This window comes from Urocampus carinirostris, chromosome 2, assembly GCF_059441175.1.
Source record: "Urocampus carinirostris isolate Australia breed hairy pipefish chromosome 2, RoL_Ucar_1.0, whole genome shotgun sequence".
Classification (NCBI taxonomy): domain Eukaryota; kingdom Metazoa; phylum Chordata; class Actinopteri; order Syngnathiformes; family Syngnathidae; genus Urocampus; species Urocampus carinirostris.
In genome coordinates, this window is record NC_142350.1 from 62388886 (window position 1) to 62499746 (window position 110861).

At 40.0% G+C, this 110861-nt stretch overlaps 7 protein-coding genes and 1 long non-coding RNA gene across 20 annotated transcripts in view; 3 read left to right on the forward strand and 5 right to left on the reverse strand.

Moving 5' to 3' along the window:
- flad1 (flavin adenine dinucleotide synthetase 1) overlaps nucleotides 1–2951 on the reverse strand; it is a 14782-nt gene extending 11831 nt beyond the window's left edge. The window contains exons 1-3 of one of the 3 annotated variants that reach the window (XM_088327437.1): nucleotides 2881–2951; nucleotides 1980–2071; nucleotides 455–599 (exon numbers count right to left, since the gene is read on the reverse strand). In XM_088327437.1, the coding sequence (XP_088183563.1) occupies nucleotides 455–599; nucleotides 1980–1987 (153 nt within the window). In that variant the 5' untranslated portion in view covers nucleotides 1988–2071; nucleotides 2881–2951. The other 2 variants (XM_088327438.1, XM_088327439.1) reach the window with 2 other exon arrangements.
- Nucleotides 2952–22130: 19179 nt separating this feature from the next.
- On the forward strand, nucleotides 22131–41979 carry shc1 (SHC (Src homology 2 domain containing) transforming protein 1). 3 transcript variants are annotated; one of them, XM_088327440.1, is made up of 12 exons: nucleotides 22131–26473; nucleotides 27324–27394; nucleotides 27915–27978; nucleotides 29052–29171; nucleotides 31011–31064; nucleotides 31412–31463; nucleotides 32546–32672; nucleotides 33704–33851; nucleotides 34090–34147; nucleotides 34248–34361; nucleotides 36108–36343; nucleotides 39043–41979. In XM_088327440.1, the coding sequence occupies exons 1-12, from the start codon at nucleotides 25883–25885 to the stop codon at nucleotides 39169–39171; spliced, it is 1764 nt and encodes a 587-aa protein (XP_088183566.1). In that variant the 5' UTR covers nucleotides 22131–25882; the 3' UTR covers nucleotides 39172–41979. The 3 variants fall into 3 exon arrangements, with proteins under 3 accessions (XP_088183566.1, XP_088183567.1, XP_088183570.1); XM_088327441.1 differs by having other exon boundaries at nucleotides 36129–36343; XM_088327444.1 differs by lacking the exon at nucleotides 31011–31064.
- An 886-nt stretch (nucleotides 41980–42865) lies between these two features.
- On the forward strand, nucleotides 42866–45075 carry LOC148372882 (uncharacterized). The gene is made up of 2 exons (XR_015849662.1): nucleotides 42866–43011; nucleotides 44971–45075. It is a non-coding gene; the product is annotated as an uncharacterized LOC148372882 (long non-coding RNA).
- A 238-nt stretch (nucleotides 45076–45313) lies between these two features.
- Nucleotides 45314–60699, forward strand: pbxip1b (pre-B-cell leukemia homeobox interacting protein 1b). 8 transcript variants are annotated; one of them, XM_088327446.1, is made up of 12 exons: nucleotides 45318–45449; nucleotides 49516–49566; nucleotides 50561–50629; nucleotides 50846–50903; nucleotides 51046–51116; nucleotides 53349–53655; nucleotides 54546–54782; nucleotides 54850–54873; nucleotides 55047–55099; nucleotides 56677–56787; nucleotides 57329–57533; nucleotides 57701–60699. In XM_088327446.1, the coding sequence occupies exons 3-12, from the start codon at nucleotides 50579–50581 to the stop codon at nucleotides 58831–58833; spliced, it is 2250 nt and encodes a 749-aa protein (XP_088183572.1). In that variant the 5' UTR covers nucleotides 45318–45449; nucleotides 49516–49566; nucleotides 50561–50578; the 3' UTR covers nucleotides 58834–60699. The 8 variants fall into 8 exon arrangements, with proteins under 8 accessions (XP_088183571.1, XP_088183575.1, XP_088183573.1 ...); XM_088327450.1 differs by having other exon boundaries at nucleotides 51049–51116; XM_088327448.1 differs by having other exon boundaries at nucleotides 50567–50629.
- Nucleotides 60700–64683: 3984 nt separating this feature from the next.
- mgat1a (alpha-1,3-mannosyl-glycoprotein 2-beta-N-acetylglucosaminyltransferase a) lies at nucleotides 64684–72812 on the reverse strand. Of its 2 annotated transcripts, none has more exons than XM_088327455.1 (3): nucleotides 72681–72812; nucleotides 68359–68994; nucleotides 64684–67041 (listed from the first exon to the last, which is right to left on the reverse strand). In XM_088327455.1, the coding sequence occupies exons 2-3, from the start codon at nucleotides 68956–68958 to the stop codon at nucleotides 66343–66345; spliced, it is 1299 nt and encodes a 432-aa protein (XP_088183581.1). In that variant the 5' UTR covers nucleotides 68959–68994; nucleotides 72681–72812; the 3' UTR covers nucleotides 64684–66342. The 2 variants fall into 2 exon arrangements, with proteins under 2 accessions (XP_088183581.1, XP_088183580.1); XM_088327454.1 differs by lacking the exon at nucleotides 72681–72812 and adding an exon at nucleotides 71920–72164.
- Nucleotides 72301–76875, reverse strand: LOC148372885 (uncharacterized). The gene is made up of 2 exons (XM_088327456.1): nucleotides 76308–76875; nucleotides 72301–72994 (listed from the first exon to the last, which is right to left on the reverse strand). The coding sequence occupies exons 1-2, from the start codon at nucleotides 76776–76778 to the stop codon at nucleotides 72974–72976; spliced, it is 492 nt and encodes a 163-aa protein (XP_088183582.1). The 5' UTR covers nucleotides 76779–76875; the 3' UTR covers nucleotides 72301–72973.
- Nucleotides 76876–85592: 8717 nt separating this feature from the next.
- On the reverse strand, nucleotides 85593–94480 carry LOC148372886 (uncharacterized). Its single transcript, XM_088327457.1, has 2 exons — nucleotides 94390–94480; nucleotides 85593–87321 (listed from the first exon to the last, which is right to left on the reverse strand). Exon 2 carries the CDS (start codon nucleotides 87287–87289, stop codon nucleotides 86360–86362), a length of 930 nt encoding a protein of 309 aa, XP_088183583.1. The 5' UTR covers nucleotides 87290–87321; nucleotides 94390–94480; the 3' UTR covers nucleotides 85593–86359.
- A 4260-nt stretch (nucleotides 94481–98740) lies between these two features.
- On the reverse strand, nucleotides 98741–109921 carry dhx16 (DEAH (Asp-Glu-Ala-His) box polypeptide 16). The gene is made up of 21 exons (XM_088327458.1): nucleotides 109671–109921; nucleotides 109236–109438; nucleotides 108861–109105; nucleotides 107915–108086; nucleotides 107768–107824; nucleotides 107409–107663; nucleotides 107088–107324; nucleotides 106781–106972; nucleotides 105837–105947; nucleotides 105637–105752; nucleotides 105139–105349; nucleotides 104912–105010; nucleotides 104318–104470; nucleotides 104083–104223; nucleotides 103652–103814; nucleotides 102989–103107; nucleotides 102749–102816; nucleotides 102514–102676; nucleotides 101925–102086; nucleotides 101661–101834; nucleotides 98741–99185 (listed from the first exon to the last, which is right to left on the reverse strand). The coding sequence occupies exons 2-21, from the start codon at nucleotides 109431–109433 to the stop codon at nucleotides 99057–99059; spliced, it is 3165 nt and encodes a 1054-aa protein (XP_088183584.1). The 5' UTR covers nucleotides 109434–109438; nucleotides 109671–109921; the 3' UTR covers nucleotides 98741–99056.
- Nucleotides 109922–110861: the final 940 nt, after the last annotated feature.

Here is a 110861-nt window from a genome sequence, read left to right on the forward strand (position 1 = left end):
TCTGCATTGGCCAGCTGGCTGAGATGGGAAGCTGCGTTTTAGTTATTACCTGTGTTTATTGTTAATATTGACTATGTTTTCTGTATTGTTGTTCATACAACATTCATTGCATCCTAGTCATCCTAGAAGGGGGATTAACTATTGTGTGTCTCCTTCTCTAGGTGTACAGTATTATTTTCCTCGAACTGGGATTTTTGACTTTTAGATCAAGGGATGTTTTAATTGTGGCCGGTGCAGTCCTTTCAAGACCGTTTGTGATTAATTGCTATATAAATAAATGTGTCTTGACTAGAAACTTAAACGTTGCCTTGAGGGTCTTGCTGGATGAAATTCAAACATTCTGATGCGGAGACATGACATAGATGTGTCACAGTTGTGTTGTGTATGGAAATTAGAGGGGGGGTACTTGTAATTCTGCTTAAAGCTGGCATTTCAGGTCAAATTATTCACCCACCTTTAGTATCTCATCACCAATGATGAGAATAGCCGCGGTAGAAGCCTCTGCACTGGCTGCCATTGTGGACATGGCTACTTTGCCCAGCTGAGCAGCCAGTTGCCTCACGCGCACCTCCGCCCGACTCAGCTTCACAAATCTTGGACTACCAGACAAAGAAATAAGCAATGGCAATGCCTTATATTAAAGTAACAATAAGCCTCTAAAATGATTAGAAACAAAATCCAGACAGTGCAATACTTTCGTATTGAGAAGGGGTCTCAAATGTGATGCCCGCAGGCACCAGGTAGCTAGCTCCCTAAAAGCACCTGAGTAGCTTGTGGACTGGTTCTAAAAAAAACTCATCAATGTTGTGTCATAGTGGTTTTCTAGAAAATGTGTTTTCTTACTGGCATGATAAATCAGTGACATGATCAGTGCCTTTAAAAAACAATGTTTTAGTGGTTAAATGTGCTCCTTTTAACCCTTCTCTAGTAATTACAACCTGGTAACAAGCGATGTAAATACCCTAAATTTCCAAATGGAATTGTTTTTCCCCAGAGATTTATTGTGAAGGTGCTGTATCTGGGTCAGATTAGATTTCTTCTGCTACTGGTAAACATGGAAACCAGTACCAACTTTAATGTGGAAGATCTAACGCTTACCCCAGAAAAATGGCCTGGTGGGATGTGTGTCCCAAGGCTGTTCTTGCCCAAGACACAACACAGGAAAGGAGTGCCCCGAACGACCCTGGCGGTTAAGGGATACGCGAACCGCGAATAACAAATGTAACAGATTTGAAATTTGATTGTTTTTAGTTTTTTTTTTATTCTCACAAAATCCGTGTTTTTGTTATATAATATTTATAATAACCGTTCTGATATAATAATAGCAACAATAACAACAAGTTAACCATAGTTTTAAACGCAGTATTTCCAATCTCCCTCATATCCCATTTTCTTCATCCCTGTATTTCGCCAGTAATACAAAAAAGCATTAGAGGAAAGGGGGATTTGTAAAATGTATTTAATAGGGAAGATAAAGGAGTAGGGAAAATAAGCATTTGCTTCTGACTACCCCTTTTCGAAAATGTTATGTGACATTATTTTGTTGTTGACTCATTGTTTTTGTCCTGTTTTTATTTTAATGTTCTAAATAAAAGTTTTCGTTTATTCATTCATTCATTCATTCATCAAAACCTCTGATACATCATTCATTTGTTAAGCCATGGGCGAGTGCGACTGTCGTTTTCGTTTGGCACTTTATGGGCTTCTGCGCTTGCCGTACCTTCAGCTCTATCACCTTGTGCTGAAGGGAATACTGTAAACCGAGTGACTGTGAACCCTTGTTTCGCACATGATTGAGGGTCGTTATACAAACATAGTAACAACATAGTAGTAAGATAAGTTTTAGAATTTGCACTTAAACTGGTAGCCCCTCGTGCTAATCAGTAACAAAAAAGTAGCTCTCATGTTTAAAAAGGTTGACGACCCCGGGTATAGAGATAGACCGTGAGTGTATATACTGCAAGGAATTTGAGTCTTACATCAACATGAAGAATCCATAGGGAGTGTTTTAAATTATTACACAGCAGCTCAGGTCTCCTTGCTTTTCTCGACAGCTCCTGCAAGGAAGAAACTACGAAAAGACATATAAGTGGAGGCGGATATAAAAGCAGATCAAAGTGAATTATGTTTGTAATCTTGACACGACTGCGTAATTGCACTGATTTCAAATTAATTACGTGAGTAGTAAGCAATGGGCAGCACGGCGGCGCAGTGATTAGCACGTGTGCGGCACAGTTCTAAGGTCTTGGGAACCTCCTGTGTGGGTTCAAATCCAGCTACCGGACTTCCTGTGCGGAGTTTGTATGTTCTCCCCATGCTTGCGTGGGTTTCCTCCGGGCACTCCGGTTTCCTCCCACATTCCAAAGACAAGCATTTCAGGTGGATTGGCCGGTCCAAATTGTCCCTAGGTGTGAATGCGCAAGCAGTTGTCTATCCCTGTGTGCCCCACCAGTTCAGGATGTCCCCTGCCCACTGCCCGATGATTGCTGGGATGGGCTCCAGCACCCCCGCGACCCTACTGAGGATAAGCGGTGCAGCTAATGAGATGAGATGAATAGTAAGCAATGTAGTGAATCACATCAGCAAAGCATTCTTCCCATTAATTATGAGAACTGCGTGTTGATTCTTGCTTTTTGTGTCAATTTGAAATCCTTTAATTGACATTTTGACTTTAGAGACAAACATTACCTCAACGGCAACACTAGATGACTTTCTCGAGATATGACCCGTCCTCTCTCCTAGTGGTTACATGATCCAGAGGTAATGAGTAATCTAAAAGCGCGCTAGCTTCCTACACGCCATTAGGTTTCACTTCAAGAGCTTTATTCTTGCATTTTGTTATGAGGTTAGTTACTAAAGACTCTTCTTCAAGAGACTTACTGATTTCGCGTGTGTTCCGTGTTCAGACCGCTGCGTCAATGTCAATTACATGACGTAACAACATTTGTCCAATCAGCAACAGGAACTGTAGGTGTTTTAGGCAATTTACCCAATCAAACTTATGAAGGCGGGTCTTAGCGTGAAGATGCGGAAGTAAACAGAACGCCGCTTCTGTCTTCTGTTTATGAAACACATTAGAAGAAAGGACTTCTATTTTTTTTATGATCATAAGAGTCAAATGTTGAACAATGACGATAGAAAAATTGAGGAAAAAACGCCATTAAACCATATGGAATCAGAGCAGACGTTTAAGCAGTGACTTCTTCGTTAGCTTCATTACTACTTCAAGCGTAACCTATAGTGCCGTTTTGGTTGTGGGCAGTACTACACACAACGAGTTATTTCCTTGGCCAATGTGTGGCGCAACACCGTGTATTTTGGTTACACTTGAACGGTATTTCTATTTCAAAAGTATTTAAATTAAAACGTTTAAGACAGTTCCTTTAAACTGTAAATTCACATTAATTAATTCATCCATTGAAACAACGTGGAGGCAAGGTTTTGTTCGATTTTGCTGCCTTCTAAAAAACGTGTGTTTTATTTTGTTCCCAATACTAAGCTTTTCTAAATCATCAAATATATAGTCAATTACCGAAGCTAAATATCGAATATCGAAACAAAAAGAGTAGACGTTTGTAAAAGGGAAATATTTATGGAAATTATTGTCATGCTTTAATTTTAATTGTTAGTGCACTGGATTCAGGAGTAGATCATTTCAACACAGAATTTTATGTAAAGATTTGTATTAAAAAAAAACAGATTCTTCTATTTATTTAGCCCTCCGGTTGTCCTCATTTTAAATGACATATTTGTACTTTTATATACAGCTTACATATAAATGTGAATTAAAAACGGGATTTATTTTTTTTTGTCTTGGAACCAATCTAAGAAAAGTCATAGAATTTAAATTTAAAAAATATAATTCTGGGCATTTTTCTCTGGGTTAGCAACTATGTGGTTGGTCATTTTGACCCAGGGACAACAAAAGTGTTCAATTTACTTAAAAAAAAAAACCCATTAATTACATTTAAAATCTTTATAAATTTTGCGTTAACTGTGAACACTTTGACGGTGATGAATAGTATAATTTTTAATTCAATCCAAACAATTTTTTTCAATGGTTCATCCTTTTTGCGTCACAATATACCAGCATTCTATTAAATTTGTATTTTCAAACGCTATGAACTTTTTTAAAGGGACAGTGTATATTATTTAGCACCTCCTAGTGATAAAAAATATTTAATTCAAAAAGCAATATTGATTATAACTATTAGCAACAATACACAAACTATCATATAGACGTGCATTTAAAATAAAAAATGCAGTTATTTTACATAACATGAGCCTCACCATGATAGAGCTAACATAATTGACCGCCATCTTGCTGTTACGGGTACCTGAAAAACAAAAACCTTGGTGAGGCTGGGCATGAAAAAAAAACAATTAAAAAAGAAAGAAAATGGAGCAGTTTGGTCACTTTGAGTCATCATAGTTTGTATTTTTCCTTGTGCTTTTTACACTCGTTTTCGGTTGCACTTCGCTATAGAGCGATAGCTAGTCGTCAAATATTGCACACTGTTCCTCTAAGAAAGGCTAAGTTCATAAAGAAAGATGAACCAGTTCATTCTAATCTTGTTTAAACTTTTCAATGACTGCATATTTCACATAACATAAGCCTCATAATTGTCCGCCATCTTTTTGCTGCAGAAATTTAGAATTATCCCTCTGTATCTCCTAAGGAGTGTCTAAAAGTGGCGGAGAGAGGGGGCTGGGAATCCCCTCCTTTGTATCAATATCCCAGAAAGAGTCAAGATTGTGCAGAGGGTGGAAGAGATGTGCCCTCAACCACCCTAAAACTTTGGGGCTGAATGTGCGTAGTTGTAGTACGATTAAGATCAAGAAAGATGAGATTGGAAGTGTGTTCCTAACAAGGTTGGATGTCTTTGAATTGAGTGAAACTAAGTTGAGAGGGAGTGCTGAGGGTTGTTTTGGCGATGTAGTAGGCAGAGTGTCAGGTGTAAGTACAGAGAGAGCCAGGGAAGTTGCAGCTTTGTTGGTGAGTGAGGCAGTGAAAAAAAAGAGAGTACTGGAATTGAAGGAGATGTCCTCGAGATTGATGTGGGTTAAGGTTAGGTGGGGAAGCAAGATGGATGTTTCTGGGTGTGTGGTCTAGGTGCTGAGGGATGTGAGGAAGAGAGGAATCAATTTTGGAGTGATTTGTTAATGTGTGTTTTAGAGTTTGGACTGAATTGTCACATGATTATGTTGGGAGATTTCAATGCCAGAGTTAGTGATGTGAAAGTGGAAGGGGTGATTGGAAGATTTGGTGTCCTTGGAGTGAATGAGAGTGGCAAGAGTCCGATTGAAATCTGTCTGGAGCGGGAGGTAATGGTAGAAAAAAAGCATGTTTCAGAAGAGGAATGTCAAAAAGTACATTGCATTGGAGTGGCAGATGGACGAATGGTTAAGAGAGCATTGATGGATTATGTGTTGATCAGTATGAATGTGTGTGGGAGATTGTTGGATGTGAATGTTCTGAGAGGGGAAGTTGGTGAAATGTCTAAGTACTATCTAGTTGAAGCAAAATTGAAAGTGTGTGGTAAGTGGCAGGGTTATGGAAAGAAAGTGCATGAGAGAGAAAAAGAGAAGATCAGTGAGTTGAAGAAGCGTGATAATAATAATAATAATAATAATTTCCTTTGTATTGTCATTCTTTGTAACAATGTACACAGAACGAAATGTCGATACACCTGACCCGTTGTAGCGAGCCGATGCAGCCGCAGCCAACAGAGGGCGCCGCCATTTTTACCAATGTTATAAGTAAGTATGAGGAAAGAGTGTGGTAGTTATTTTTAAGTTGGTGAGGGAAATATCTGTACAGGGAATGGAGGAAGAGTGCCAATGTCTGACTGAAAGAGTATGTAGTGCAGAAGTGGTGGTAAATAGAATGAGAGAAAGGTCCCAAAATGTTTGGATTGATGGGGTGAAATGTGAGACATTCCGGAAGCTCAGCAATCCCAAACCTCTTAACCAAGGGCCGATTTTAGGTTCAGAAATTTCGGGGTGCTCAGCACCTAGTGTCTGTCTGGTTAAAAAAAAATGGTCTCATTTCATTTATAGGTGAAAAAAAGTACGATCACATAACACCGATTTTGGCTAACCTGCATTGGCTCCCAGTTAGCCATAGATGTGACTTCAAGGTTCTCTTAGTATTGTACAAAATCATACATGGACTTGCTCCCTCTTATCTTTCAGATCTGATTTGCCCCTATGTCCCGGTCCGAAGCCTACGTTCTGAGAGTGCCGGTCTTCTGGTGATCCCAAGAGCAAAGAAGTGTTCTGCTGGTTCGAGAGCGTTCTCCATCCGGGCACCGGTGCTGTGGAATGCTCTTCCCCCTGAGATCCGATCTGCAACCTCAGTGGAAATGTTTGAATCTAAACTTAAAACTCACTTCTACTCCATAGCATATGAATAACCTACTCTTCTCGTCGGCTGAAAAATAGTCTGTGTAATATAGTGTAATAATCTGTGAAGCCCTTTGAGACTCTTCGTGATTTAGGGCTATACAAATAAAGATGACTTGACTTGACTTGACTAGGTGGGGGGCGTAGTTTGAGGTGTCCTGAAAAAAAATGATTTAATATTTTCTCTATTCATTATGTTTTAAAAATGCCCAACTTAGTTAAAAAAGCCTTTATATATTTCTTTCCACCATGCCTATCTGCTGTGCAAAAGCTCTGCTGTGTACTGGGCCTGGCCACGGAGCGCATTAGGCCTTTGCTGGAGGAAATTAGGCAGGGGGCATGGGGGGGTGCAGGTGATTTCACCCGCGTGCTGGCTGTTTTCTCTTTTTCTTTGATGAAAATGGTGAAAGTAAGAAATGAAGTTTTTCCAATGCAATCCAAATGACGACCGAATCCCCCCAAAAGATGAAAAGGAAGAGTTAATTTAAAGTGATTTAGGATTATGCAACACTGTTTAGGAGTGTCACCCTTGCACAACGGAGCCTCCAGAGACTCCGCCACTATGCCGCAAATGACACTATCCGGGCGAAAGAGAAGTAGGGCCAGAAATCAAACAGACTGAACCGTTTCAAGGCACAGCACAGTAGATGAGTGATTAGTGCGTCCGTCATGGGTTCAAATCCTGCTACCAGCTTTCAAGTCAAGTCACATTTATTTATATAGCGCTTAATCACAAAAATGTCTCAAAGGACTGCACAGGATTACAATGACACAATGACCTGATCTTAAACCAACATGCGGACAAGAAACAACTCAAAACCTCAGCGTGAGGAAAAAAGAGAAACCTTGAGAAGCCTCACAAGTGGTAATCCCCCTTCCAGGATGACCAGGGTGAAAAAGATTTAACATTACAGTACACAAATATAGTAAACACTAGGTAACATGTTGAAAATTTGTCCGGAAAGTGCATGACAGCAACGACGCCCCAAGCCTGTAAACTTGTCCAGAAAGTCTATGACGGCCATGACACAGCTTCCCATCTCTGCCAGCTGGTCAATGCAGGTGTTGACATGCTTCAGGTCAGACGCTGGTCCGTTGACTCGTCTCAAATCGTCCTTCTCCTTCGTATCACCACCAGGCAGGCAGTCGGTGGTGTGTTGAGTTTGCATGTTCTCTCCGTGCTTGCGTGGGTTTCCTCCGGGCACTCCGGTTTCCTCCCACATTCCAAAAACATGCATGTCAGGTTAATTGGCCTCTTCAAATTGTCCCTAAGTGTGAATGAGCGAGGGACTAGTCTGTCTCTGTGTGCCCTGCGACTGGCTGGCAACCAGTTCAGGGTGTCCCCTGCCCACTGCCCGAAGACAGCTGGAATGGGCTCCAGCACCCCCGCGACCCTACTGAGGATAAGCGGTGCATATCATGGATGGAAAATACATTTCAAGGCAGTGGAGTATTTCCGACGCTTCGTTGTTCACATTTTTTTCTTGTTTGACTTTTTTAACATTTTTTTTTTAAATCTAGCGTGTTTCATCATATTTAAATTGATCCCGTGTTTTATTGAGAAAAAGAGAGTTTTTAAAGTACTATTCTTTCGGGGGGTGCTTGGATTAAATCTTCCCCCAAAACAGGCTGGTTAGATAGATAGATAGATAGAACATGCAAACTCCGCACAGGAAAGCAGGTTGCCTGTTTATCCGAACAGTATTTGATCTCATTTTTCTCTTCTCGGTCTTTATTACGTGTTAATCCTGGAGGGTATAATCTCATTGCAAAAAGAAAAAAAACAGGATAGATAGATAGATAGATAGATAGATAGATAGATAGATAGATAGATAGATAGATAGATAGATAGATAGATAGATAGATAGATAGATAGATAGATAGATAGATAGATAGATAGATAGATAGATAGATAGATAGATAGATAGATAGATAGATAGATAGATACTTTATTCATCCCCTCTGATCCTTAAATTGCCCCTCGTCTGTGTATTTCTGCTTCTTATTCAAATCAATCTTGGTTTTTGTTTTTTAAACAAATGAAGGTTATTTTTACCACTAGGAAGCACCTAATAATCAGGGTTGGGTAGGGTTACTTTAACTGGATTACTTTCAATTACTTTTGGATTACTCCAATACCCAATATGCTAATAAAAGACAAAATAAACTAAATATGAATAAAATTATGACTCACAACACGTGGTAAGCTTTCTCTCCTGGCTTAGGACTCTTTGATCTCCGGCAAAACTAACATAAAATGCGACAGAAACAAAATGAAAATCAATCCAAACAGCTTGCCAACATCATTTTTGCCGTTCCATGCATTCCGTTACTCCCCAAGCCTGCACAAAATTGAGTCATTTTGTTCATATTTAGTTTCTTTTGTCTTTTATTAGCATATTTGGTATTGGAGTAATTGAAAGTAATCCAGTTAAAGTAACCCTACCCAACCCTGCTAATAATACACAACGTCCCTGCAAAAGAAATGGTATCTTTCCACTCATCCATTATTTTAATTCCACGTTGTGAAACAAAAACACATTTTTGGATTACCGTATCCTCTAAATTGAATCGCACAATGGGAGTTCTGCTATTGCGCAACCTGGCCGTTTCGCCAGGTGCACGGCGCGCACGCGCACTCGTGCGCCGATGACGTCACGCACCGTGGACTTCGCGGAAGTGTCCGCGTTAGGAGGGGGAGGAGGAAGGGGAAGGGCCGGGGGCGAAAGAAAGCGAGAGAAAGGAAAAAGAACTACAAGTCATTACATCTCTCAAGAAGTTCCAGAAAGTCGGATAAAGTCCACACTTTCCACCCACTGGCCTGTTTCATGATATTAGACGTGAGCGTTCGCAACCGCGGCGGAAGTTCTGCGGGCAGGACGAGGCAAAAGAAGGAAGAAAGCTGGTGAGTTAAAAAAAAAAATTGACCGCTTCTTCTTGTCCCTCTTTGCACTTTTTTGTGGACTCGAATGGAAGGCGGTTTCCATGTCCAAATACTTCAGTTAGTTCCGCTCCAGTGTGTCAGCAATGGTCGCCGTGGAAGGAACTCAAGGAGAGTTTAATGGTTAACTTTTGTGCTGTCAACAGTTTTCACAGACACGAAGGCGAAAAGCCACGCTAGTAAGCGATTTGTTCTGTTACCATGGACGACACTGGCAAGTCATCTATCCGAGTAGTTTTACAATGTTATAAAAATGAGAATTTGTTGTATTTTGACGGGAAATAATGTGTATTACCTTGCAAATATGTTTGCCTGTTTATCCGGACAATATTTTATCTAATTTTCCTCTTCTCAGTCTTTATTACTTGTTTATCCTTGGAGGGTATAATCTCATTGCAAAAAATATACAAATACATACGTTATCGTCTCTGACAATAAAGACTGTTCTATTTTAATTGTAGTTAAAAACATATTTAACTAAAAAAAAACAAAAAAAAGCAACAAAAAAAACAATATTGATTTAAAAGTAACGTTGCTTAAAATTACAGACGCTGCCCTACTTACGAACGAGATAGCTTCCGGACGATCGTTCGTAAGTTGAATTTGTTCGTAAGTTGCTTCAGTGCTATAGTTTGTATGTTTAAGGTTTATATTCGTATGTTTAAGGCTTGTAAAAGTAACTTGTGCTGTTTTGTACTAAAAAAACATTTCATAAAATAATATGCTCTAAAAAATTAACTAAAGTTAAGTTTAACTTACTTTTGGAAGATGAGCTTCAAGAGTTAGGTGACTCCCTACTCTGTGTTAAAAAGTGGCCGAAAAAAAGCGATCCAACCATTTTCTCAACAGCATCAAGCTTCCAAATTCCACTTTTATTTCAAATGAAACGGCTCACATTTTCTTAACACTTTATACTTTAGCTGAATGGATGCACAAGATATTAAACAATAAAAATGTCAAAGTTCTTAGCGCGCTGGAGATACAGTATAGAATGTTTACACACGCACGAGGAAGCGGATTTATTCTTCGCGTTGGTGTTGCGGACATCTCACAGCGCCACACTCTGGTAGTGGCAGAAAGAAGAACTACAGTAGTGTACTCTACTCTGAAAACGGTGCTCACAATACAAAATCTAACTTACAGCAATGTCGGGATATTTTTCAACATCCCAAAAAATAATGTTAGTATCTACCATATGGTCGTGAATAGGGGAGCGTCTGTATTTTACTTGGTTGCCCTCTTTTGGCTGAACTCATCATTGGGTGTCTTGGGATCAAGAGGTCACAGGATCGATTCCCGGCTCCTTAGAGTTATATGTTGAGAGGTCCTTGGGCAAAACACTGAATTCCTAATGCCCCCCGATGACCAGGTAGTTGCCTTGCATGGCTGACGCTGCTATCGGTTAGGTAGTGTGTGTAAAAAGGTAAAGTGTGAAGCTCATTGTAAAGTGCTTTGGGAAGTCTTCCTTGACATGAAAAGCGCTATATAAATGCAGAACATTTACATTTCAGCTCCTTTTGTTGCATGTTCAAGTATGTTAAATTCTTGGATCCGCTCGAATAAACTCTTCTATTTTCATCTCTTTGGGGATTTGGGTTGGCAGTTGGAGTGTATTTATAACAGTTCTTTTCTTACTTTAGAATTGAATAAAACCTCGTCCTTTCGCTTCGTGGCTGGAAGACCAACAATAAAAGTAAGATAAAAGCAGATAGTTACGGTGGAATAAAAAAATATAAAGGCTCTTTGAACTCAGTCAGGCATTGGTTGCTTGAATCTGCGTAGCTTTTATTCTTGGTTGTGCTTTTTAGCACTTGATTTCACCTGCACTACAGTAGGGGTTTTCAATATGTTGGCCGCGGGCACCAGGTAGCCCCTTTAAGAACACCTAAGTAGCCCCGAGACAGGTTCTGAAAATGGTTCACTAGTGATGGGTCATGGAGATTTTGTAGTAAATGTTATTTCAAATTTACATGATGTTTTACTGGTTGACTTAAAGGAGCTTTCTGGAATTTCAAATTTTCTTACTCTCTACCACTTAAACTCATGATGCAATTCTTACACGTGTTTGACATCACTCTTCTTTTTTCATCTTTTTTGGGGTTCGGGTTGGGTTTTGGACTGTACTTTTTCTTACTTTTACCATTTACATGCTACACTAACAAAAAACTGAGATGAGGAACATAAAGTCACTTTGGAACCTCCCTCTTCCCCCCTTACCTTCTACCTATTGTGTTGCGCGTCCCGGAATTGCGTAGCTAAAAGTAAGAGAAAAGCAGATAGGCGAGGTGGAAAAAAAATTCAAAGGCTCTATTAACTCAAACGGGCATTGTTACCACATGCTTAATAGAGAAAATATTCTACTTTCATCTTTTTAAGGACACCTCAAACAACGCACACCACCTTTAAGTAATAAGCCAAAAATACATGAACTATCCTATAAACATGCATTTTTAAGTACTTCCAGGTGGAAAATTTTGAGAGGCCTGTCGCAAAAATGAGAAGAAAAATGGTGACATTTGATCACTTTGAGTCTCCATAATTTTTATTTCATACCTTGTTACCCAATTTCTCCCCTTATTGATCACAATTCCCTTTACTAAGAGAAAAACAAACCTTTCATAAACAACAAGCACCTATTAACTCAAAGCAATACGGAGTATGTAGAATGAAAACAAAGATAATAAACAACCTAACAACAAGTAAACAACACAATTATTTCAGAATCTTTCTCCGTTTTTTATCCACTTGCAGTAAATTCAGAGTTGCTTATCATACATAGCAGTGTATTAAAAAAACAAATATATTTTCCAGTACAAGAATTGTACAAAAAAACATGTACAGGTTGACAGGTATGGAAGAGATTTTCAATTGAATGAATGGAAAGTGGAATAATTGTATCCATAGAATACCAGTATTTTTTGATGCCGTGGCTGTAAACCAATAGTAGACGAGTATTTTGTATGATGTCCACCAATAGCAGACAGGCATCTTTGGAGACATAACCACATGTGCAAAAATGCTGTATAGTGGGGCCGAATAAACATCCCAGGGGTCTGGTTGTTTGGGTTAGTTTGTTGGTTGTTTGGTTGGTTAGTTGGTTGGTTGGTTGATTGGATCCCTTAACCACGAGGGTCATTGTTGGCACCAATACATTGGTGTTAGTTGCTTATCCAAACGGTACGCCCATGTTATCAACGAAAATAAGAAATACCAATTCATATGCCCGGTGACTTATTCATAATATACAATTACACGGCCTAAATTAAAGGTGAAAGTGTAATAAAATCATACTTCACATTCACAGATTTTCAAATCACAAATACGGTAGTGCTTACGAAGCGCAGTTCACATGTTTGCACAGCAGATTATGCATAACACATACAAAGTTTACCTAATAAAACCCTGTTAATTTGCATTACTGGTGTGAACTCATTTAAGGAAGTTTAATGGCTAATATAGGATGAACTCAAAGAATTTAGGAGCAACACGTTAACACAAGGAAGTGTTTTTCAAACCGCAATGGGGTGGTATTGGCTAATTTGAGTTCAAGGTCACGTTAGAAAAGGAGGAACTTTCAAGTCACCACTTTCAGATCTAGGGTTTGTGTTTCTAAATCTGTGTTGTCAGTTAGAACAACATTATGTTTTGATTGTCGCTGCCAGTGATGTGTTTGCCACTACTGTTAAAGAAGAGTGTTTTCGTTGTATTTTAAAGGCAGAAATATTTAATAGGATGAAACCAAGATATTTTCAAGTTAACAATCTCAAAGGACAACAAGTAGGTTCACCACTGAACTCATCCAAAGGGAATAAGAAATTATTCACTTTAACATGCTTCTGATAAACCTGGGGTTAAGGTTACATACATACAGTATTTTTATATCGTCTGTATCAGGACTGGAGTCGAGATTGTCGTCAAACAACTTATTGTGTGCAAACAAGTGACAACAACCAAAGTGGATTCAAAAATATTACACATCCCAATACAATAGATCAGGGGTCTCGAACTCGCGGCTCGTGAGCCAATTGTGGCATGTAGGCAGCGAGTTGGAGGTCTCCGCCTTAATATTATTATATACCGGAGCCATATCCCTCTGGTGGGAGGTGGCTAGAGTCAAGAACACATTCGCATTTTTAACTCTTTCTGGAAGATTGATACAGAGGAGGGGATTCCCAGCCCCCTCGCTCAACCCAACTAATGTGTTGGGAGTCATTAGGTGACCAAACCCCCCAATTCCAACGCTTAATGCTGAGTGCCAAGCAGGGAGGCAATGAGGACCAACGTTGAAAGTCTTAGGTTTGACTCGGCCGAGGCTTGAACCAGCAATCTCCCAGTCTCGGGGCGGGTGCAGACTTTCATGGCATGTTCTCTGTGTTTGAACATGAGCATGACCACCTTAATATGAATGCTTATATTAATGTGGCCCATGCAAGTATGATACGTATACCTATGTGCCAATTAGTTAGACAAAGTTTAAAACTGGGAAATAATTCACTCACAAATGCAGCTACAATTACTTAGTGTGAGCGGGTTAAAAAGATGGAAATTAGCAAAATCTTTATGAATGACTCCTGCTGTGTGCAAAGCTGATGAACCAATCACAGTTAAGTATATGGCTCTCGTGAGGGCTGTCCGGTGCTTTGCTCACTCATTCATTCACTCCTCCACATTTATTCTGCTGCTGCGCGTTTGTTCTTCTTAGTAACTCCAACCTACTCTGTTGCGGGTCAAACTGAAACTTAACAGTAAAGCCAGATATACACTGCGATTTTTTTTCAGTTGCGGCAAAACCTACTGCTCACACTATACGAGTAAAAATCTCAGAAAATGCTCCTGTCTGTTTAAGTATCAGACTTGCACTGTGTGGTAAATAATAAACTCACCAGACTTTCCCGGCATGTTCTCTTTGCTTGAATATGAGCATGAAAGCTCCTCAGGACACGCTGGACTCAACCGGACCGATACCGAAAGTCCCCACACACACTGGCTGATTGGCTAAACCGAACACACATATTCACAGAATCCCTGTAAAAATATAAGCGTCAATAACACGTCACGGTCCAAATAAGCTGTATATTAAACTTCTCCTTGTATGTGCAAGATACCCTTCCTGTGCTTGAAATGGAGCTCATTGACTTCCAGTGCAACTCTCCACTCATAGCTAGGTCTAGGGAGGTGAGTGAACAAGCATGTGCAATTTTTGAGAGAGTTGACACCCAGCTTCCCAAACTTTCCCAAGTGTTCAAGCTGACCATGTGCCTTGTTGGGAGCACATACTTGTGTGAAAAGCTTTTCTCCTTTAACTTCAAGTTCCAAGTACAGGTCCAGACGTACTGATCAGCACCTTCAAGGCCTACTCAAGGTATCCGCTTCTTCTTCCTTTAAGCCAAATGTGGCTCGGGTGTGTGAGAAGAAGCGCTTTCACGTCTCTAGCAGCAAGATGTAGGCATGAGAAGCCTTGTTCAGAACAGTTCAGGTATAATGTTGTATTCATGTTCAGAAATTTTAAGGTTAAATAACTATGCAGACATTTAAAACTGAATAAAAACAATAAATTTATCTAATATATCTGTATAAAAATGTGAAGCTTTGCAATTTCTCTGTGCTTTTTAATGTGGTTTTAGGTCTTTGTTAACAGTAATAGTTGCACATGTTGGCATGGACAAAAGATGCAGTGAATGGATACTTAACTTTCCGTCAGTTACCAAGTGGATGAAACATTTTTACTCAGCCTCAGGTGTGCATTTTTCATACCCTCCCAAGGATTGTTAGGTTACCTGAACACTAACTTGTTTAAATGTATGAATATTAATGGATATGTTGTGTGACGAGCTGGTGAGCTTTGTATGGCGTACTTTGCCTTTTTGACAATCTAATCCTGACAGGTACTGTAGCAATTAAGTAAATACAGTTTCACAAAACAAAGACTGATTAAATCAAACCTTTAAAATATGTGTTGTGATCTGCGACTTCAGCCAAAAACCTGCTTATATAGGGTTGTGTTGCAACCTAATTGAACAGCAGGTTTTCTGAAATTGTTTCCAATAATTAGTGACAACGCAATTGCATATAGTGGGATATAAGTAATCAAGGTTGGTTGGTTGGATCCCTTAACCACTAAGGTCATAGGAGGACCATTTCCTATAGTGTCTTGGGCAAGTACAGCCTAATGAAGTAATCATGACAAAGCTAATGTAATAATTTACCCGCAAATGCAGCCAACATTTAGCTTGTGCTAGTAAAAAGGTTATTAAGTGGTGCTTCGGCTTATTGGGATTTGATTGAAAAGAAACTAATGCATCGTCACTAATACAATTGGGATTTTTTTGGGGGGGGTTTACCTTAAAATCTCAGCACCTCGCAAATTGTTCTCAACACATCACCTCTTAATCATATTTACTATGTAAGTAAGACCACTAGCAAGCCACTACTCAATTAGTCTCCGACGTTAGCAATGAGCCACTAACAGAAGCATAAACATTGACAGTATCTGGCGAGATGTCTGATCCATTCAAATAGAATTGGGAAAGTAACACTTTGACAATATAGTCTGTTAATGCATCAAGCTAACTTTAACTTCCTCTCTCTGCAAAACTGCAACAAAATCCTGAAATACATTAATAGATTAAAGGCATTTTTTGTTTGTTTTTCCCCCACAATAAAAGGCCTGCGGAATGCTGAGGGGAATAATTTCTGCCACGGTTTCCTTGGTCAGCAAAGAGACTTGATAAGCAAGCATTAAGTAGTGCTATGTATCTACTCATTTGCTTCAAGACACAATTACACTGGTCGGAATACATTAATCAGACTCTTCTTAATGATCAATTGGTAGCTAATTGCGCCCCTACCAAATCATCACTACTAGATTTTTCTCTGAAATGTGTGCTCGACCTTTAGAACAATCACTGCAAGTCAACTCTAATATGTCCAAAGGCCAAAAGTAAGCTTGTGATCACAGTTCACCACTCCAGCCATGAGTATCCATGGATACAAAAGCACAGCTAAATTTAGCACCAAAAAGGTGAACAGCAGATTATTATTAAAAGCAACTGAAGGGTACACTGGATGATTGAGGCCAGTGAAAGCAGCAAGCCACTAACTCTTATCAGGGTCAGCCACACCACTTGCTCACATATACACACACGGTCAACATGGTCAAGCTAGCCAAAGTGATGAAATGGAGAGTGCGACAACCGATCGAAAATACGGAAGATATCGGACACGTCAGGAGTCAAACAAACAACTCGTATCAGCTCAATGTACGAAGACGGACTGCAATCTCAGGGCACAAAATGCCAGGAATGGACTCACTTCCCAAATCCACTTGATTAAAATTGGATCTGTCCATTTCGGCATCAATCAATCAGCATTGCTTTCAATCCTGACTCCTGACTGATGGGATGGCGTGACGTTTAGGATGGTTTCTGCTTTTTTTTTTTGGCAGGCCAGTGCAAGCCATGAGTATGAGTGTGATGCTATCAACCGAAAACAGCGGCGACTTACTTGCCAGTAACTTGAGGACACGTCAACCGGATGTGTTACAATTTGATGTTTTTGTCAGGGTGGGTGTATTTTGGCGACAGAATGTTTTTCAAGGTCGGGCGCGTCGTCAATAGACTCTCCGTCAAACAATGGGCCGCAGCTGCATTTCCCCCAGCGCCAGACCGTCGCTGTTGGGTGTCATCTTTATTATTTCTAATGGGATGTACATTTGAACAGAGGTGCTTTTTAGGAGCCAACACATTTAATAGAAGTAGATCAAATCTGTTGCAAAGTGGAACGCTTGTCATCATAAAATGATGATACTATTAGTCATATACAAAATAATCACGATTTAACCTGAGTGATTAATGCTGTTATTCAAATGTTCTGATCGGGATGATATGATTTCATTTTTATTGTTAATGATTTATTAAAGCGCATTCTTCACTGACATCCACTGACATTGACTGCAAACAGAGGAACTTATGTCGACAAGGAATTGATATAATTGCAGAAAGATGACATTGTATTATTTTCTTATTTGAAACTTAATGACGTCACTACAAGATGTTTATAGAGAAGGCAACATTACACTAAAATCAATGAAATGAAAGAAGTACAAACATAATGACTCGTTCAGGAATGGAAAAAGTACTTCCTGTCCCCTGCTTGTTAAGCAACTACTGCAAATCTTTAGCACTGATGACAGTGGAAATCATGTGTGTCCAAAACTCATGCTCAGATGATACCCGAGTATAAATCAAGTGATCTCTGCTGACTTTTGACACCTTGCAAACAGGTCGAAATTCACCTAAAGTATCCACTGTTTAACTTGGACTACTATAATTTAAAAAAGCATATATTCATAGAAGGAGTATAATGTATTTTAATATAATACAAGCAGGTAGGCACCTTGGTTGGCTGTCGCTGCTATTGGTCTGTGAGTGTGTGTGTGTGTGATTGCATAGTGTGAAGCACATTGTAACATGCTTTGGGAGGTCTTCGGTGACACGAAAAGCGTGATATAGATGCAGACCATTTACCATTTAAATCTTAGAAGTTATGAGTATCTGTGAATATGTGAATGTATCTAAGCCTGTTTTGTGAATTTGATAACTGTTGTGATTTTTTTCTTAAAGATAGCCAATGTATTGGCTTATTCAAAATGGCGTCGGACAAACTACTTGTTTCATGATATTTGAGTATCGATTTGCATAGTTATTGTATAACAGTATAAAATGCTTATTTGACAGGTTTTGCATTAGTCATTAATTTGCAAATTTGAAACTTGTTTTAAGCCCAGGACGTCCGGCCTTCAAGGAAGTGTGAGGCGCTTGAAAGTGAGCGGGGACAATGTAAGAGGAGAGAAGCAGGAAGGGAATGATGGAAGCAGATAGGGATGTGGGAGTGCGGTGGGGGTAAACCCAAAATAGCGGGCTCACATGTTTGCAGTACGCGCGGTGAGACGGGCAGACGGAGCTCTCTTGTTGAAATGCTGCTAATCTAATCTGCTCTGTTTTATTCAGATGAAAAACTTTGGATGGGAAAAAAATGGCAACATAAGTAACAAATAGGATACATTAATTTATTTTATTTGGCGGAATAAAACTCAAAACTAGTTAATTTTAAATCGATGGGAAAAGCGTTTACTTCGTATAGACATAGATCATACCATACACTAGGTAGGAAAGAACTCACCTGAGTATTGATCAATTTTTTTGTGGTTCATGTAATGACGCTGCAAAATTATTATTTTTTAAAATACGCTACTTTCTGAGCAGAGGACGTTGTCGCTAGTTTTCGATGAACAAGAGAATTATGCTTGTTGACCTTTGTTTTTGTCGCGGAAGTTCGCGTGAGTAGAGGAAGCTAGTTTTTGCCTTGAAAGAATACAAAGCAGTTATCAGTGAAGAAGCAGAATATGTTAGTTTTTGATATAGAAGGAAGGAACATTTGCAGCCTAAAAGACAATGTTGTAAAAGCTGACGCTTTTGGCGAAATGTCAGGATCTGATGCTAGTTTTCAGCTTAGAAGGGAAAAAAATGCTAATTTTTGTCGCAAATGAAGCACAATGTTGCCTAACTTACCTAAAAAGTATTAGTTTTTCGTATTCATACACCTTGCAAATGCAAGAAAGAACGTGTATGATGCAAGTAGAACGTCTTTGAGCTGTCCCAGTGAGACAGAAATGAGCTGCTGCACGAAGGCATTCAATTTATATTTTAAGTTTTTTTCTGGAAAATATGGTAGTTGATGCAAGTGTTTTCTGAAAAAAAGTTTTCTTTAAGGGGACTGTTTGTAATATTTAGTGCCCCCTAACGGGTCAAAAAACTTTCATTCAGTAAAAAAAAAACTTTGATTTGAATACTGGGCAAAAAAGTAAAAAAAAAAAAAAAAGATCAAGTATCATACCAATGTTAATTTTTATTGATAAAAAAATCATAAATTGAGAAATGTGTATTTCTTTTATACAGTGGAATCCTCACTTAGGTCGCCGACATGTTGGTATGACAGGATGCTCTGTGGCACTGGCCCTCACTTATACCAGACAACACGGTGCCATTTAGTGTTCAAATATTACACATTGGGACTTTAAAGTTGAAAGCTTGTAGGTCTAGTACATAGTAATTCTTGAGGGCTCTCTGTGGTATCGTTTCCTGTGTCATTCTCATTTCTGTTGAAAGTCTCTTCGTGCATTATATGCCATTGATCTCATATTAGATATCCACAGCTGCCCATCTCCTCTTGCCCTTTCGGAAACATCCGTCTTTAGGCGTGCCGGGACACACGCATCCCACTCATGCGCTCCTCTCAGTTAATTCCCATCATTCCAAAGCCCATGTTCCGACACGCTCCCCGGATTATTTGCTCTCCTGCTCGAACTTCGTCTTCCTCTCGCTCTCTTACACTCATGGCATTACGCTTTTGTAGCTTTAAATGGCATCCATTTCCATGATATGTCTCCAGTTGTAACCCACCAAGTTCCATTGGAGAGCAATGCATGCTGGGAGTACCCCTTAGCGAAGCAACCGCACTTTGAATGGCTCCGCAAGGTTTCTGTCTGTCTTGTGCTCATGTGCCCTTTGGTGTTTTTAGGGTGACAGAATCAAAGGAAACCAATGGAGTATGTGGTAAGGAAAACATGATAACATACACAGTGGGGCACTTTGGCTTAAAGGGTTGGCATGACAAGCCCTTGCCAAATTCCTAACAAAAATGTCACATGCAGAAGAACCATTAAGGGCCTCTGAAAACTATAATGGGACATTTTATACTCATTTGTTCCCATCTTTTGTTTTTTCTGCTAGGCCCTAAGCTTCCTTTGTACTCATAAGACTTGTACGTTTGTTAAAAAAGTGAGTGTTTTAAGGATTAAAGTGAACCCTCCTGCACTTCATCACTTTCGAATATAATAAATGAATCTAATAAAGAGGCTGCTTGATGAAAGCTGAAGAAATCCAATTAGCCTAGTACATAGTGCCAAAGCAAGCACAATTTGGACAGGAATCTGATGATTTATAAAGCAATCATTCATTTTCATCCCTAACTTTTTCATATCTTATTTCTTTGGAATCTGTCATACTTTGTAAAGAAGGAATGGCGTTTCCTGACATTTTATGAATTACATATTTAATTTTATTAAATGACGGTCCTTGTAGATGAATAGAGGGAATTTCAATCGATAAAGCACTCTTCAGTACCTTTGGGGGCTTTTGTGAACCCTTAGCAAAAGTGTCCTATGTGTTTCATAGAATTAATAGGTATGGTGGGGGTTTTACACTTGGAACATAGCCCTTTCTTAATCAGTAAACGGATCACGGATCATAGCACAGTCTACCTGTGTAAAAATCATCCAAAGTTCCGGAAACGTTCCAGGACTGGTGTAACAACTTTTATTGCAGACGCTCTCTTCCAGGATTTTTAGTATTAGTCTTTCTGTTCCTCTCTCCCTTCGAGCATACACACACATATATATACACAAACTATTTTTAGAAGCAATTTAAAAAAAAAAAAACAGTGCATTGGGAGTTTGGCCTAGGGTGCCAGTGCCACAAACTGACTATTACCCTGGGCAGTGTGAGCAGTCGCATTGTCCTGGAGAAGTTGCCACGACTTCTCTCCCATTTAAACCCTTGTCTTTTCGTTTATGTGAATTTTGTCCATTCCAGTTAACATTAGTAACCTAAATATTAGTCCTGATCCTTTCAATTTTGTTTTTTGACCATTAAAGGGAGAAAATTCCTGCACATTTATAATTGTTTTTATTGCATATTTCTTGCATACTACATTAAGATGCTACTTAATTGTAATTTTGCTGATATTGGACATATATTGATATAAAATCAGACGTCAATTGTTTTTGACCATTTAAAGACTGGTTACCTCTCATAACCTTTGTGGTTGGAATCTGTTATTTGATGGCAGTGTCATAAGACTGCTTTTATTTTGTCGATTAGTCATTGGAGTGTTTCTCAAAGGTGATATTGTATTAAAAAACATGCCGTTTTGACACTAACTAAAACCGCTGAATACCTAACATTGAAAAAGCCAAAGCCACAAAAACATATCTAAATCTATTTGTAGATCCCTCCGATGTTGGATCTGGCCACATATCAAAAATACATTTTTAGTGAGACCAGTCCTGGAACCTTTCTGATGCACCTTCATGTTTTTAGTTGATAAATACCACCTCTGTGGTGCGGTGGTACTGCACCTCCCCTAGTGTCATTTGAGGACTTGTACGGATCACTTTCGGTGACTTCCTCTGCTTTCCGCAACGCTGCCTTCCTACGCTTGAACAGCGATCTCTGCCGTTTCTCTCCTGAGGAAATAGCTATAGCACACAGTATCGCTACCTTACGCACGGAGGGTGTACTGTCTCCATCCTGTCTCTATGTTGTTTCTTTCACTTTCAGCTTCTAATATTACAAAATACAAGTCAATTACTCGACCCAAAGACCCCTAACCTTACCACCATTACTCCGAACAATTCCATCCCTTCTTTCCTCACTCATTCCACATCTCCATCTCCCAACGGAGCGCTAATGTGCAGCCGGCGGGAGCATCCTACTGTGCATACACATGTAAGCAACTAAACTGACGTGGCGGGGGGTAGGGGAGAAAACCGGATGAGAGGAAAGGAGCTGTACTGTATGTGTGTTATGGAGAGAGAGAAAACGAGAGAGTGAGTGAGAGAGAGAGTGATGCTGTGAGACGGTTGGGGCAAGAATAGGAGCCAGCATCGCCTACCCAGACTTGAGGGAGGGGGAAGGACAGACTGAGTGGAGGTGGAGGGGGAAAGAAGAGGAGTGCAATGAAGAAGTGTCATTGTCTGCCCGGGCAGCGTTGCCATCCAACCATCCGCCCGAAGTGAGTGAGTGAGCGAGTGCATGAAAGAGAGGGTGGAGGAAAGAAGAGGAAAGGAGGGTCCAATACGGAGGACGAGTGGAACGATGGAGACATGTGGCCGATGGTGACTTTGTGAATAATCAAGTGAAAGAGTGGCTCAGCGGAGACAATTTAATTTTCTAGAGAGAAGAACTGAGCATAAGAAGAGGACGGATGAGGACCTATCGTTTCTGTCATGTGACTATGGACCACAGTTTGTTATTTTTTAATCAATGTGGAGAAAACTAACTCCTATCACTTAAATCATACTTTTTAAATACTCTTGTAATATTGTAGTCGATGAATGAGTTGTCACTTTTAATCTTTGAATTTTCAGGTTGTTTTTTATGCAAGTTTTCTATACATTAGTCCTCTCTGCTAGTTGCCGGTTAGTTTTACTGATATAGTTGGAGCCAGTCACATGCCGCCAACATGGCAGATCAACATTGATCGGCTTTTATAGCTGGCGCGACGCTGCTCCAACTTTGATAATTTCCTGAAAGCTATTGATCTTTGTGGGGGAGTTGACTCCCCCTGTTTGGTGTAACAAATACATTGTAAATATAGAGGCATAGGTGGGATTCAACTGCACTCTTTGTCAACTCCTTCTTGTGTAATTGGCAGGACTTAATCAGAAATATCCTCAACTGGCATCTCTTTTATTCATCTGTTGCCATGGAAATGTGCTGCAGCTGCAGACAGAGCGCAATGTAAAGTTTATGTATGACTTATTTAAACTCACTCGGTGCTTTTTCATTGTATTCATTCACTTGAGATTATATAGTGCATTTGAGGATTGCGATTGTGTGATAGAAAAATTCTGCTCCAACTCTTTCGTCTTTTATTGTTATGCTCTAGACAGTCCTCGTCTGGTCTGAGTTTCCAAGTGAGGGAGAATCAGGGTTGTTTCAGGTCACCTGTCTCACACCCCCCCTACCCATTTTGTATCCGCCCTATGGCGCGTCTCACGCGCTCACCATGTCCTGATCTCCCCTTATGCAAATAGGGTAAACCAGGAATCTCTATCAATTAACTTGATGTGCCATTTGCAGGAGCTGTCCTAAATTTCATAAAACACCTCAGTCAACTTTGACCTTTTAATATGCATGACTGCCCAGTCTTGACACTGCTAATTTAAGATAAGTAAGATGTGAATTGCAGGTTTCTCTGGTGTCAATGTGCAAATGACTCAAGTTACCCACCTGAATCTGGCGAGTTTTCTCTGAAGTCGCCTCACCTGACCTGACTCGCCTGTGCGCTGGAGCATCCTTCCTGCAGCAAAAGGAACAACTCTGCTCTTTTGGCAGTTTTTGTATACATCCATACCCATGTGACTGCTTTCAATAATTGATTTTTTACATTTCCGTCTGTGTGGATGACTCAGGATTTCTGCTCATATATGGCGAGTCATGGGCTCTTTAGTTACCTGACTTATCCTGTTTCCTATTAGCGCTCAAGCAATTCTTTTAACAGGACAAGGACTAACATAACATCACTCTTTGAAAGATTCAGTTCTGTTTAACTGAGTAATTCCACATTCAATCTTTTATAGATTTTAAAAGGGAAATTTATTTGTATTTGGGGCTTGTCAGACTGTTTGGTTTTACCTTGGAGGACCCCTGGTGTCGCTAATACAGAGTGACTTTTCTAGCCATACTTTTTTTTGAAGTTCAGTCTCACACTGCTTAACGACAAGCAGATCTTTTACGGTGCTTTGCTAAGCAACCCCTCTGTGGTGCTAGACTGCTTGTTGGCGACTGTTGGTTTTGCGGCCACCACCATCTGGTGCGAGGGACATCAACAGAAGTGTCTTTTTTTCTGCTCTTTTCTTCACATTCATACTGGTGCCCAACGTTCCAAGTATTATCCACGTACAATTTTGAGAGGGGTAGAGGTCAACATATTGTGACTTTGACTTGTTGCATGAGCCACGCTGATGTTGATCTGGGACTCCTTTCTTTGCTGAACTTGGCTAGCGGAAAACTGTTAATGTTAACAGACTGTTTGCCTTTGAGGTTGACCTATGCAGAATATAAGGTGGTACACTACGTCTGTACTGTAGTCTACAGCTTGAAAAGCTTTACACAAATAAGGCCTACTTCACTGCGCTTCTCTCAGGTAGCTGAAGACTAGTCTGATATCTTGCTTGATGTAACAAAGTTATGCCGGCTATGCCTAGCAGAGCGAGAGTTGAAGTGTGTTTTACAATTCAGGGCACATTACTATCACAACTAACTCGTTGGCTTTCATTCGCCAATGACCTGCAGCAAGTAGTGGTCCATCACCACCGTGCTGCTGCAGTTTATGTCAGACACTTACTGCATTTCTAATGGTGCTCTCGAGGTGACACATTTACCACCACAACAGCCTCACTTTTTCTTACCCATATCAGGAACTTCAGTCAGGAACGGGCTCTCACTAGCCCAGTGTTTAAATTTTCAGATTTATCTGTTGTCCAAGTAGGCAAGCATGGTAAGGCTTTAGCCATCTCTTTGAGGTGAGGGTAGTTAGCAGGGCTCGGGGGTTAACACTTTCTAAACAAAGGTACTGTTAAGCAGGACAGTCTGGAGAACGGGCAAGCTACCGCGGGAGGGGGAGGAGGGGAGATCATCTGGAAGCGGCGAGAGGAAGTGGTGGCGCAGGAGAGGGCGGAGGCGCTGGAGAGGCAGAGACTGGCCGAGTACATCGTCTGGAAGAAGAGAGAGGACTTCCAAGAGAGAAGAGGCGAGAGAGAGAAGAGAGAGAGGAGTGCCGAGAAAGAGAAGGAGACTGTGCCAGAAGTGATCTGGAAGAAGAGGGAGGACGAAGACACTGTTAAGGATCCGGTTAGGGCCAATCAGGGTGGACACCAAATTGTTTGGAGGAGAAAGGAGAGGGAGTAGAGGACTTAAGCGCATTTGATAACAAGGGTGCTTCCACCAGGAGTTGGACACTAGCCATATATTTGTAAGCTTGCTTTCTTTCCTCTAGCCGAATGAGGTTGCTAGTGTTTGATGTAGACTTTTGAGCAGTTGTTGTGTAGTTGTTGTTGTTAATGTGCGTAGCTTACTAGCAATTCCCCTCACTGGCTGCTAATAGCATTTTTATCACACCGTGTCAAGCTGGAAAGTGCTAACCAAGGGAGCTGTCTGCTACAAACGCAGTCAGAGAAGTGTCATATGCAAGTGGTGTTGCTAGACAATCACTTGTGTTGATTTTCTCTAGTGCAGATGACCAATTGAACTGAGAGAACATGAAGTTTTGATCCAGTCTTTCCAGAGTTTTTGATCATTCATGGAGCACGGTAAATTTTTGGTCATGAGCCTTTCACGAGATGAACTGTAATCACAGACGAGACCTGATGTCAACATGTCGCGCACTGAGACGCTTAAATGCAACTGTCTATATGCAGCCATCTTCTGGAGCGCCAATATTTTCCTGAAAGACATTTTTAATATTGCTTTCATTGTGGATGAAGCCATTTATTCTGTGGGCCTCTTTCGGCTGCCTGCTAATGAATGGCGGACTGACAACGGGACAGATGGATGCAGCTTTTACTCTGAAGAAGACTGGTTGCCAATCTTTAAGACAAAAACTCTAAATTCAGAAAGAAAAAAAACCTTGATACAAATCACCACAGGCTCTGTGGAATCGCGCTGACTTGAAAACTGAAACGGCAGAGCCACTATGGAACTTGTCCCAAAAACAAAGTACACCCCCTTTCGAAGTGAATCCTTCAGCTCAACTGAGGACACCAACTCCAATCAATCTTTCCTTCCTTCTAGCCCTGCCACCCCTCTCACACCCTCACCAGGCCTACCTTCCTCTCAGTCCTCGTCCTCACTTACCCCCATCTTGCCCCCCTCTTCTCCTCGTCCACCTGAGAACAGTCCAACCACCCTCTGCTCTTTTTTCCCGAGGATGGGCTCCTTACGCTTGGGGGTCTCTGCCACTCTACTCCCAGGACTTAAGGCTTCCAGCAGGCTACCGCAGCCCCAGGCACCCGTTGACTCTCCCGGGGATGAAGGGAGCCTCTCCAGCTCCTCTCCTCCGCTGCATTACCCGCTAACCCCTTTAACTGCTCCTTCTCCCCCTCCCCGACCGCCTCTGCAGGACATGAACCGGCTGGGAGGGGCGTCCAGGAGGGCAAGAGTAGAAGGTGCTCAGCTCGGAGGAGATGAATGGACGCGGCACGGCTCTTTTGTCAACAAGCCCACCCGTGGTTGGCTGCACTCCGACAACGTGGTCAGCACCGCTGGTGTCTCCTATTCAGTTCGGGTATGTGAATCTTATCGCATCACCGTTGGCCTAATGGTGTTTTTAATTTAACCTTAGAAGTTTTGTGTTCTAATGAATATCCTTACTCCCCCAAAATGTTGGAAGATTCATATTGGACCAGAAAAAAAACATGTTTGCAGGCGCAAAAAAATTAAAAGCTTTTATTTAGCCTTATAAAGAAGGCAACACATGCTAAATATATTTACTGTATATATATATATATATCTATACCCAAATGTTAAGAATGTTTGTGTTATGTTCGTCTTTCAGAAACCATTATTTTCCCCTATCAATTATTTTTGAAAAAGCGGCAAGGAGCCACTAAGGAGCGCCAAAGAGCCACTTGTTGCTGATCCCCGCCCTTTGTCTACCAGATGAGCAAGTGTGTCCGAACTTAGGAGTGCTTCTCACTATACAATCTGTTTTAAATGCAGTCAAATCTCAACCTTAAATAGTAAGGCACATATTTGACATTAAGAAAAATTTCAAAACTGAAATACCGGTAATTAAATTTCATTTAAAACTGATTTACTTTAAAACTAATAATCCCTTGTAGAAAAGAAATCGTAACCTGTATGTTGCCTCATGAAGTGAAAGTACAAGTAATTGTTAAGCAATACACTCTATAACGTAAACTACCGTATTTGAGAACTATTTAAAGCAAGATCGCAAACAATTCAATACATTTGCATCATTGTGAAGTGTCAGTTATTCAAGTAATGTTTTCTGTGTCCACCTAACAGTGTCTGAAGTAATACTATGAGTATTTGGCTCAAAATTCAAGATAGAGGTAGTTATGACAACAGGAAATGATTGCTTTATCGTGTCTTTCTCATGTTGTGGTTTTCAGTACATGGGGTGTGTGGAGGTGCTACAATCCATGCGAGCGCTAGACTTCAACACAAGAACTCAGGTCACCAGGTGAGATTCAAGAGGTACTCATATTTTCAGCAAACTGAACACCAACCAGTTTAGACACACTTTCAGTCAAATTTCAAAACATTATGCGGGATGATAAAGCTTAAGAAACTCTTGAATATTCCTATGTCTGGTCATTGGAATAAGTGGAAATTAAATATGATTTTGTAAATAATTTCAATTATTATTTGAATTGCTTGCAGTTTTAATGGGGCCAGACGCATTTGTTTGTGATGTTGTCTGTCATTTTTTCCCAATAGTTGAGTCTGGCCTTATTTTTGCATGCTGTTTTTCTCCATGTCTGAATCTTTCTTGACCCCCGCCCCCTAATTTTAGAAAGTGACATTCCAGTGGTTTCCTGTTGGTTTCCGTCACTATGTTTGTGTCTGTAGCGCGAGTCAAGCGCACCCCGCCAGGGACGATGCATCTAGTCATTTGATGAACGCTAAACAACGAGCGAGTCCAGGAATGTGTCACCGATTATGATATGCTATTTCACTTTGGGATGTTTTAAATCTTTCAGAGAGGCCATCTCAGTGGTGTGCGAGGCTGTGCCGGGAGCTAAAGGAGCCCAGCGAAGAAGAAAGGTAGACAGCCAGCACGCTTTTGTTTCTGGACACACACCCATATGGGCCATTATTTATTTATACCGCTTAAGTGGGGAGCAGTGGTAAATGGTTTTAGGGTGGATTTAGTTTGATTGTCCACTCTGTGGCCAGCTGGCTATTCAGTTGCACTGTCGCGCACACATCTGTATTTAGCCTGTTTGTAGCCTTTTGCAGATAGCGGAGCACTTGTAGGTATAATTACCAATCGTGAACCCTTTGCTAGGGTGGCTTAGGAGGTGGAGTCAAAGGTTATACTATGTTGAAAAGGTTCCACTTTTGGGAATTTTGGCTAAACGGTGCCAATATCAGATTGGGGTGGGGGTGATTATCTCCAACAGTTGGCCTGTGTTCCGTATTCTTGTAAAACGAAAAACAAACAGCTGGCTAAATACAGTGGCCCTGTGCCATAGCCCTGTTTAACTGAGGAATTCCTTGCCTGTAGCAGTTCATAGCTGACACAATTATATGATTTAGCTAACCTAACAGGCCCCTCAAATTATTGTAACCTCTGGTTATTCTTGCATGCCATGTGAGTTCTATCCCAAGAATATTTCCAGGAAAACACAGGAACAATAGTTCTGGTGTTGTCAGTATGTGTGATTGCGTGATTTTCTTGGCCTGGCCTTTGCGGGTCGCCCTGTCTGTACCTCATAGGCCACAGTTGGCCTTGTAGAGCAGACGGGATCGCTTTCACAATTGCAGCTGTTCTTTAGCACACCCACTCTAGTCATGAAGGCTTCTTCACATGCACTCACAGGTTTCTAAGCAAATATGCTGAGTGACTTTTATCAATGTTTTTCTAAACGGTGGTGGGAAATTGGCGGTTTAAGAAACGTGTCTCAATTGTTTAACATTCTTCAAATCATTAGGGATCAAATATTTTAAGGAACTTTATCACCCTCTTTACCGGCTTAAATTTAGACCCTGTGTAGTGATACATTGTGGTCATAAAACTGTAGCTATTTAAATTCTTCAGCTCTTGTAAAGGGTGGCTGACCCTCGCTTTACACAGTACCTCATGTTTGTTTATATCTGCTTTGTCTCGTTCGCAGCCGTCCTCACGCTGCCTCACGTCTATTTTGGGCAAGAGCAACCTGCAGTTTGCTGGCATGACAATCAGCCTCACCATCTCCACCAGCAGCCTCAACCTGCTGGCATCCGACTGCAAACAGGTGGGACAAAGTGTGCTTGGCAGTGACCAGAAATCCACACACAATACATTAAACCAGTCACATCAAAAGACAAAAAATATTATATGTAACCCCCTAGCGTTGGTTTCAGCGTATTTTACCCTATCCTCGATCAAGTAGTTGTTGCCAGCAAAAAAAAAAAGGAAGAGTGTTTTCGTGACTTGAGAGATAACATGCAAATTATACACAGGAGCAACTTATAGCATATTCTGGTCAAATTTCAGACAGAATGCACAAGGTAAAACGTGGGTGTAGCTCTTAATTCAAGGACAATGGGTAAAAAATCCTAATATCCATTGAAGTCTTATTAAGCGTGAAATCCTGGTTAGGGTTGATTCTATTACTTAAGTTGGAAAATAAGTGAACAGTACAATTTTTTTTAATTTCCTGATTACACTTTTTCTTTTAATATTTTGGCTATATCTTTCACTTATCGTATACTCCAGTGTGATTCGTTCATGAAATAAGTATATCATAGTATCACAGATTAATTGGCCGGTTCAAATTTTCCCTTGGTGTGAATGAGCAAGTGAGTTGTCTGTCTCTGTGTGGCCTGCGACTGGCTGGCAACCAGTTATGGGTGTCCCCTGCCCACTGCCTGAAGATAGCTGGAATGGGCTCCAGCACCCCCGCGACCTTACTGAGGATAAACAGTGCAGATAACGCATGGATGGATAATATCAAAGACACGTGTTTGCATTGGATGTGCTACTTTGTGCACCTGTTGGTTGATAATAAGCATAATCTTCAATGACTTGTCTTCTTCACTGGAGACTAGCATCATCTCCTTCTCTTGTTTAGAAAAACAGCATAGTCGTCTTCTATGTAGAAACCTAATGTCGTTATCTTCTAGCTTCTACTTCTTCGCCGAAAATTTGCATAGTCTGTCAGGCCCAAAGCCACGCTCATCTTTTTCTGCGATGACAATTCCCATTGTCTTTTTCTTCTTATTGTAGCGTAGTTTTCAATAATTTATCTCTGTTGTTCCATAAACTCCAAATAGTGTTCCTCATATTCCAGTGCACTCTGTGTGTTTTCCCTACGTGATCAATAATGCATTTTAGCCTGATACTAATAAAAGTCCGGAAAATGGATAAAGACACTTGCCAGACGTCATGGAAAAAACAGCCAATATGCTACTTCCTGGTCATTTTCATGACAGTAATTCATTTTACAAATCATAGCATGGCATTCATGTTTGCATCCCTCACTTTGCCCGTAGTTATCTTTTAGTCATTTCTGATTTCCAGTTACAATAAATTGTAAACATGCATCTGTTTTAGATTTTGTCATTGCCTGAATAGGGTGTTGTGTCATTTGCTGTGCAGGAAATGTTGGTGTGAAACCCAGGTAATTCACAGTACCACTAAATATTTAATAAATGTGGTTGTTCTTGGAGTGATTTTACCGTAATCTCTTCTTTCTTCAGGTATAACATGCTACTGTTAATTTGTGTAAATATCCACTTAAAACGAACCATTCAAACAATGCCCATTACATAATCCTTTCTCTCCGATAGAGAGATGATAGCTATTAATGCACTGTGTAGGTTTTTTACACTAAAAGGCAGTCATTCACAAAATAAGCTTCTGGCCCACAAGAGAGTGCAGTGTTTTGTCAAGTGTTAATGCTGCTATTGATCCGTCGTCCACTTATTTTTGGAAACTGCTGAAAAGATGTCCCACACGTAGCAGACCTTATCTTTCATATCAAAGGCTCAGTTCATGATGGAAAAACAAAGCGCTCTTGCACCATTCGTCTCCTCGTTCACCTGGTTTCATCTCCCGTCCCACACGTCATCCATGTGTTCCCCCTCCACAGATAATCGCCAATCATCACATGCAGTCCATCTCCTTCGCCTCTGGAGGCGACCCAGTGAGTCACCCGAGCCCCCTTCACATCTCTCTGGGCTTTTTCTGTCTTCCTCCAACCAGCCTGCATATCCGTCCTTCCCACATCATTCTGTCATCTTGTATTCTGATGATTATTACTCAATACACTGCTGGTCTCCTCCTCTTTCAAGCTTGATCTTATTATTACTACTGCTTATCTCCCGTACAGCTCTGTGTTATGTTTTTTCCTAACTCCTGCTACAACTCAAATGCTGCTGCTTGGTCTTTCTTCTTGTCATAAACGCGCCCTTTACTACTTCTTTTTCTTCCGATATTGATTCCCCTGCCTCCCTTCCCCTTCCCCTAATCGTCTCTGCCTTTCTCCCTTAGGACACGGCTGAGTATGTAGCATATGTGGCCAAAGACCCAGTCAACCAGAGAGGTGAGCAAAAGCAACCGTATTGTCATTCTGTCTTCTAAGTCTTTCCTGTACCTGCCAGATGAGTTTTGTCTTTTATGGGACATGAACTTTTTAAATGCTCATACACAGATTCTGTGAGCTTAGATCGCAATTTTCCACCTGATCACAGACTCTAATCATTTGAAAATTAGGCTTGTCGGTTTAAGGAGTAAAATCAATTGCAGCATATAGGACAGTGGCTGACCTTTCCAGACCAATTACAGATGAGTTATGCAGAAAATATCAGTTTATCTTAGGGAGTGGTGAGCCACCGATGCCTAGAAATGAAAGGAATCGGGTTTTAAAGGTGGTTTGCTTGATACAGGAAGTTTGGTGTCTAAAATGTCTGCCGTCCTATTAAAATCATACAACTAGGTTCTCGTTGCAAAGTGTATTTCTTAGTAAGCTTGACAATTGTAAGTTATTCTTTAACTGTAAATGCCATTTTGTTTTTTACAAAGATACATTGTTTTTCTGTGAGCATCAGGCTTTACGACACATTTGGTAGTTACGCTCGTTTGCATCATTCCTAGTGGTAGGCAAAACAATCACTGAATTGAAATGGGACAAAACACTGTGAATTTTGGGCGTTTCCAATATTTCCTCACATTCAATGTTGTTAACAGCAATCCACGTCAATCCTCCATTTTCCAATCAGGCAGGCTGGTAGTGAATGAGTTTTAACAAAAGTATGTCACATAGATTAAAAATTGAATTGTAGGGATTCTAATCTGTGTTATTGTAATAACAAGAAATAAATTGCACTGCTTTGTTGAGTTTGCTAGGAGGAAGTTTGTCCTGACGGTGAACCCGTTTTTATCGGGGTGTTGTTGCTGAATTTGATCTGCAGAGGAATGTTTCAGTATGCTCACATTTGTTTGATAAACGAAACTCGTAGGGCACCGCAACATTCCATCTCCTGTTTCTAGATGTAGGAGATCTATGTTAATTAGAGTATTTGATTTGTGTCTCGGCGTCTGTACTCTGTCCTTGAAATGTCTGTGACATTGTGAGTCGTCATAATCTTCCGAGTGCACTCAGTTCATCTGCCTCCTTTTTTGCAGCCTGTCACATTCTCGAATGTTCTGAGGGTTTAGCCCAAGAAGTTATCAGCACCATCGGCCAGGCTTTTGAACTGCGCTTCAAGCAGTACTTAAAAAACCCACCCAAACTGGTCACACCTCATGACAGGTAATCACACACGCATTCGTCCATTAGATGTACTGGAGCAGGGGTGTCAAACATACAGCCCACAGAGTGGATCAGGCCCGCCAACAGATTTAATCCGGCACACGAGACAACGCTTAAGAAGCACAAGACAAAACAATAGACAAACGACAACCTACAGTTTTAATTATATCCACTTGATGTTGCCAACTGTAGGTGTATTTCTCTCTCTATCACTCTATATCTGTATCTCAATATATTTTTCTTTTTCTCTATCTTTATCTCTCTTTTCTCCTCTTTTTTACTCTCTTCTCTTTCTTGCTCTATATCTTCTCTTTTTTACTTTCTGTCTTTCTCTATCTTTCGCTCCTTCTTTTGATCTTGTCACTGTCTTTATCTCCCTTTCTTTCTTTTTCTTTATTTCTTTTCCTTCTCTCTCATTCCCTTTTATTTCTTATTCTCTTTTTCCTTTTTCCTTTGTTTTCTTTCTTTCTCTCCTTCTCTTTCTTTCTATCCTTTTTTGTCTTTTTTTATATTTTTCTCCTCTCTTTCTCTCTTTTTCTTTCTTTTGGTCTTTTTTTCTTTGTCTTTCTTTCTACATTTCTTTATCTCTTTATCTATTTTTTATCGCTTTATCTATTTCTTTACCTCTTTATCTATTTTTTACCTCTTTATCACTTCCTATATATCTTTATCTCTTTATTTGTTTCTTTCTTTATCACCTTCTTTCTTTTTTGCTTTCTTTCTCTCTTTATCTTGTTCTGTATCTCCTTGTTCTTTCTTTATCTCCCTCTTTATCATTTTTTCTCCATGCCTTCTGTCTCCCTTTCGCTCTCTTTCATTCTCTCTTTCAATCTCTCTTTTTCTTTATTAATTTCTCTGTCTTTATGTTCTCTTTCATTATTCTCTTTTTCTCTGTACTCTCCTTATCTCTAACCTACTAGTCCCGCCCGCAAGAGTGCTTTTTTTGCCTCTGAACTAGCTCAAATGAGTTTGACACCCCTGGACTACGTTCTATGTACAATGTTCATTATGTACGCTACTTTCCACATCAGAATGGCCCCGTTCGATGGCTCAGCGTGGGAAGAAGAAGACGACGAGACCGGCCTGCTTCCTGACGTCCCTTATTATAACAACTTTCCCGGTAAACAGCCTCCCCCTGGTGGTCTGGTTGACATGAGATCACGTCCCGGAGCAACGCTGGTGAGTCGAATAAGAGTTATGCTTGCATGCATTGCTTTCACATAAAACACAGATCCTGGTGCTGCTGCCCTTAAGAGATAAGAGCATAATCGAATGCAAAGCAAGTTGTACGGAGTCTGTTTAATATCAGCAAATCACAATTGCCTGTTAATTCTTTTAACTAGCCAAAGGCAAAGAAAAATCGTACATGTGTATGAATCATTTCCGATTTGTGTTTTTTTAACGTGTGCTTATGCAGCCATATGGCCAGCCAGGTCAGAATGACATTCACAAGCAGCCTCTGCCGCCTTTGCCAGGTAAGCTCCTTTTGCTCCTTTGGGCTGCTGATGTCAAAGTAATCATTCGTGAATGAAAGATTAAATATGTGTCACACATAAATTCTGTTCTTGCTTACAGTGGGTGCCAAGGAAGGAGGGCGAGAGATGCCTGATGACCCATCGTACGTCAATGTCGACAAGCCCCGCCCCACAGCCGCCAACGGGAACACTCACCGAGATGCTTTTGACATGAGTGAGTTACAATGACATTTGTAGCACTTCATCAATAAACTCTTTTTAAATATAGTATTTAAGCGGAATATCGGTTAAGAAAAACTTTCCTAGAACCTTGGTATTATTCAAGTGGAATATCTATACTGTAAAACTTCAATATACATATTCCAACGCATTTCACACATTTTGTTCAAAATTAAAAGAATGTAGTACAGACACTGACACACTTACGAACAAGTTCCAGACGATCGTTCGTAAGTTGCTTCAGTGCTATATTTTGTATGTTAAAGGTTTATATGAGTAACCTGTATTGTTTTGTACTGAAAAATAAACATTCCATGAAATAATATGCTCTATAAAGATAAATAAAGTTAAGTTTAACTTACTTTTGGAAGATGAGCTTCAAGACTTGGGCGACTTCCTCCTCCGTGGTAAAAAGTGGCCGAAAAAAGTGATCCAACCATTTTCTCAACCGCATCAAGCTTCCTTATTCCACTTTCATTTCAAATGAAACGGTTTGCCTTTTCTTTACACTTTACACCAACCATATTGAATGGGTGCACGAGATATCAAACAATAAAAATGTCAAAGTTCTTAGTGCGCTGGAGATACAGTATAGAATGTTTACACACGAACTAGAAAGAGGAAGTGGATTTCTTCTTCGGGGTGGATGCTGGCTGACCTTTCACAGCGCCACCACACACCGCTTACGGCGGGAAGAAGCACGACAGTAATGTACTGTACTCTGAAAAAGGTGCACACAATACAAAATCTAACTTCGAGCAATGTCGGGATATTTTTCGACATCCCGAAAAAAATGTGTTCGTATTTCCCCTTTTAGGTAAGTCGAATGGTCGTAAGTAGGAGAGCGTCTGTAAACATTTTCTCCATCCCTTTATTGGTAGATGAAGTAAATGTGTACAGACACATTTATTCACTTGTTGAAAATTTAAAGAATTGCAATTGCAACAATAAAGAATAATCAAATACTTTTGAATTAATCGATTGTTTGGATACCTTTTTAATATGAATCTTTCTACATTTTGAGAATCCTAGATTGTCAACAGTGTCTGTCTGTCAATTTTTTTTAACAAAAGACCAATATGTTTGTTTTGATTCCAAATAAAACATTTCACCCATGTCAAAGCAAAACTCTTTAGGTCATAATTGGGTCAATTTCCTACTTTTACATAACTAAATGTGTGATGAATTGTTTTTTTACTATTTATCCTGCCCGTCTTTTATCTTGTTTTCTCTTTCAAGTCTTTATTACATGTTAACCTTGGAATGCCATGTCTAATCTCGTTGCATACAATCTTTTTACGTTGTTATCAATGACAATAAAGACAATTTAATTTGAATCGTATCCTTAATTGAATGCCAATCCCTTCTTCATATGTAGCCTACTAGTACTTGTGTATTAAGTAGAGACAAACATATTGCATGAACTACTGTAATTGTATTTTTACTCGAAAGGATGTAAAAATAGTTAATCAGTTACCCGTGCAATAAGAAGTGTGCGCGTGTGCGAGTTTACTTTATTGGCCTGCAGGAGAAATACGGTTGTTAAAGGGGGCCTTTGTCTCTGCATTTAGGATAACCTGTTTCAGGGCTATACAAATAAACATGACTTCACTTAACACATGAAGCATTACATGTTTTTTCTACATATTGCGAATCGTTCCAGAAAATGTAGCCAAAAACTGATGGGAGTCGATATGTCTCGTCCTCCTAATACAAATATAAATCCCTTCTGTTTTTAAAGAGCCATTTGATGATGCCCTAGGAGGTTCAATGACAGCAGCGCCCCCTCTAGTGGAGCAGCTACAGTGCGAGACGTGGTTCCACGGCAGTTTGAGTCGCAGGGAGGCGGAGAAGCTTCTTGCCCGAGACGGAGACTTTCTGGTGCGGGAATCGGGAACCACGCCCGGGCAGTATGTGCTCACGGGACAGCAGGGTGGACAACCCAAACATTTGCTACTCGTCGACCCAGAGGGGGTGGTAAGTAAGGGAGGGAAGTTGCCGTACCAATGACTGAATGTGTACCATATTTTCCGGACTAGAAGGCAGACCTAAAAATTTGGAAGTGCGCCTTAAAATTCAGTGCGTCCTTAATACCGCTGAATATCGTGGATAAAATCGGAACTGTATACAGAATTTTTAAGTTTGCGATGCAATACAAGGTTTTAGGTATACAAACGTAAATGAGTAATGATTGATCAATCGATGATCATTGCTGGCCCAAATCGCAATATTTTGGTTGCAATGGGATTCGATCCCAGGTTGTGGTGGTGGTAATAGCCACGACACTTTAATACTTTACCACCAGTTGTACCGATGACATACGAAAAAGTACTAGAGCTTATCTCATCGTCACACTTTTTTTACTCACAGTGCTAGAAACACTGATTTGTATAGTGCATTTTGTTTTGCATTCTGATAGGTTCAACCCGGGATGTTAAACTCAGACTTCCTGTTCTGAGGCAGGCTGGATCAGTAAAAGAATGTCAACTGCAAATGTTTAGATTGTTTTTTCAGTCTAAGGCTTTATAAATCAGCATACATTAATAACCTACACAACATATCATAATTACAGATGACAAGGGATCTTTTCTAAACACAAAAGATGTATTCATAAAGAAAGGGAAAAAATGATTTTCATGTTTGGCATTGAATGTGTTAACTGGTTTATTTTAATAGGTGCATGAAGGCAGTTTTACACCTGAACCAATTAACCGTGCTTTTCAAAACTGCACTATGGCCGCCGGAAAGAGCATTTGGTTTGCATTTATTTTAGAAAAAAAACTTTTGATAGAAATGACTTAGAAACAGATTTTTTTGACATACTCAAAAAATTATGGCAGGCTATATTAAATCACTGAATGTACCATTTTGTTTTGGGTTTTTTGCAATACATTATATCGACGTCCGTTGGATTGAACTTTTTACCGCAAAAATTTGCATTTCAACTTTACATCTGATAGATCCAATTTGGTCAACATTTCAAAAACATTTCAAGTGAATATTCTCTTTTGTCTCTTTTTTAAACAAAGGTGAGCTATCTATAATATTACAGTAGTTTACAGCAACATAAATATTTTTTTCTGAAGGATTACTTTAATGTATTCAAGTATTTTTAGGGATAAACACATTTACCAACTCGTGATGCTTTAAAGCAAACCTACCTGTGTGGAGTTTGCATGTTGTCCCCGTGCTTGCCTGGGTTTTTTCAGGGCACTCCGGTTTCCTCCCACATTCCAAAAACATGCATGTTAGGTTAATTGGCCGGTCCGAATTGTCCCTAGGAGTGAATGAGTAAGTGACTTGTCTGTCCCTGTGTGTCCTGCGACTGGCTGGAAACCAGTTCGGGGTGTCCCCTCCCCACTGCCCAAAGATGGCTGGGATGGGCTCCAGCACCCCCGCGACCCTACTGTGGATAAGCGGTGCAGATAATGGATGGATCATCCGATAGGCCAGTTCCGGCCCGCGGGCCGTATGACTGACAAGCTTGTGTTAAACAGTCACTCCACTTCTTCACCTGTGAGGCAATAATGTTGAAAAGACAGAAACAGTAAACAGAAAGTCATTCAACAAAATAACTCTTACGTTCTAAATTATTTTACGTCCGTATAGATCAGTGGCTCTCAAAATACTGTGGGGCTCAGTCTTGGCGCGTTTGGGTGGGGACGAGGAAAGAACAGATTGCTTGCCAAGATAAAACTGTTGGCAGTGCACAACATGAAGCCAAAAAAAAAAAAAGATTGATCGATCAAAGCAGCGCAGAAATGAAGCCCCGACAGATAGGACACATGTCTTGGCGGGGCCTTCCGCCTCGGTGAAGTGAGACTTATGTTTTGTATGGATTTGATCCTCACTAATACCATAAGAGTAATGATCAGTTCATATCATCTTTGATGAATAAAAAACAATTATATTAAAGAGCACCCAATTTTTTATATCATTTGTTTTGCAGGTCTTTTATTGTGGAGGTCTTGTGTTAATATTGGTGATCATTTTGAATGCATTATTATTAATTGATTTTATGTCATTTCATTTTTTTAGTATCATATGGTTTGACATGGTCACTCGAAAAATGTTAATATTTATAATATTTTTATTTTATCTTGAAATTTCTGATGCACTTTATATCTCTTGTTGCAGTTAATAAATCTATGGTTTGTTGTAAGCCCTTTTACTTTTATTATTCTCTTGTACTTTAATAAGGATACAGAATTAGGCAGAGCTTTAGTTTAACAATTTCATAGACAAAATATATTAATGTTAAACCATAACGTTATTGACGGACAGGTAAGAAGTGGAGATCTGTTTAACCTATCATGATGCACCATGCAAATCAGTGTTTCTGGCACTGTGAGTAAAAATAGCGTGATGAGACAAGCTCTAATGCCTTTTTGTATGTCATGTTTACAACTGTCAGTTTAGTAATAAAGTGTTGGCAACATCACCCTGGTTCGATTCCCGTTGCATATACTGATATGCGATTTTAATCAGCAACGTTAATCAACAGGTCAATAGATGCACTTTTTTTTTATGCCGTAAATATATTAAGAGCCCAACGGTCATATACGAATGAACACGGTAGCTTTCAATGTAGTCTCAATTTTATGCGCCTTATAGTTTGGGAAATAGTATTTGGGGCTTTTATTGTTCTTGGATCATAAAAATGTGTATGCATGCAGGTCCGTACGAAAGACCATCGCTTTGAAAGTGTGAGTCACCTGATCAGCTACCACATGGACAACCGACTCCCCATCGTATCGGCAGGAAGCGAAGTGTGTCTGCAACAGCCGGTGGAGCGCCGAGCCTGAAAAAAAAAGAACCCTATGCCTCCACCAAATTCATCCACAGGAGTAAACTCGACGCCAAAAAAAAGTAGAAAAAGACATGCTGCTGTTATAAACCAAACTGTGGAGTGCAGTCTCAACTATCAATCAAGCCACCCTGGAGCTTCGCTGTGTTGTTGTCTCCACAGCTATCCGTGAAGCAGGCAGAAGCTGAGGATGCATTTTCAAAAGAAAACAGAAGGTTTGAAATTGTCAAAGAAAAAAAAACCTTTAAACATGTTGATAGCATGAGTAGAACATGCGCTTGCATGATTTTGTAATGAGTTTCATCCTTGGATGTGTTGCAATACTGAAAAAAAAAAGCTTTTCTATTTTGTCAGCGTTGAAGCCCCAAACCACTCCCCCAATGGACCGTTGAACTTTTAATGAGGGGCAAAAAAGCATGTATGCAAAACCGGAACCGCTATGTCAATGTCCATTTGTTTCTGTTTTAGAGTTTTACTTTATATTATTGTCATTTTCTACTTCACAAACTCGAGTACACACCCGTCATGCCAAAGAACAGCAGATTATACTCTTCTATACTCTTCATAACTCTTCCACCTAGTGGAGGAGCACTGAATTGTCTGGCCTGTCACTATAAATCACTACTATTAAAAAGTAGAGCAATGAGAAATTGTATGAACATTGCTGATAAGATTGGATGTCATGACAGGAATCGCTACTTAGAAATTTTTGACACTTTCTCTCCAGATTGCCCCTTATCTTTTCAAGCCCTGGTTCTTCTACGAGATGTACTTTTAAAACATCTGGGTCATAAACAGGGCAGCACGGCGGAGCAGTGGTTAACAAGTGTGCGGCACAGTTCTGAGGTCATGAGAACGAACCTTCCTGTGTGGAGTTTGCATGTTCTCCCCGTGCTTGCGTGTGTTTCCTCCCACATTCCAAAAACATGCATGCCAGGTTAATTGGCCGGTCCAAATTGTCCCTAGGTGTGAATGAGTGAATGTGTTTTATGATCTTGTGTGCCGATCGACTGGCTGGCAAAACCAGTTCATGGTATCCCCTGCCCACTGCCCGAAGATAGCTGGGATGGGCTCCAGCACCCCCGCGACCCTACTGAGGATAAGCGGTGTAGATAATGGATGGATGGGTCATAAACAAATTTTCATTAAAGGTGGACTAATTCTGTACTTGGGTTGATAGGAACCAACTTTCTGGGTTGTTTTGCACTGACACCTACAAGAAATAGATTACTTTGTTAGGGATTAACCTCCAAAAAAAGGTGTTAAATTATTTCTTCCAAAAACAGTGCATTACATGTAAAAATCCTCCAAAACATTTGTTCTGTAAAAACAGAAAAATTAATCTCCATTAAGGTCCTTCCAAAAAATTTCCACCCACTAAACTTTTTTTATGTTGACTCCCGCCCCAAAAATGTTGTGTTGTTTTGAACACTATAAAACACAGGAGTCAAAGTCATGGCCTCCCGGCCAAATGTGGCCCACCACATCATATAATGTGACCTGCGGGGCTCAAAATGTCACTTTCTGGGAATGAAGTGCTAGGGCCAAAACTACATTTCCCACAATGCCTGTCAACTACGATACCTGCGAACTTACGGCACCCCTGCAGTGTTTTCATATCAATGCCAATGAGTGGACTTAATATTTAGTTGATAACATCTTATATATGTGTAGCTATGGTTTCTTTTCATTGCTACTGTAATATTTGTGACTTGAATGAGTAACTATTTATTTTACATTAACCTCCTAAGACCCAAGCCCCTTGTTTATTGTGCATTTATGTCCATCTATGTGGACGCCAGGTCTTCGAAGGCTAAGGGGTAGTTACATTCATAATTTACATCAGGCCCTTTGAGGACAGCTATTACAATAATCGAGTGACCTTGAAAAAAGTAATGAAACGTATCAAAATCATAGTGGATTGGTACGTTACTGAGCCAATGTTTGTTATTTTTAACGCGAATGCACGCAATGACAATCTGCAGGCTCCTGTGTAAATCAACAAGATGAGAATGTGAGGGATTCCCAAATGCTGAACAAACACACACTTTGGTGCAATTGTTTTAAACGTCACCCACGGGTGTGCTGTTGTCTTTGGTATTACCTGTTCATGTCGTATTTGTTTTGCAATCTCTTTGTGCCTTGTTTCTTTAACGCAGTCACGTGTGTGCAAGTCACCTATGTACTTAATTCACAAACACTCTCAGTTCAAACAGACTGCAAAAAAAAAAGGAAGACACATCAGTAAATGAGCTGATCCAGTGATGCAATCGCCTCTGATGCACGCATTGAGCTTGTACAGTCACAGATACTTGATGTCACCTGTTGTTTAGTTGGGGGCTGGGGGGGATTTCCTGAGCAACTGTAAATAACATCGACCATCTGTAAATAACATTGACTATTACGCAAACCTAATGAGTAATCCACAAGGAGTTTCAGATAGATGAGTGGACATATGAGAAGGGATTTTTTCCGTGTGCGGTAGCTCAAATCTTACCTTCCTGGACGCACCGCTTTAGATCCATTCGTCACGTGGTCTCGTGTTCATCACAGATGCCTTTGTCGCATGATTTCCAAACGCTTTGATACTTTTTGTGGGTTTCGTGTCGGTGGTTGTGACAATGTGACTTGATTTTTGTTATGAGACAAAAAAAGCCAAAGGTTCCTTTTAGAGAAAAATAAGGAGATCTTGTGTGCAGGTGATTTGAGTCTGATGTGTTTTTGTTATAATACTTGTTTATAGGGAAAACGTGTTTACACCTGTAAGTCCAGATTGCATATATGAATAAATACATATATCATTCAATTTGGTGGCATGGTTGAATTTTTTAAAAAGGCGCATCTTTACTGCCCCAAAATATACTCTTTTTAAATAATTTATCAAAATATTTTTCTTATTTTAAATATATATATATATATATTTACATATATTGGGGTAAAAGTTGTTTTGAAAATAAGCATATATATCAACATTTGATTGCAGCATCATGGGATTGTTTTCTTTAGCAGGTAATGGGAAGATTGTAAGAGTTAATTGGAGAGTGGATGGCGCCAAATACAGTGCGATTATGGCAAAAAATCGGTTGTATTCTGCAAAGGACCTGAGACTGGGGCGCATGTTCACCTGCCAACAGAACAACGATGCTAAACACAAAGCAAAATCTAAAATTAAACCCAAACAGCAAAGTTGACAGTCCGAAAGTTCATCAGACGATACTCGTGATCAAGAAGGGGAGCAAAATATTTTTAAAAATTAAATATCACCCTGCAGTTTAAAATCTCAAGTACCCACATTTGTGAACCAATGTAAGTGGTTTGACCCAACCCAAGTAAGTGAGTTCTATAGAAATCATATGTTTGGATTGGAGGTTCTGGACTCAAGCGAAAAGACAAAACCCAAGCTACCAGAATGCAACATCAACGGCCCCAACAAAGCCACAGTGACCCACTAGAACGCTCTATTTTGTGGAGAGCTTTCAACAGTACGCTGCTGATTCAGGACTCTCGCTCAGTGGACAAGGGGAGACGGCGTGGAAGGACGACAAGTAAACAAGCGGAAAAACCGAGAAGAAGCAAGCAAGCGAGACCGCTTCGCCACCAATTTCAGCCAGTTCCTGACAGGAGTCATGCACCCTCAGCGTCCTCTTCCTCAAGCCGCGTCCGCTTCGTCTTCATCTCCACTCGGGCAGCAATTGCGAGATATGGCCATGGGTCTTGGTCGAGGGAAGAACTTCCTCGGGGGAAATGCCGCCTACGGTTTTGTGCAGTCGCTCAAGGAGTGCCTCTATTTCCTGCTCTGCTGCTGGTGCATCAAGGAGATACTGGACTAGAAGGCCATGTAGGCGATGAATTTGGAGTGTTATGGGTTTTTTTTTTGCATTTTCCACAGAGATGATGCAGGTTTGGTAAAAAAAGGCAAGTATAGGCAGATACTAACTTGTTTTTTTATTACTTCTTTAATGTGTGGACTTGTCTGATATTTAAAACAGGGTATTAAAATTCCAGCCGGAGGGCCATTTGAGGCCAAATGACCATTTTGTTGGCAGTACTTGGACAAAAAGCAGGAACCTGGCGAACTTTTTGAGTCGAGGCCCACATTGGTTAAACAATTTGACAATGGTGCCGGACCAAGAGGAAGAAAAACAAATGTAATTGATTGGTTTAGTTGATAGTCTTGAATCTGATACCAAGGCAATACATGAAGAAAATAATATTAATTTTCTCATGCATTTATGAATAAATAAACTCATAGACATCAACACAATATTTCATTTGATATTTGTTTCTAAATACATCATTTCGTTACCTTGGTTGTGAAACATTCGGAGATTAAGCAAACAAATATGTTATGTCCGTTTTTAAGCATTAAGTTTGATAGCATGCATTGGAAAACTCCAACTCATTTAGGGCTAGCTCAAAAGTGCTTCTTTGCTGTATAATATATGTATATATATCTTTTTTTCCCCTCCAATTTGAAGAAGGCCCACATAGGTGGACACTGGGGACAAGAGTGGCACACAAACTTTTTAACAAAGAGTACTGTACCCTTTTTTTTAACTATATACAGTATTATCATTATATCTTTACCTTTTTTGTTTGACAGGCTGAATTGAAAAGGCTGACAGGCCATATGTGGCCCACCAGCCGTAGCTTGCCCATCCCTGTTATAGGAATGGGTTTATACACTGTGCTAATGAACCATGTTTTTTTATTCATATTTTTGGCAAAATAATTTTGCTTTCCTATTTTAACTTTGTAAATGTACAGGCTTACTTCATAAAATGAAATACCTCTTTGGGTTTAAGAGCAAAATAAAATTAAACAGATTTGGTTGTATTGAGTAAACGGTAACTGATCAACTTTTATATCGCGTTTTTCAAGTCACTGAAAACCTTCCGAAGTGCTTTACAATATGCTTCACACTTACCCATTCACATAAACACACTCACACACCGATAACAGCGACACTTCTGAGCTAGCCCTAATTCAGTATGAGTTTTGCAATCAGAGTTAATAAAATAAATGAAATAGACACTGTATTTTTCGGTATACGAGTAAAATGACATTTGATAACAAGCAGGAATATTTTTCACTAAACCTTTACAGTATCATAAAAAAGACCAAAATCTTTGGACATAACTAGGTGTGAACCTTTTTTTCATTTTTAATTAAAAGGAAAATGTTGTGTTACATTTGCCTGTTGAAAACGTTAATTTCAAACAGATTTGCATTTGGAGTTAATGCTAAAAACAAGTACAAAATAATCACAAAAACAGTAGTCATTAATATTTATCGCCGGTATTCACTTTAGATATTCAAAGATATCAAATAATAAACAAATTACTGAAAGCTTGAAGAGTTATTTGCAAACTACTGATAGAGAAAGATGGGTTTAACCAATGATATTATTATTTATAGAAACAATTTACAATATTAAATGAAATACTGGAGGACGTTAACAATTGAAAATAGGGCTACAACTCTCCAGCCCTAACAACTCTTAGTTTTGTTGCTGATTATGTTAAAATTACAACTCTGACTTTTAAAGTCTCGCAACATTTTAAAAAATATACCATGGAAATATTCTTTACAGCAATATTTAGAAATAAATTACTGATTTGATTTTGTAATAAAACGATACATTGAAATCCTCTATTCCTGTTGACCTTTGTCTGATTAATACCAAAGATTTCTCATAAATAACTTTTTTCTTTTTTTCTTTTTTCTTTTTTTAATCTAATTGATCTCATCCTACAATTGTAATTCTATTTTCCTCTTTTTCACTCTCTCCATGTAGGATGCTGGTTTACCCTAACCACTTTCCCAGGCTTGCTGATGTGGAGGCCCATGATTGTCACAGTGCAGTGTCCAAATAAACGCCTTCACCAATAGAATCATTTTACTCATATGATTGCATTATTGCTTTTCAAATTCTAGAAAGTATGCTGAGTGAACTTGATATTTACATCTAGGTGCGAATAAACTGCACTAAACTTGGCTTTAGCTGCCATACGTCAATCAACCTGATGAAAAAGTCCCCAAACACAGGTTGTGCGAAGACGAGCTGCTATTGGTCTGACCAAGAAAAGTAGGCGGGACATAATCCAATCTCGCTTCTGATTGGACGAGAGGGCGTGAGGGTTGGTGCGTTTGAGGAAGGCACGTTCTTCCGTTCTGACTAACAGTTCTCAAGTTGGATGGAGAAGAAGACAGACGACTATCTCGGAATTAACACCTCTTGAATAAAGTCATAAAGTCGAGTGAAAGTAAAGGAAGGTAAGATAAAAATACTCTGAGTTGGGGCGGGAATACTAACTACAAAGTCAGTTAATGCGTTACTCGTAGTCGTTACTTCGTATTTGTTTGCTATTGACTCTTCCTTGACATACGGTCAGGTTTAGCTTCTTAAACCATACAATTTATTTTGTTGAGGGCGTAAACGTATTCATTATAAGCGTGTGTTGGTTGTTTAACTTCGATAAATTTGGTCTCAACAACATTTATTTCAGTTTAAATAGCCTTTAGCGTTTACTTCTGGTTTATGCGTGATGCTCAAGTCCAATTAGAAAACTCGTCAAATCTCACGCGGCATACGGCCAATTCTCGCGAGACTTTACAGAAAGTACTCAAACTTGACAAAATCCCCCTATATTTTCTGTCATTACAATGTAACAAATAAGAAGTTGTTCAAATAAAGGGAGGCAAGGTGACCTAAAAGGTGTTACAAATAGGGTCAGTAAAAAAACAACAGTAAGGCTCTTTTTTGGATTTAAGTAGTCAAGTCGTGTTTATTTGTATAGCCCTTAATCACAAGGAGTCTCAAAGGGCTGCACATACTATTGCAAACTACAGAGTATGAAGACACCAGCCCCTGATTTAAAACCTACATGAGGGCAAGGAAAAACTCAAAAACCTCAACATGAGGAAAATGAAGAAACCTTGAGAACGGACCGCACAGGAGGTAATCCCCCTTCCAGGATGACAAGGCTGCAATGGATGTTGCAATAGCAAATAATACACAGATATTGTGAACATAAAATATAGGTTATTCATATGCTATAGAGTAGATCTAAAACCTACATGAGGTGTGTTTTGAGCCTAGATTTAAACAGTTACACTGAGGTTGCCAATTGAATCTCAGAGGGCAAAGCATTCCACAGCATTGGGGCCTGAGTGGACAACACTCTTGAACCTGCGGATCTCTTCTTGGCTCTTGGGATCACTAGTAGACCAGCATTTTCAGAGCGAAGGCTCCGGACTGGAACATAGGGGGAAATTAAATCTGAAAGATATGAGAGAGCAAGTCCATGCATTTTGTTTGTATACTACCAACAGAACCGAATATAATTTATTGTCATTGTAGCAGATGCACAACGAAATTAAAAACTATTCTGCAAGATATTTTACAATAAAATAAAATACGTCAGTGCAAAATAATAAATTAAGGGTAATCGTATAAAAATAAATAATATTAAAATCAATATGAAGAACTGAATAATGCTGTTGTTGCACAGCCCCCATCGAAAGCATGGTTTAACAGTGTTTTATTTTTGTAGCATTGTGGCTGATCATTGCATTAGGGTAGAATATATTTTTTAATCTGTTTAGCTTTTGACTGGATGTTCCTGAATCGTGTACCTAAGGGCAACAGACATGGACTGTCCGGGATGGAAAGTGTCCTTCCAAACCACAGAGAAGGCATCTCTGGCTGTTTTTGTGTATATTCTCATGGCAGCATTACTTAGAACTGTTTACGGTACTGCTAAAAATATCTCTATGGACATGACAGTGGAATTTCCAATAATTCATGTTGAACAAATTGTTAAGAAAAGCAATAAGACCCACGTTGTTGTAGCCAAAATGGTGCCTCATCCACGGTCTTTTTCCTGACCTTTTTTGGTATTTTCCTCTTCCTCATATGCTTAAATTGTTCAAGATTTACACTGCTTTAACTATGCTCGTTACAACATTGTAAAACTGAAAATCAGGACTTCCTACGCGACATAAACCGAAAAGAGTTGAAAGCCAGCAGCTGGTAAATCTTTGGCGTAATCCAGCTGTCTTTTGCTGTGCTGCATGCTTTCCCTCGCTCCTGTCTCCAGTCAATCTTCAGGCAGCTATATTTAGCGATTATCTATGTAAGCCGTCCCACTATATGCTCCACAATGCTCCTCGGACCTCAGGCTAGGTTCTCGTGGGAGAAGAGACCTAAATTTGAGAACACGGAAAGGAAATGTGTCAGTACAGGGAAAAAGCAGGTTGTGATAACTTCAACTGTTTGTCAAAAATAGGCAACCGCGTATCTTATTGTTTTAACAAGTGTCTCGATTACATTCCGCTTGAACTTTTATACAATGATTTCTAAAGGGGTATAATTTAGTTGCGCAAATATTGCTAACCAAGACGTAAATATATTATCTATATTTATGCCTTGTAGCGGCAGCATAATATTGTTTGTATATTTTTCAGTTGGAACCAGGGCAGGTTAGTCAAGGGGATCAGTACCAAACAGGGGTCAATATTTGCAGCAAACTTTGTTGTTTTTTCATTTTGCAAAAAGCAAATGTCAAGGAAACTCAACTCCTGAAGTTTATTTTTTAATTTTAGGGATATGTTGAAGTGTCCTTGGGCAAGATACTGAATCCCTAATGCCCCCAATAAAGCAGGTCGGCGCCTTGCATGGCTGCATGGGCGTTATTGGTTTGTGTGTGTGTTTGAATGGGTAAGTGTGAAGCACATTGTAAAGCGCTTTGGGAGGTCTTCATTGACTTGAAAAGCGCAATATAAATGCAGACCATTTACCAATTATCTATCCACTTTTCCGCGACTGATGAAATTCTTTTAAGTATTAATTTTTAATATATAGAAAAAATTATGTTCACATATTCTCAAATGTCAACTTATGGATCCAAATGTTAAAGATGCAAGTATGCCTAACAACAGTAGCTGAGAGACAGGCACTGAAAAAGCTGAGGTCAATCATGGACAATCCATCGCATCCGCTTCACAGCATTATCTCCGGACAGAAGAGCAGTTTCAGTGACAGACTGCTGTCACTGTCTTGTACTACGGACAGACTGAAGAGATCTTTTCTTCCTCATGCCATGAGGCTCTTTAACTCCACCCGGCAGAGTAAAGGCCCACATTAAACCACACCACCTACATTGGATATTACCGAATCTTACTGCATTATGTGTTCTGTGTAGCACTATTTAGTTACTCTATATAACATGCTAAAGTGGGCATTTGCACGTCACACTGGGTATCTGTATATTGTATTCTTTTGGCTTTATTATTGTATTGTTCTCAGCTCAGGGATGCTGCTGGAAATGTGAATTTCCCTTAGGGGATGAATAAAGTATCTATCTATCTATCTATGTGAAATTCTTAGACACACTCATCTTTTGGGGTTTTGGGTTGGCATTTGTACTGCTTTGAAACAGTCCTTTTCTTACTCTCACCATTTTTATCCTGGAATAAAAGAAAACTGCGATCATGCGCATTCAATCACTCTCCTGCCCTTATCCCCCCATGTCTTTTTCTCCAGCATAATGCAATCCACGGCCGGAGTTAAAGTTAGATAAAAGCAGATAAGCGTGGTGGAAATAAAAATATGAATAAAGTGTTTTTGAACTCAGTTGTGTATTGTTAACACATAATTAATAGAGAACATTTTTTAACTTTTTAAAGACACCTCAAACTACGCCACCCACCTTTAAGATAACTACGTTTTGTCTTCCATGTCACTCAAAATCCTGGGTTAAAAGTCAAGTCACATTTTTTTTTTTTGCCCTTGATCATAAGATGTCTCAAAGGACTAAACAGGTTACCATAACACCATCCCCTGATCTTAAACCAACATGCGGGCAAGGAAAAACTCAAAACCTCAGCACGAGGAAAATAAGAAACCTTGAGAAGGGACCTCACAAGTGGTAATTCCCCTTCTAGGATTACCAGGGTGCAATCGATTTAGCATTGGATAACAGTATACAAGACATAGTGAAGATCAATAAAAGAACACAGTAGGTAATATGTTCAAATTTGTCCAGGAAGTGCATGACAGCAAGGACTCATCAAGCTTGTAAAAAAAGTCCATAACAACAACGATGCAGCTCACAAATTTGGTAACTCCAACTCTCATGCTTCGTAATCAAACCGTACACTTTTCTTGTGGGGAAAAAACCCCTACCCTTCTGTTTGTGTAACTCTGAGATTTGTGTAGTTGTGGGGAACCAAGTTGGAACAATTCATGACTTGCAATGACACTAAGCTAAATAAGCAGAGAGGTTTGTGTTAAATCTCATGAAAGACAACATTTTAAGTTGATGTAATTCGTCCCCAGGTTCTCACCAGGACCATCTCCACGACATCTGAAAGAGTTTGGTCATTAAAGGTGTGGTTGTGTCTGCCAGTGGGTAGCCTTGTTTTTGCAACTTAAAAGTGATCAGCCACAGATAAAATGAAAAAAGTAACTCAGGGGTACTCCAAGTTTGAGTTAAGTTTAGTGTAAAGCTCTTTTATTTCCATAATTAAATGTATTTATTCTATAATATTCTAGCTTTTTATTGCTTAAGTGTTAAGTTAAATGTAATGGCAGGTTCTCCAGCAATCCAGCAAAACATAGTCCAACTTTATTTTTGCCCTTTTCTATCGTCGCAACTTCGCTTTGCCCACATCAACGAAAAGCCAAGTGGTGCCGCAATACCAATTGGGCCCATTCGGTTTTCTTTGCAGTGCAGGCCAGCCTTGGTTACCCAAACCCTGGCCAAAACATTTCCCCCTGTTTGTCAAAAAGCCAGGGTGACTGAACTCCCACAACTGCCACAAACTACTAATAGGAAAACTGAATGGCCCCTGGGAAAACCACTTCCTGTGCGCATACGCTCATGTACTGCAAATTGGTGACAGTAGCTCTTTATTGTTGACAGAGCTGGGTGAGGCCACAGGGGAAGTATTCAAATATTGTGTGTCTTATCAGAGAATGTAAATGTGTCTAAACTTTGGCACTGTCATGTTAATGTTGGACAATACCATGTAAATATTGAAAGCTTTCGATCAGAAATGTATTTTAAACGGTCAAGTACAGCTCTGTGTTAGTTTTTCATCCACTTTTTCTATTTCACATCAATTAGTCAAGAATACTTTTAGATCTAGAAAGAGCAGTCTCTTTTTTTCTCACCACACTTTTTCTGAGAACCCCGCTGTGCACAGCGGTTGCTGGATTCAGCAGGTGGGCTGCCTGTTTTACTTCTTCCGTTCCTTTTTAACTTCAGCTCCTTAAAAGTACAATCATTTCTACTTTTTCCCTTCTCAGGTAGCATACTGAGAGATAATTGGGCTGTTATTTCCAGCAGAGGGCCCTTGGTTATGATGTATGTTTGTGTAAGTTTCAGAAGGGAGGCGCCATGTCTGGCGGCAACGGCACCAATAGCAGCTGGACCATCGTCAGTCCTGAGGTACTCTCAAGCACGGCCTCAATCAAAAAGCAGTTTTTATACTATGTGGAGAAACTACTTGACCCAGTTACACTTCATTTTAGGTCAGCTGATTATGCTGTAGTCTTTTCACTCTCACACTTATCTGTAATCATCAGTTTGAGTCAAAAGGCAGGTTTCCAGATGAGACATATTCAAATCAATGCGTGACCGTATTTTATGTGTATTTATTCACAGGCGACTGTTGCTGAAACTGTGAGGCCTCTTGAGGAAAAGACAAAGCATCATACACAAGGTTACTTTTTATGCTCTTGTGACCATTGTTCAGTGACAGAATAATGTCATGGCATTGGTTGCGTCCTTAACAGGAATACATTTTAAAAGATGTTTGAAGTACAGTCTCAGATGACTTTCTTTTCTTTCTTTTAACGATGAAGCAGCTGGCGAGCCAAGAAGCCAGCCAGAAAGTGCAGAATCTTCATCAAGTCTCTCGGTGGAGGAACACAAGGTCAGACAGCATCATTGTTTTGAGCAAATACAGTGACAGGACTTGTCAAGTTGAATGGCCCCAAGTATAAATCAGAATTGGAATATATTCTTCAGCATAAAGTCACCAAAAAGCATGCATGAGGTCTGTTTTTAGCTTCACTTCAACTTGCATGTCATACCGTCATAATGCAAAGACTACATATAATTTTCCTTTTTAAACATTTTTTCAATGCTAAGTGTAGCATCAATGAAATGGTAGCAAAATGAATATGTTCACATGCTTCCCCATAGGTACTGGGTTTATTTGTGTATAACGCACTTTCTTTTAACCTTAAAAACTCAAAAGTTTGTGTGCGCATTGTTCACGAAGTCTTACGGTGGTATAAAACCGTATTCGAGCACTGATTGATCAGTCGGAAATATCGCTGACAACAATCGCAAAACATTGAATGCAATCACATCTCTCGACCCACTAGACACTTTCGCTTTATTTTTGGGAACAATATCCAAATCACTTATGTGGATGTTTTAAAATTAATACTCTATGCTTTTCTTGGTTTCTTTCCTTGCCTTGTCCATATTGATTACCAATATCGCAATATCTGGGGTTATAAAGCTTCGGTTCCGTTATCTTCATTTTTTTAATGCCATATCGATACCCGTTACATTGCAACTCAGACTGCAAAGGGGAAACATTCTGCATATGACACTTCTTTTAAGCTCAAAGTTGCCAATCATGCTGAATTCACAGAAATCAAGCAGCTAGGCGCGGGGTCGGCTACGTGCGGCTCCAGAGCTGCATTCGGTCCTTTAGTGCTGCGGAGTGGCTCCCTGGTACTTTTCCAAAAATGTTTACGAATGGAAAAAGAGGGAAATATTTTTCTTTAATATGTTTTCTGTAAGGGGACAGACATAACACAAACTTAAGTTTTCCAAAGCTGTAAAAATGTGTAGAATAAATATCACATTTTAACTTCGGGTCTTACTCCATAACTATGAGACGAGCAGAAAATCGGCTCCTTCATTTGGATCCTCTCTCCCGACTTTCCTGTTCGAACCCTTTTAAAGTGGTCACAATTTAATCCTGCACTCTTTTCAATACATAAGTCACATTAAACAGGTGTTTTAAGCACTTTTTAGTAACAAAGTAGCTGTTTTTATGAAGTGATTTCTGATTTTTTGTCAGTATATATTTTGATTTTTTTGATTGACACTTGGGGATATTATGTATGTTTTGTTGCTCAGGCCCAAGGATGAGATAAGAGAGATAAGATGCTGTTGCTGTGTTTAACCCATGCACTGTTTTTTTTTGACAATCGCACAGAAATCAAACTTAAACTGCATTATTGAGATTTTATTTACTTTATCAAAAGTATGCTTTTTTATATAAATGCATGTTACATTTTAGCGCAGTCTTTTTGTTGCCCAGATAAGGGGCACGTTCCATTTTGTTGTTTTTCAAATCGTGAAAATGACATTTCGAAAATGATTTTTTTTATTGCATTTCTTTAATTTCATCAAAGAATTGAAACATACTGCAATTCATTATTATTGCAATGACGTTAAATTTGAGAAGGTATCCTACAATAGGGTATTCACATGGTGCATCATTTTCTTCAGGATGGGCTGCTTTAAACTTAGTCATTTTGATATTTGGCTAATATAGATACAGACAGCACATGATGCATTCATTAAAAGGCTTGTATAAAGCTTTTAATATTTGCGGCTCCAGACAGTTGTATTTCTTTGTTTTTGCTCCAGTACGGCGCTTTCAACATTTTGGGTTGCCCACCCTGAGCTAGACGAAAATTCCATGTATTGTAAACCAATGTTGGAGAATGGTGAAAACAGAAAGTGGTCCTGAAAGTTGGAAGAAAAATAAAAAAAATCATGACGAGAGAAATAACTCTCTGCTGGTGAATCAGACTTTGAAGGACGTTTAAAAATGATCGTAAATTCGATTTTGATAGTGTCAATAAATGATTGTAATCATGGCCGCGCATATTCAACAACGTTTGCCGCTTACAATTCTTAGATTGATCATAAATTAGGGGTACGCTTTATACACACACAAGTTATATTGTACACAAATAAATACAATAACCACAAGCCTTTTATAGTCCAATATTTGCCAATGGTGAGAATAAAATTGTATATAAAATCTGACTTTTTCTAGTTTTGTCTCTTTTCGCATCTAACTTTGTTGAAGTTAATACTAAAGAATTTGGATGTCCCTATTGTTTTTAATCAGGATGGCGAAGAGAGCAAGGCAGACCCATGTGAAAACTTCAACACGGAAGATCCTCTATCGGGGCCCTCATCTGTCACAGAAACCCTCATTCCTTCCGGCGACATCCAATCTGAGGTTGCACCTGACACCTTCTCCGACTCCTTGAGCCACGTTGCCCCCTCCCCGGATGAGCCCTCGGGCTCGCTGATGAGCACAGAGACTCTGGGAGGCGAGGAGCTGACACAACAAGAAGAAGGCCATCATGGAAAGTTAGAGGAAGATATTAAAGAAGAAGGGGAGGAGTCTGACCTTCTTTCTAAAAACAAAGGTATAACCTGAAAGCGAGAAAAAGTTATTTTTCTGAACGCTAGCCAGCATGACAGGTGCATTTGTATTTAGAAACAAGACATATATGGTATTAAGGAGAGTGAAGAAAATATGATTATCATTACAATATGTGAGGTCATCTTAAACTCCTTTATTGCTAGCTGTTTCCAAAGCATTCTTTCTAGTCTTTTTATTTTTTGTAATCAGTAGAAGGACATTCGTTGATTTCGCGAAGAACAATTATTTCAGATACAGGGCTCGTACGGTTGCTTGTGAATCATTGAAAATGCTTGAATTTTAATGTTGTTTTCAAATATTAAAGATGTTTACATTTTGGGAAAAGGGCTTGTAAATACTTGAAATTGTTGCCGTGTTTCACAACAAGTCTGCTTAAAATTGATGCCAATACTGCTGTCTGGTTGCTTCGCTTTGCTGTTGTTTGATAAAGCATTATCTGCAATCTGGTACCTGTGATAAATACTTCAGATGTTTATTACTTGGGCTATAGTCTAATGAGACATTTGCTTTTTACCTAATCCTTCGGTAAACTACATTGCTAATCCACGGGACCGACACTATGTATGGTAATTAAAAATTGTGAAAAAAATGTTTATTTATATGCCTTTTTTATAAATCACATTAGATTCAGAAACACAACCTCTTTCCCTAAGCTCTTTGACCTTGATAGAAATGAATTTACAAGCCGTGTAATTGTTGTTTTTTGTACTTTGGTACACGCTTCACTCCACAGTTATTACAAGACAATTGCGAGACTATGTTCAATTTAGTGTTCGATCACATATCCAAGTTGGATCTTTTATTATTCTGTTTGTATGGCTTTTGGTCTACATGTCAGCATGTGAAATGTAAACAGTATTTAACTCCCTCCAGAATCCTCAGAGCAGCAGAGCTGGGATGAAGGCCAGGCCGAGGACACGGAGTCCGAGAGAAAGCGCCTGCTGGCTTCTCTGGAGCGTATCGGGCGGATAGATGAGGAAGAGGAAGGAGAAGAAGAAGAAGAAGAATTCCAGCTACCACAGCAGAAGGAGGATGAGGGCATGTTCTCTCTTAACAAATGCATCCTGGGGGCTGTTGTCTTGGTCGCACTTGGGACCATCTTGTTCTCAGGTAAGTGGGCACAGGTGGTTTTCAGCCCATGTTGGAAACCGGTAGATAACATTTGATATTTCTTCAGGTGTCTTTATGGAAATGGATGAAGGTAGGCTGGGTTTTTGTCACTCACAGACTCACTGCCGTATCAAGTATTTTTAAGCAAGTAGCTCATTATAATAGATGCTAAACTAATGCTTCTTTAACTTTTATTCAAATTGTTTCTCTTCATTTATGGATATTTGAAGATATCCATTGTTAACTATGTGTAATGATTTGCAGAGAGCGGCTACAGTACAAGGGAGACTAGAGATTCAGAAGAACCTGGAAAACAGGTGAGCCATTGCTTCCATTTGAATTAAAAAAATATATAAATATATAAACAAGCAGAATGACCAGGCGTTGCCGGGTTATATTTATATTTTTGTTGGTATTTAGGGGGGTTGCCTTGACACGAAATATAGCTAAAGACACTCACAGAAGCCTTGGCCACAACTCTGTAAATTTTCCTCATAATCGGTTCAGCCATTTCGAAGCCTATAAGTCACATACTAAGGATCCAGTGATATGGGTTTTTCAGGGATGATTCAGAATATTAGTATTGAGAGGGGGGCCGATAACTGATATTTGGAGCCAATATTTATTTGCTGTAAAAGCTTAAGAAGTGTAAGACATTTTCAATAATGCAAAAAGGAACATACAAGTATACTTGTTATAAATTAAAATTACACGTTTAAATTAAATAAATAAGAATTTTAAAATAACTTTTTACTTCAACCAAAAACTAACTTTAATTAAAATTAATTGAAAAGTCTGGGCACTCCTATTTTGGAGCCAGATTGACAAACTAATGTTATGGTAACAGCCAATCACGTTGCCTTCCACTTGAGTTTCCTTTTTATGCTCTGTTTCAATAACAAACACACACGCTTGATTGACAAACTAATAATATGATAAGAGCTAATATATCGGTCTCCACCTGAAGGTGCCTCTCCAAAACAAGTTAACTACACTTTTGACGCTATCAATCACACACTCAAGTCAAGTCATGTTTATTTGTATAGCCCTTAATCACATAGAGTCTCAAAGGGCTGCAGAGACCACAGATCCTTTCTAAATTGAAACTAATAGAAAACAAAAGCAGACCCGCTCGAAAGGGTGTGGGTATCAAAGAAGAGCAACATTACTGGCCAATAGTAACATTGACACAAAGAGTGCATCACAGTCAAAACGATGAACTGGTACCCTAAGCAATCACCTTTGCATAAGTCCAGTAGAGAAGTACAGAACAGAAGAAACTTATAAGTACCATTTCAAAGTTCCTTGTAAAAATTCTCTGACTATCGCATGTTTGATTGAAGTTCCACTAATCTCGTCTAGACTATTTTATAAATCTCGATTTGCATGTGTGTGTGTATTCATATGTGGCTTATAGGTTTTGAAATGGCTGAACCAATTTTCGTTTAGATTTACACAGTAGTACTTTAGGCTTCTGGGAGTGTCTTTAGCTAGGTTTCTTGTCAAGGCACCCCAACAAATAACAACAAAATCGATTAATTATCTCCTTTCGTGTACAAGCTGCTCTGGAGATGCGTGCTCTTAGACCCTCCCTGATGCTTTTTCCACAAACCATGGCCTCAACAACCTCGCTCAAGTAGATAGCCCAGCACTTCCATTTGAGCCTGAATAATTGGGCTGTTGAAAAACGCCGATATCTGTCAAATTCCCAAATATTCATGCTGATAATCGCCCCCACGTTAATCAGACAACCTCGATTACATACTAACACGAACACACAATTTGGGATTTCGAAACTAGATAAGATTAGATTAGATAGATGCATTTTCAGAATTTTCCGGTTTCAGAACTGATTTTGAATTTATGCGAAAGTATGTCTTTGTATTTTTCAAAGGAGTGGCTTCATCCGGAATCTCGTCCCCCCGTTGATGCGGAGAACTCTGAGCTTCTGACCAAACTAGCCCAAGGAGACCAGCAAATCTCAATGTTGCAAGCTCAGCTTCAGGTGTGTCTTCTACGTGTGTGTGTTTTTCTCCCCAAGAACTTTTAGAGAGTCATAATTACAAAGTTGGTCTATCGAAATGGGCTGCTACTCAAAAAGTAACAGCTCATCCAAATGGTATGTGCTGGATTTACCCATATGCCTTGCCAAAACCGCCAGTCAATGTTTGCATGGTTCGGTTTTCAATTTTGGGAACGGTATTGCTTCCGTAGTTTTCAAACCACACTGCATTCAACGTATCATTTAGAACCGGGAAACCGAAATAAGAAATATAAGTATATCCAACGAAACACTCATTTGCTTGTAGTAAAAACATTCTTGGTTTGTATTTTTTTTCATTTTTTTTTTTCAACCTTCTCAAAAAATGAAATGTTCAAGAAGCAGAAAAAACGGAGCTATAACTTGTGGAGGTCCAACATTTTCAAACTTGCTTAACAGGCGTTCCAAGTTAAGCAAACATAGATTTGTTTATCAGATTATGCAGTGTGACATGTTCGACGATACCTCTCGTGATCCCATTTGTGACATGACTTTTCTCGTTCAGGCGCATCAAGAAGAGCTTAGAGCAGCTGAGGGTCAAGCAGCTGAGGGAAAAATGGAGCAGTTACGAGTGCAGGAAGAAAACGCCAAGTTGAAGTCTAAAGTGGACTCTCTCCCTGGTTTGGAGGAAGAAAACCAAAGGCTGAAGAGGGAGTTGGAGACTCTGTCGTCGCTCCAGCAAGAACTTCAAACTTTGAGGTCCACTATGAGTAAGTTGACCGGTGTGCAGGGACAACGTACAGGAAAATGGGATGGTGCAGTAGTAGTCTGTAATATGTACAGCCCGTAGATGTGATTAAGGGCTACATAAATGATCATGAGTAGTAGGATCATAAAAAGGAGTTTTAATTCCTTTCTGCTGTTCTTTGACCTGCAGTGCCTCCAAGTGGTCAACCGGCAGATGGAAAACAGAACGGCAAATTTGAAAAGGAAAAGAAGAATAAGCACGATATGGGTGAACAGAAAAACGGCAAGAAATCTGAACGGAAAGACCGCAAAGACGGTGACAGAAAAGAGGCTGAAAGTGGAAAATGGGATCATGGAAAGGAAGAGGAAGGAAAGCGTAAGGAGGAGAAAGACTGGAAAAAGGAAAGGAGAGGGGACGAGGGGAAGACATGGAAGGAGCAAGAAGACAAGAAGGAGAGATTCGAGAAGATGGAGAGGAAAGAATGGAAAAAAGACAAACATGAGAAGCAATGGAGAGAAAGAGAGGGGGAATGGAGAAAAGGTGAAGGTGAGCCGCACAAGATGAAGGACAAGTGGACGAAAAAAGATAGCTTTGAGGAGCATGGCAAAGAGAAAAAGTTGAAGGGCAGCAATGGTGAAAAAGAATTGGAGAGGAAACATGTGGAGGATGCCAGAAAACAAGCTAAGAATGATGACAGGAAACATCATGGAAAAGGTGATAAGGAGAGCAGGAAAAACGGAGAGGGACCAAAGAGGAAAGAGGACAGCAGAGAGTCCAAAGGTGACAAATCCAACTTGCACAAGCACAAATTCAACAGTTTCCACCGCGACGAGAACGTGTGGGCCGAGAGGAACACGCAGCAGTCTTCGGCGGAATCCGCAGACTACTGGACCCGGCAGAGGAAGCGGCTCCACAGGAAACCCAAAGAACCGCATCACTGCCACTCCCAGGAGGCCTGCGCCCAAGCCCAGGGGCTCCGACCCGTCACCTTCCCTCAGTTCGAATCCGTCCTCCACGCTTACCTGGCCAAGGCCGAGCAGGCCGGCGTGGACCCGTCCAAAAGAGACGAGCTCCGAAAGCTGGCCGCGGAGTTCTTCCGGGACGGCGTCTTCGTGCACGATCGCATCGATTTCCGCAAGTTCGCCAAGGACGTGGCGGATATTCTGGAAGACATGGTGGAGGGGGACGCCCCGGAGGACAGCGCGCTGGAGGACGAGATGGAGACCTTCGGGAGGGAAGTGCTGAAGAAGTTTGCGGCGGCGGGAAGCGGAGAGCAACGCAAAGTCGAATGGAGGAAGGAAAGCGCTCGAGCGAGCGGCTAAAAGAGGAATAATGACGCTAAAAAGGGAACGCTTGGATGGTAGAAGATATTTTGGTCCAATTCGACTTACCGTATTTATTCGCTCGTCTAAAACGTGCACTTCTTACTTAAGTTTAGATATCGATATCAAAAAGCAAATCACTTTTTCTCATCTGAGGTTAAGCATCGTAGATCGCAAACCTTGTGTTGTTTATTGTCTCAATGCGAATCCGTAGTACATTGCCATGTCTAAGCAAGGATTGATCAGAATATGACATGGGGGTTTTATTCCAGATTACGATGGGACCAGATTACAACCCCTAGATTCCTAGGCTTATAAACATCAAAGGAAATCCATTATAAAAATCCACAATAGTTTTACAACAATTGTCACTACAACACTTTTTTATATTGAACATTATTACTAACAAAATTGTCCCGAAACTGTCAAACACCAATACACAGTAAACAACGGTGCATTATGGGAAATAGTTCAGCCAGAAAGTTTATTTCAAAAAAGCGTTGTGTTACGTGGCACCGTAACTATAAATAGTGTGGTGATGAGATAAAGTGTAATTCATTTCCCTTTTCTTATAAAGCCCTAGTAGTCTAGTGGTAGTGACCTGGTGCCTTCATCTGGTTTGATTCCCGTCTTTCTCGATTGATTAGTCACTGCCCAAATATGATAATCTATTACGGTAAAAATGTTAATTACACACTTGAAATACGGTATTTCGGTTTCATCAGTGCAGCGCCCAACCGTAAACCAATATTCATAATACCCTATTTTACGCAATATAAGGCGCACGTAAACCAAAGTAGCCAGAAATTCAAAAGTGCAGATTCTTAACCAGTGCGATTTAGCTACTGCAAAATACTTTGGAAGATCGGAAACACATACGGTATTCAAACGTGTTCATTACGACACAAGGTTATACGAAAAACTGCAGTATTTGTGAAATGATGGCTCATTTGAAAATCGCTGGCTGGGATTCAAACCCGGGTCACGTTAATGAGAGAGCCGGAACTTACCCACCGTTAGTGATACAGATGACGCTTTAAAGGCATTGGATTTTATCTCATGATCTCACTGTTTTAACTCACGGTGCCAGAAAGTAATGTTAGAGAATATAAATCAACGCTAAGTCTGATTCATCATCAGATACACCACAGCTTTGGTTTTCTTGTCATTCACGTTTGTGTTTTTATCTATTGGGACGACTTTCTGTTTTCTCCATTCTGACATTCGTTTCTGGCACAGTGAGTAAAAATAGTGTGGTCATGAGAAATTCCTATGCCTTTTCAAGTGTCATCTGTATCATGAGTGGTCTAGAGGTTAGGTTAAGTGTTGCACTCAATTTTTCCCGATTTTGGATCAATCATTGCACTAATATATACCGTAAGAGTGTGCAATGGATACAGCAGTAGGCGCATGGAATTAAATCTACAGACTATTTTTGGTGGGGTGCGAAAAATACGGTACACTACATCCATCTCATTTTGCAGAGCTCTTCCAATTTGGGCTAATATTGACAAAAAGTCTGACTATTATTTATTTTATGAGATTATTATATGCAGAAGAAGCTAGAATACACGATTAGCTCCTGCCAAGTGCTATCTTGCTAATTAAGTTCCTTAACCTTTGCTTAACTACTGTAAGGCACATACTGTATGTCACACATTACCATAGGAAATGTCAAACCACTAATGACACTCGGGATCAAAATACTACTAAAATCATCTTATTTAAGTATTCACAAATGTACTGCATGTGAAATCCCGAAGGTATTCATTTCTTCAAATTAGAAGAAGTTTGAGCTGGTGATTAAAGACAAAATTTCCTTCCATTTGGAGTTCGATATAGAAATATTCCCGAGCGGTACGTCATCAGTCTACCATGCAGTTTGATTTGTTTGAGCCTGTTCCCATGGCGATTTGTGTGCAGCTACTGAAATGAAGTTTTTTGAAAAGAATGAAATAGGAAGCCTGTTCCTCCATTTTTTGTTTCAATATCTGTATATACTTGCATTATATGCGTTTGAGTAACTTATTTTTGGGGGGGTTGACGAAGAAGAGAGAGGTATAGCGAATATTGTTTTGGTACAAGATTCATGCTGCAAACTAAAGTCCTTGATTTAAGAAGCACATTTGTTTGATTGATTGATTGATTGATGGTTTGCTTTTGCTTGCAGCTAACAATAGGATAAGGCTGCTCTTTGTTTCTCGTCGAAAGTTTAATACTCCATTTCGTTACCGCGGCAGCAGTTTAATAAAACGTGGACATCCTAATGTGTCAGTCTTTTCCGTTTTGCTCATGTGGTGCACGCCAGCGAAGACAGAAATGAACTAGCGATCATTAGCAAGACATTGCTTGGAATTGGAAAAACAAATATCTCCTTTTCTTTATTTTGACTCCACCTGGTAATGGTGAGATTCGACGAAAAACCCGAACTAGTCTCGTTTTGGCTAGGTTTAAGAGGCCGCCGTTATACCAAGTCAAGTCATGGTTATTTGTATAGCTCTTAATCACAAGGTGTCTCAAAGGGCTGCAGGTTGGAAGGGAGAAAGAGAAAAACAGCAAGAGAACTAAAGAAAGGCAGGGCTGGAAAAATAGTGGAAGCGAGAGAGACAGGACAAAAGGAAGAGAGACAGAACCATAGGAAGAGAGAATGAAAGAAATGACAAAAAGAAGAGAGAAAAAAGGAAGGAAGAGAGAAGAAAGATCAAAAGAAGAGAGAAGGAATGAAGGGGAAAAAAGAGCAAGAGAAAGAAACAAGAAGGAGGAAGAAATTGAAGGATGAAGAAAGAGAAAAGAAGAGCTTAAAAGGAGAGCAAGAAAAAAAGAACAAGAGCAAGAAAGAAACAAAGGAAGAAAATTTCAAACCAGTCATTTCTTTTCTCTTCGGTGTAGTAGAGAAGAGAACAGCAGGAAAAAAATGAAAATCCAGCGTCACATCTGCCTTGCATCACTACAACGAATCTTGAAGTTAATTTTTGGGAGCTTTGAAACTAACAAGGCAAATAAATATCGTTTCTGCATTTAAAGGTGGGATGCAGCATTTGAAAACTTAAGGCTGCAATTATGATTTTAAGCCAGGAGATAATGGCAGAATAACAGATGATTTGCATGCATTTCTTAGATGCGCTCAAACTTTTTTCACCTATTTGTGGGGGTTTGTTCCGCCCCAAACAGGCCTATTAAAAGTAAAATTAAAGCAGATAAGCACAATGGAAAATAAAGCACAGAGGCTCTTTAAACTCAGTTTCAAATTGTTAACTCATCTCATTAGCCGTACCGCTTATCCTCAGTAGGGTCGCGGGGGGGCTGGAGCCCATCCCAGCATTAATCGGGCAGTGGGCAGGGGACACCCTGAACTGGTTGCCAGCCAATCGCAGGGCACACAGGGACAGACAACTCATTCGCTCATTCACACCTAGGGACGATTTGGACCGGCCAATTCACCTGAAATGCATGTCTTTGGAATGTGGGAGGAAACCGGAGTGCCCGGAGGAAACCCACCAAGCACGGGGAGAACATACAAACTCCGCACAGAAAGTCTGGAGCTGGATTTGAACCCACGACAGGTTCCCATGACATGAACTGTGCCGCGAAAGCGCTAACCACTGCGCCGCCGTGCTGCCAGTTTCAAATTGTTAACACATACTTAAGAGAAAATTTTGAGGACACTTACTCTCCACATCCCTACCTTTAACTATTGACATTGAATAACGGATGATATCGTTCAATCACCAAAATCAAAGCTATACCTTTATTGCCATTTGCCCCAAAAGTTGTATCTTGCTGCATCCAGTCTGTTGTGGTTGCACACGGCTTGCAAGAAGGCAGCAAAGACTTACACTATAAATCGATGGATACAACAGTGACATCTACTAAATATAAACGGATACAACTAAAACTTGCCAAGCAGGCAGAAAATAAAATGGAAACGGCCCAGAGATATCAACCATTAAATGGGGCTTATTTAGCGACTAAACCAGAGTTTGCATGTATAGTTGGTCTCTGTACTACAAGTCCCATAGTGCTTTGGAGCGTAAACATATCTTGGATGAGGGAAACTGCTTGTTGGGAATAGATAGATAGATAAAAAGATACTTTGTTCATCCCCGAAGGGAAATTCACATTTCCAGCAGCATCCCTGAGCTGAGAACAATCGAGAACAATCGAAAATAACACGGGAGCTGCTGGAGTGGCTGCCATTCGTGACGGCGCCGGAAGAAAAGATTCAATTTGAATCATGTACAAACAAACAAACAATTGAATCATGTACAAACAAACAAACAAACAAAATATTCATGTTTCAATAAGTGGAGTGTTAATAAAATGGGGGGAAAATAATTAATGTGTTACAATGGAATTTCGTTCTTCTAACTCAAATACTTTTCTCGGTAACTGGTACTGGTTGGTTGGTTGGATCCCTTAACCACTATGATCATAGGTGTGGTGTGTCATGGGCAAGTACAGCCTGGTGGGGCCCATCCCTCTCCAGGCCAATATATGTTTTCACCCGGTCTTGAACGGGAGACATTACTTGTAGCAGGCAAATGTTGTAAATCTACTGCTGTATAACATGGTACGTTACTATGATACTTATTTACGAGCAATGGTGTAATTTCTCCTTTCTGATATTCTCCCTACCGTATAAACTCCAATCTTAGCCATATTTACGACTATAAAATAAAATACTTGAATCAGGGGGTCTGTATACTCATATTTGGTTGTGTGTCACCAGTAGCAAATGTAAGGTAGAAAACAGAAGAGGGCGTGGCTCTACTGGAACAACAAATCAATGAGCCGAACATGAGCACAGAATTTTAAAAGATTATTTTTACCAAATTACCATGCCTTAGGGCAGCACAGCGGTGCAGTGGTTAGCGCGTGTGTGGCACAGTTCCGAGGTCATGAGATCGGAACTTCCTGTGTGGAGTTTGCATGTTCTCCCGTGCTTGTGTGGGTTTCCTCCCACATTCCAAAAACATGCATTTCACGTTAATTGATCAGTTCAAATTGTCCCTAGGTGCGAATGAGCGAGTGGGTTGTATGTCCCGGTGTGCCGTGCGACTGGCTGGCAACCAGTTCAGGGTGTCCACTGCCCAAAGATAGCTGGGATGGGCTCCAGCACCCCCGCAACCCTACTGAGGATAAGCGGTGCAGATCATGGATGGATGGATAGATCATGCCTTAAATTTTACTTGGAAATTAAGAAATATATGAGTGGTTTGAAGATCAGACACAAAATGGATATGGAGTGTCTCGACTGTGTTAATTTCCAAGCTCTTGATATTGCATAAGCCAAGGAATGTTTGGGTTTACCACTTCCACTAGGCGGTGTACGTGTTTTATTTATTTTATTTTGTGGTCATTTTTTAAGTAGTTTTTGGGTTTTCGGCTCAATGAAAGTATATCCAGTAATTTATAACAAGATACTTTCAGAGTAACGCACTACTTTTGGGTGTCAGTAATTACTTTTTAAATGAAGTAACCAGTAACATTATCTCTTTCATAAACGCACCAAATTCTAGCTATAGTAATACAATCAATGCTAGCTATTGAATGGATTGATAGATAGATAGATACTTTGTTCATCCCTGAAGGGAAATTCACATTTCCAGCAGCATCCCTGAGCTAGCAAAAGTCGAGGAAATATTGTATACAAATAGTGTCTTTCAGAATAAAAGATAAAAAAAATAAAAGATCAATGTCTTTCATGACACTTGTATAATTACTAAGTTATTCTATCTATCTAGCTTTTTTGAAAGACACACAAAAATCATATCTAAAACATTTGTTTAAATTTCTCTGTGTTTAATCATTTATTTCCCAACAGTATAATTCAAAATGAAAACCAGCCACTTTCCAGAAGATGATCAACAAATTTATTTGTAATCGTCACAGCATAACCAAATAAAACAATCACCAAGGAAGCAGTAGACATTTTCCAATCCGTACCAGACATAAATCAGCACACAAGTGGTTTGCAAATCATTAAAAAGTGGCATGGTTTAAAAATGTAAACGGGTCTCTTTAGGCAACATTGCCTGAGTGGAATTGGCATCAAGCAATTCTGAGCAATTAGTTTGTGATTCTCAACCAGAAATTTCACTTAAGAAGGCATAAAAACGTGTCATTGTCAAAACATGGCTTACTCATAAAGTTGCACAAGATCGGACAGCAGAATAATTCATCAAATGGATTAAACCTCAATAGAAAATGCTTTACATATACAAATATTCACAATGACTTTAGGGACAGGTTCTCATTTTAAGGCACGTTGGATTTCAATTCTATTTGCACTTTGATAATTGCTTTGTAAAGTGCTTCATAAATAATTCTCATTTGACATTGGGATTTTTCTGTCCTAACAAATGGAAAAAACAGAATTCCCTATTTCGTACGATCCCCGTAACTCGTTTCAATAAAGCACTTTTCGTGTCCACGTTTATGTATCGATAATGGGAATGCTTTTTTGAGAATCCCCGCAAAAACGGTCTTTCGTTTGGATTCATTTTTCCAATGAATAACGTTAACTTTTGTTGAAGCAAATGCCATATTGCAACATTCTGATGTCGAGTAAAATCAGATTTCCGATGGGAAGATCCGAGCAGTGGCAAAAAAAAGGCTCAATTATAAATACAAGTGGACAGCAAAGCCTCACGAAATTCTAAAGCTTCATAGGATTCCTAATTTCATTTAGACCGGGAGCTCAAACGTGCAGCCCTCAGGATGATAGTTTGACGCCCCCGCCTCAATTTGAAAGTTAAAGGGGCAGTTTGTATTTTTTGACCCCTAGATGTCCCTATATTGTGTCATGCAATGGGAAAAGAGTGCTACAAAGAACAAGGAAGAGTAAGAACTAAGGAGACGAAGTAACCAAGACGCCTTTAAATGGTAAATAGAAAAAGCAAAGAAAAAAAAACCAAATAACACTTCATTTTCTTCTTCTTTACTTTTTTCTGTACTTTTTTTGCCTTCTTTCTTCCTTTTCTTGCTTTTATATGCCCTATTTTAAATTGTGTTTCTTTTTTGCTTTCTTATTATTTTTCCCCTTTTTTGTTTTCTTTTCCCCTATTTTCTTTTTATTCCAGTTTTCATTTTATTTTCTGCTTTTTTATTGCTTTTTTCTTCTTGCCTTTTTGAAATCATGTTTTTTTCCCCTTCTTCTCTTTGTGAATGGCTGAGTTAAAAATGAGAAGAAAAAGGTTGTTTTTTGGTCACTTTGAAGTGTCCGTAATTTGTATTCTTTCTTGTGCTTCACAGACTTGTTTTTGGTTGTGCGACACAATTCAGTGACATCTAGTGGTCAAATAATACCCTTTAAAAGCAGTGGAACATTTTTATCAGCGCTTTTTTGGGTGGCAAACTCCATTAGGCCCGACCACACATGGACCCGAGCTCAACGGCTCCCTACTCAAGTGAGTTGGAGACCCCTGATTTAGACAAAAGCAGTGCTTTGTAGCAACCATAGGAAAATCCATTGCCATTTTCCTTTCACACGGGGCAGGGGTTATTCCGTCAGTTCCAAGTGGGATCGTACTGTGTCCACCCAGGAGGGGGCGCCATGTAGATCCTGCGTCCTTTGAAGAAAACCGTGACCACGCCCATGTAGCCGGTCCTCGGCACGCCCGATTTAAAATCGTCCATGACGCCCAAATTTTTGGCAAACACTTTAAAGCTCTCCTTGCTAGAATATTGCAGACGGAAAGGCCCGACCCCCTCCAGCACCCCCTTCTGAACTTCTTCAAAAGTGACAGTTGGCGCGTCGTAAACTTCCTTCTGGAAGCTCTTTTTGTACGCGTCTTCTTTCAAGTAATTCAAATCCAGCTGAGTGAAATTGACAAACTCAGAGTTGAGTTTAATGTATCGCAAGTATTTGTCGTAGAACTGCCCCAGGCTGACCCCCTGCCGCCCGAACGTCATGGTGCGCGAGATTTCCGGTCGGATGCAAGCGCGACCGCGCCGTTGTTCCGGTTTTCGCATCCAGTCGTCCCAGAATGCAGCTGGCCATTTTGGCGCAAGCTCTTCCCATACGTCTCGGAGCAGCATCCAGCCCAATCCCGGGAAAAAGTCGGTGCGGTAGAGTAGACCGGATCCCGCCGGGTCCACAAAGTTCTCGCGGCCGTTATCGTTCCAGGCCGACACGCACCAAAGGCTCGGGTCTGACTGGAGCAGCGGGAACGTGGCGCTGAAGTACTCAAAAAAGTCTGGCGCCACCTGGAGGATAGGAACAGAGTTTAAGGAGCCAACATATTTTACGGGCTTTTTCATAGTTTGGCCGGGGTTTCGACTTAAACCCCGGCGAGACTTATCTGTGAAAGTATTCACACTTTACTACCAGGTCTATAATTTCACGTGTTATTTTCACACTAAACTGCAAGAGGGCGCTCTAGTCTAGTGCCATGTCTATTCTTGTTGCATACGATGTTTCACAACGTTGATGTCAATAATAATAAAGACAATTATGTTCAATTCTATGTATTGAAAACAGTTATGTGCTCTATCGTAAAGCCTTGGGGCGGCAGTAGCTCAGGAGGTAAAGTGCTTGTCTTGGAATCAATAGGTCGCTGGTTTGAATTCCGGCTCCTCTGTATTATATGTCGAAGTGTCCTTGGGCAAGTCCTACATAAGCAGGTAGTTGCCTTCCATCACTGAAGCTATCGGTATGCGAGTGTGTGAATGGGTAAGTGTTAAGCACATTGTAAAGCGCTTTGGGAGGTCTTCATTGACTTGAAAAGCGGCATATAAATTCATTTACACTTACTGTACATATATCACGCTGAAATGAACAGTCAAATTATCGTTTGGCTCACTCCTCATCAAAGACAAATACACGACATTGACGGCTTCTTTGGAGAGCAACGCGGTCCGCACCCGTTTATTGAACACAACAATGGAACTTCCCGAAATCTCTTGCGCAATCGGTGCCCCGCTTACGTCATTATGACTCGCCTCTTTTTCTGCATTATTAACAAATAAAACCGGGGTGATTTCTATACAAGATACAAATGCTGTGTTTTACTGCTTTAATACATGACCCAATAAGTGAGATTCGAAGTTGCCCTCTACTTCTTAAGGACACCTCAAAACTATGCGCCTTGCCTTTGACATTAGGTAAAATTACTTCATCGATAGTGACTTTTACACGAGCGCAATATATTTTTACCTTGACGTGTATTACTGCATATTCAAACACAGTCTTGTGGAAAAAAAAATGTGGTGATACCTGAACCTGATAAAGGATGTGTGAAAATATTTTTAAGAATCTGAAATATAAGGGGTCCATTTTGGATTATTTTTAGCAAACACGATGTCCTGTGACTGGCTGGCAACCAGTTCAGGGTGTCCCCGGTCAACTGCTCGAGGATAGCCGGGATGGGCTCCAGCACCCCCGCGGCCCTACTGAGGATAAGTGGTGCAGAAAACAGATAGATGAATAGACTATAATAAGCCAATTAAATCAAGAAGCTGGTTAACTGGCAAAGCCACATTTTCAATCCAACGAATATAATTCTCTTGGCACCGGACAATTACCTCCAGGTCGTCCTCCACGATGATGACAGCCGTGTAGTTTTGAAAAACTTGCTTGAGAGCCCATCGATAATGCCTGGAGATCTTGTAGTAGCCCTGAAACCTTTTGTGCTCAGACGGTACCTGCACCTCAGCCAAGTCGGGCTGCATGAGATGCGTGAGGGCTCCCCCGAACGACCGGATCACGTCGGCCGTATCGGCGTGGCCGCAGTCCTGACTGACCACGATAGGGAACTGCCGGACCGAAGGACGATACCTGATCAGTTTGTCTAAGCAGCGCCGCACCGTCACCCGGTTGCACGCCATCACCAGGACGGGAATGACAGGAAGCGGCCGTGGTTGGGGTTTCCTCCTTTGCCATTTGCCTCCCAAAGGGTGGAAGTTTTGGATCTGCGTCAGGATTTTCTTCTGTATCTCGAGCTCTTTCTCCAACATGTCGGCCACGCGGAGCACCTCGCCCACCGTGTCATCGTCGTAGTTTTGGGGTGCTTCCTTGGCCTGCTGGTCCGGGATCCGGGCCCGCAGGAGCAGGACCAGAACTGCGTTCCAGGTGAGGAACAGCAAAGTCCCGCACAGGATCACAGAACCCCGCTGAAAGCGCATGGCCCGCCCAGATCAAACCGTACACAAATAAAGAGGCTGCAAAGAGGGAACACCAAACAAGATTGATTTTTGTTTTTTTTCTGTAGAAGAGAGTCACATTGGGAAAATTGGCTATTTTAGATTGAAAAATTGCACATTTTATGCAGTACAGAGGACCGGAGTCAATCCTAAGATTTTTTTAACTACATTCTAGAGGTCTACCGATTATCGGGCGGGCCGATTATCGCCACAGATATTTGGAAATTTAACGGATATCGGTATCTGCATTTTTAATTATTCGACATAACAATCGAATACAGTGGAACCTCGGTTCTCGACCATAATCCGTTCCAGAACCCTGTTCGAAAACTGATTTGTTCGATCACTGAAATCATTTTTCCCATTAAAAATAATGTAAATCGTTTTAATCCGTTCCAACACCCTGAATGTTTACTTTGAATGTTTGACGTAAACATAAAGCTAACCCAGGCTAATCGTACGTCCGCGTTATCGTAATCTTCCGTACGAAAGATTACGCTAACATGAACGTGTAAAAATAAAAAAATCAGGTCGTTTACAAGTCATTTAGCACACGGGTCTCCACAACAAGTGGTGAGCGGTTCATTGGAAAGGGGGCTCCGTTCCAACACCCTGAATGTTGGGCTCTGTTCCAACACCCTGAGTGTTGGGCTCTGTTCCAACACCCTGAATGTTTACCTTGAATGTTTAATGTCCTCATGCGATAACAGTTGGTCACAAAAAATAAACGATCTACACCCGTACGCCGCTCAGCATCGCACTCTAGCGTACGCACTCACGCATTACCGGCGTTCGAACTCCGATTTTTTGACCTAACAGCGAAGCAAGAATCCCTCGAAATTTTTGGTCGGACTTCAATTTGTTCGAACTGAGAGGCGTTCGAAAACCAAGGTTCCACTGTATATCTAAAACTGGGTTATTTAGTTTAGATGCCTCTTTCCCGCTCTACTGCCTTCTGTCCTGGACGCTACCCACGCCACACCTTCTGATTGGAAAAGCAACCAGGGACAAATCCACTAAAGGAGGAAGAATCATTTAAAGAGCGGCGTAAACAGCAGAAGATTTGCTAACTCCTTAGTTCTCATATGCCTGTGGGTCGAGGCCAGAGATAATATTGAAGTTTTTAAAAGGCGTGTGGCAGAAAAGTGTGAAAAGAGATAGCCTAAAAAGTGTAGTTAACTTGTTTTAGGGAAGCACACTCAGGTGGAGACCGATATATTAGCTCTTATCATAACAGTTGGTCAATCAAGTGTGTGTTTGTGATTGAGAGAGCGCATAAAATGCACCCTAAAGTGGAAGGCTGGGTGATTAGCTGTTACTATAACATTAGTCCGTCAATCTGGCTCTAAAACAAGATTGCCTACACTTTTGAATTTACGAGCTGTTTCGATGCATTTTTTTGCGCAGTGGTTAGCGCATGTGCGGCACAGTTCATGTCATGGGAACCTCCTGCGTGGGTTCAAATCCAGCAATTGGCCTTCCTGTGCGGAGTTTGTATGTTCTCCCCGTGCTTGCGTGGATTTCCTCCGGGCACTCCACTTTCCTCCCACATTCCAAAAACATGCATTTCTGGTGAATTGGCCAGTCCAAATTGTCCCTAGATGTGAATGAGCGAGTGAGTTGTCTGTCCCCGAGTGCCCTGCGATTGGCTAGCAATCAGTTCAGAGTGCCCACTGCCCAGGATGGGCTCCAGCCCCCCGCGACCCTAATGAGGATAAGCGATACAGCTAATGAGATGAGATTGAGATATTGTAAAAGGATTCAGGGAGCTATTCAAGTTTTTTTGAGTCTTTATACGACTAACTGCTAAGCCTAATTTTATTTCCTGCACTGGTTTGAGTAAAGGATCAGCGATGTTAGTTGTGTTGAAATTTGAATGTATTTACTGTAAAATGTTTCAAAGAGCTATTCAAGTATCTTATTTGCAGGGTTGGGTAAGGTTACTTTAACTGGATTACTTTCAATTACTTTTGGATTACACCAATACCAAATATGCTAATAAAAGACAAAAGAAACTAAATATGAATAAAATGATGACTCACAACACGTGGTAAGCTTTCTCTCCTGGCTTTGATCTCCGGCAAAACCAACATGTGACAGAAACAAAATGAAAATAAATCCAAACAGCTTGCCAACATCATTTTTGCCGTTCCATGTATTCCGTTACTCCCCAAGCCTGCACAAAGTTCTGTAATTTTATTCATATTTAGTTTATTTTGTCTATTATTAACATATTTGGTATTGGAGTAATCCAAAAGTAATTGAAAGTAATCCAGTTAAAGTAACCCTACCCAACCCTGATTATTTGTTATTGCAACATCCATTGCAGCCTGTTCATCCTAGAAGGGGGATTACCTCATGTGTGGTCCTGTCTCAAGGTTTTTACATTTTCTTCATGTTGAGGTTTTTGAGTTTTTCCTTGCCCTCATGTAGGTTTTAGATCAGGGGATGGTGTCATAATTAGTCTGTGGTTTGCAATAATCTGTGGTCTATGCATCCCTTTGAGACTCTGTGATTAAGGGCTATACAAATAAACATGGCCTGACTTGACTCATGTGAATTCACTAAGATATCTTCCTTTTTGCATTTTTAAAAACGTCTTAAGCATTTACAAACAGTTATCAGCCTTCTCTTAATACTAACAACTGGTATCGGCCATGAAAAACCCATATCGGCTGATACTTAGATACCATCTTAACTTATGAAATACAGTACAGTACTGTACAGGTAGGCGGAGCACTTCCGCTCTCCCCCACTAGGTGTCACCCCGTGATTTTATCACTTCAACTAAGCCACGCGCTGGAAAAGTTGACTTTGCTGCTCAACAGCATGTGAAATCACGATGACTTATACAGAATATTAGTAAAAGTAATCTCCGATAAAAAATGTGTATCAAATAAAAGTGTTTTAACACAAGTCTAACGTTTAACCGGTTGGCCTTACCCGGAAAACATAGCTGTCTCCTCCTCTTGTTGAGCCAATTTGACCAGCCCGACACCTTTTCTTCCGCGGCAAGTACGGAGGTCGCAACGACGTCTTTAAACGACCATTTTTAGCCACAAAAGCAACTTTATATTTTTGCTCAGGACGTCAAAGTCAGATACGGTTGCAAAACCCTCCGACAACTTCAGAGCGAAAGGCGGAGGGAGACGAAGACGGACTGGATAACTTCCTGCATGGAAAGTAGTCCCAAAAACCCGTCGCGCCTTTCTTTCCAAGTTCAGACGTTGCGCAACCCTTCCGCTTCGAAATATAGTACCCAAACGATCACGAAAACAGTGTTTTGCTCATAAAACAGGAAAGAAAAAAAGTATACAACAATGGTACGGTATATTAGAATTTTTATAATCGATCTTTCAATTGAATCACCGAATAAAATCACTTCTGTTACAATCGGTCTGATTGCTGTTTATGAACAAATTGCTGTTTACTTTGAGTTTGTTCATTGATTAAACAAAATTACAGAAAACAAATACAAATTTACCTCACATTTGCAAAACAGTTTTGGCACTTGCCTACTCTAAAAAATACCTTCCTCTTCATATCTTCTTAGTTTGTAAGTTAGACACAAACATTTTTTTCTCCATTTAAAAAACTAGTCCTTTGAGTTCAAGCAGGGTAATTGAAGGCACCTCTTTGTCACATGCAACATCATCATGACTGTGAAGGATCGACATTTTCAAACAGTTTTTGCTTTGTTTTACCTTCTATCTGTTCACCAACGAAAATGTGTTCACAAAAGTTTAGCTTTTTCTTTCAGTCGATTGAAGTCCAACTGTGCAAAAGGCACACACAGACGGCAACTTTAGTAACATCTGCACAAGCACGTGTTCCATTCATGGACAGCAGATAACCAATGTGTTCTGGAAGTGGACCTCGTGATGAGACTGTTGACCGTAGAATGACATCCACACACATGCACACGCACGCAAAGTCAATAAATAAGACGCGGGGTAGGTAAAGGCCTTGGACTGTCAGTTCGGTCCGTTTTTGGTGTTCATCTGTCATCTCTTTGTTTCTGGAAAACACACACAATTAGAAAAATAATAATAACATTAGTCAGTAAGCACTTCAGACAATAATTATAACATTTACGTTTAAAAGTGCATGAAAACACAATTTATACTCTCAAAAACAATTTACGAAAATGTTTGCATTCGAGTATTCTTGTCAAGTCAAGTCATATTTATTTGTATAGCTCTTTATCACAAAAGAGCACAACAACAACAACCAAAACTAAACTAAAATATAGATAGATAGATAGATAGATAGATAGATAGATAGATAGATAGATAGATAGATAGATAGATAGATAGATAGATAGATAGATAGATAGATAGATAGATAGATAGATAGATAGATAGATAGATAGATAGATAGATAGATAGATAGATAGATAGATAGATAGATAGATAGATAGATAGATAGATACTTTAGTCATCCCCGAAGGGAAATTCACATTTCCAGCAGCATCCCTGAGCTGAGAACAATACAATAATAAAGCAAAAACAATACAATATACAAATACCCAGTGTGACGTGCAAATGCCCACTGTAGCGTGTTGTATAGAGTATTTAAATAGTGCTACACAGAATACATATTGCAATAAGATTCAGTAATATGCAATGTAGGTGGTGTGGTTTACTGTGGGCTTTTACTCTGCCGGGTAGAGTTAAAGAGCCTCATGGCATGAGGAAGAAAAGATCTCTTAACATAACATCAGCTTTATAAAATATTTTTGTAAGAACGGGAATATTTTAAGCTAAATATGGAAAAAGTAAATATGTAATGTGCCAAATTGTAAAATATGATTCTACCAGTTATAATAATATTGTAATGTAAAGTTGATACTCAATTAAAAAAATAAAAGTTTAAGGGAGCTAGCTAAGGGAGCCAAACCCAAACTAGATGACTTGCTAGAAAGAAGGACAAAATTTAGCTTAATGACTAGCAGGAAAAAAATATATATTAGCTCGATTGCATGCAAAAAAAATGTAAAAAGATAGGTATCTACCTTGCTAAATGGCAAAAAAATGTAGGATGATAGCTACCTACAAAGCTAAAAAAGTATCTAGATAGGTACCATTTTTTGTTAAATTTCTAGTAAATATTTATAAATATATGTCCTTTTTTAAGGATTTCAGAGGGGACATGTGGTGCCTGATGCTCCAATGACATTTTCTATCCCATAGAATATTTTGGGATCACTATTTTTGTAATAATTGGCAAATTTTGCTCAATTTAAGATCAGATATTGGATATTTATCGGTTGACATTTCGAGAGTAATAGCTCATACTTTTATGAAAATATTTTATTATACGTGTACACTAAAACAACGATTATACCATGTAACTTTTTGTTAAACTTTAACTCATATGTTGTTTTTATCAGATAGCTAGATAGCTATATCGATACTATATTCATCCCTGTAGGGAAATTCACACTTCCAGCAGTATCCTTGCGTTAAAAAGTTCATGTGTTTGGTGAAATAGCTAGGTTCAATATAATGATATATTTAACCAAATATTTCATTATTTTATATGTACACTGAAAAAGTGTTTAGCACATTCACCTAACACGACAAAGGTCACGAGTTCGAGACTATGTGGAAACGGATGTTGGTGGATGCCACCAGGCTCTACTTGCCCAAGACACACCACAGGAAATGGTGCCCCTACAACCTGTGTGGTTAAGGGATCCAACCAATCAACACTGAAAAAAGCCTTATTCCGTGGTATACAGTATCTGTATTCTATGTTTGTATATTGGGTTACATTTGACAATGCTCTGCCCCCTGAGATTTGATCTGCAACCTCAGTAGAAATGATTAAATCTAGGCTTAAAACACACTTCTATTCTATAGCCTATGAATAACCTATATTTTATGTTGACAATATCTCTGTATTATTTGTGATTGCAACATCCATTGCAGCCTGGTCATCCTGGAAGAGGGATGACCTCATGTGTGGTCCCTTACCAAGGTTTCTTCATTTCCTTCATGTTGAGGTTTTTGAGTTTTTCCTTGCCCTCATGTAGGTTTTAGATCAGGGGACGGTGTCATAATAGTCTGTGGTTTGCAATAATCTGTGGTCTGTGCAGCCCTTTGAGACTCTTGTGATTAAGGACGTCACAAATAAACATGACTTGACTTGAAATCAAACTTATTTATTTATCGCTTTTTTGGGGTGTAATAGGTAGATTCCAATATATTCATGAGGTTTTTGAGTTTTTCCTTGCCCTCACATTGTTTCCAGATCAGAGGATGGTGTAATAATAGTTTGAAATAATAGTCTGTGCAATAACCTGTGCAGCCCTTTGAGACTATTTGTGATTAAGGGCTATACAAATAAAAATGACTTGACTTGACTTATCCAAATATTTGATGTGTAAGCTGAAAATAAATCCACTTGTGCTGGTAGAAAATTATATTCATTTTAAGATATTTGTAATATTTTCCTATATTAATTAAAAATGGGCAATAGTATCCATTATGAACGATGGCATAAAATTGTAACAAATAAAACATTCAGAATAACTTATTAGTTAGACATACAAAAAGACAAATGTTTGAGATGAGCATTTTTATTTTATTTTATTTTTAATTATTTGGTATTTCACTACATATTTGTTAAATCTTATTAAATTGACTTTTTGCTGTGAAAAGTGTATTTAGTTTTGAATAATTTGTTTTTTTAGGAGGGGGCGGGGCTATATCTTTTATTTTCGTTCATATTAAGCTGCAGTTCAATGACTTACATAATCATTATTATAATTATTTGCAGAGTTGGGTAAGGTTACTTTAACTGGATTACTTTCCATTACTTTTGGATTACTCCAATACCAAATATGCTAATAAAAGACAAAAGAAACTAAATATGAATAAAATTACTAAATTTTGTGCAGGCTTGGAATACATGGAACGGCAAAAATGATGTTGGCAAGCTGTTTGAATTTATATGTTCATTTTGTTTCTGTCACATTTTATGCAAGTTTTGCCGGAGATCAAAGAGATCAAAGCCATGAGAGAAAGCTTACCACGTGTTGTGTGTCATAATCTTATTCATATTTAGTTTCTTTTGTCTTTTATTAGCATATTTGGTATTGGAATAATCCAAAAGTAATTGAAAGTAATCCAGTTAAAGTAACCCTACCCAACCCTGATTATTTGCTATTGTTGTTTAAAATGCCCCCCAACAAAATAATTTGCACTGGTATAGGGTACCTGGCTAAAATATATATTTTACCAAGAGTATGTAGCTAACACTGCATTTTTTGGCCTTTGTTATTAACCACTATGCTTAATTTCATAACCGTTCTTATCAAGCGTCACCTTGCGATGTCGCCTCCTGGCGGCCCCGCAGAGTATGGCAAGTCTCCGTAACACAACACGGGTCAGCAGAAGGTGGAGAGAGCGGCAGGTGCTCCTCAAAGTGCCCCATCTGACCTCCACATAAGACGGCGTCGCCCACAAACCTCCCCGCTGGTTCTCCAAGCCGTCCCTCAACAACACTTTCACTCGCTGCGTTCCAAACAGCCGCGGGACAACGACCACGAGGCCGGCGGGGGGTTTGCGAGCTCCTCCGCTGTCCGATACCAGGTCGCTGGGCCGGGGAGCGTCCGCCTCCGGGAGGCTTCTCAGCGGATCCCTCGGCGAATCGGACTGCACGGAAAGTCCTAGCGCGGCCATAAAGCTCTCGCACCGTGCGGGGGAACTTCGCTTACTGGGCGGATTCCTGGTCCAGAGCGTCCCGCGGCACCGGAGCACCGACGTGAGGGCCGAGGCGGAGGGAGTGGAAGCCATGGCGGTCTTGGGTGTCCTCCGGAGCGGCTGTCTGAATCGCTCAATCTCTGTCCCCCCGGTGGTGCTTTCAGGGAGGGAAGGGAGGGGAGGAAGGGGCCAGTTGAGAGGTGGGCGGGGGTCATCTTCCACCTATTTGTTGCGAAAGGCCATGAGAGGCTGAGGGTGTCATTTCAAATACGTTAGCTATAAATAACGTTTCTATATATGAGTCCCACGTAACAGAAAATAATTTATTCTTCCCCCCAAACAAATTAAAGGGACAATGTGTATTATTTCACTAGATCAGGGGTGTCAAACTTATCTTAACTCGGGGGCCACACGATAGAACAAACATTCTGTCGGGGGCCGGACTAGTAGATTAAGGAGAAAGAAAAAGAGAGATAAAGAAATAAGAGAAAGAGGAAGGGAAAAAGGAGAGAGGGCAGGACAAAGGGAGAGAGCGTGAGAAACAAAAGAGATAAAAAGAGAAGTCACGAGAGAGGGGAAAAGAAAGGGAGAGGAAGAAAGAAATCCAAAGAGAAATAGAAAGGCAGAAGGGGAGAAAAGAGAAAAGAAAGCGCAAAGGGCAGGAAGAGAGAAAGAGAAACGGAAAAAAAGGAAATTAGAGCAAAATAAGTTAAAAAGACACAGAGAAAGAGACAAAGAGCAACAAAAGGAAGAGAAAGAGAGAGACACGGAGAGTGAAAGAGACAGAGCGTGGGAGAAAATGGGTGGAAAAGAAAGAGAGAGAGAAAGAGAGAGTGAGAGAAATAAATACAAGCACAGTGTCTTTGTGAGAGGCACCTGGCTTTGGCAACATCAAGTTGACATATTTCAACCTGCAGCTCGTCTTTCTCTTGCGCTTCTCTGGTTGTTGTCTCGCGGGCCGGATTCAATCCCTCAGCGGGCCTGATCTGGCCCGCGGGCCGCCTGTTTGACACCTCTGCACTAGATCTTGCTGTATGGTTTCATGCAGGAGTATCGTAGTCATTTTAGCTCGGGAACACGAACTACTAGATTAAAGAGAGAGGGAGGCAAAGAAAAAGGCAGAGGGAATGAGAAAGAGAAAAAGAATGAAAGAAAAAGAGGGACAATGAGAGAAAGTGAGAGAAAAAGAAAGGGAGAAATGGAGAGAAATGGAGAAGGAGAGAAAGAGTAAGGGAGAAAAGGGAGAATGAAGGAACAAAGCTAGAATGAGAGAGAAAGAAAAATAGATAGTGTGCCCTGACTTGGGCGACATCAAGTGGACATACTCAAAAGTGCAGCTCATTTTTCCTTGCGCCTCTCAGCGTCGTCTCACGGGCCAGAATCAATCCCTTGGCGGGCCTGATCTGGCCTGCAGGCTGCATGTTTGACACCCCTGGTTTGGTAGAACTGAAAACGAGTGCTAAAAATCACAAGGGAGACTCAAAGTGACCAAAACCTACAATTTCAATTTTCTTTACTTTTTTTTCCCAGCCTTTTCGAGGTTTTGAGTACCCATAGCAGCAAAATGGCACACAATTACGTCAGCTCCCTTTATGTAGAAAAACAAGTTATGTAAAATAAATGATATTTTCTCGAACAACAAGTACTTTTAAATTTATAGGTTTATAGGACTGTAGCCTCTCCGTGCGGAGCTTTCATGTTCTCCCCATGCCTGAGTGGGTCTCCTCCCGGGCCCTCAGTTTCCTCTGGTTCCCTCCTATATTCCAAAACCTTGCAAACTGAGTTTGTTTCTGGGTTCGGAGCCAGACTTTCTGTTCTGAGGTGGACCTGATCACTAAAAGAATGTCAACTACAAGTTTTTGTCTTCGTTTTACAGTATTATGCTTTTATAATTCAGTCGACATAAGTAACCTACCCTTCATATCATTTTCACAGATGACAAGGGTTTTTTTCTGAACGCAACATTCACAAACATTGAGGGAAAAACATTCATATTTTTGCCATTGAATGTGTTACCTTGTTTAGATTAACAGTTGAGTGGAGGCGGGTTTACACCTGAACCAACACACCACCTTGTACAAACTCAACACTGGCCTTTTGTCTTCAATAGGGTCACCGGGGTGCTAAAGCCTATCCCACCTATCCTCAGGCAGTGGGCAGGGGACACCCTGAACTGGTTGACAGACAGTCGCATGGCACACAGAGACGGACTACTCACTCGCTGATTCACAACTAGGGACAATTTGGACCGGCCAATTAACCCAAAATGCATGTTTTTAGAATGTGGGAGGAAACCGGAGTGCCCAGAGGAAACCCAGGCAAGCACAGGGAGAACATGCAAACTCCACACAGGAAGGTTCGATCGCATGACCTGAGAACTGTGCAGCAGATGCGCTAACCACTCATCCGCTGTGCTGCTAAACTGTAACAGTTAAAAACAAAATAAAACTAACCCTGTGAAGTGTTTAATTAGGATTATTGGGTGTGGACCAAGATAATTTACTATTGCCAATCAAAAAGTGACTTTATTTATTTATTTAAAAAAATAATTTTCACGTACTAAACGGTGCTTTTTTGGATGACCTACGGTTGTTTATAGTTGAGAAATATTCCATTAACATAAAATTATAAAATTGACTCTCCATTATCTGCACCTCACTAGGGACGTCGGCCATAATGTTCAATTAAAAAAAATGTAAATACAGGGTAAATACCAGTTTGCTTAAAATAAAACCAAAATAAACAAAAAAGATCATAAAAAAACCCTTAAAACTGATTTGAATTCCAGTAAATAAAAATGCAAAATATTGTAAGTGTTAACATAATGCACAAGCCATCCAACATGGATGTCTTTCGTTTGCACAGTAAACAAAAAACAATGAAGACCGTTTTACGGCCATACCACTCTGAGCAGGCCTGATCTCAGGGAGCTAAGTAAGGTTAGTCCTGGTTAGTACTCAGATGGGAGACCGCCTGGGAATACCAGGTGCTATAAATCGATCATTTGGTGCACGCTCTGCTGTGACGGCACTGACTGTAGCCACCCCGTTATAGTCAGTAAATAGAATTTTCCTAAGGGGACCAAATATGTTGATTTATTATTACTATTAAGACTTGGTTCCTCAGAACCACCTGCCTTTAAAACATGGCTACACAATATCCTCGTTTTGCTTAAATTAGAAAAAAAATAATCTCAGAGGATGTGACCAAGTTCTATTCTTGTTGGGCACCCTTGCTCCACTGATTTGGAATGCTCCCACCTGACAGCATAGTATAATAGACCTGGATGTCAGGGTTTGGGGACTCTTAACTCTAAATCAGTGGCTCCCAAAGTGGGCGGTACCGCCCCCCTGGGGGCGGTGGAAAGATCTGGGGGGGCGGCAGTCTGAAGTCAGAAGTTTGAACGTAGAGCTGTTCTGAAACAGCAAAGCACTGCGTTTTTTTTAAGGTTTTGTAGTGAGTGATGGAGTTTTGGCCAACCACAATTGTTACTGTTCGAGTTTTAAAAGCGCCGACCTATCAGAGGCAAGTTTTAACAATAGCACAGGCCAACAAACGCGATTCAAAGTTTGCACACAAAACACTACGCCACACCCACCGTGTGAGCTCATTGAGTGTCATGGCGGACTCCGTAAACATAGTCCCAGAGTCAACAAAAGAGAAGGCAACGAAGAAGGGCTTTACATCACTTGTTTGGACCTATTTTTGTTTTGACGAAGCGGACGTGGAACAGAAGAAAACTCCCGTTGCAGAATTTGCTTTCGCCTAGTCCCTAGGTTCGGAGGAAACACAAGTCATTTGTACCAGCACCTTAAAAATGATCACGGCACGTCAAAAAGGAATACAAGTAAAAGACGAAGAAGGTGAATCTACAAGTGGACTGAGAGGTAAACAAAGCGATCTTGGCTTAGCCTCTTGGCTAGGAGCAAGTGTCTCGGCCTGTTGGCTTTGAAGTGTATCATGATTTGACTGATAATGGATAATTAAAAATGGACAATAATCTTATAACCCCCCCCCCCCCCCCCTTCAAAGCAGCATTTGCGACTTTCACGCCATACGGGGGCGCTGGGAACACACTGGGGAGCCAAGGGGGCGCCAGCCTGCAAAAGTTTGGGAACCATTGCTCTAAATGGTGTCGGGCGCCCCCAGCCTCCACCTTAATATATTTGTCCAAGCCTGGGTAACTGAAACATTGAGAACGAGGCACGAGCAGTAATGGTATACCTGTAATGTTTAGTTTGGTAGCAATTTAGGATTATTATTATTATATATGTATATATCAGTGTTCATTTTACCTGTGAAAAGTGATGGGTCAAAATCTACGGGTCCCAACAGAGATCTATGGGTCCCCAAAATTTAGTGTTATCGAGGTTGAAATTGCAAATCGGCGACGAATATATAAATAAATATATAAATCTATATATTCATTCAGTTTTAATCATCACACTTAATTGGTAATACAAAGCAGTTATCACCTCAGATTTTTCAGTTCACAAAAATATTGTACATTATACAAAATAAAGTCCGTATTTCGAAATGATTTATGCAATCCAGTTTTTTTGTCACGCTGGGTGCACGCATCACGGAACATGTAGCCTCCATTATCATCCTTCTCATAGCGTCACCAGGAATATAATTGAGTCCATTTAGGCAGAAAAGTCCTTTTCTTGCTAGGAGTATTCTTTTGTTTATCTTTCGTCGAATCGTTCGCTTCAAAACACGTGTTTTTCCTGCCTTCGCGGTCTTCTGAAGAATTTCTCCGCCGTTTTTTCGTGCCGGAATTATTGCCGTTGTTACCACTTTCTGTATTATGTTTCGACTTATTACAGACACTGAAGAAATTACCAATTTTTTTGTTGATTTTTACCTAATACTAACTGCTTTTTCGGACCTTCCCTCGACAACAAGCACCACAACAATGACGTAATCTCGAAGCAACGAGATCGGCCTGCAGAAGAAAACTCGAACCGCGAGACCAAAACAACAATGGCGGATCTGCCTGACGAAAAGTTTGGAGTGCGGTAAATCTTTGTTAAAAAAAAAAAAAGTAATCGGGTAATAATGACAATTTAGTGTCAAAAAAGTTGCGTCCCGGGGACGCACGTTGATTTGAGACTATGCGTCCCCAGCAAAAATGACGCGTCTAGGACGCAGGGACGCGGGCAAACGAGAACACTGATATATGTATGTACATGTATGTTTAGGTATGTGTGTATATGTATGGAGATGTATACATATGTCGATATATTTATGTTTTCCTTTTTGTTTCGTTTAGATTTTTTTGTTTTTTGGTATTTCAGAGGCTTGCACGTTTGGGGAGGTTGCTGCTTTATGAATATTGAGTATATTGTATAATTGTGAATATCACAAGTGTTTATTATCTATTTTTTGCAATGGGGAGAAAAACAAAACTATGTTCGACTGCCTGTTATCAGTGTCTGAAATAACGTCTGCCTGGGGCGTGCATCTTTTACGTCGGGCGTACAACTTACACAACGACGACTTTTCAAGAAAGAAAAAAAAATCTTTCGTTTTTATTTATTTATTTATTTTTCCAAGTCAAACGTTTGCTTTATTCCGATTTAGAAATCTTTGTTCGATTTCGAAATTTCGATTCGTTTGGCAATTTGCATACTTGGCAGCCGATCAGAAGCCTGCATTGAGTAATTTCGTGCTTCCGGACTTTCCCTAGCGTTATAAGGTCGTGCATTTGCATATCATTTTCCAAAGTAGACAGAGAACACAAGAACAATGGTGAGGAATCAGGCCAAAACCTCAGCCCTGGAAGAAAGATTCAAAAGAAGCTAACAAAATTGATGACGCTACGAAACGTAAACGTACATTAAAAGCATCGTGGAAAGAGGAGTTCACGTGGCTTGTAGCAGATGACGCAACGCAAACATTGCATGAATGAAGATGAGTAAATACAGGTACATACTGATGGCTGAATGTTATTTTTTTTTTGCGATGAGTCGTCTTATCGTGTTTCAAGTTGTGAAAAGTTGGGGAGGCAACTTTATGGCTGGGCAGGCAACTTCAAGAGTTGTCTGCCCTGGTGTCCGCTAACTTTTTATCATGATTTATAGACACTGCTGTTATGTTGAATGATTTTGTCTTTCAATAAAAAAAATAAAAATAATATAAAAAGACTTCCTGTTTTTTTTTTTTTTAATTGTGTCGTCTTCCTGTCAATGTGTAAAGCTGAAGATTATAGAGATCAAGGCGTCGCTCGCTAAAGCGTCCGACTGGTTTGGCCGCCTGAGCAGAGGGAAACTAGCTTGAAACTTGGTCTAGTATTATGTTGACAAGACTAGGGTGCACACTCACTTGTCTCCAGATCAATCGAAGACGATGTGCAAACGGGTTGGCATCAAAACAAAGAACATACAAACCCAAAAAATGGAGTAGCGATAACAAAATTCCACAAAAGTTCTCCTGAGTCGAGGATGATCTTGTCATTCTTTTAGTGAAAAATACTATATACAGGTTTGCAATCAGGATTTTGTGGAGTACATTCATCAGATAATACAACACATACACATTTCTAGTCATTTAAATATTCACAAGCAAAGGTTGGCCACCAAAACGAGGTCAATGCGAAGCTAGCTAGCATGCTAAACCTGAACATCCTGATCAGATGGGAATCTCCCTTTTCCTTGAAAGTGTACAGTCCATTCTGTAAAGCTCATTTGTTTTGCTAGTGTGTTTGTGCATTTTACCTTTAGATGCAGTTGAATATTTCCATTTATTAGTGTTTTATAAGGAACTGTATATACTATATGACTGTATTTAGCATTTCTTCTTTAGCAAACCAGATAGTCCTGAGCTCTGCTGCAAGTTCTCCAACTCCAATAATAGTCCTTATTCACAGAATGAAGACTATTATTTATAACATGCCTCTAAGCCAAGGATCGGGAACCTTTTTGACTCAAAAAGCTATAGAAGTTTCAGCACATTTTGCTTCACTGTGTGGCGTTTGATAATTTTATCAAATCTATGAAATAATAACAATGCCACAGCCTGTGTCCCATAAGAATATATATAGCACTTAAAATGTGTCTCCCTCCCGCAGGTACTTGTGTAATTGAGTGTTTAGGCTAATTCTATCCCTCATTAAATTTCATGAACAATGGCTTCAAGGTGCAGGCAAAGTTCCTTTGTTAGTAAATGTCACAAAATTCTGCAAACGAGGATACAAACGTATTTACCCTCGTCGCAGACGTCGCAAGGGAGTGCTTGCGCTTTGTGCATAGCTCCGCCCATCCCTATCGCTCACCTAATTGCTCTGGGTGCTTTGCTGGCGTTTTGCAGTGTTTACAGTTTGTTCTGTGGGTTTTCATCAGAAATTGTCCAAACACTGAACACAGATTATTTAACGATCTTCCATGTAAGGGATTCCTCAGCCATGCACAGCTAAAACAGGGTCTGTTGGTGTTACACTTTGACTAAAAATGTGCAGGGAAACTAGATTGTACTATCAATGGATTCAGTGTTGTTTCGGCTTTGCGTGCACTACATTAGGATTGCATTGTCTCAATTTTGTCTCAGAGCGAGATGTACTCATGAAAAGAATCATATATGGGTCGCAAGCCATAGGCTCCCGACCTCTGCTCTAAGCCTAAGGGAAGGGTCAGCTCTTTATAGTGGGTCATTGTGATTTTCTAGGAGATTAGATTTCTAACTGGCATATTTTAGAGGTTGACTGAGCGTATGTTAACCCTAATAGTAACGACATGGTAATATGTTATTTTCAAACTGTATATCATATTGGTAGCCCTTTGCACCAATCAGTTACAAAAAAAAGGAGATCTCAGCTCTAAAAAGGTTGGCTCAAAAGTATATTTCTCTTTTCTGAAAATCACAAGGAATCCTATTTTTTCCTTTTCCAACAATGTTTGGAATTAAGTATTACTGGACGGCAGGAACAAATATATATAATTGTTACTTACAATAAACTAGTATAAAGGAGGCAAACTAAATATTAAAAGGTTCGTGGTCTCCTTATATGTGGATTTTAACTTTTTATGACTGGGTTTAAAAAGTATTCCCCATATCCAACTTTATGATTGAATATTTTAAAATATTTACCAAAAAAATTCACTAATGTACATGCGGCTATATACAGTAATTCGGTTCATAAACAACACTTAGCAGTCGGTCACGATGCATTATTGCATCCTCACACGTTTGGCTTTGAATGAGTGTGCAATTTGAAGCCTGCGCTTGCTTCACAAAGAAAATGCCACCATCCCTGTTTGGCTTCATTTCTCCACTTAAGCAATGACGTCAAACAGTAGTGCTTGCTGTTAAAAAAAGAAAAAAGGAAGATTAAGAGTCACAGTTCTGGTTGGAAGAGGGGTAGAACACTCGGGTAGATTTCCATGGGAATATAGTCGTGTTTTCTTTTTGTTTTGTCATGCTAAATCAACCATAGGGGAGAGGAAAAAAGTGCAAAATCCTGACAGGCTTAAAACTGCACAATGAGAAATACGACGACAACGTAAAAGTAACAATTTTGCTCCTATTTTTCAAACGGCAAGCTGTGCAAACGTAATGGAACACTGAATAACAAGGGAAGGCGTTGGTGGGTACTCGTTTTAGTAAGAAAAAAACAGTTATATTTTAAACAATATGTGCCCTTTTGAGTTTTTCCTTGCCCTCGTGTCGGTTTTAGATCAGGGGATGGTGTATGAATAGTATGTATAGTCTGTAATAGTATCTGGTCTGTGCAGCCCTTTGAGACGTCCTGTGATAAAACATAAAAACATGACTATCTTTTAACTCTTTTTTCACTGGTAAAACATTAAAAAATGATGGTTTATATTTTATATATATTTTTTTATCTTTTCAATAGTTTTCACAAAACCAAAAAACTATTGTTGTGTAATGTTTGTACTGATCTTTTTTTTTTTTATGTTTTTGTGGCTATTTTTTTATATTTCTATTTTTTACAAAAATACTAACCAACGGTTTTGTCTGTCTAAATAATACTTTTAAGAAAATATGAATCATATAAAAAAATTTAAGATTAAGATGTCATTGACTTTGTTTTGGTATATTTTATTTTTGTTCAATAAGATAATACAAATATAAATGATCTTTTGGCAGATAATTTGGGGGATTTTAAGTGTATACGATTCTGACTATACCAGAGATTCTTAAAATAAATTGTGAACCAAGAAAAATGAAATTTAAATGAGAACAATTTTGTGGAACCAGAAAACTTTTTTTTCTCAGTTACTTTATTGGTCGTTTGGCAGAGCAGTATACCTTGAAACCGGTAATACGCCAATGTTTTTTTTACTTAAAAAACTTCTAAGATTATTATTTTATCCGCCAGTAGAAATCTGGGTTCCATTCACATATATTCTGTCTGATCATGAATGTAAAAATATGGTCCTTATTTATATTTAGGGCCATATTTAGTTTTAATTCTATGCGCCTTATAGTTTGGTGTGCCTCATGCAAGAAAAAAAACATCAAAAAACACTAATTCCTGGCGTGCGCCTCATAATCTGGTGCGCCTTATGGTGGGGGAAAACGGTGTGGAACAGGAAAACTGCTCATTTTTCTTCTCAGTTTTCCAAATGGACTATTGGCAGTGCGGTGTACCTTAAAACTGGTAACAGGCCAATTGTTCATACATTTAGGTTCCTGAATGGAAATTAAAAAGATCAGTTTAAGTTCAGGACCGTTGTCAAAGCCTTCCGGGGAGGCGGACGCGTTGTTTGATTCCCGGGCGGCGGCCTCCCGGAGGACACGTTGGGTACGATGACGAAAGCCAGGATCCCGGCCAGCAGGAGCACCACCGTGATGATGATGACGCTAGCCACCGTGACGTAATAGCAACGGTCCGATCGGAAACAGCGGCGGATGCGCCCGCGCACCCGGTTAGGAGGCCGGCCGACATCCACCATGGTGGTAGGCACCGCGCCACCGCTTTCCATGGCGTCCAGGTGCAAAGTGTCAGTGGGTGCCGCCTGGGGCTCGTTGCTCTTTCGCGGGAGGGTGAGGACCCCGACGTTGACGGGGCCGCTCGGAGCGGGGTTCTTGAGGAGGAGCTTACCCTTGCTGCGTTTGAAGCGTATGGACTCGGCGTGGCGCATTTCGGGCGGCAATCTGCCGATGATGTCCTGGTTGTTGCCCAGGCGGGGCAGGTCCTGCCCGTGCGGGATGTCGGTGATCTCTCGGCAAACGGGGCACGATAACGTCTTGAGTTCGGGCGCGCTCACATTAATGCGCGCCAGACACTCCAGGCAAAAAGTGTGGCCGCAGGCGAGCAGTTTGGGCGTTTTGAAGGTGTTGTTATAGGAGCAGAAGCAGATGGCGCACTCGGGTTCTTCGGCGTCGGTCTCCTCGGGCGGGCGGGGTCGTTCGGGCCTGTCGGCGCTCCTGCCGCGCTGCTGGTGTTGGCGACGGTGCCGGTGCTGGTTGTAATCGGCTGCACGGCGCTCTCGCCGTCGCCCGCTTTCGGGGTCTGTGCTTCTGGATCGGCGAACAGTCTGAGGGCGACGGTTCTCCATGCGGGGCTTGACGTTGGGGGGCGGCCGGGCCTCGTTGCTGCGGCTACGATGAACCCGCCGCCTCTCCCGTTCGTCGCTCATGACGCCCTTGGGGGTTTTCTGGTTGCAGGATTCTGTGGACAGACACGCAACCTGTTGACTCAGAACAACTGGCAATGCACGAATGTATTTTGCTTGGAATAATAACAAGTGTTGGTAGTAACACGTAACAAAGGAACAGGGTTGGGTAGGGTTACTTTAAATGCAGATCATTTCATTACTTTCAATTACTTTTGGATTACTCCAATACCAAATATGCTAATAAAAGACAAAAGAAACTAAATATGAATAAAATGACAAAATTTTGTGCAGGCTCGGGGAGTAACGGAACACATGGAACGGCAAAAATGATGTTGGCAAGCTGTTTGGATTTATTTTCATTTTGTTTCTGTCGCATTTTATGTTAGTTTTGCCGGAGATCAAAGCCAGGAGAGAAAGCTTACCACGTGTTGTGAGTCATCATTTTATTCATATTTAGTTTCTTTTGTCCTTTATTAGCATATTCGGTATTAGAGTAATCCAAAAGTAATTGAAAGTAATCAAGTTAAAGTAACCCTACCCAACCCTGCAAAGGAACACGTTACCTTCGTAACCTACTTACTTTTGTCGGTAACGAGTACTGTAACGCGTCATTGATAACGTTTTGTAACTCAACTGTCATTAGAACGTGGCCCGTTACTCCACTACTTCTCAAAGGCAGGCAATAAATGGTAGATGGTCTGCATTTATATAGCGATTTTCAAGTCAATGAAGACCTCCCAAAGCGCTTTACAATGTGCTTCACACTTACCCATTCACACACACACGCTCACACACCAATAGCGGCCATGCAGCCATGCAAGGCGCCGACCTGCTTATTGGGAGCATTAGGGATTCAGTGTCTTGCCCAAGGACACTTCGACATAGAACACGGAGGAGCCGGGAATCAAAAGATTACAATGTCTTCTGTACTTCGACAATTTCTCCTTCTCATTAATAACATCCTGCCGGCATTACAATGCTGAATACAACTTGAAGGTGTTAGCGTGTTCATATCTACCTACAAAATACAACTGAACACAGAGTTCTGGGATGCATAAATTCTCCCTACTGATATTCTTGATCCTGTGCATACTCACATCCAAGCTGTATTTACAACTATAAAAGGCAGAAATCAAGGGTCATACATTCATATTTGGTGTGTGTCAGCAGTAGCGAATGGTAGGCAGCATATGGGGGGAGAAACATGTCTTAAACAGGAGCAAAGAAAACAATGGGGCAAAGCATTTACGGCAAACGAGTCTTTTTATTTATAAAATCATTTTTGCAACACACCATGCCTGGAGAAAAGATGGAAAACGTTTTCAATACTACACAAAAGTGGAGGAGAAAATATTCAAGGGTTTTGGAGACAGAATGCAAAATGGGTATGGAGTGTCTCAGCTAAGTGTTCGTTTACAAACAAACTCTTAAGATTGTACAAGCCAAGAAATTTGAAGGGTTTTTTTCTTTAAAAGGGTGAGGCAGATGTTTTCTTCAATTTTTTTATGATGGGGTTATTTTTGAGCAGTTTTTTTGGTGTGGTCAGCTTCAATGCGAGTATATATGCAAATTTTTTGTAACTAGAGTTACTTTCAGAGTAGCGCACTACTTATGGGGTGTCACTAATCTGGGGGAAACCGATACTTTTCAAATAAAGTAACTAGTAACTGTAACTAATGACTAAGGCCCAATATTTCTATGTATTTTTTTTCCCTTTTTGGTCCAATTTCTGTAGGCCCTATTCCCAATGACTCAAGCATTTTTCTAATAATTTTGCAGTGCTTATGACTGAGTTTTGGTTTGGGGGCTTTGTTTTTGTATTATTTAAGGTTTGCTTCGCTTTAACAACTAAATGATTAGAGGTAAGTTGAAAATATTTGTTAAGCATTTTACTTCAAATTCATAGAACCTGTATTACCCAGACATAGAAAAACACAAAAGAAAAAAATAACCACTTTGATGACGTTATACTGTAGGTCTTTGAAGATGAAAATTAAATGATTGCATAAAAAAAATGGTAAAGTTTCATAAGAACATCTTAATATTAAAACGCTGGGGTAGCAGGAATCAGTTAGTTGTAATCTTTGTCAGAGCAGAAAGGTTGTAACATTTATACCTCAGTAAAAAAAAACACTTGCATAATTGATTGCTTGTTACAGTAATTAACACGAATAATAATTCTAAAAGTGTTGTTGCTCAGCCAAGGTTTTGCAGATTGTGTAAGTTCTACATTTGTGGGCCGGGCTTATACACATATGTCACACCCTGAATAATTACGAGTCCCAACAATAGCACCCGATGACGATGTTAATGTGAAGAATGTCAACAACAAAAAACTTTTCCACCACTTTTTGGAAAAAATAAAAAAGTTATGAAATAACCCTGGTGGTTTCTTGAGTTACTTGCTTATCTTATTTTAATGTATTAAATTATCATGAATCAGTCATCAATAAATCGATCTATTTATCAACCCTGGTCATATCCCTTGAGAGGGGTCACCGACAGCAAGACAAACACATACACAAAAACATTGAAAAGGAAAAAGTAGCAAAAAAAAACACAAAAACCACCAAAACAAGTTGAGCACCCAAGTTGGTCATGCTTTTGTCCCTCCAGATGAATTAGGAAAGGAAGTGAATGGTGGAATGATGAGGTCTGAGAGACTGTGACAGAATTCCTCTCATTCCTCAGCACTTCTTTCCGGACCAGGTCCATATCCACTTGTAAACATCCATACTTCTACACCCCACTTTAATCGCACCCACATAAATCTGGAAGATATCTCTTTCCACTCCACCGGTTTTTCCTTTGCTTTCCCACTCACAAGCACAGCTACTTCTTCTCTTGCATGTCCAATCATAACTCCAGACTTTCTACCATACATACTTCCACGCTGTAATTCACCCTTTTTCCTTTCATCTTTGTTTCACTCAAGGCTCACACATCAACCTTCCAATCTCCTTTTTGTTCCACTCAGTCACTTTACTTCCACATCCTCTCACATTTAGTGACTCTATAACTTGGGTTTGTGAGACCTTTCGGTCTCCTGTCCCCCTTTCTTTGTCTTGCTGTACTCTTAGGGAGTGGAGATGGAGAGGAGAGGATCCCCAGTCCCCTCGAGATTAAGATTTAAAAAAGACTTACTCATTTGTTGATACGAACAAAAGTAACCACTTTCACCAAGAAACCAAGTTATTACATACAGAACTGAAGGATGTAACGTCAACACCACAAAGTTGGTTTTGCAAGAAAAATATGAAATCCAAAAAGGATGCAATGCATATTGCTCAATGTGACCAGGCCTACTCTAAATTTCGGAACAAACGCACACCGCCAATATCCGGCTCATCTCTGAAGAGCAGGATGACGTGTTACACTGAAAAACAACAGTGATCAGATGATGAAGGTGCAGTATGTTAGGTTGACTATTTTCTTCACATATTACCATGTCCCCTTTTCTTAATAATGCAGGTGCTCCTTAATATTTGTTTCTCTGCTATCAACTACTTAAATGTTCGATGTGTCTGTGTTTTGCCATTTTCCATTCACTAATTTTGGAAGATAAAAAGAGAACTTGTCGACCGTCAGCAACCGGCAAGGCAGGAAACTAGCTGGCAGGAGTTGACCAAGTGACACCCAAGCAGTGATGTTGATTCTTCAGTTAGCTTGCAGCTTTTATTTGTTTTTCGGGCTTTACGACATCCACGTCAGCGTCCATGCATGCCTGCGGTGGAAGTGCTGCAGATTACAGACTAAACCTGAATTGGCTCAGCTTGTTTGAACACAACATTCGACCAAATATGCATTTGACCTAAAACAAACCAGCGATGGCGCCGGAGACTCTGAAAACGAATAGCTTCATTTCGAAGCTGTTTTTCTCTTTCAGGTGCTTGAAATTAACATCCCAGTTGAATCTCAAGTGAGAAATCTCTCAACTCAACTTAATTTATAAAGCCATTCAAAACCGCCACAGCCGGTACACAAATAAAACATAGTTAACAAAAAAACCTTCAATAGACCTTAGAATAATGAAAACACTCAAAAAGTAAGAAAAATGATAAAGTAAAAAACAGTACCAAAGTCTAACGTTGGGCCAAAAGCGAAGGAATAAGAATCGGTTTAAAGGCTAATTTAAAAAAATGGACAGTGAGGGAGCCTGTCTGATGTACAAGGGCAAATTTTTTCCAAAGTTTGGGAACAGCAACAGAAAAGGCTCTATCCCCTCTTAGACCGTGGTACCTCCAGCATCAGCTGATCGGCTGACCTGAGGAACCGAGCAGGAGCATGACGGTGAAACAGCTCACTGAGGTAAGGAAGGGCAAGGCCATTTAAATATTTCAAAACAAATAAAATAATCTTAAAATGAACCCTATTATGCACAGGCAGGCAGGAAAGGGAAGCCAGAACCGATCTGCTCCTTTTTTGTGTGCCAGTTAACAGTCGAGCAGCAGCATTTTGGACCATAAGAGCATTGAAGCAGTCCAGCCGAGATGTGATGAAGCCATGAATCATGTTCACACACAAGGGCTTCACTTTTGCTAACTGCCTTAGATGGAAGAAGCTTGACTTTACTACTGCACTTAATTGTGGATCTAGTTCATAATCAGTGTCCATCTTGAAACCCAAGATAAGAACAGTTCATGGGGCCCAAGTCAAAAGGTGGAGGCACACTGGAACCATTGGGACCAAAGACAATCATCTCAGTTTTCTTTTATTAAAGTATAAAATGTTTCAAGCCATCTGGCTCATCAAGACAGGAAAGTAGGTGTTTAATGGAAGGTGCATATTTCTTATTTAATGGCACATATGTCTGACTGTCATCAGCGTAAAATTTAAAACAGATGCCCAGCGGGAGTAAATACAAAAACCAGAGGAGTGGTCCTAGGATTGAGCCCTGTGGAACCCCAAAAGACAGAAGAGCGGGGGAAGATTCTAATTCAGCAAGGCATATGCTCATAGTCCTTCAAGTTAGATAAGACCTAAACCAACACAAAGCGCTACCACAAATGCCCACTGGGTGCTGCAGCCTGGATAATTAAATATTGTGGTTCACCATATTGAAGGTAGCTGTGAGGTCCAGCAGGACTAGATCACACAAGCCGGTAACCAGGAGGATATCATTCATCTGTAAAACACTGTGTCAACTAAGAACAATGGACGGATGATTAAGGAAAGTAGTGTCGTGAGATAAAGGGATTGTCACTGGATTGTCAAGTTTTTCCTGGAACGAAACGGTTTCAAAGAGACTTTGATACAATGCGGAAGGTTAGTATAGTTTTAAATTGTGGAAAGGGTTAGAAGCACATCACGCAACGTGACCGGTGTGATTAGAAATTTTAGTAAACAATATTTTTTCCTATTTCAATTTTTTTTTATCCATTATATTTGTGGAGATCTAATATTAGTATGAGGAGAATTCAAAATATGTATTTTTTTCTGATCATTTTTCTGTACCGTTTTTGTTTGTAATTTTTGATATATGTAATGTTTAGATGGATAATTTAGTGTATTTCCTATTTGTGTTTGTTTTTGGGTCGGTGCCTCTTTTTTTGTTTATTATAATGTATTCTAATACATATTTATGTTTTACTTAAATTTTGTGGCAAACATTACGATTTGATTAAAAATTTGATTTATTTTTCGAAGTTAATGGGGGATATTTTATGTTCCATTATTTTTCTGAAATTTGTGTATTTCCCCATGTATTTTTCTATTATTTTTCCAATATTGTGAATTCGTCAACGGATAATTGTAGTTTATTCTTTTTATATTTGTCACTGTTTTTAGCAAGTACCTTCTTTTATTGTTCTTTAAAATTATTACCTTTTTAATGTACATGTAATTTAAGATTTAATTTGCCAAACATTAGAATTAGATCCAAAATGAGTTTTATTTGTAATATTAATAGATTTTTGTATTACATTTTTCAGGCATTTGTGTTCTTTCCTATATTTTTTGTATTATTTTCCAATATAGTTCATTAGTCATTGAATCATAGTATCATTTATTTCCTTGATACTTGTCTTGAGCAAGAATGTGTCTTTTTTATTTTTTAAAATGAGTGTATGTTTAGTTTATATGTATTTTTGCTTCAATGTAATATTTGCCAAACACTAATGTTGGATTTAACATTAGTTTTATTTTCTTATTTTGATAAGTTTCATTGTCTTAAATGACTTTTAACACATTTGTGCATACAGTATTCCTTTTTCTGTATTTTTCCAATATTGTACATTAGTATCATTTATTTTATTTATACTTGTTACTTTTCCTGTAGCAAGAATGTGTGATTTTTATTATTCTTTAAAATGAGTGTATTCTTAATATGCATGTATTTATCCTTCAATGTAATATTTATCAAACATTAATATTGGACTTTTTGTACATTCGTGTATTTTCCTGTTTTTTTTTCCTCAATATCGTCATTATATAATTGCTTATACTTGATTACTCTTATACTTTGTACTTTTTTTCAGCATGTATATTCATTTATTTGTTTTTACTGCCATAATCCTTTAACTTGCCACATGTTAGGATTCAACCCCCTCATGTTAGCGAATTGTGATCATACAGAAAACTGAGATCATTTTGCTCTTAATATCAAATAAGTAGGTCAGTTTTCCTTGGTATCTACTTACTACCAATATCTGAAACAGTGTGGGTCATTTAATGTTATTGTAATTTTATTATGCTTCGGCCTAAATAATTTCACTTTCTGCAAGAAAGCGATAACATCTGAGAAGTCAACAAGTTTACTGTTGTTTCCAATTCGTGTTTCTAGGCTGACTTGGTATGAACACAAGGCATTTCCAATCCCAAAGTCCATTTATTTGGAAGTGGAAATTTGCACTAAAAGACAAAAATAATCAGAAGTGCACAGAGGAGCTAAGACAGAATAAATAAAACCGCATGGAAGGCAAGTGTAGTCCCACTCTATATTTTAGTACCAAAAAAAAGAGAAGAGACAAAGGTTAAATTAACTAATGCTAAAGGATAAAAAAAACACCCTCTCATCAAATTTGTGGGGATTTATATCAATATAAAACCTGGTCTAGGTATGTGCAAGAGAATATATATAAAAAACAATAGTCTAAAATACAAAAAAATAAGAAAAAACACACCTCAGGAAGAAGTTTCACATCAGGAGCACCATGGGTGCACTTGAAGTTGTAAACCTGGTTTCTGCTTCTTGGTTCATTCCAAGTCTTTTTCTGTTATGTCTTGGATCTCAGTGTGACACACGGTCGCCTTCTCGGGAGCGGCACGCCCCCACCTCCTTCCTGCCTCCAGTCGGACCAGTTGGACCAGCTTCGCCGCGTGCGTTTGCTTCTGCATGGGGGAAAATATCAGCCAGGCCTAAGATTGTAGGCTACTCACAATCAGGGTTGCGTAGGGTTACTTTAACTTGATTACTTTCAATTACTTTTGGATTACTCCCATACCAAATATGCTAATAAAAGACAAAAGAAACTAAATATGAATAAAATGACTGAATTTTGTGCAGGCTTGTGGAGTAACGGAATACATGGAACGGCAAAAATGATGTTGGCAAGCTGTTTGGATTTATTTTCATTTTGTTTCTGTCGCATTCTATGTTAGTTTTGCCGGAGATCAAGGAGATCTGCAATGCACTACTCTCCGGTCTCCCGAAGTCCAGAATCAAGTCTCTTCAGCTAGTACAAAATGCCGCAGCGAGGCTTTTAACTAGGACAAAAAAGTACGATCACATAACACCGATTATGGCTAACCTGCATTGGCTCCCAGTTAGCCAAAGATGTGACTTCAAAGTTCTCTTAGTATTGTACAAAATCATACATGGACTTGCTCCCTCTTATCTTTCAGATCTGATCTGCCACTATGTCCCGGTCCGAAGCCTACGATCTGAGAGTGCTGGTCTTCTGATGATCCCGAGAGCAAAGAAGTCTTCTGCTGGTTCGAGAGCGTTCTCCATCCGGGCACCGGTGCTGTGGAATGCTCTTCCCCCTGAGATTCGATCTGCAACCTCAGTGGAAATGTTTAAATCTAAACTTAAAACTCACTTCTACTCCATTGCATACGAATAACCTACTCCTCTTGTCGGTTGAAAATAGTTTGTGTAATATAGTGTAACAATCTGTGAAGCCCTTTGAGACTCTTCGTGATTTAGGGCTATACAAATAAAAATGACTTGACTTGACTTGACTAGATCAAAGCCAGGAGAGAAAGCTTACCGCGTGTTGTGAGTCCTCATTTTATTCATATTTAGTTTCTTTTGTCTTTTATTAGCCTATTTGGTATTGGAGTAATCCAAAAGTAATTGAAAGTAATCAAGTTAAAGTAACCCTACCCAACCCTGCTCACAATTTACATACCAAGAAAATCTATTGAGATGCCTTGTGTGATCTTCTCTTCTGAATACCCCCAAATGTGCACCATATTTTCTGCACTGTAAGGCAAACCAAACTATAAAGTGCATTTGGACTAAAGTAAGAGCTGCAGGATGTATTTATGTATAGCCATAAGATCTTACACGGTATATTTTAGTCCAATGATTGATCACTCATTAAATCGCACAATATTGGAAGCAATGGGGATCGAACCCGGGTTGCGGCAGTTAGAGCGCCACGACTTGTACCACTAGAGTGATTTTCAACCACTGTACCGCGGCACACTAATGTGCTGTGAGAGATCGTCAGGTGTGCCATGAGAAATTATCTAATGTCACTTTTTAAAATTTTGCAAAACATTTATGAATCATTTTCTGCAAATATTATGTCATTGTCAAGTGTCTGTGCTGTAAAAACTGGGGGTATTAGATATTATATTGTGAATAAACATACTGTTCCGTGTCATTTTATAACAATTTTGGTTAGTGGTGTGCCACAAAATTTTTTCCAATGTAAAAAACGTGCCCTGGCTCAAAAAAGGTTGAAAAACACTGCACTTGACCACCAGTACAGATGCCATATGAAAAGGCATCAGACTCTATCTCATTGTTACGTTATTTTACAGGCCAGAAACTCTCATAGTGCATTTTGTTCTGCATTCTAACAGGTTAAAAATCCTCTCCTCTTCTTAACTTGTGTCAAAAACATTGAAATTTAATGTATATGCATTTTGTATTTTTCTCGTTTTTTTTTCCCCCAATCATGAACAAATCACTTACAAATAAAATAGGGATGACAGGTTTAAGCGGGCAGCGCGGCGGCGCAGAGGTTGGCGCGTGTGTGGCACAGTTCTGAGGTCATGAGATCTAACCTCCTTTGTGGAGTTTGCATGTTCTGCCTGTGCTTGCGTGGGTTTCCTCTCGGCACTCTATTTTACTCCCACATTCCAAAAACATGCATGTCAGGTTAATTGGCCGGTCAAAAATTGTGCCTAAGTGTGAATGAGCGAGCGAATTGTCTGTCCCTGCCCACTGCCTGAAGACAGCTGGGATGGGCTCCAGCACCCCCGCCACCCTACTGAGGATAAGCGGTGCAAAAAATTAATGAATAAATGAATGACAGGTTGAACCCAAAGGCTAATAAGAGACCCGTCCCCGAAATAACTCGCTTCTTTTATCAATCATTTCTTTCCACACATCTACCAGCTCATTTTTTGTTTTTATCATTTCGTTCACCTTTTCTTACATTTTGTAGTCTATCTTTTGAAATCCTTTAATTTCACTCATCGTTTCTCTCGTTTCTTCCAGTGTTTCTCCCCATCTTTCCCCAGGTGATTTTATCAAGTCCATGTTGTTGGGTTGCCTTGCTTTGGAAATTTAAAGCGACAGCACAAGGGAGTAAAGAAGGAAAGAAGGAAGTGTGAGAAGCATCCTTTCTCGTGATACTCCGGAAGAAGTCGTGTGTAAAAATCTTGTATAGTATTTTTTTTGATAGTTCACTCTTTTCTCTAACATTCGTTTCTGGCACTGTGAGTAAATATAGTGTGATAATGAGATAAACTCTAATGCCTTTTCATAAGTAGTCTGGTGGTAGAGTGGTAAAGAGTTGAAGCTCTCGCCAACAAGACCCGGGTTAAAATACTGTTGCAAGTAATGTTTCACGATTTTGTTTATTGATGTTGATCAATTGATCAATCATTGACCAATTACAGTATCACCCTTTAACCTCGTGTAGTAGCACACATCTATACCGTGTGAATTTTCAATCGTATCCACTGTATGCAGTATATAAGGCACCACTTCACATTTCTGTACAATTTGGGTTTTTTGCCTTACATTCCAGAAAAACACAGTATTATCTATGTGTTGAAAAGGGCTTATTTTCCTTGAATGTGTAATGTAAACTATATTCAAGGAAACTTACCATTTGGGCAGGAGGGGTCGGGGTTGGGGTCTACAAAACAATACAGTTTTAATTTATTGATTGTTCATTCCATATTTGTCACCATTATATACCTGGTAAAGACTTGTTTGTACATCTTTTACCTGGCCATATTCAAGCACTTCTTAAGCACTTTCAAGGCCAATTTTCCATTTTCTCCAGTACACGGCGTCTTGGTTTTACACCTGAAATCTTCACATGACAACGCCACACAAACTGATGCCAGCTGCCGTTAGTCACGAGGGAAGAATAAATGCAATGGCAAAGCGAATGTACCAGGGCAAACGTGTCATTTTAAAAGAAGCTTGATTTATTTTTCTGCACTTAGTGCTTGTTCTATCCAGTCGGACTCCTGGGAAACATGGCAACCATTTCAACCATGTAGAAGAACTCCACCCAAAATTCTAGCACTTTTCAAACCTTGAAAACGCAATTAAATTCAAGCATTTTTAAGGATTTCATGCACCCGTGCAAACCCTGGAGACTGTATATATTACGGACAGGCCTTTAGAAATGTTTATCGTCAGTTGTACTGTATACTGTGCAGCTCCAGTACGTCCTTGACCTCCAATTTAGCTCACGGGAGGCATGACAGATGATGCAAGCACCATATTTCCACCGGTGGCGTCATTTGGAATACGAATCTGGAAGGAAGGAGGCGTCTTTTTTGCGGTTGGTCAATTTACAGACACTCCACAGTTCGATGAGCTGGAAAAACTGTGAAAGAAGATACAAAACATCAAGGATTAGAGTAGAGGCTGTATTACACTCCATACATTGTGATTTAAATTCCCTGGCTTTCTTTGAAGAAGCATAAAAAATGTAAAGGTGAGAAGATTTTCATTAGCGATGAAGATTATAAGTTAATTTTTCTTGTGTTGAAGGAGGGGTTGTTTCTTTTCCATGACAACTGGGAACCAAACTAGGGACTTAGGAGCTGTTCAGGACATGAAGGAAAACAGTGATAGACTTCACGGATTGTATTTTCACTTGTGGAAGCAGCGTTTTCTTCTCCATCTGTTCAGAAATAGCATCAAATAAGGCATTCAAAATACGGGCATTTAAATATGTGCCAAAGGTGATAGGAGAAAGGCCCTCATGTTGACACTTAATGAAAACATTTTTGTGCATGAAGAATAAAATGGAAAGAGGAAGTACTCGAATGTACTGAGAAAATACAAACAGAAATAAAAATTTATTGCTTCTCAGCAATCAGTACATTATTGTAACAATTCAAGTATGTGTGCCCAAGTGTCACTAATGAGCCCGGTGATTCGTACATTATCGCAGCAGGCAATCTGGTTTATCATTAAACCGGTCCGGAGCTTTTCACCCACTCTTTCAGAGGAATCACTCCATGATTATGCTCAGGCTGCTTGGATACAGCCACTGATCGTTACGGAGATGTTTTTCCTTGCAATGTCTTTAAAGCCTGCAAAAAGGAGGCTGACAGTGTTCCAGTGTACTTGGACGTGTGTCTTTCAGCCCAGCTCCTCTTTGGCTTTGCCCAGCTTTCGGGGCATTTTCTTGCTGGTGCTGTCCTCCACTTCTTTGCTCTTGTAGTAGTGAGGAGCCACTTCCAGAAGCCAGCCACTCTCTATTTCCACCACCTGGTGACAAAAGCAGAAGCCATGTTAAAATCTAGTCTTAAAACACACTTCTATTCTATAGCGTATGACTAACCTATATTTTACGTTGACAATATCTGTGTATTATTTTTTACTGCAACATTTGTTGCAGCCTGGTCATCCTGGAAGGGGGATGACCTCATGTGCGGTCCCTTCTCAAGGTTTCTTCATTTTCCTCATGTTGAGGTTTTTGAGTTTTTCCTTGCCCTCATGTAGGTTTTAGATCAGGGGATGGTGTCATAATAGTCTGCGGTTTGCAATAATCTGTGGTCTGTGCAGCCCTTTGAGATTCCTTATGATTAAGGGCTATACAAATAAACATGACTTGACTTGACCATACAATCAATAACTCGGCCATTAAAAAGGGATAGGGCTTAAAAAAGTAGGGTGTGAAGGAAATACCTAATTTATTTGTGCCTAACGCGCACCCCAAATTTTTTATTGAAAATCGGCGTAAAATGTAATTTGATGTTTTCTTAGCTCTAACTAAGCATTGAAAGTGTCATGCAGCCATGACTCAAATCATTTATTAACAACTATAAACGCAATACCAACATAAAATGTACAATGTATTTATTTTATGTCCTTTAAAGTCAATTTCATTATCAGATACACCAAAGAATTGTAGTCCTTGTCGTGCTTTTTTGCGTTGATTTATATATCTCAGGACTTTGTTTTTTCAGTTCTCTACCATTCGTATCTGGTACCGTGAAAAAAAATTATGAGACAATGAGATAAAATCGGAGCAGCACGGCGGCTGAGTGGTTAGCACGTCTGCGGCAGGGTTCTGAGGTCATGGGATCAAACCTTACTGTGAGGAGTTTTCTCCGGGCACTACAGTTTTCTCCCACATTCTAAACACACGCATGTCAGGTTCATTGGTCGGTCCAAATTGTCCTTAGGTTGTGAATGAGCGAGTGAGTTGTCTGTCTTTGTGTGCCCTGCAACTGGCTGGCAACCAGTTGAGGGTGTCTCCTGCCCACTGCCCGAAGATGGCTGGGATGGGCTCAATCACTCCCGCGGCCCTACTGAGGATAAGCAGTGCAGATGATGGATGAGTGGATGGAGATAAAATCGAATGCGCCTTACACTTGAATAAATATAGTACTTCTGCCAACACAAACTACACTGATCAACTGAAAGACACCACCTCAAACGCCCGATTTACTCAAGGAGATGTCACAATATTCCAGTCCTCAAAACATTTTCCCCTCAGATCAATAAAACATACGTTGGTCACCCTCTACACACTCTCCGTGACTTTGCATATTTGCACATGACTTGCCACTTAAACCATTTTGCACACCTGCCATTGGAAATATTCTGTTTGTTTTGTTTTTTAATATTTCTAAATACTTGTTTGTACTGTTGATATTCTTACCTGTTATTCATTACTCATTGTCTTACTGCTGTAACAAAATAAATGTCCCCATTGTGGGATGAATAAGGGATTATCTCATCTTACTTCAAAACAATAAATTTCTTCTTAAGGTGAGAGATTTTCATCACTGTATAATTGTTAATCATGTTTCCTTTTTGGATGGTTAGTCAGACTGACTATTAAAAAAATGACCTTGTGTCACTAAAAAACTATGTGGTGCTTTGTTCTGTAAGTGGGTGAGTTTGATTTGCCAATAATAAATAATGCCTCGTCATGACAAATGTTCATTTTTGGTTGTATTTTCTGTCCATTACTCTTTTATTCTTGTAGTTGTGTATTTTTCATAAAATATTATTTAACACTTGGACATTTTAACAGTGTCTCTTTTTTTAGGTATATTCATTTCTTTAATATACTGTAGTCTATTTATACAAGACTTTGCTTTCAGCGCTATGAATATTCTGTGCTTTTGTCTGAATTTTATATTACAATTGCCAAATTTTAAACTCAAATTTCCTTAATGAACATTGCCAAGTCAAGTCATGTTTATTTGTATAGCCCTTAATCACAAAGAGTGTCAAAGGGCTGCACAGATCAAAGACTATTGCAAACCACAGACTATTATGACACAATCACCTGATCTAAAACCTACATGAGGGCAAATAACACACAGACGTTGTCAACATTGAATATAGGTTATTCATATGCTATAGCATAGAAGGGTGTTTTACACGTTAGTAAAAAATATATTTTTCATAGGATAAATGGATTGCATTTAAAAATCAATTTGAGGATGTTTTGGTGACACCTTTGCTGTTATTTAGCAATTATTTCCTATGTTTGATGTAATATTTCAGAAATATGCATTTCCCATCTTTTTTATCGGTATGTGAGCTTTCTTTTTCTTTTAAAAATCTGATATATATGACATTAAATTCAAACATTTTTGCTTATTAATTTCTCAAATTTCACAATACTGCTGTGGTTTTCGTTAACTTCGGTCTCATTTTTCAACAACTAACTTATATTTCCACCAACGGTTTATGACTATTCCTGCAGTGAAAGACGGTACAAACCTGTCTCATAAACTCCTTGGTGGTCATGACCAGCTCGTGGTAGATGAGCCATCGGGGCTGCTCCTCAAACAGTGAACTGCTCGGGTGGATGTAGACCGTTTGCTGATGTTTCACTGTCCTGTAACCTCCTTTGCTCAGCCTAGCCGTGTGGTAGAAATAGCCGGCCGTCACTGCCTGGAAAGACACCATAAAAAACACTCTATCAATAAATAACGGGAAAAAAATGTAAATAATTTTGATATGGTCAGTCTTTATTGCACCAACCTTCCTAATAGGCAAAGTTTCACCCTGCGAGCTGACCATTTCCACCTCTATGCGCTCCATCAGGCCTTCCAGCTGGTCACGCACGTCCCGGGCTCGCCTCATGGAGCGAAACTGAATAAAGTTCTCATAACACCACTGCGTTGAGTAACCGCTCTCAACCCACTAGGAAAGGAAACCACAACAAAAACAATAATTATTACGACACCATGCGTAGTTTATATAAAAGGTTACCAAACCTTTTAAATTGAGCAGGATTTGTGCAGTGAGTTGGTTATAAAATAAACTCTCCAAGTCAGAGCCATTGACAAATACTTGGGCTTTGTTTGATTTTCCTACACTCTCAGTTTGTTCAGTAGACAGCCAAAGGACGATGGCAGTTTGGTCTCAAGACTCAAATATGCAGTGTATATTAATTTAGTTCGAACGTAATTTTTAATAATTTCTCTTTGTAATTGTTTTAATTGGCTCGTCAGGTCAAATCAGCGACCACTTCACGTTTTATAACTAATTCATACTTCCCACGGGTTAAAAAATACATTTTTATACCGTAAACCTCACATAGAAGGCTCATATCATTATGTGCACCAACCTGTGTGTAGACATTAAGCAGCACCAGATGATCCCCACCAGGCACCACAAAGTTCATCCTGGCATTGTCAGCATGAACTGCCTTGTCTTTGGGTCGATAGAAGATGGAATTGTTGACTGACAGCATGGCAGCAATCGAAAGAACCTCTTCAGAACACTTGTACCTGGACGGTGGAGGCAAGGCTATGTTGACGTTTCCAAAAAAATGGAAAAGGTTTGGGTGAGAAAAAACTCACTGCTCAGAGGCAAGGATCATCTTGCTCAGCATAGGGTCCACAGGAAGCTCAGCCATCCTGCGACCAAGCTGGAAAGTAGCAGAAAAGGTGACAAGTTAGAATATTTCATTAATTCAGTTTGTTTAAATGTTTTAGCACAATAGTTTGCTATTTTTTACAATGTGGATGTCATATGCAAAGATGACGTTTTTAAACATGGCAGTCTAAGGATTCTGGTTTACTTTACACTCTTAAGAGTACCGTGGTGAGCTCTCCCAGGTGGTTGAGAGCACCAAGGGCATAAAGCTGCTCCAAAGCCATCAAAAGTGTTTCATGCGGTGGTGGGTCCATGAAGTCAAAGTTGAGAAGGTCATTTATACCTAGGAAATGGATAGACAGAGCACCAGATAGATCAGCCTGGAACAATGTCAATCAGAGCATCCATCACGTGAATGGCACATTTCAGAAAAGAAGCAATCTTGATGTGAAAAGTTCAGATGGCAAGATAGCAAGTTAGTCACAATAACTGCTGGAAAGATGACATATTTACTTGTCACCTAAAGTACAACAGGGTATGGAACAAATGATGGATGGAATGATTGCATTGCGATTTTAGCTGCTTTATAAAAAAATATGTCTAACCACCACTGTGTTGTTAAAAACCCAGAAAAATCCACTTGAATGACATTGAACTCCAAATGATATGAATTTTTATAGATTAATCCTAACAGTAGAAAAAAACAAATGTAGTTTTTATTCACATTTCCATGTGAGCTGTATAAAAAAGTACAAAAATGGTCCTTAAAATTAAGACAACGCAAGGGTTGAAATAGATTTATTATGTACTAGTAATTTGTGTTTTTAAACTGTATAACTATGTTTTGCAGTGGTGTGTAAAATATAAACATTATAGTTCATAGCCACCTAAGCTTTTCAGCAGCAGGACTACATTTCCTAGGTTGGTCCTCTGAATCTCAGGCACGGTCATTTCCTCCATCTCATGTTTGAAGGCCCAAGCCGTGTACAGCCTGAAGCATTTGCCAGCCGCTACTCTGCCGGCACGGCCCGCTCTCTGATTGGCTGAAGCCTGGAGATCACAAGCATGCATTGTGATGTCAGAAAATAGATCCATTCTCCTTCATATGGTAGAAACTTTACAGCTAGTTCTGTCTGCTGCAGTTAGTACAATAGTGTTTTTTGGTCGTGTTTGACAATCGATCAGCCAGTAGGTAAGAATAGGTCATGCATCTGAAGCACACTCAAATGTTTGATAACATTGGCTGTTTCTCCCTGTTAATCATAAATATAGCTGCAAAAAATTCCTAAATAGAAAAATGAGAGGTGTTGAAAGTCACCCGAGAGCAGGGCATGACAATGAGTGACTCCATGCCGGTACGGGCGACGTAATTCTTCTGCTTGCAAAAGCCTGGGTCAATGACATAAATGATGCCATCAATGGTCAACGAGGTTTCCGCGATGTTGGTTGCCACTACCACCTGAAAACAAGACAGAAAATGCCCAGCATGACACATGGAATTGACGGGGAGTGCATTTTATCCTTTTTTTCAGTTTATATACGCATATTCCTACCTTGCGTGCGCCAGGCGGCGTAGGGCTGAAGATTTTAGCCTGCATGTCAGAGGGTAGATTGGCGTAGATGGGAAGAACAAGAAGCTCAGCAATCTTTGAGCCCAGTCTCCGACATCTGTCTTGGAGTTGCTCACAACATGTCTCAATGTCCTCCTGCACGAAACGAGAATGGATGTTTACGAGGCGTTTCATTGTTTTCCCTCTTCCATTTGCCTTACACCAATGTGTTTTTTTTTTTAAATTAGAAAAACTTAAGGCAGCCCTCGTAAAGACTTTTTACACTCAAATCTGAGAATCATAGCAAATAATAATAATAAATAATAATTTCCTTTGTACTGTCATTCTTTGTAACAATGTACACAGAACGAAATGTCGATACACCTGACCCGTTGTAGCGAGTCGATGCAGCCGCAGCCAACAGAGGGCGCCGCCATTATACCAATTAGGTATGTCTCGGCCGAGGCGCGAACCAGCGACCTCCCAGTCTCAAAGCGGGCACACTACCATCTAGGCTACTGAGCTGGTATCTGCTTGTAATATTTATACCGTCAATTATTTCATAAAATTATTCTTATCTCTGTTTTCATAGTTTACCTGTCCAGTGAGGAAGACCAAAACGTCACCAGGAGGTTGTGTGACGTGGATCTGCAGCACTGAAACCACACATGCTTCCATATAGTCGGCTTCTGGAGCCTAGACCACAAAACAATGACAGGCGTCTTATCATATGCTTTTGACTAAGAAATCTTATGCAAATTACAAACATTCAAAAAGTCCAGCTTTCAGAATTTTGATAGTTTTCTTTTCGTTTATGGACTTACTTTAGTGTAGAAAATGTCCACAGGGAACCTCCTGCCAGGGATCCTGAAGACGGGTGCATCGTCAAAGAAGGTGGAGAAACGCTCAGTGTCCAGCGTGGCACTCGCCACTAACACCTTCAAATCGGGTCGGAATCGAGCTATGTCTTTGATCAGGCCAAACAGGATGTCTGTATGGAGTGTTCGCTCATGAGCCTCGTCAATGATGATCACACTAAAGTGAGACAGGAGAGGAGGTAAATGGGTCTCTTTAAACTGGGTGTTAAATTATTCAGTGGGACGTTTATTTTAAATGTATGGGTTTCAATGGTTATGCTGTTGTTAAAATTTCAAATTTTTAATAATTAAAGTTTAAAGTAGTTAAAGTTATTCCAAACAATAACTTATTTTTATTGTATTTTGTCAAATCAGTGTAATAATAGTATCGAAATGGGTATTTTGCTTTTTTTAATCAGTTTGTTGATTCTTTCCAGCGTTTGATATCATTATGATCATCTTTACCTATAGCTGGCAAGGTCGGGCTCAGTAAGAAATTCACGTAGAAGCATGCCGTCTGTCATGTACTTGATCACCGTCCTCTCTGATGTGCAGTCCTCAAAACGGATACTGTAGCCCACCTAGACCAGGAACATGTTCACCCAAAAAAGGCAAGTTAAAAACACCAAGAATAAAGCGCTTTCCCTTTACATGCTCTAATTTACCTCGTTACCGAGCTTGACACTCATTTCCTCAGACACCCGAGCAGCCACTGACATGGCGGCCACTCGGCGAGGCTGCGTGCATCCGATTTTCATCCCTCCTTTGGTAAAACCCTGAGAAGATCAGCAAACATGCATTTATTAGACCAGGGGTCGGCAACCTATGACACCGTGCCGCTGCTGGCACGCAAGCACACGGGAAATTAATAATGATTATATTTTAAAAATGCGCATTTTTACCTGAAATTTAGACATTTTCATTTGCGCGCCGTGTTATTTAGAGGTTTTACGTTAGCGCCTCTCCTCCTCTTCTTCGTGTGTCAGTGTTTGCGCGCCGCCTCGCAGAGGAGAGATCCGTGTTTTAACGCAACCAATGAAACACACGCGCGCGATGAAAGAACAATTCATGACGGCTCCTCGAGCAAAAACATCTCCTTCTTTCCAGCCAGCGTGGACAGACGAATGAGGCTTTGTGCAAAAAATGACAGTGCTGTTTTGTGCATTATACCTCGAGAGCGTTGTACCTCGCACAGCAAGTGTTTAACGTCATTATGAGACGAAACATGAACATGAATTCAAGGATGAGTCTGACATGGCGGAGACGTTAAAACGCGCAGTGTCCAGGCACGGCAAACAAACACAGACCCTGAAGACCTTTGTCACTGCTAAAAATACCACCACTGAAGCAAGCTATCACATTGCTCACTGCATGGCAAAGCACAGAAAACCATTTACTGATGGCGAATATTTTAAAGAAGCGTGTGTGAGCGTGAACTGGAAAAAAATGAGTCAAAAATAATAATAATTCATGAGATTCACTCTAAATATGTAGTTTTTTCCCCCTCTTTTAATTCCTTGTTTTTGTATGTTTGTCTTGCTGTCGGTCACCCCTCTTGAGGGATATGACCAAGGTAGATAGATAGATAGATATCAAACACAAAACTCACATCTTCCAGGAGGTACTGCGGTATCTGGGTGGTCTTGCCTGAGCCAGTCTCGCCCTCAATAACCAGCACCTGGTGCTCATGAATGGCTGCAAGCAGGTCCTCTCGATATGGGAAGATTGGCAGGCTGCGGCGAACCTCCTGCATGGACTGCTTCTTCAGTTCAGACTGCGACAAGGTCGGAGTCTCATTTTCCTAGGGGAATTGTAAACATGAGATTCAAAACAACCACTTTCAGCATTGAAATGTTGAGCACGTTAATTCAAACAATCACAATTTTTTTCTATTTGTCAAGCTCTAATAATTAGACCTTCTCAGTCAGAGTCCCTTTCATGGTGATGGCAGTGCTGACAAATTCGATCATCTCCTCTTCCTCCAAGATAAGCTGGTACTTTTCCTGTTGGCGTTTCACGCCCTGCTCGCGCTCCTTCTTGGCACCGAAGCTGAGCGCGGCGGTCTTGAGCCGCTCTTCCTCCCAGCGGCCTTGCTCACCGCCCAGTTCCATTGGAATCTCTTCCTCCAGCTCCAAGTCCTTCTGAGGTACTTCCTAGATGGAAAGAGCGAAGACTGATAAGATATGTGAACTATTTTCACACCGAATGGTTTTGAGTGTTAATAATTCTGTACTTACCTTTCTCCTGATCTCCTCTGGCATGTAGTATCTGTTCTTTCTCTCCTCCATCTCCTTAGCTCCAGCCTTTTTGTAATCTTTGGCCAGGTCCCGTAGAGTGCGCTTATACTCCAAGTCCTTTTTTTCACGATCTGTCATATCGTCAGAGGCAAATAGGTACTCTTCGTCCTTGATTTCTGCCTCCAGATCTTCCAGCTTTTCCTCCTCGCGTTTCTTCAGGTAATCGCGGCGCGACTGTTTCCTGAGCTCGGGCAGCTGCAAGAGGAGGGAAACAGGTTAGCGTTTTTTGGAACGAGTTGACATTCAATTACATCACGGAAACCATTCAATCGATAGTGTGAATTCTACTTTTCACCCACCATGTTTCGCTGATCGTCTTCAGCCAACTTTAGTCTCTTTTGAGCCTCCTCATAAGCCTAAAAATTAAGAAAATAATTGGATAACAGCAGTAGATTATTATTTTCCAATATCTTGTAGGTAATCTTATCTGGCCCTTTTCCTGTCACCTTTTTGTCCGTCCTCTCTGCGATGTTTCTTGTCTTGTCTTTGTCTCTCAGCTTTACACGTTCTGCAAAGGCGTCGCGCTCCTCAATGTCATGAAGACGCTCGCGCTCCTCTTTCTCCCACTCCTCTTCTTCCTCATCTTCTTTCTTGATGTCACCCTGACTTGAATTAGATCTATAGTAGATAAAATACAGAGGGGCTGCATTCAATTATGTCCATTGATCACAAGGTGGAACTTTCAAAATGATTGCAAAAAAAAAGGGTAACAAGCCTGAGAAGTATCGGCAGTGCAATTTCTATTTATATAAATAAGAATACAGCACTAGTAGTTTGCACATCATGGAGTACATTGATATGAAATCTGGAACTTCATGAGAAGTTGTGCTTTGCTGACATAAGGTAGCATGTATAAACTAGAAACTACAGAATTATAAACATTAATAGGGTGTTGAAATTCCAAAAGTTTTAAATTGATCCAAAGAGCCAAGAAGAGATCCGCAGGTTCGAGAGCGTTTTCCATTCGGTCCCCGGTGCCGTGGAATGCTCTTCCCCCTGAGATTCGATCAGCAACCTCAGTGGAAATGTTTAAATCTAAGCTTAAAACACACTTCTATTCTGTAGTATATGAATAACGTATATTTTATGTTGACCATATCTGTGTAATATTGCCCTCATGTAGGTTTTATGTGTCACAATAGTCTGTGGTTTTCAATAATCTGTGGTCTGTGCAGCCCTTTGAGACTTTGTTATTAAGGGCTATACAAATAAACATGACTTGACTTAATTATTTGTCAATCCATTGTTTTTTAAAAGACATAAAATAATACTGACTGATGGTAAGTACCACAAAAAAAGAAAACAAAAAACGAAAAATAAAGTATCACCTTTACAGAACCTGTCGATGTATAAGGAGCCCATTTAATCCACTATATATTGTACATGACATACCTAGTAGGCATTTCTTCTTCGCCGGACGACTCGCTTTCCTTCTTCCGCCGGATGTTCTTCCTCTTGCTGCTTTCTCTGTCTTTTCCTTTGCTCTTCTTCTTATTCCCACGCTGCTTCTCGACAACAGCATCCTCTGCACTATCGCTGTCCTCAAGTAAAGTGTATGTTCGATTTTTCTTGTCCATCTCGATGGCCTGCCGTTCCATCACCCGGGAGGCTTTTTCCACGACCTGCTTACGAGGAATCTGTAAAACGGCGGATGCATTAACACTAATATCAAAACCAAACAAGGGATGGGAACCTATATATGAATCTTCTCCTTATAGATTAAGTCCAGACTTTTTAGGTTTTGAAGATCACTTATCTTCCACACACCTTGTCAAACAGTTCATGCGCAAAGGCGGTTACGCTCTGATCGATGTCAATGGTACCAGTCTCTTGGAGTCGGCTCACAAAGTCTTGGGAGCTGGTCGCCTTGCGAGCAATGCCGATCATGAATTGGGCCACATATCTGTCGCTCAGTCCCAAGATGTCATGCAGCCGGTCGTTGACCCATTGCTCGAGGTTGGCCATGGTGTCTATTTGGTAAAAGCACAACTATTACTAGAAATGATTACTTTAGATTTTGGGGAATCGGGGAAATCAGAGTAGTTTACGGCAACAAGAAAGTTACCGGGCAACAATCACATTGTTTACATCTTGTTTCGACAGCCACTGAACCAATTTTACACTCTGGTTTGGTGTAATATATAAGCAGGTTATGACAACTCTTTACTAGAATCAATTTTCTCATTATTAATATCTACTTACCGCTTGGAAATGTCGCGTTAACGTAGTTTAGACACCAATAGCTAGCTAACAGCTAGCTAATAATGTTGTCACGCCGACTAAGTCCATAAGAGGCAGCTGCAACTGTGACTGGATGTATAAGTTTCAAATGTGCTCTGGTGAACAAAAATAAATATTAAGCCATAAAATATAATATATTTGGAAATTAGCGTTAAAAGTAGTTCGGTGATATTGTGCCCAACTTTGCTCGCATGCTTCGTGTAAAAAGCTATCAAAAAGACAACACGGCAACGACGGATGTTTTGAATTACCGCCTCCATCGGCCATTTGCGGAACGACAGGGAAATCTTTTTAAAAACGCATTAAACACGTTAAAACATTTCTTTTTTTGTGGCTTTTTATTTGAGATCAGCACAGAAAAAAAACTACTAATCAAAAAAAAGGCAACAGCAAAATCCCCCGCCGCCCCCCAAAAAGACAACAAAGTGACTCAGTCAAAAATCTAGGTGTCATATTTGACCCCAATCTGCCCTTTCAAACACACGTTAAGAATATTACTAGAACCGCTCTCTTCCATATTCACAATATTGCTAAAATTCGCCCTATGCTGTCTCAGTCGGATGCGGGGATTATAATTCATGCGTTTGTTACCTCCCGTCTCGATGCCTGTAATGCACTACTCTCCGGTCTCCCGAAGTCCAAAATGAAGAGCCTTCAGCTAGTACAAAATGCTGCAGCAAGGCTTTTAACTAAGACAAGAAAGTTTGATCACATGACCCAGATTTTAGCTAACCTGCATTGGCTCCCTGTTAGCTTAAGATGTGATTTCAAGGTTCTGTTGGTAGTATAGAAAATCATGCATGGACTTGCTCGCTCATATCTTTCAGATTTAATTTCCCCCTATGTTCCGGTGCGGAGCCTTCACTCTAAAAATGCTGGTCTACTAGTGTTCCCAAGAACCAAGAAGAGATCTGCAGGTCGAGAGCGTTCTCCATTCGGGCCCCGATACTGTGGAGTGCTCTTCCCCCTGAGATTCGATCTGCAACCTCAGTGGAAATGTTTAAATCTAAGCTTAAAACACACTTCTGTTCTATAGCATATGAATCACCTACATTTCATGTTGACAATATCTGTGTATTTTTTGTCCTCTAGTAGGTTTTAGATCAGGGTATGGTGTCATAATAGTCTGTGGTTTGCAATAATCTGTGGTCT

Bases quoted from the DNA above. Each gene is read 5' to 3' on its own strand.
- shc1 (XM_088327440.1), top strand. From the start codon at position 25,883: ATGGAACTTGTCCCAAAAACAAAGTACACCCCCTTTCGAAGTGAATCC. The intron at 27,395-27,914 runs GTGAGATTCAAG...TAAATCTTTCAG, and splicing joins ACAAGAACTCAGGTCACCAG to AGAGGCCATCTCAGTGGTGT. The intron at 31,464-32,545 runs GTGAGCAAAAGC...CCTTTTTTGCAG, and splicing joins AGACCCAGTCAACCAGAGAG to CCTGTCACATTCTCGAATGT.
- pbxip1b (XM_088327445.1), top strand. From the start codon at position 50,579: ATGTCTGGCGGCAACGGCACCAATAGCAGCTGGACCATCGTCAGTCCT. The intron at 50,904-51,045 runs GTTACTTTTTAT...TTAACGATGAAG, and splicing joins GACAAAGCATCATACACAAG to CAGCTGGCGAGCCAAGAAGC. The intron at 56,788-57,328 runs GTGTGTCTTCTA...TTTCTCGTTCAG, and splicing joins TGTTGCAAGCTCAGCTTCAG to GCGCATCAAGAAGAGCTTAG.
- mgat1a (XM_088327455.1), bottom strand. From the start codon at position 68,958: ATGCGCTTTCAGCGGGGTTCTGTGATCCTGTGCGGGACTTTGCTGTTC. The intron at 67,042-68,358 runs GTAATTGTCCGG...CCTATCCTCCAG, and splicing joins TCGTGGAGGACGACCTGGAG to GTGGCGCCAGACTTTTTTGA.
- LOC148372885 (XM_088327456.1), bottom strand. From the start codon at position 76,778: ATGGCTTCCACTCCCTCCGCCTCGGCCCTCACGTCGGTGCTCCGGTGC. The intron at 72,995-76,307 runs GTGACGCTTGAT...TGTGTTTTCCAG, and splicing joins CCAGGAGGCGACATCGCAAG to AAACAAAGAGATGACAGATG.
- LOC148372886 (XM_088327457.1), bottom strand. From the start codon at position 87,289: ATGAGCGACGAACGGGAGAGGCGGCGGGTTCATCGTAGCCGCAGCAAC.
- dhx16 (XM_088327458.1), bottom strand. From the start codon at position 109,433: ATGGCCAACCTCGAGCAATGGGTCAACGACCGGCTGCATGACATCTTG. The intron at 104,224-104,317 runs GTAGGAATATGC...TCTTGTTTTCAG, and splicing joins CGCCGCCTGGCGCACGCAAG to GTGGTAGTGGCAACCAACAT. The intron at 103,815-104,082 runs GTGACTTTCAAC...TGTGATCTCCAG, and splicing joins TTGTCATGCCCTGCTCTCGG to GCTTCAGCCAATCAGAGAGC.